Source organism: Misgurnus anguillicaudatus, chromosome 2 (genome assembly GCF_027580225.2).
Source record: "Misgurnus anguillicaudatus chromosome 2, ASM2758022v2, whole genome shotgun sequence".
In the NCBI taxonomy this organism is placed as follows: domain Eukaryota; kingdom Metazoa; phylum Chordata; class Actinopteri; order Cypriniformes; family Cobitidae; genus Misgurnus; species Misgurnus anguillicaudatus.
Genome location: NC_073338.2, coordinates 556401 through 678126, shown reverse-complemented (window position 1 = coordinate 678126; position 121726 = coordinate 556401). Strand labels below are relative to the sequence as shown.

General features: G+C 39.8%; 4 protein-coding genes across 5 annotated transcripts; 1 reads left to right on the top strand and 3 right to left on the bottom strand.

The window, feature by feature from the left end:
* Positions 1-391: 391 nt before the first annotated feature.
* On the top strand, positions 392-10161 carry efcab14 (EF-hand calcium binding domain 14). Of its 2 annotated transcripts, XM_055201105.2 has the most exons (11): positions 393-839; positions 915-1173; positions 1270-1415; positions 1500-1645; positions 5197-5295; positions 7065-7169; positions 7328-7393; positions 7730-7885; positions 7968-8016; positions 8101-8208; positions 8957-10161. In XM_055201105.2, the coding sequence occupies exons 2-11, from the start codon at positions 992-994 to the stop codon at positions 9121-9123; spliced, it is 1224 nt and encodes a 407-aa protein (XP_055057080.2). In that variant the 5' UTR covers positions 393-839; positions 915-991; the 3' UTR covers positions 9124-10161. The 2 variants fall into 2 exon arrangements, with proteins under 2 accessions (XP_055057082.2, XP_055057080.2); XM_055201107.2 differs by having other exon boundaries at positions 392-1173; positions 7331-7393.
* A 1163-nt stretch (positions 10162-11324) lies between these two features.
* Positions 11325-15211, bottom strand: znf830 (zinc finger protein 830). Its single transcript, XM_055201108.2, has 2 exons — positions 14830-15211; positions 11325-12316 (listed from the first exon to the last, which is right to left on the bottom strand). Exons 1-2 carry the CDS (start codon positions 15200-15202, stop codon positions 11649-11651), a joined length of 1041 nt encoding a protein of 346 aa, XP_055057083.2. The 5' UTR covers positions 15203-15211; the 3' UTR covers positions 11325-11648.
* Positions 15212-25183: 9972 nt separating this feature from the next.
* On the bottom strand, positions 25184-66846 carry LOC129441447 (SUN domain-containing ossification factor). Its single transcript, XM_073871726.1, has 22 exons — positions 66527-66846; positions 64711-64807; positions 64535-64635; positions 62073-62171; positions 61741-61831; positions 61374-61482; positions 61184-61299; positions 60818-60880; positions 59277-59389; positions 58387-58492; positions 56449-56504; positions 54491-54570; positions 52535-52600; positions 52083-52157; positions 51868-51946; positions 45280-46419; positions 44784-44871; positions 42063-42167; positions 39842-39978; positions 39492-39577; positions 28837-28892; positions 25184-25812 (listed from the first exon to the last, which is right to left on the bottom strand). The coding sequence occupies exons 1-22, from the start codon at positions 66577-66579 to the stop codon at positions 25435-25437; spliced, it is 3294 nt and encodes a 1097-aa protein (XP_073727827.1). The 5' UTR covers positions 66580-66846; the 3' UTR covers positions 25184-25434.
* A 2723-nt stretch (positions 66847-69569) lies between these two features.
* On the bottom strand, positions 69570-111892 carry LOC129441446 (dynamin-2). The gene is made up of 21 exons (XM_055201103.2): positions 111557-111892; positions 111007-111222; positions 110275-110348; positions 106405-106554; positions 105909-106112; positions 105623-105721; positions 104887-105047; positions 97737-97879; positions 97242-97377; positions 97095-97162; positions 92361-92499; positions 90862-90948; positions 90662-90732; positions 90453-90504; positions 83098-83211; positions 74532-74641; positions 74027-74138; positions 72796-72960; positions 72272-72510; positions 71932-72105; positions 69570-70723 (listed from the first exon to the last, which is right to left on the bottom strand). Exons 2-21 carry the CDS (start codon positions 111165-111167, stop codon positions 70681-70683), a joined length of 2502 nt encoding a protein of 833 aa, XP_055057078.1. The 5' UTR covers positions 111168-111222; positions 111557-111892; the 3' UTR covers positions 69570-70680.
* Between the last annotated feature and the right edge of the window lie 9834 nt (positions 111893-121726).

The window sequence follows — 121726 nt, the reverse complement described above, 5'->3', positions numbered from 1 at the left end:
TTGAAAGAAGGAAGTGCAACACTGAAATCTGTATTTCTCCTGTCTCAGCGGCAACTGAGGAAATGATGCTCGACCATTCAAAAACATGACTGGGGTGGGGTTCTTACTATACAAGCTTTATGCAAATGGGTGAAGTGTCCCTTTAAGTGTAGCAGAATTCGATGCATTTAAATGATCATCATGTCACATGTGAAAGAAAAAAAAAGAAAGTGTAACTGTTCAAATTTAATACGTTTCATTTTAAAATATAAAAAAATTGTAACCCTAAAGTGTTTTTCAAGTGTAATATTTATGTAAAGGCTAGAGTTAGAAGAATGGACATATCCGTAGAATGACAATGTTGTTTAACTGTAGTAAAACCATTGTTAATTTTTGTAAGGGTTGTGACGTAACGCAGGCGTGTTCGCTGAAGTCACGTGACACGGGCAGTATTTCGGCTCGTCGTGACGCTTCTGTTTTCTTTCTCCACAGGATTTCATGTTTGTGTTTTATACAAGACATATTTGCACTGAATTCCGATTATGATTGTAGTGCGGTTTCATTCTTTTGATCTGCGTGTAACGGAACCGTAGCGTTTGACTCGAGCAAGTCTACGACTTCCGTAGCGGCGGCTTGACCGTAAGCGTCCGTTTCTGTCGTTAACTATCGCTTAACGTGAAGATTGGCTGTAGTTACCGATGTTGGATAGTTAACTTGTTTCGATCGCATGGATACAGCGATAATGTGGAGTTGCAAAGTCACACAGTTCGCCATTTTCCTGTCGAGCACAAGCTAATGTTGTGCTTTAGAGCGACGCGTTTATGTGTGGATAAAGAGCTAACGTTACATTCGGTCTTTATGTAAGTTAATATGATTTCTTTATGCATCGATATCCTAAAGATGATGCTAACCCGATGAATGTGACTTATAAACAGGGTCTGACCACATCAGCGGTCATTTAAATCGGCAGATCCAGGAACATTAAGTTCGATCAGTTGAAATCTAAATCATTATGAGTCCTCAGAAGAAGATGAAAAAGAGAAAGGAACTGAATGCTTTGATCGGACTGAGCGACAACACCAGGAAGAAAAGTAAACAGACGTGTGGACACCGATTACTGCGAACCGAGCCGCCCGAATCCGAGTCGGAGTCCAGTTCAGAGGATCAGGAGTTCAGCAGCCGAAGCGGCCTGCTGTGAGTTTTTACACTACACTACACTACACACACACACACCTAAATGATGAATAACGAGATCTCTCTGTTTATGTTTTGTTTGTATGATGACGTCAGGGGTTCCGTCCGGTGCTGCTCGATTTGTTACCCGCTGTGCGTCTTCGTCCTCCTGGCCGCGTGTGTGGTGGCCTGTGCAGGTCTTATATGGATGCAGATCGCCCTCAAACAGGACCTGGACTCCATGAAGGAGAAGATCCGTATACGTGAGTCCACAACATCTGGTGTTTGTGAAATTGTCCTCAGTGTTGTGAAGTTCTGAATGGTGAATTGTTGCATGAATTTCACAGTGGAAACCAGTCAGAAACTTTCAGCACACGAGATCCAGAAGCTCAATGAAGATGTGAAGGCGAGACAGAGAAAACTGGACGATATCGAAAGTGGAGACAGAAGCTTGGCTAAACTTTGGTCTAATCTGACAGAAATCAACCAAAAGGTACACACACGTCTTGTTTACTTACTGTCACCCCCCCTCCCCCTCCTTTTTTTTGCAGTGGTAAAGGCACCTTAATATAGCTCTGGTATTCTTTGGTCTAGAAGCCTTGGTCTCTTTTTAAAGGAGACACTGTAAAGTTTTTCACCAAAGTGTCTTGAGTTGTTAATATTAAATCAAAAGTTTAAGTTTATTTCAGAGATTAAGTTTATTAAGTCTCATGTTTAGTCTCAATTAGTTCTGAAAATTGCAAAAAATGAGGTTGCTGCCTGCTGTTCTTACAAAGCATCACAAATTAATAAATTACTGTCACTGCATTATTATTACTGCAAAAAAAAAAAAGGTTTAAAAAAAAGAAAACTAGAGCTTTCCATTGATATATAGTAGGGCTGCACGATAAATCGCATGCGATATCACGTGCATCTCGTCAGTAATGCCGGTTCCTTGATTAGTATTAAATCGCCAACAGCTGTTTTCAGATGGAGCGGCATTACTGACGAGATGCACGTGACAATCGCATGCGATTTATCGTGCAGCCCTAAAGTTTGTCAATATTATTAAGGGTAGGATGGGATATTTGTTGTTTTAAATAGACGGTTTCGTCGGACACACATGCGGTGACGCGATTACGCATCTGGTCCGAACTTTACTTCCGGTTTATTTAATGACTAGTTGATGAAACTGAACTCTTAAACAAATTCCTCGTCGAAATAATAACAAAAGTTTTGGTTTCCTAGGTAATCTATGTGTTGTTAATTTTGCTTGTTATATAAATGAATGAACTACTTTAAATGGATTTTGTTGTTATTTATTCTTAGCCGAGTTTACCGGAAGTGATGTGTTTTTTTACGAAAGCCGCTTGTTTATGTTGTTACTGCTGAAACCGTCTATATGTAAACAAAGTTGGGCTCACATTTGGACCTGTGACATTTTAGAAATTACTCTCACTGCGTTATACTTTTTGCAAAATGGTGACGAAATGTGAAAACTAGACACTTAGAGATTTCCAACGATGTATTGTTTGTCAAGATTATTTTAGTTTTGACTAGGATATTAACGGTGTACTTAAAGGGCACCTATTTCATTGCCAAAATAAAAAATCCAGCCGAAAATGTAAACCGAAAATGAATGTCAACCGCGCCCCTCCCATCCGTGCGCTAGCGCTTGGGTTTCACTCACGGTGATCAGTCGTCTCCCACCCCTCCCCTTCATGCTCAAGCAGGTTTCACTCACGGTCGAGCCATTTGCACGCGTCTGCAAAGATTAAGAATGTCTTGATGTGTAAACTTTAGAGAGAGTCGCTCTAATGTGTCTCATACTGTAATCCATTAACGTACATTTGGCGAATAAAGCAACGAAACACAACGTAACGTTTTTATGTGGAGCGACTGTTGCACTGTTTGGGATTCACCCTCGGTCTCTGTATGTGTACGCGTTTAAGTGCCCTCGGTAGTGCACATACGAGAGAAACGCGTTTAAAAAAAACAAGCAAACATAAAATCTCTCTGTTATTAACAGGGCACATATAAACAAAATTATCTCCACAGTATTCTTTTTCTAATAAAAACATTTGTTTATGTCTTAAGTGTATGTATAGATTACAGTCAGATTAACCTACTTAAATATATTATTATTTTTTAGAGCTATTTGTCTCTTTGTCATGGGTTGTTTGATTAACATTAATGACACAGACTTAATTTATTGTGTTATGATTCATTTAATTTGATTTCTGTAATGCTAATTTCAGACCTTATTGATGTACAACGTTGTTCTCTTTTATAAATGTTTGCAATTTCTTTATTGTTTATTAGATTTTTCCCACCCGCTTTTTGCTGATCCGAAAAATAATCTGATCTGTGCCTGAAAAACTGTAATGTGATCCGAACTGTGAGGTTTTTTTAATCCGTCACACACCCCTAGTAAAGTTAGTACACAGTGATAGCCATATTAAGACTGTTGTAGTTAAACTGATTGATTAATTTATTTATGGCCCTGGTATGTGTGTGTGTATTTGATATATGTGAACATAGGTATTGTTTGTGTAACGTTATGTTAGTATTGACCTGCCTGGGGGACTACGGATGAAAATTAGCCCTCGGCTAAATCCGGTACAATACATGAGATGAAAATTTTATGTTAAAAATTGTGCATGGTCCCATTATAAATAAATAAATGAATGATTATAAATGCAATCGTACTAATAATTGGCATAATAATTTATTTCGGTGTTTCGGTTTCGGTGTTTCGGCCTTGGTTTCCTTTTTTCGGTTTCGGCCAAGAATTTTCATTTCGGTGCATCACTAGACTAAATACCCCTCACGTCAGCCGGAAATGTGACGCTCCTTACCATGTTTGAAAGATTCGCTCACAATGCAATGCTAACAGAAGTGAACTTACAGGCTGTGAGTCTGAAGCAGGAGGAATTATGATAATGTCGGTCTTTACTACATCACCAATCCCAGGAAGTAAACTGTTGTCTACAATCCGTGTGTTTGTTGTAGTCCAAGAAAAGAGATTCATGTTGGAGATGATAACTCGCACTATCGTTTACTTGGGGATTTGTACCTTTAGCATATACATGAACTAAAACACACTTACACAACAAAAGAAATGTAAAAACGTGAAAGGTGCCCTTTAAGTGACTGTTAACCATGCAGTACTGCTCTGCTCAGTGTAATGTAGTCAGAGTCAAGACAAGATTGTAAAAACAAAATGAAGGATCCAGTTGGTTTAATAATAGGTGTAATATTTGATCATAAGAGAATGATTCACTCCTAAATGAAAGTTTTAAACCTGAATGATTTTTTTCTTCTTCTGTGGAAAAATAAATCTTGACACCTGTCCATCTGAAAATGTTATTTTTGAAATTATAAATTTGATATGTTCTCATTTTGTAGTTTTCACCAAAATAAATGATTAACTTAAAGGGGTCATAGGATGAAAATCATAGGATGAAAATCAGACTTTTTTCATATTTAAGTGCTATAATTGGGTCCCCAGTGCTTCTATCAACCTAGAAAATGTGATAAAGATCAACCCAGTAACTTTGTTTGGGTAAGCCATTTACTGCAAGCATGTGAAAAATTAGGTCGTTCAGATTTCGCCTGTTTTGTGAGGTAGGTAGCATGGCGAATTATTATAATACCGCCCCCTTTATCTGCACTATCCAACCACAGCACTGCTATTTATTTCAGAGAGTAAGAGGGAGAAAAGAAGAACTTGACAGCACAATTGAGTTTCAATTACAACAAATCACCATCATTGTGATCAGTGTTTGGACTTCATCCGCTCATTTGCATTTTAAAGGAAACACCCCAAAACGGCTCACTTTTGCTCAGACCTACAAATTTGCAATTTTAACATGCTGTAATTAATTATCTGTGGGGTATTTTCAGTTAAATCCTCACCTTCACACTCTTGGGACACCAAAGATTTAACTTACATCTTAAAAAAATCTCATAATATGACCCCTTTAAGAAAAGTATTTTTTGTGTTGGGGGAACAAACAGTTTGAAAAACAGTATGTATAATATATTTATGCTTGTCTTGTGTAGCTCAGCGCACTTGATTCTGCTGTGAATCATCTGAAAGCAAACATCAAATCAGCATCAGATCTCATTTCACTTCCAAGAGCTGTGGAGGAACTTCAGAAGGTTTGCTTTTTTCTTATGCATTACAAAAAAATCACATGTGAAGACAACATCTGTGTCCCAGTTCAAGAGCTGCGACCCTCTAAGAACGCAACCCCAAAAGTTGAGTACTCTGTCAGGCTTGTGCACAATTCAGAATTGAATTGAGAATGACTCAATTCAATTCTTGAATTTGAATTGATGTCAAAAACAGGATCTAGAATTACAGCTTGAATCTAAATTAAAGGAAGCAGAATTGCAATTCAATAGAAATTCAAAGAAATTCACATACATATTATAAAGTAAGTAAAGTGTTAAAAATGAAGCGTTACAGTATGTCAGATATCAGATATGATTGCGTTACATATTCTATAAATTATATAAGTTTGAACTACTTGTACAGATTACATTAACAGGAAATGTTTCCCCCAGCAATTAATGTTAAAAGCTCTAGTCACATAACAAATAATTAAGTTTGATTTTTTGTAATTGTAATTTTTTGGAACACGATGGAACATGACTTTATTTCCCAGAATGCTTTATTTTAACCAAGTATTTAAAATGGTTGTCAAACAATTAACTTTCCTAACACTTGAATGTGAGATTCTTTCTGTTGTGTGACTGTGGAATTTCTTTGAAATGCCATGAATTTAATTCCACTTCCAATTCAAATTCAACTTCCTGTAGGGGGGAGTCAATTCAATTCAAATTCATGAATTGAATGGAGGCTAATTCTGAAATTCTGAATTAAGCACAAGCCTGTACTCTGTCTTTGAAGGTGTCCCGAAGAGAACTGAAATGAGACGTCTAGGCTTCGGAGGACCCATAATTTGCCAACTGCGTCTGTCAGCAAAACACAGCGGAGACGTTTCTGACTTATTAAGATCAATATGGAACCAGAAAAAGATTAATTTATTTTAGAAAATATGACGTGTAGAGATGTAGATTAAACTAATCAACAATATATCAAAGTAATTGATGCAACATGCACAGAATAATATTAATACAAAACATAACTTAAACGTACTAAAGCAGTGAAACTTTCTTTTGCTAAATACAAAAAGGTTTTAATTGTTTGTTTTAAAATATTCAGCCATTACAGGCGCGCAATGAATCTCGTGATAGCGTATGTTGTGAAGGATCCATTGGTTCTGTGCTTAATAGCGCTGAGAAATAAGGACGCATTTTGAGGCTTCATTTTAAGCATCCTTTGAATTGGGACGGCCTTACTAGCCTGGGGCCTCATTTATAAAGCGTGCGTACGCACAGATTTGATCGTAAGGTGTGCATAGGTAAAAATCCACGGCAAAGTCCATATTTATAAAAACTGTCTTTGACGTGGAAAAGTGCTTAGCGTCACATCAGAGTCTGAGCAGACGTACGAACTTTTGCTTGTCTGATTGCTGCAGGTTTTTGGAAATATAAGCCATTCTTTCTGTTTGAAATTGGGTTTAAACATTGACAAGCGCTTTTTATATTTCTGACATTGTATTACACATCGTTTAAAGGCGGAGATCTGAAACAGCACGGCTGCGCGCACAAATTCAAGTTCATTTGCGATTTATAGATTTGAAAGGGGTACGCACGTTTTCTGCGCTTACGTTCGGTTTATAAATCACACGTACGCATTTTTGTTAAATGATCGTAAGATCAAATGTAGGATGGTTTTTACGCAGCATTTTATAAATGAGGCCCCTGGTGTGACGCAATCGGTCTTAAAATACGTCCAGATCGCAGCCTTTGAATTGGGACACAGCTAATGAAAGTGTTAACTGATCTCTATCTCTTTGTAGAGTGTAGCCACTATAGGGAGCACCCTTACAAGTGTCCAACATGATGTCACACTCTTACAGTCTGATGTGGAGGAGAGAGGAAAAGATCAGACCAAGGAAAACAATGTATAAAATATCTTACATTTTTCATGAAGTTTAAGTGCTGCTGTGTTTGGTTTGAAATAAGCCACCAGCTTCAGTTTTTATAATGTGAAAGGTTCTCCTGTCCAGTTTAATGGATTCATGTTTGAGACTTTTTGAAATGTAGTTATTTGTGTTTTAAGCAGAATGAAGGCCAGACAGCACGCAGTACTCAAGAAAACAACAGTAGTTGTGCTCATCTTAAACAGGTAGTACAGGAGATTATATGCACATACAGTGTGGTAGGCAGTGGCGGTTTTTACTGACCTACATAGACACTTATTAGGGGTGCGCCCCAGACACACAAACATGACTCACACACAACATTTGATTTTTAATTTTTTTGAATGAATGATAACATGACTTACAGGGAAATAGTACTAACTAAACAATTTTATTTTGTATTCATTTGCATTATATATTCAAGTTTTTTGTAACATGTTAAAGTAGCTTTCTTCTTTGGCCAACTTTGGGGGGCGGCGCCCCAAATCCCTGCTGGTAGGATTAATCTGTTTAAGCTGATTGGTTTTGTGCGGATGTTACAGGACATGCAGTTGGTTCAAGATGACTTGAATGAATTAAATGGTAGTCAAGTGCTTCACCAGTCCTGGTCCAGTGAAGAGATTCAGAGCATTCAATTTGTGCTCTCAAACCTCACCAGATGGGTGTCTGCATTACAACAGAACTTCAATACTGATCATGTACGAAAAGAAATATACGTTCAATAATAAAAGTTATGTGGTGTCATTGATCAAGTGACTGACTGCCCTCTCGATCGTGTAGGATCATCCGTCAACAGTTGGCCAGAAATCTCATACTGGAGATGACTCTGGTCTGTACCGGTTTATTGCATGATATTATTTCTTGAGAATTTTCATCTCATTTCATGAGCATTGTTTTTCTATTTGGTCTTAAGGTTTCTCTACATCTCGCCGTCCAAGATTTCTGTCTCAGAGACGTTATAGAAGAGGACAGAGATCTGTCAGGAAGACTGCGCTGTTTCCTGGGGTCGACTCTGTCAAAGGTGCTGTTTAGTTTTAAAATCTTTTCCTTTCACAATTCAATGGCCATTTCTCAATACCAAGAATGCAAGTTGCAAGTGGTTTGGACTTGGCAAGTACAGATGCAGGAGTACGAGAACGTGAATCCGGTTATATTGCAAATGAAACAGCAGAGTACTTCAGGTCGTCATTCGGTCTAACCAATACCTGCAGCCCTGGCTGTTCTTATTTTATTTTTACAATAAAACAAAACATATAAAACGCTTGTTTCCCTTTTGAAAATATAAATCTGTGATTCAGGAAAACATGCATATGCTGATTAGCTTTATTGTATTTATTAGGAAGTGTATTCATATATATTCTCGACTGAACAGCTCTTAAAACTATCATTTTATGACACAGAAAGAGTAATATTTGGAATATTGTGCAAGTTCCAGCTTCATCGGCGTTGAAGTGAAATGCATTATGGGAAAATTGGCTGTCATAAGTCCACACATAACACCTTCTGATGCATCATCCATAAAATGGGCAACCAGGGATGTTATTTGAACTTGGCTTGATGTGAACTTTGAATTGAAACCGCAACTGATGACTTTTCACAAGAATGCATGTTGAAAAATGGCTATTGTGTGTCGGGTTTTCTGCCTTTTTTCCAATTATTGATTAGTTTTTAGATAAAGTGGGTGCTATCATTAGGACTACAAGCATCTCAACAATGATCATTCTGTTGATGTGATGCATTTCTGAGTCATTTCGGCCTTTTTGTGTCAGATCTAGAGAAGGCTCTTGAAGGCCGTAAGTCCGGTGGTTTGACGTATGAGGAGTTGAAGGTAATGTTTGGCTCAGATACTCCAGACGCTGCTCTTCTTCAGCTGTATGATGAAGATGGGGATCATGTATATACACTAGATGAGCTTCAGACTGCTATTTCTGCATGAGCTGCTCTCAGGTCAGTTCTTATCCTCATCATTATGAGGAGGAATTGACAGAAACTGCTGTTTCATTGCTACATATGGTAATAAAATACACCGGGCACAAATTCTCATCTATGGACCTAATGTGAAGAGTTTTTACACACTGTCATTCATCTCACATTTAAACCTATTAATGTGTTTCTTTATGTGTGTCTTCTCAATGAAGTTTGATGAAATTATTTTCAGGATTTGTTAAGATCTTGTTTTATTAGCATCAGGTGATTGTTGTTGTTTCGTCATCCCTGATAGTATCGGGTGAATGAATTTAAAATGACATGAAAGCACATTTCCTAGCATTTTCTTATGGTGGGCATACTGTATAATGAGAGTTAATTTATGCCATTGTTTTATTTATTTAATTTAATTTATGCTGATTTAAGGTAGTTTGTATTAATGTGTCATTATTAAAACGAAGAGAAACTCATTATTACAGTATAACTGAAGGAAATGTGCTTCATTGTCATGAAACTTCTGTATCTCAAGGATTTGAGGTTTGTGGGAAGTAACGGCAAATAAAAACGCTCAATTTAGCAATATTATAATTGCTTTGTATGTATGTAACCTCTTGATATTTATATGACAATATAATGCAATGCACTTGGCTGTTTGTCTTTTTTCCAAACGTAACTGACAGTACAGCATTCATTATTAGTAGTAAATCAATATCTATTGTGTGCGTGTGAGAGAGTGTGTGTGTGTGATTTTTTTGGCTTGTCTTTATCCACAGAAAGGCACACAATGAATCTTATTGAGCTGTTTTGGTTTTAAGCAGTTCTTTGATCATAATTCACACACACTTTACTGTTAGTTCAATAATATAAAAAAAGATTAAAGATGTACATAGTGTAAATGTCTATATATGAATAAAGGATAATTTTAAGCAGTAGGAAGATACTTGATCAAATGAAATGTGTACATTGTAATAATGGTTTGAGTTTTTTTGTTGGTTTTGGATTTGCATGAGCTCTTTAATGTAATGAATAAAAGCTTGTATTGTGTAAACTCTGTGTTTGTGTGTCAGATCTAACTATGGATGAGTTTCTGTGTGATCTCATGTGATATATTTGTGGCTGTGAGGTTTTTAGTTTTATTATAAGACAAAATGTATTCGGATGAGGCCGTTTTTTCATCTAGCCATAAACAGACCTGAAGCAGCCAATCAAGATCTTACTAGTCATCCTAGAAACTTTCAGGCAGGTGTACTGAGGCAGGTTGGAGCTAAACTCTGCAGGCCCTCCAGGACCGAAGTTGCCCATCCCTGATCTAGAGCACTGTTTTCAATCCTGGTCCTCGAGGATCCCCTTCCAGAAAGTTAGATGTCTCCTTATTTAAAACTCATGAGCCTCCTTCCAGAATGTCACCCTATCAAGCTAATGAGTTAAATCAGGTGTGTTAATGAAGGAGACATCTAAAACTTTCTGGAAGGGGGTCCTTGAGGACCGGGGTTGAAGTACACTGATACAGAGAATTACAGAAATTATTTTCTGATCGATACTGATAATTTAGTGGTTATAAATGTTATTCATTCATATGATGATAACATAGAACATTAAACTAGTGATGTTTCTTTACATTTGAATACACAAAGCTCAAAGTCATTGCATTTTCCTGTTCTCTTTTGATTGATAGGATATACCGGCCATGACTATCAACTGTTTTTAAACTATCGGCCCATTGTGCTATATAGTGCTTTATTTCCATTTTTAAAAAATTCTTATATCGACGAGAACCAATTCCAAATAATCATGCAACACTTATAATGTCTCTTCAAAAGGAAATTTTTGGGAATTTGTCCAAATTTGACCCTATTATAATCCAGCCAATTTCAATTTTTGTGATTCCCATATAACTTGGTGAAAATATAATCTTGATAGCTTTAATATTGACTAATATAATGTGAAAGATTAAACTGATACTCTTAATCTCATCATTAGATTACAAGTTTATTCTGGATTTCAAAGTTTGAAACTATAATCCAGAATTTACATTAAATATACAAAAAAATAACATGCACAATATTTAAAAAAAATAAAAGAAAAATAATGTGAGGGAAAAGCCTGTCCAGAGAAGTGGACTGTGTGGAATTACTGATGGAGTTGTGCTAACAACATTGTTTTATGTATTTGTCTCACAATGTTTCATCAACAGTGTTCTTTACAGATATATTGCCAATGGCAGGATATATGCATTAGATTTATTTAGAAGATGAGATTAGGTTTTTAAGCAAAAATATTCAGAGCAATTCATTTGTTATTGAACAGGAAAACCAAATAAACTCTCAGCTAAATATGTTTGAGCTCATCAAAGAAAATTCACAGTACGGTGTGTCACAAGAACCAGAAATACAAACAACTGTGAAAGAGAGATTGAGATATAACACAGAAATGCATCTGCAGAAACACAGAAAAAGGGTTGAAATAATTTCCGGTTGTAGATGTTTTAAGATGCATTGAATTCAAAACAATATTTAATGAACACCAGAGAATGTGTTAAGCAAGAGCCCCTTTTGCCCTCCAGTCCTGTGTCAAGACGTGCATCAGTCCTTCCTCATCTTCCTCATCGCTGCTGGATGAATGAGTGTCATTTCTCTGTTGCTTGGCTTTCATCAGTCTTCCCTTCACAACCTCCTGTTTAGCCCGTAAAACCTCCACACGCCGAAAACATTCAATCTGTTCATCGATCTCATCGATCTGTCGCTCCAAACGTCCCTCCTCATCGTCTTCAGCAACGATGGCGTCGGAGGCGGTGTTCACCTGCCGCATCTCTTTCTGAAACTCCTCCCACTCTCTGTCCATCTGATCTTTGGGCGTGTCTACATTGCGAACTTTGGCATCTCTCACGGGGTCATCAAAGAAGCCCTCTGGTAAAGCCTCGGCCGAGTTGTCTTTCTTCGCCGCCGCCGCGGTCGCCTCTTCATCATCAGCCGCTTTGGATACCGAGCCCGAGTGGGAAACGCTCGACACAGCTGGCACGCCGCTGTCAAAGAAATCTGCGGGAAGATTTGGAGCTGCAGCAGTGTCTTTAGCTGGACCTTTACTGCTAGTGTCCATGTCTGCATCCTCTTCATCATCTTCATCATACGTGCCAGCCAGAAGCCCCAGTCCTGCAGACTGATGTGAGGACACGGTTGTGCTCACCTTGAGTCCTGCTGCAGTACCTGTAAAATGTCCAAAACATATACACTATGTCATCCAATACCTAACACATGTTATAATTATTACAGATTCATATGATTAACCCTTTAATTGTGAAAAGATGAAGTGCACCTTCAAATTAATATAATTCTGGCATTTTGGTCTAGAAGCTAAATCTTGCTCTTTGAAAAAAAGACACGTTTAAGTTCACTAAAAGTGTTTGAATTTCTAAATATTAAATTAAAAAATAGTTATAGGTAGGGATGCATAGAATTGTTCGGTTGTTCGATATTCGGCTGAGTGTTTAATTTTATCAGCTTCGGACAAGAATTTTCCTTTTGGTGTATCCCTTGTTATAGCAGTTTAAAAAGAAAACTTTTTTAAAAAGTTTTTCACTGCTATAATTACTGCTAAAAGGTTTTTAACAGGAAAACTAAAGCTTTCCAATGTTATATAGTAGGGCTGCACGATTTGGGTAATTTTTCCCATTGCGGTTATTCATGCTAATAATTGCGATGTGCGATTGCGATTATAATAAATGGTATCTTGAGTCAACTTGATGGGTTTTAAGGAAAATCCACACACAGTTTAGTGATAATGCTAAAATGTGTATTTGTAAAACTAGAAATGTTTTCGTATTGCCACATGATGTAGCAACTGCTCAGTGTCAGTAAGCCTAAATCCAAAATACTGCCATACAACAGACGTAGAGTTTTTTTTTAGCTACCAGATCACTGTCAACCTCCTCTGCATCCATCTTCGCTCTGGTATAAGTGACGACGCACACCACACATGTGCAATGCCACACGTGCACTGCCTTTTTTGTTCGTTTTTCTTTCTTTTTTTAAACAGCAAGGAAAATCATCAAACTGTTATCAGAAAGTTTGTGTTAACAAGTCCACACATGTATTTATTTAATATATTTGCAACATTTTGCTGTCATATCAGCTGACATCGCGATTGCGATTCGATTAATTGTGCAGCACTATTATATAGGTTATCTCAATTTTTGAAGATTTATTGTGATGGATATTAAAATTGTGAATATGTACTCATATGTAATAATAAATATGTAACAACACTTTGGGCCCACCTGTTGGTCCGTGACATTTTAGGAAATCCCTCTTACTACTAGGGCTGTCACTTTTCGTTCGAAAATCGATTGCACAATCGATTGGACCAACCGAAAAACGTTTCGAAAACGAAAATAGGCAATCAATTTTAACCAAATATGTACACTATTAATTTTAAAAGAATTAAACAGTTAAAAATATAGAGTAACAAAACTCACAAACAAGCAGAAAAAGAAAATAAAGAATTCCGAAAGTGCAGTAGGTGTGCGAAAGCTAGACAAAAAATACCCAGCAATTTTACGCACCTATAGTTTCACGCTTTCAATAGCTGCATCTAGTGTTTTGCAAAGAAAATGGAGGACAACGTCAATAAACCTGTGCAACACGAGACAGCATCGAAATTGTGAGCTTACAGGAGATGATGACTTATGACAAGGAGCCACCCTTGCGAGCTGACAGCGACCCGCTTTTGAGATGGAAGATTGGCAGTACGAAATACGCAGCTGGCAACGAAGTACCCGAATTTCCCTGGGACATCAGTGCGGTTGGAGTGCGTCTTCTCAACAGATGGACATAGTGAATGAAAAGCGCTCTGCTCTTTACCCCTAAAATGTTGATCGACTTGTTTTCCTGACCAATAATTTGTAATGGCCCTAGTCTTTTTGCGCTTTTCATTATGCCTGCCTAGTGCCGCCTAAGTGTCGGTTACGTTTAATAAAATACACAGCATGTTCTCAACTTCAAGTAAGTCTATTTAAAGTTTCATTTTTAACAGTTGTTAGAAATGGATCGAATCATTATTTAAAATTAATTTTGAATTGCCTAAATCATAAAAGCAGCCGGTTGAACCTGCAGTAATGTTTTTCATTTATGGCAGCAGTCCACTCTTTTAGAGAATGTTGCACTACTGTTGCTGTTTTTTATTCTGCACGAAACTTAATGACAATGAATAAGAAATATTGCTGACTTGTGCGTTTCAGGCGCTCTCTTTGCATTTGTCTGTTATTTGGTGTTAAATGGAAACGTCTTTTTTAGACATGGAAAATCGATTTTACAATCGATTCAATGAACACTTATATATTAAAAATCGAAAATGATTTTTTCACAAAAGTGACAGCCCTACTTACTACGTAATTCTTTTTGCAAAATGGTTATGAAACATGAACACTTTAATCTGAGAGTTTTCCAACGATATATGTTTGTTAGTGTAGGTTTCGACATCATTGTTTTAAATATGTTATGCCAAACGTCCCACCTGTGGGACAGTGTCAGTAAAGGGTTAAGAGTGTGCACAGACTGAAAATGATTGGCGTAGCACGCACATTATCTTCAAATCCTCACAGCCTCCTCTGGACACAGAGTTATGTAACTTGTTGAATTCTGTGTGTAGTGTATTTAATGTGTTGCATTAGATCATTGCAGTGTGTTGAGTTTAATGTGTATATCACAGGTAAGCTTCTCACCTCCAGTCGCCTCATGTTTGTTTTGTTTTCCTGACTTTGTCTCGTGCTCTGGGGCTTTCCTCTTCAGACCCGATGATGATGATGATGTTGTGTCTCTGTTTTTAAGTTCCGAGACTTTATCTTTGTGTTGTTTGCCCAGTACATGTGTCTGCCAGAGAAGTGCAGATTTGATCGGTGTATTACACACAACACAGCTCAGATGACCCAGACTGTTGTATTTGGCGTACGGTGACTCAACGCGTTTCTGTCGATCGGTCGCTGATTTCTTTTCTCTCATTAATCGCCGCAGTTCATCCTGATTTACCACCTTCTTCCCTTTCTGTGCCGAAGACATTTTAGCAGGCTTGGCGCGGTGAAATGACGTCATCAGCATTCATCGGGAGGGGGCTGCAAATATTTGACCTTTTATTTTTATCTGCTTCTTTTTTAATAAACATAAATTTAAAATAAATGACTCAGATAACGCTATACTGTATACTGTCATAAAACAAACAAAACATCCGTGCTTATAAATTAATATCAAATAAAGCAATATGTTTAAAGTTTCAATACAATGAGGTTTATTATTTAACAAATAACTATAATGTATACTAAATATTATTTGATTTTATATAGAAAGCATATATAAGAAAACCCGTTGGTTACTTTATGACAGATGGGGTTTAATCGCGGGGCAACCTTCCGATCTCTCTAATGAAGCCAATTCGGAAGTGACTTAAACTGCAATTCATCGACTGTCCGCTAGAGGCTCCAAGGGAGTCAATTCCCATATACCCCCAGTTAAAAATGGCCAACTTTACAGTAGAAAATAATATGTTTACAGCCTGGTAAAAAAATAGTTTTTGGTCTGTATAGCTAAGTTTGCCCTTCATGTCAACTGTATGCAGGGTTCCCACGGGTCCTTGAAAGTTTGTGAATCTGGGGGAAAAAATTCAAGGCCCTGGGAAGTTTTTGAAAATATACATACATAGATACAGGTAATTGAAAGTGCTTGAATCTATTTTATTCATACCAAAATGCTTTTTTGCATAGTTGTGTTTGACACATGAAAACGTCTCGGGTTATGTATGTTACTGTTATTCCCTGAGAACGGAACAAGGTGCTGCGTCTCTCTTGCCATACTTACTGTGTCCCCGTAACGCCGTCTTTGGCAATATTTCAGATATCGATATACTTCCTGTCTTTGTCATTAAGCCCTCACCATTGGTTGAATTTGATATACACATTCAGACGCACTTTCCCCTGGAGGCGTCCCAAAGTGTCATCGCAGTGACGCAGCAATGGAACTGTAACAATGTATCTTAAAAGGTAACACGATGTAACCTTGCTCTCACTTGAAATATGTCCCCACATTTAGTCCTTGAATTTGAGGATATTGGACCCGGAAAGTTCTCGAAAGGTCCTTGAATTTGAAGTTAACTAAGGTGTGGGAACCCTGTGTGAGGGGGGTGAATTTTTTTAAATTATATTAATCTTTAAAGTTCTGCATAATTAAGGGCGTGGCCACTTGGGGTCAATAAAATCGAGCTAAGCAGGAGTGGTTTCAGCAACCAGACACCTCACCTTCACCTACGTCCCGCCTCTACCCATTTTTGGATATCCGCGGGTGATGCGCGATGGCGCGCGGCCAAGATGGTGACGGCAGCAAACGCCTACTTTAAGCTTAAAAAAAATAGCCGCTTTTGGACTATCGGGCTTGTGCGAGCCAGGGCTTCAAACAAGCCTCATGGAGCCAATAGCCTCCGACCTCCAGCTGCGTAGTCAAAATCAAGACGCGTTCGCATTGTCAGGCCAATAGCGCGGTAGCGCTTCAGAAAACCCCGTCCTTAATACGCCTACCTTGATCTAACGGCGCATTCACACGGGGCGTAAGCGTTACCGCTTAACGGAAGGCTTGTCTGAAGCGTGGCCAACAGCCAATCACAGTGGCCACTACACATGCTCCGTTCTTCCATAAACGTAATTGGCTGGCTCTGTCTAGGTAATTTGCATAAGGCGATCTGATTGGCTGACGCATGCATTGCCGCTGGAAAAGTTTAGAAATGTTCAACTTCTGCCGCGAGCAACGGCACTGACGTGGCGCCGACGGATCCACAATTCAGTTCGGCAACGCATGACGTCACCCGTTAAAAGTGAATGGGAAGCGTTAACGCTGACGCCCCATGTGAATGCGGCGTTAGGGCCGATTCACACCGGCTGCGTGGAGTGTGCGTCTCAGCTGCGTGGCGTGTCCGTTTTAATTAGGCTCCCATGTTAGCAGGTTTGACAGTTCACACCGCCTGCATGACACGCACGTCTAAGGCGCGGCTCGAGCCGCGCCGAAAACGCGTGCATGCTAGGAATAGGACCGACGCCTATTTTTCACGCCACACGCAAGCGTCTGGAAGCGTTTCCAGGCAAAATATGTGTCACCTATAGCAACAGCAGCGCGTTAGCGCTGCGTCAGGCACGCTTCTGGTATTTACAGACACAGAAAACGCGACGCAGCCGCCACGCAACTGACATGCAACAGATACGCCACGCAGCCGGTGTGAATCGGCCCTAAGGGTCTCATACAATTTCTGCTTAATAATGCCTGGTACTCTTTTCCTGTAAATTCTGTACCATTGTCCGACCTTATGCTTTTGACCTTTCCATATGGAGCCATATCAGCAAGGAATTTTTCTGTAGCAGTCACTGTATCACTCTTGTTTTTCAAAAAATAAACAAACACTGCACTAGAGTAATCATCTGTGAAAGATAGTGCATACTTGTGACCGTCTCTAGATGTTGGGTCTATAGGCCCTGCTAAATCTGTATGTATATGGTGTATCTGTATGTATAGTAAAAGCATCCTGGTAATGCAGTTGTCAATACCAATATATATTAGCCTTCTATATTAGGGTCACTTTTGTAATGTCACAATTAATCAGTGTTTTACGTGTTTGCGAGATATTTTATTGTAATCTTAATCATGTTACCTGTAATTGTTAAATTATTATTGCTGCTATACTATTTCAACAGCATTTGGGTATTAATTTAGGAATTTATGCAGCAAAAAATAAAATAAAATAAAATAGAAGACCAAATTTTAAATGCTGGCCATAGGATGTGCAAAGCCCGGTGGTGGTGTTTTATTTGTAATAAAATAAATCTATTAACATTGTAGTTGTGGTGCTTTTTAATTTTTGGATGGATGCGCCTAAATTTTAGCTGGTGCTCCTAACTCTTTAAAGTTGGGAGCACCAGTGCTACCAAATAAAAAAGTTAATTTTGAGCCCTGAAATAATACAGTTTGTCGTGCACATGTATTTGGTACCGTCTTTACGTAGCAGAACGTTCTTCCCTTCCTTGAAGATCACTGTCGCTCCATTCGATGTGGCTGCTTTCACAGAGAAAATGTCCTGTGGATATGTTGGGATGTACAGCGCGTTTCTCAGCATCGCTTTGACGCGTCGTCCCATGTAGTCTATCAAATATACCTCCGCTTCTCATCTTTGCTTTGCAACACCGTTACACCGAGTGCCGTCAGCCAATTCCACGCAGTGTGTGTTGGCCTGAAAACTGCTGTCAAACCTCTGAAACTTCTCGATGTCCGTGATGATGTGGGCAGTTGCACCTGCATCCACCATTTTTTTTTCCTCTTGGTATTTTGTACCCGCATCTCAGCGTCGCTTGCCCGAAAAGCATACTCTTTGTCACTTGGCTCTGCGGAAACTTTTTGTGCATTGTCCCGCTGCCTTCCCCGTCTGCATGTTGCGTCGCGGTGACTGTTACTTTTACACTGACTGCACCACTGTTTACACTGACATGTCTTTGCTTTGTGGCCTCTTGTACCACACCTGTAAGAAACAATGTTTGTACTTCCAGCACCACAAACAGCTATACCTGCAAAATCGTTTTTTCTTCCAGGCTGCGCTCCAGCTTTCATAACATTGTCCTCGGATACGGTTGTCCGCATATTTTCAATGGCTTCATAACTCCGAAGCCCGTCTTAAATTCTGCAAAACTCAATTTGTCATCTCTCTGGGTAACATAAATGGCTTAAATGTCTCTGGAAGTCCTTTCAGAACCATTGCTATTAAAAGTCCATCACTCAGATTCTCACCTGCTGCTTCCCTCATAACCAGCGACAAACTTTTGTCATCCAGGAACTGTATTAGCTCTGCATAGGCTTCAGCGTTTTTCGCCGTATCTTCCTCGTCTCTTTCAGTCCTTGTAAATAAAGATGACCCAAAAACTTTGTCTCCCATAGCTCGTAGTTTTTCTCATCTCCATCAAAGTCTAATCGAGACCAGCAGCTCGTCGCAGTTTCTTTTTCTCTTCGTCTCATGTTAAAAGACTCAGGTACACGCTATATCCGTCGCGACTTTTACCCGGCGTCTTAACACTCAAACTTTTCTACTTTAACTCTGCTCTGGGACCATAACCTGTTAACAGAGTACGTTCAAATAAGACAAGAAGATACATTTCACTTTATCAGCCACGCAGTCGCTATGACTGGCGCATTTTTATTAAAACAAAATAAACACCTGCTTTCACTCAGTCATTAATTAGGTCACATGACATCTCACAGTGTGACTGGGTTGCCTGTCCCAAACAGAGAAAATAAACAAAAATACAAATACAAATGAGAGCATACAATTTATAGATGTCAACAATGTCAAACAACCAATCACAGTGTGTTTCGTCTAGCGTCATGTTTCGGACTCCCCACAATAACGAGCCGGCTGGCAACAAGTCAGTTATTGAAATAACCAACCGCAACCAAATAGTATCTAAATAAACAACATTACTCACCATAGAACAACGTTGTGCACTTCATCAACAGCCACACCAATGAGACGCTCCCGTTAAACGTCTGTTTGAAGCATATCTCTCCACTTTTTAATACGTACAAGCAATTCAGGAGAACCAAACTTTTTGACTCCACTAACTGCCTCAAGCAAAACTCTTGGACGTCTTTTAGAGAGTCTATGCTGCGAACTTTGCACATTTTTGAGAATTAAATGTTTAGCTGATCATGATAACTGGTCATTATTATACACGTGAACACGTCTCTTTCTCAATGGAACGTCAGAGCTTTGTTTTCCAGGGACCGAAACTAATCGTGAGACTCGCGTCTCCTGGAAATCCGGTTTATTTCAACCAATCAAAGACGACTTTGACATTCTCACAGGCTTTTCAGAAAAGTGTACGAAAAACATCAGACGTTCAGCCAACAGTCTGTGGCCGTGAAGTCTGAGGCTGAGACTACCACTCCCCTAGCCCCGAGAAGCCTGCTCTGGCCCAAGGTATTCGGCGGGCCAGAAAAACCAGGCCTTAAGCCCCAACGAAGCACCAGCGAAGCACGATCATGCCCCGGAAGTGACAATGCAAACGCGACAGGCCTCGGCAGACACTGGCACGCCCGCCTGAAGCCCGATAGTGCAAACACGGCTAATCTTCAGAAACCAATGATGTGGGAGGCCCCATTTGCACACCTGACTGTAGAAAATCGTCTTGCCGCCAACAAGTGAGGGAAAGGAGACAGCTCCCCGAGACCCTATACAAGGGTTCGTCAATTGCGAACCGCTGACAGGCAAAGTGTTTGTCTAGCGTTTTTCTAACGCTCAAGCACTTTGAGATGGTACTGACAGGGAAACACTTCCGTGGTGTTTCACATCAATCATCAGGGCAGCACGAGTTCCCTGTCGTCTTTGCACCTGACACGAAAGCTTCTTACTTGGGCGGAGCCGGGGTTGCTCTCCCTAAGGGTGATACACGTCCCCGGCCGTCTCAATACTGCAGCAGATTCTCTGTCCCAGGGTGGACCGAGGCCGACGGAGTTGCCTTGTGCAACTGCGCAGAAAATTTGGCACACGTATGGCGAGGCATCAGTGGATCTATTTGCCTCCCGGGAGACAGCGCATTGCCCTCTGTGGTTCTCTGAAATGGATGGAACAGGGATCACTGGGCAGGGATGCCCTGGCCCACGAGTTGCCGGACCTAGTGTTATATTCCTTCCCACCGACAGCATTGATAAGGGCGGTGCTCAACTGGGTCCAGGAGAGAGGTCACAAAGTGCTCTGTGGACACCCACAGGTTGGTGGTGTCTTTTCTTAAAGGTACACAGCGCCTGCACCCACGTTTTGAGTGGACTTTGCCCCTTGGGACCTGAATGTTGTTCTTGAGGGTCTATGCTCACCACCTTTTGAACTGCTAGAGCAGGCTGAGATCAAGTGGCTCTCTATTAAGACAGCATTCCTACTGGCCATTACTTCCATGAAAAGGGTTGGTGAACTCTATGCCCTCTCTGTGAGAACTCAGTGTATGAGGTGGGGTCCTGACAATGAACAGGTCACCCTGTGGCCTAACCCTGCCTTTTTGCCTAAGGTCTTGGCTCCGCAATTCATTAACCAGTCATTGTCCCTGGCGGCGTTTCAGCCCTCGCCAGGTGCTAGGCCGGTACGGGTCTTGCGACGCAATGTTGATGTGACGGCTCAGTGGCGCACGACGGATAAGTTATTCGTCCGCTTTGTTGCATGTCTAAAGGGCACAGCCCTGTCTTAACCAAAGACTAGCCCACTGGGTCTCTGAGGCTGTTAGCGGCACTTATCATGCTGCTGGTAAACCTACTCCAGCATCTGTGAGGTGTCATTTGACGCGGGGAGTTGCAACTTCATGGGCCGCATTGAAAGGGGTCTATATCGCGGATATTTGCACCACAGCGACTATGTCTTCGGCGTGCCCTTTCTCACGTTTTTACAGACTGAATGTGGTCCCGCTCCCACCTGTTTCTTCTGCTGTGACACCCAGTGTGTGGATTGTTTTGTGCCTGTGCACTTTGTTAATAAAGATGTTGAGTTCAATCACTGTCTAATGTCTTTATTATTATTCCTCACGACTTGGTGGTATCCTCTCTTGGTGGTATCCACTTCCACTCTGTTTATGCCTCTGGGAGGTATAAAATAGAATTTTGGTTACGAATGTAACCGTAGTTCTATGAATAGTGGAAGACCGCCAGAGTTCTTGGTCACTCGGTAGAGCCCTGCATTTTAGCCCAACCCCGACGGGGTCACAGCTGATACTTTTTCAATTTAATTTAAAGAAATGTTAAGACATTGATGGTTGTAACAAGGACGACGTTTAACCTATTGCAGGAGTCCGCTACGCACACATGCACAGCCGCGCATTCACAATGCACCTGTTCCAATGGTGTTTGTTTAGAGTCTCCACCAACAGCAGGACCTTCAGTGCAAGAAGTAAGAAGTAAGAAGGCTGTGTATTTTTTTTCTTGAGTACGGAATTTTTTCTTAGTTTAACTGTTGGACACATGAATAGCCATGTTCTGTGGTACAGTCCTTACGTCCTTACATTAAAAAAAATTATGCATAGTAAAGGTGTAAGATAAGGCAACATGCACGTTTATTTCGTTTCATGTTTATTTCGTTTTGTTTTGTATATTCTTTTTCATTCTTTTTTTGCATCCGTTGCTACTGCGAGCAGCAGAGCAAACTGCCTCCGCTTTTTAAAAGTAGTGTGTGTTGATAATAAACGTTTTAACTAACATTGTGATATGCTGAAAATATATATTTTATATAGTAGGCAAGTGAAGTGTTGATTTCAGAGGCTTAATTGGTCAAACATGTTGTCAACTAGCTGTCGGTGGCTAATCGCTTGTTCATCATCAAAAACTTTAATTTACCAAACAAAAAATGTGAGAAATATAACTATTTTGCCATTTAAAACAAAACATAAGTTCGTTAATTGCTGCAAGAGTATTACAGCTATATAAGGAATCTGTGTAAGGGTCACGTAGCAACAGAGACAATTGAGATCTCCTTAACTTCTCCGCGGTATGTTTTAGTTTGAGTTTTAAAAATCAAATATCAAATAATGGTTTGTACTTTCTCTTATAAAAAAACATCACAGCAAACAGCACAGACTTCTACTCACAAACACACACACGCGATGCAGTGACTAATATCTGCGGTCACAGATTCCTAATGGGGAGGATTAAAAGTTCCGAGAATTCAGATTTCAGGCCCGTGCAGGGGTCTATCACTCGGAATCGTGAGAATAACCATTGAGAAAGATCATGGCATTGTGATAGGCTTTATATTAGACATCATGAGGTCATGAGATGACAACCAATGAATAATTTCTCATAACCAATGCGCGAGCGCATGATATTTCCACTATATGTTGTCCTGTCTAAATGCTTAACATTATTCACACAATATCTTTCTTAGTCTAAAACATTGTTCTTGTAATCTACTTTTTCATGTGGCACTAAAGCACCGTCATTGAAAACTATAATAAGTACAGCATTATAAAAATCTTGTCCCCTGTTAAAGGCAATCAATCAATCAATTTGGCTCCTGCAATGGGTAGGACCCTGTGCCTGTGCATTGAGCCGACCAAATGAACCAGTTGTTTCTAGTGCTGACAGTCTTGTGCCAACTGCTCTGCATCCTCTACAGCAGTGGTTCTCAACTCCAGTCCTCGGGACCCACTGCTCTGCACATTTTGGATGTCTCTCATATCTGACACACTCAGTTCAGTTTATGGAATCTATCCTAACGAGCTGATGATCTGAATCAGGTGTGTTAAATAAGGGAGACATGCACAATATGCAGAGCAGTGGGTCCCGAGGACTGGAGTTGAGAACCACTGCTCTACAGCATTGGTTCTCAACTCCATTCCTGGAGGCCCACTGCTCCGCACATTTTCTATGTTTCTCTCATTTGATACAATCAGTTCAGTTCATGGAGATCTCTACTAATAAGCTGATGATTTGAATCAGGTTTGTTAAATAAAGGAGACATACAAAATGTGCAGAGCAGTGGGCCTCCAGGAATAACTTTGAGAACCACTGCTCTACAGCAACTCCATGTTGTTTGATTGGGTGCAGGGTTTACCTCATGGTTATCTCCAGCCTGTGGCCCTTGGATCAAACTGGAGAATAGCTCTTGTCGGGTGGTCAAAAGGGAGGCAGAGGACATTGCCGAGCCAATAGGTACAACAGAAACCCACTGGGGCCACTTGATGTTTCAATGGTTCTGAGAGCTCTTCTATTAAAGCCATCTAATCTTGCAGCCAGTGTCTTGTTAAAACGGCCAAGTCTCCGACCAATAAAGCAGGATGGAGAGTAATGCTGAGTTGTAAATCCGGAGCTTCGTCTTGCGTGAGTGGTTTCCAGAGAGAATGCAGAGCTGATGCAGCTAGGGCTCTTCTAGGTTTTAGGTACCTGTTGTCTGTCACTATGGATCCCAGATAAGCAAAGTTCTTGACAGGCTCCACAATTTCATTGCCAAGCCGCAGGGAAGGTGGATGTGGTGTCATCGACAAACATGAACTTGGTTTTCGTCCAGCTCACCTGGAGGCAGAGCTTCCCTGCCTCTTCCACTGTATATGCCCAGAGTGTCTCTCAGCTGGCTATAGGACGTGCTGAGGAGGATAGTGTCATCAGCGTACTCCAGGTCAGTAAGGTGGTTATTGCCGAAGGACACTCCTGGGACCCGCTCCCAAACCCTGGACATCCGATGGTCAATGAAGCAGTTGAAGAGGTCAGCTTCAGCCACGCAGCCCTGGCAAACGCCACTGGAGATGGGAAACCAGTCTGAGTTTTTGCCGTTAATGCGGACACAGCTCTGAGCATTGCTATAAAGAAGCTTAAAAAGGGCAACGATCTTGGGTGGTACTCCAAGGGCGTGTAGGATACTCCACAGTGAAGTGTGGCAGAGGGTATCAAAGGCAGCCTTCAGATCTATGAACAATGTCAAGATGACAATCTTTACGGAATTCATAGGTCTTCTCTATTAGCAAGCGAACGGCGGAGATTTGGTCTATTGTAGAGTGATTAGGCATGAAGCCGGCCCGCTGGGGAGAGCAGCTGCTTCTAATGGCTGGGAGAGCACGAGTAAGCAAGATCCTGGTAAAGAGCTTGCCGGCGATGGAGAGAAGGGTAATTCCTCTGTGGTTGCCGCAGACTAGCCTGTCCCCCTTACGTTTCCAAAAGGGCAAGATGACTCTTCTGGTCCAGTCGCTGGGCAGTCTCTCTGTCTCCCACACCTCATTGAATATGTGGGTTCTGGTCATGGTCTTGTTAAGGTTTGTATTGTCTAGAGCTCTTAATGTCAAGTTTTAAGGAAGTGCTCTTTAAAAGAATTCACATATTTTGTGTGAACATATGCATGGATTTTTTGTAATGTATTTATGTTTCAGCTGTAAACTTGGACTGTGATGACTCGGTGATGAAGACAGCCAGGCATCATGAGGTGAGCCGGTCAATGTTTAAACAAATTTAAGTTACTGGTATGTGTCACTAAAAACCGCCCGTGACTCAGTATGCCACATTAGTAAATAAAAAATAGAGACAGACAGACAGACATCACCTGGCTTATGCTTTCATTGTAGGGCATGAACATTGTTAAACAAATTGTTAAAAAAACTTTTTTTTCCAAAGAATATGCTTTACATATGATGACAGTAGAAATAGCAACTGTATTGTTTTATTTGTGATTTTCTCAAGTCTAGTGGTACCCTAAAAAAATGTAAACTGCATAGCTTGAAGTAAGCAAACAGTGAAGGCAGATCTGAAAACGACAGAAATATTCAGGTGTTAAAGACTCGAGGTCAGTTTTAGTGTAGGTTTAATGTAGATCCTAATCCAGGCAGTGGAGCAGTGCATTGTGGAATCTGATGCAGATGTTCTGCTGAGGTTCTCGTGTCACCCTGATTGTGGGTTTTCTTTTCTGTCCAGCATGTTGGTGCAGGCAAAGCCTCACAGAGACTGACACAGGTGGATAAACCGCAGAACAGATTCTGATCAGACTTTGAGGAACCCTCAGAACTCACGTCTGACATCACATCTCTGGTGACCAGAAGAGGACCACAATCAACACTCAAACCCTGAGAGCCGACAGTGCACTGAGAAATCCCATGAGCTAATGCTGGAGTGCTGTTGAGTACAGATGATGTTGGGTGCTCTGAACTCTTTTTGAACTTCAATTGTTTCTTCTGCAAGACATAACAGAGCAAAAGTCAGTTTTTTAATTCTTGCAATTAAAACAAACACATTTTTGCAGAATATAAATATAGATGTAAAAGTCCATATATTTATATTACTTTAACTCTTTCCCTACCAGTGTTTTTTTTAAAGTTGTCGGCCAGATTTTTTGATTTTTAGTTTAAAGTTTACTGCCTTCCAGAAAATGTTCTTCTTTAAATATATAAACATACAATATATCAAATGAAAGAACAGAGCCTCTGCTTTTAAACAAAACAAAAAATCTTTCATCCTATCTTCATTTGTTCCCTTTTTATGACCTGTCAAACATGAGTAAGTTTCTTCAAAAATACCAAATTTTGAGCAAAAAGCTGAAATAATGTAATTTCTTTTTAAAGGACTTTTAATAGAGGTCAGATTCAGAGTGATAATCAAAACATGCACAAATCAGACTCAGGAGAACAACATGCAACGAGTCCGAGCGCATCTCTTTGAGGCAACTTTTGAGAGGCGGATTTCAACCTGAATATGAATCTTGCACAAAACAACATCACAGCGCGCATTTCATTCATTCTTAAATACGATCGATAGTTTTGTCACAGTTTATAATGCAAACGCGATGTGGTGTCATTTGCCTGAATTAGCACTTTAAATCTGAACAGTGTGAAACAAACCGTCCAAGTTCATAAATAGCCTATAGATGAGATATCATGTCGCACTGATTCTAAAATAACATTCTGAAAGAAAGACACACATGCCTATAAGATTGACCTGTTTTATGATGTGGACATTTATAATCTTCAGATATTATTATTTTATTAGTCCGCTGGCTAAACTAAGCCTTCAAGCCTATGTGGCCACACACGTGCACAACTTAAAGGAGACATGTAACGTTTTGTACATAAATTGTAAGTTTTTAGCAAAAAATAGCTTGAGGTTAAACATCATTTGGCGGACCCCCTGCAGTTCCTGACCCCCGGTTGAAGACCCATGATCTAATCAGATTAAATGGATAATGCTAAGCTATGCTAAAAGTGCTAGCGCCAGACCCGGAGATCAGCTGAATGGATTCCAAAACGGTAAGAAATGCTTGTGCTAGAAAATATAATAGTCTGTATTGTTTTTATTTTACAGAATTTCCTTTCTACCATTAAACAACACTATAAAAAATATTACGGTATGTGCCTTAGTAGATTTAATAAAATAAATAAACTGTATTGCTTAGAATTGTGTTCTTGTTTTTTGTTTAATCAAATTGTGAGTTAAAATAATGTTAAAAAAATTGGAGTAAAATCTTCTAATTTTTGTTGTTAAGATTATAATAATTTTAAGTAATTCTAAATAAACACATTATTGAGTAAATTCAACGTAATTTTATTATGTTTAATCCACTTAAATTTGTTAAAAGGAGGTTAACTTTATTATTTTGCATGCTGATTAATTTTGCACTGGGCAGTGGATTTTTAGTTTTCGAGAGTATCTAGTAACTCGAGCGTCCATTTTATCATAAACCCCTTCAACGACGGGTGATGCACAAAATTCACATGCCGTGATATTTTGACATGATGGGCTTTATACAGACGTTTTGAGGAACTTTGCATTTGTGTCTCACCGGAGGGGAACATAAGTTAGCTACATTGGTTAACCTAAACTTGCATTACATGCGAACGGCCCTACGCTAATAGGATTTTGTTTCTCTCTACATCTCGTCCTCAATCCCAGAGGACATTGAGACAAACAGACCCAGTTCCAGCTGCCGTGAAGGTTAACACACCACTGATCTTCTGGTTGTCCTTTAACGTGATGCCCAGCCGATGCCTGACCAACGACCACCGGCGGAACCCGTTAAATCTTCTTTAAATATATATGTATATATGGCAGTGGTTCAGTGGTTCATGATGGTTGTCTACAAATTGGAATTTTGGTGGTTCAATCTCCAGCTCCACCTGACCAAGTGTCGAAGTGTCCTTGAGCAAGACACCTAACCCAGCTGCGACGAGCTGGATGGCACCTTGCATGGCTGACACCACCGTTGGTGTATGAATGAGTGAGTGAATGGGTGAATGTGAGGCAATATATGTGAAGCGCTTTGGATGGCCATGGGTCTATGAAAGCACTATATAAATGCAGTCCATTTACCATATATCTCCCATGGGTTTTTTTTTCCTCCTAGGACGTTTTTCCCTCCTGGCTAAAAAGTCTGGAGGTTTTTCTCCTAGGGGGGTTTTCAAACCCGGAGAGTCAGCTGACATTGCCTTAACTTAGCACCCTCTTCTATACGAGACATTATTAATACATTATTAAACACATAAAGTTTATTCATAGCCGCTGTATTTTGTTGTCTACTTATGTTGTCTGTTAATTTTTCTGTGTTTTCCCCTGCTTCTGTTAATGTAAACCTACTTTAATTCAATTAAATTAAATTTTATTGGTAATTGTTTCAAAGTGACAATAAATAATACTTCTTAGTACATGGTAATTAACATTAACCTAAACTAGTTGAAGTACAGACAATGATCGCCTTACACTTATATCACTAACATTTATTACCTAACAATAATAAAGATTAATAAATGCTTTTATAAAATATATTTTTTGTTGTAAATTCATGCTAGCTAGGTTGATATCTGCCTTGCAGTCACTCTCTTTTATTTCACCTCATCCTCCTGACGTGTCTGTATTCACATACAAGCCCTCTCTCTCATTTTTCTACAGTAAAATGCCAATCACTTTCATGAGTTTGTAATATTTGTGTTTTGGTGGAGTTTGTCTTTCTACGGCGCTGCATGATCAGATTATGATGCTGAAGTATCTGGAGAGTCATTCATCAGCACTGTTCTCCCTATACATCAATGTCATCATCACTGATTGGTCAGTGCAGCGCTGCGTCTAGAATTAATACAAACGTCACCGACCAACTGGCGTTTCACACTGTTTCATATACTCGCCAGTGATGATTTTTACTCACATTTGGTGCTTGGCAAGTGTTCATTTTAGGCCCTGAGTGTTACAATAAAGCATCATAAACTTCATACCTTTTTACTAAGTTGAGAATGTAGACACTGTTCAGGACTGTTCATTTCTTCAGCACCTGCAGAAACAATAACAACAACAGTGAGTGACGTAATGATCTGATCTCACCGGAGTCTATTTTCAATTGAAAAACCGATTTCGAGAGGTTTGTGCAATCATTTTAGGTCCATAATATGTATTTGAACAATTCTTATTCAAATTACAGTTACAGAATAAATATGGGCTTAAAGTGTGAGAGACACACAAACAAACAAACAAACAACAACTACTAAATACAGCAAGCAATAAAGTCCTGCATAGTGTCACAAAGCAGGAAACACAGTCTTTGGTGATGTCCAAGGCTTTTCAGTCATTGTCTTTAAAGGATTCTCAACAAAATATGAAAAAGAGCATCTATTCTTTATGATTTATCCAAGTGAATATGAGGGGTAATGTGGAATACATAGACTGTAAAAAAGATGGATGACGCCTGTTCGCACTCTTCCATTGGTGTCCCGATATGGCGCTGACATCTTGGGTCTTGAGTCTGGGCAGTAGCGATTTCGTGGCCAGTCCTGCCCCGCCCTCGCAGAATACGCATATCACACGATATCACCGTTTTTATAGCATATATGGAAATTAGCTTCATTTCGCTGAGAAAGCCGGAAAGTGTGACCGGCCGATAAACAGCAGGGAGCAGCCCTGTGGCGACGGGACGTGACGTCTCCGTTCCCTTCCTTCAGGGAACGTGGGTTACATACGTAACCGAGACGTTCCCTTTCAGTCGGTCACTACGACGTCACGTCGAATTGGGAATCCCTACAAAAGCGCCACTGAGGGCTGACCTCTTCCAGTGTCTGCGTAAAGCCCTCCGGTTCCACTTAAGGATAAGGAGAATTAGGTTTTAAGGCAGAAGGCCGGGCACTAGATGTTCCTTTAACCCCACAGTAGTGCCAGCGACTGGGAAGCGCCCTATCTGAGCGGTATAGGAACGCTGCGGAAGCCAAGGGCTATTGGTGGGCGAAAGTCAAATGTAGTTGAGGTATAAATGACAGCCGTGGCTGTGTATGAAAAGCAGTGCTCTGCTGAGGGAAACGTGGGCTAGTAGGATTAACCCCACGGAAAAATCCTCACAGAGGAACCCGGTGGGACGCAATGTGGATGCCCGAGCCAAACACAGGTTCGCGATGCAGCTAGTGAGCTAGTGAGAGGCTGGCAGCGGATGCTTCCCCTAACGAGGAAAGGACACGAGAGGAGACAGGCTCGACACGAACACTGTAAAATCTAATGAACGTATTAGGTGTCGTCCAACCAGCAGCTCTGCAGATGTCTGTTAGCGAGGAACCACGAGCGAGTGCCCAAGATGAGGCAACACTTCTAGTAGAGTGAGCTCTCAATTTAAATGGACAAGGAATGCCCTGCAGATTATAAGCAAGGGCGATAGTATCAACTATCCAATGAGACATCCTCTGCTTAGTGACAGCTTTCCCTCTCTGCTGACCACTGTAACAAACAAAGAGCTGATCTGAAGTCCTGAGGCTTTGTGTGCGATCCACGTAGAGGCGTAAAGCTCGTACGGGACATAAAGGCATTGTTGGGTCTGCCTCCTCCGGGGGCAGCGCTTGCAAGCTCACCACCTGATCTCTGAAGGGAGTGGTGGAAACTTTGGGCACGTAGCCTGGCCTGGGTCTGAGTGTTACGCTCAAGACATCAGGACCAAACTGAAGGCACGAATCGTCAATGGAGAATGCATGAAGGTCACCTACCCTCTTAACAGATGCCAATGCGAGCAGCAGGGGTGCAAACTCATCAGGGGTAAAAAGGTGACAAAGACACAAGCGCTCATATATATGTCGATATATATATATATATATATATATATATATATATATATATATATATATATATATATATATATATATATATATATATATATATATATATATATATATATATAAATATGATTTTAGCATTTTAATTTAAATCAAATTTGAACCTGTTAGCATAGTTAATGCAACATCAATTATTAACATCAATTACTGTAATTACATAAACAAGAATTAATGAATGCTTATATACAATATAATGTTCATTTTTTGTTCATAATGCATTTACTAATGTGAACAAATAGAACCTTTTTGTAAAGTGTTTGTTAAACATGTTTATAATGTCCTCAGTTGTTCTGTGTTGTGCATGTGAGTGGTCACAAGAGGGCACCAAAGTGTAAGCTATGTAAAACGTGTTTGCGTTAATGTTTGTCCCCTGTGGGTTACGGTAGATCAGTGTGTGTGTGTTCATCTCTGCATGTATGTAGAGCTGGTCTGACCGTGAGAATGATGTGTCAACAGCAGCAAGTTAATAAATATACTTTAAGATTAATCTCCATCATCATTTACTTCCGAATGCATCGCAAGCTGCATCAGCAGTGAAGCACAACTCAACAGTGTTACAGAAATTTGTATTTTTATTATTATTTAGTAGTACACATAAACATAATTCAGGGTTTGTTCTGATCACAGTCAAAGCTCTAATAATACAGTATATGAATATAAACCCTGAACAAGCAACTCGAATCAAACTTGTGTACAATTCAACGTACAAATCTTATTAAAGGTAGGAAAGTGATTTAGTTAAGAGCAGTGAGAGATTTTCTCTCAATGCTGTCTGATTAACAAGAGTGACAAACAGGAGTAAAACTAGGTAACTTCCCCTTTTAGACTGAAGTCTGGATCTAATATACTGTTAACACATGCGTTTTCTGTTTTAGTTGTTTACATTCTCTTAAGACCTAAATGTTCGTGTTTATGAGGATACTTGCAAAAGATGGGAATTTTGACGCGTGTATGCATTTAAGGCTAATACAACGGCAAAATACTCACAAGCTTACTGAGAAGCGGATACACGGCGCGTGAACAAATGTTAAGCTTTATGACCACGCGCACAGCAACGTGACGTGGGCGCGTAACCTCAAATGAGAAAATACTACGAGTTAAGTGTGTGCAGACTGCTTAAACCTCGGCAGCAAATGAGTTGGCTATAAATTGTAAAACATAACCGGCCAAACTGGCTAGTGATTTAACAACGTTACCACAATAGCTGGACATGATTTTCATAATTTCATTACTCTGTCGGAGACCCCCTCACCACTCATTTTCAAAAACTAATCGGATCTAGACGAATCACAAGAATGGCCTATTTTGGATCAAAAACGGCGAATTTCGCCGAAAGGTGACAAGTTTGCACCCCTGGAGCAGGGTCAGAGTTTTCATAGATAAAAACTTCAGACTCACAAACTGCAAAGGCTCGAATGGGTGTCCCTGCAGGGCTTTCAGCACCATGGACAGGTCCCAAGGAGGAATAGAGGGAGGGCACGAGGGGTTTAGCCTACGAGCACCTCTTAAAAACCTAATAACTAAATCGTGCTGGCCGACTGATCTGCCGTTAATAAGTGAGTGATGAGCAGAAATAGCAGTGATATCAACTTTAATGGTGGAGGGTGACAGCCTACCATCTAACCGGTGTTGAAGGTATGTAAGCACGATATTAATGGGGCATTCTCGGGGGTCCTCGCGTTGCGAAGAGCACCAATCAACGAAAAGGTTCCATTTAAGCGCGTAAGCCCGTCTTGTGGACAGAGCTCGAGCCGCGGCCATGGTGTTAGATACCGCTTGCGATAAATCACCTAAACCTTGAGTGCGCTCAACGACCATACGTGGAGATCCCACAGGTCGGGGCGCGGGTGCCATAATGTGCCCCCTCCTTGAGAAAGAATGTCCTTCCTCAGGGGAATCCGCCAGGGAGGGGCTGTCGCGAGGAGCATCAGTTCTGGGAACCAATTCCTGGTCGTCCAGTAAGGTGCGACCAGTAGAAGGCTCTCCTCGTCCTGCCTGACTTTGCACAGTGTCTGTGCGATTAAACTCACTGGTGGAAATGCGTATTTGCGCATCCCCCGCGGACAGCTGTGTGCCAACGCATCCACGCCGAGGCTGCCCTCGGTTAGTGAATAAAACAGGCGACAGTGGGTATTGTCCGGTGACGCAAATAGATCTATCTGCGCACGACCGAACTTCTTCCAAATTAGCTGGAGCGTCTGGGGGTGGAGTCGCCATTCTCCGGGGCGCGCAGCTCGGGAAAGCGCGTCTGCCGCTGTATTGAGCGAACCCGGAATGTGAATGGCACGAAGGGACCTCAGATGCTTCTGACTCCAAAGGAGGAGATGACGGGCAAGATGCGAGATGTGACGAGAGCGCAAACCGCCTTGACGGTTGATATACGCAACGGTCGCAGTGTTGTCGGTGCGTACTAGTACATCCTTTCCTCGCAGCTCCGTAGCGAAGCGTACGAGTCCCAGATATACAGCCCACAATTCGCGGCAATTGATATGCCAGTGCAGCTGGGGTGCTGTCCACACCCCCGAGGCTGCAAGCCCGTTGTACGTGGCTCCCCACCCTGTGTTGGATGCATCTGTGTGTACAACAGCATGCCAAGATATCTGTTTCATGGAAACCCCTGCTCTCAGAAACGCAGGGTCTGACCACGGGGTTAATGTTAGACGACACGCAGGTGTTATGGTTACACGGTGCGCCACGCTTTCCTCGGGACTCGATCGTAAAGCCAACGCTGAAGCGGTCTCATATGGAGCAGCCCGAGCGGTGTCACAGCCGCGGCTGCTGCCATATGTCCAGGAGCTTCTGAAATTGTTTCAGAAGGACCGCGTTCTTCCCTCGGAAAGAACCGAGGCAAGTCAGAATTGACTGGACGTGCGCTTCTGTTAAACGTGCCGATAAATGGATCGAGTCCAGTTCCATCCCAAGAAAATAAATTCTCTGCGTGGGGCAAAGACCCGAAGACCCAGACGGGCGAGATGCCAAAGTGTTAAGTCTCTGTGCTCGCAAAGCGTCCGCCAAGAATGTGCTATTATAAGCCAACCGTCGAGGTAAGCCAATATGCTCTCTCTCAGGGGCTTTAACGCCGCTTCCACTACTTTCGTGAATACACGAGGAGAGAGAGACAGCCCGAATGGAAGTACTTTGTATTGGTATGCCCGCCCCTTGAACGCAAAGCGCAGAAATGGTCTGTGGCGAGGGAGAATGGACACATGAAAGTACGCGTCTTTCAGATCTATTGCTGCAAACCAATCTTGGGGGCGTATTGACTGAAATATCAGTTTCGGTGTTAACATTCTGAAGGGTCGTTTTTGGAGAGATCGGTTCAGAACGCACAAATCCAAGATCGGTCGAAACCCACCGCCCTTTTTTGGAACTATGAAATACGGGCTTTAAAACCCTGAGCTCATCTCGGCTGGAGGGACCTGCTCGATCGCGTCCTTCGCCAGGAGGACATCGAGTTCTGCACGCAGTACATGTGCATCGGACGCTTTCACTGTAGTGAAACGAATGCCCGAAAATTTGGGTGTGTGCCGGTTGAATTGAATTTCGTAGCCGAGGCGGATCGTGCGTAATAACCAACGGGACGGGCTGGTAAGCTTCCAGAGACCGTGCGAGGGGAATTAACGGCACAACCGGAGAGCTCGGGGTGGGGCAGAACAGGTGAGACTGCCGGTGCGCACGCCGTAGGAGCGCACGCAACTACAGTGTGTGTGTGTTGTGACATTGACCTGAGACCGCTGAGGGTGCTGGTGGTCCGGTCTCCACAGTGGAGAGCTCAGACTCCTCAGGACACCCGCTGGCGATGGAGGAGAGGGAGGATGAGCAGATGAATGCCCGCTCACGGCTCTCTCGATCCTCTGAAGACCTGGAGAAGAAATAGGAATGCACTCTTTTTGTGGTTTTGTGGGTGCCGGCTGAGAAGTCGGCGGAATGGAAACAAAATGAAACCAAATATTTTCCACCCGGCCCTCCTCCGGGGGAAGGAGCGGTGCGTTCACCGTCTCCCAAAGACTGATCCCATCCGATCCCAGGTCACCCGTCTCAGGGCCGCTTAGATCCCCGTTTGCCACCACGGGAAGCGGGCCGAGTGGGCGGGGCGGGCTGTCAATGGCTGTTCCCCCTCCGTTGCCTGGATGACATCCTAGGGGGGGTGCAGAGGCAGCCGCCGCAGGGCGCCCTCGGTGAGGAGCAGACTGGGCAGCCGGTGCTGGTGGACGAGAGGCAGGCCTCTTGCGCCGGGGCATGATCTTGGAGATCACTTCAGTCTGCTTTTGAGCGGCGGTGAATTGCTGAGCAAAAGACTCCACCGACTCGCCGAATAGGCCAGTCTGTGACACTGGAGCGTCCAGGAACTTGTTCTTGTCCGCTTCCGTCATGTCAGCCAGACATAACCATAGGTGGCATTCTTGGACCATGAGTGTAGACATCGCACGACCAATCGCCTGCGCCTTCACCTTCGTTGCGCGGAGAGCCAAATCAGTGGCAGCCCGGAGCTCCGAGAAGACGGGTGAGTCGTGTCCTCCCTTATGCAGATCTAGTAAGGCTTTCGCTTGATGGACCTGCAGCAAAGCCATTGCATGCAGAGTCGAAGCCGCCTCTCCACAAGCCTGATGGGCAGCGCCTGTTAAACCAGACGACTGTCTACAAGCCCGAGAGGGAAGGGTTGGGCGGTCCTTCCAGGAGGCAGCGGTGGTCAGACACAGCTGGATCGCGACACCCCGCTCCACAGGGGGGATCCCCGTGTAACCCTTAGCGGCTCCGTTGGTGAGGGAGGTGAGGGGGGAGGGTTGAATCGTCCGTAACCGGGTAGAGTACGGCGACTTCCAAGTCCGTGACAGCTCCTCGTGCACCTCGGGGAAGAAAGGTACTGGTGGAGAGGGCTGTGAAGCCCAGGCAGCTCCGAAGAACCAATCATCCAGGCGGGACGGTTCGGGCTGAGGGGGGTTAACCCACTCTAACCCTACAGTCTCCGCCGCTCGAGAGAGCACAGCCACAATCTCCGGGTCAAACTCCGGCGTCACGACCCGACCAGAGGGAGGAAGAACGTTGTAGTCAGCTTCGGAAAGAGGGGCTCCACCCTCGGGTGTTGCGGTCGAAGCGGGTCCAGAGGGAGGCACAACAGATTCTACAGCGCTCGTAGAACATGATGCTGCAGTCTCCATAGGCCCCTCTACCGGCTGAGGACGGGAAGGCTGAGAGCCGGAGGACGAATTCCCCGACCAGCTCAGCACAGTTAGACGCAGATCGTCCTTAGAGAGCTTCGCGGCCGCTCCGTGGCGGCGGTCAGAACTCACTGGACGCGGACGCTGTTCCCGTAGAAACGACAACCGCCTGCGTAAATCCAGAAGGGACATCTCCTCGCAGTGAGAACATGCACCCCCAGCGAACGCAGCCTCCGCATGCTCGATGCCCAAGCATGAAAGACAGCGCTCGTGACCGTCCTTTAGACCCATGTACTTGCCGCATCCAAGAACACACGGACGAAAAGCCATCCTGAAAAGGACGCTGATCTCCGGATATACGAGAGAGTGGCTGCCTTTAACAAGGCACAAAGCTCTCCGGATCACTCTTTTAGGGAAATTCACTCTAGATGCTCAGTTGATGATGCGCACAGGGATCAGCAACGCACTCACTAAAACTCAAAACAAAAAAGATGCAGAGTAGTGGAAAAACTGCGGCGTCCGCTGTGGTACTGCTTGTCCAACTAACTTCAGCAATCGTTTCCCACCAGAACAGAGAGTAGCTTCTCAGCAGATACTGCCGGCTTTCGAAGCGAAAAAGCTAATTTCCATATTTGCACCTGCAGCTTATATATGCACCTGGCGGGGCGGCGCCAGCATTATGCAAATATCTCAATGCCAAGTTAATTGGCGTTTTAGTAGTATACGAAGCAGATTGGTCCCTAATGGCGCTTTTCCACTGCAGAGCACCCCACGGTTTAGCCCAGCCTGGGCCGAGTCAGCTCACCTCACTTTGGCGTGGTTAGCTTTTCCATCGAGTTTAGTATCACTTCGCAGTGGGAGGGATTATAGGCGTGTCGTTATATTTGCGCTGCCTGCTGTGACATCATACAAGTGAGAGCGTCATTGTATATTCCCATACAGTTATTTATTTCTCAGTCCGCCACAAAATTAAAATTGACCAACACAAATAGATGTTTGCACATCGCGTTTATCACTATACCTCTGTCTCACATGACAGTTTCTGTACAAACACCCACGGCATGGTTGCATTTAAGCATATATAATACTGACGTGCTCGTCGCAAATGTTCCGCCACAAACTGCAAGTCTGGAAAAAACTGTTATGGTGTCACTGATTCTCAACCTGTGGATGTTTTTCATCGCTAAATGGGAGTTCGGGAACTTATAGCAGAGCAGATGACAACATGTTTGCTCGAGACATAGCATTGAGGTAAAGGTAATCTTTTACATTATAGCGATGACGCTGATGACGATTCTCTCAGACCAATCCGTGATCTACAGTGTTTTCGCGTCACGTTTGGTATCAGCTCGGGTCGCTTGGAACCCCAACCGAGGTGGTACAAAAAAGTATCGGGTACTACGTACTGCACCCAATGGAAAAGCTCCCAAAAGTAAGCTGACCCGACCCAAACTAAACCAAACCGTGGGGTACTATGCAATGGAAAAGCGCCATAACCGAGTTTCCAATTCGTCGGTCACGACGTGACGTCGTAGTGACCGACTGAAAGGGAACTAACTAAACACAAACTTATTTTAAAAACAAACATTTGAATTTACATCAGCGTGATAAAACTACAGAAAGCTTTGCAAAAAAGATAATTGAAGTGTAATACATTTTTTTGTCTCAAGTCCCATTAGGGGTGTGACGAGATCTCGTGCGACGAGATCTCACGAGATTAAATGTGTATCGCGAGATTAAGTGTGTCTCGCGAGATTTATTGTGTAGGTGAAATTCTGGCCGTTTCTCAAATAAAAGACTGCATCCTTCGGAGGTCGCATTTTTAAACTGCATTTACTTCATAAAGACTGTCTTATTAGAGACTACTAACAATTATAAAGTTTACTAATAATTTAGTTAATCGCAAATTGTTGTAATATGCTCACGACTTCCGAATGTAATGCTCAGTTAATGATCTGAAATAAACCTTAATGACGTATGCAGCCTGCATATGCGACCTCCGGAGGATGCAGCTTACTGTTTGACCATTTTAGGGGCCAGTTACACCAAAAGCGTTTATGGCAGTTGCAGGCGCCTTTTTTAAATGATATTCTATGGGCATGGAGCGTTTGCCCGCTGTTTATGCGCGCTGAGCGCCATGCTGTTTTTGCCGGCGGCCGCAGCACGCGCCTTTGAAGGAACGCTGAGAGCGGAGAAGCGCCCGAAGTCATTCGCGTCTTTCCATTGTCCACTCGAATGAGGAAGTTTACAGTTGCTTTGAAGAACCAGACTCCACTCGCTCACTCTCTCCTGCGTGTTTGTGCACCTCTCACCCTCAACCAAGGTCAGAGCAAGCGTCATCTTTTTAAAGTTTCTGCTAATATGACAGTTAACAGCAAAAGAGCGCACGCTTCAATATTTGATTGACAAGACAGCTGACTAGGTGGTTGCCTAGCAATATTAAAAGCCGCGTCGACTCGCACTGCTCTTTTTTTAAAAAAGGCAGTGCGTCGCGCCTTGCGTTTCCAAGCGTTTAAAGCGTGGTTGGTGTAATTAGCCTCTTACAGTGCATGCATTATATTCTGTCTTTTACTGCATTTGCTTTTTTGTTTGGGTTTCCAATAATGTTCGTTTGGGAGCTCGTATAAAGTCTGAGACGTATTGTGTTTGTCTGGTGATCAGTGTCAGATGTGAAGTCTCAGCAGATTAAACCATCACAGAGTTTACATGATTTAATGTCTGCATGTTCATTTCTATTATAAAGAAATGGACGTATATTAAATATTCAAATGGATTTAAACTGTTTGGCTAAAAAATAAGCGTTTCTCTCCGTCTAAAGTGAAAGTATAAAGATAGCGTCCGCGAGACGAGTCAACTATCTCCCCCTGCAGGCATTTGTTATAATATATACATACTGCTTTTTATTTATAGACCACAAATGTAATGTGTTTGTTAATGTAATGTTGTTTAATGTAACTTGGTTTTAATACTTTATTTGAACCAATTATTATTACATCTTCGTTATTATGTAATTTTAAAGGCTACTACTCACTTGGGTCTATTTTTATTACCCAAAAATAACAAATTACGTCATTATCAGTTAGTAAAATAATTGTTAGGGCCAGTCCTTGATTAGTTAAAACATTTAAAAATAACATGATTTCAGTTTCTTATTCATTTATTTTATCATTGAGGGTTTCGAGTGTAAAAATATCGTCTCGTCTCGTTCTCGTGAACCCAATCTCGTGTCTCGTCTCGTCTCGTGGATTAAGTGTCTCGTCACACCCCTAAGTCCCATTGAATAACATGGGGAGGTGGGGTTTATGACCTATACTGGGACCAGTCACTGGGGGGCGATCGAGACGTTTTGGCTTCAATTTTCAGGGCTTGTGCGGCACGGTTGGTGGAATAAAAAAAACTGGAATGCAATTCCTAAAAGTTTTGCATTCTATTTCTTTTCAAAGCTGAAAGTCTGCTCTTCAATTTTATCGCTGATGTTTGATTTTAATTAGACTCTGTTGGCAAAAGGATGAACATTCATGTTTTCAATGGGACGGATAAACACCTGTTGCAGAAGACAACTGTATGTGCTTCCATATGAAAAGAAATACATGTCAGAAACCCTGTGATTTAAAAGACTGCTTTCACCTGTTTTCATCTGGAATGAGGATCGTGAAAGTGGATCAGAGGCTCTTCGTCTTACAAATACATCATTATAATAATCCACCAGATCTCTGCAAAACAACAACATGTTTGTCACAGGCAGTATCAAACAAACAAACAAAATCTCTCTTATACACTGCATGCTCCAAATGTCCCCAAATGACAAAAGTCTAGTGAAAAAGACAAGCTTATAAATAGAACTAAATGATATTGATTGAAATATCTAAAAAAGCAGATCAGTCTCATTTCATTATAAATGTATCTTCTGTCTGATGTTCTTCATCATCTTTGTATCTTACAGAGTTTTCACATGAGCTGTGTTAATGCATCTTTACCTCTCAGGGTATAAAGATGTGTCCGAGTCGGCTAAAGGAGAATCACCCAATATCTGATGATGGTTACAACAAATCAGCAAGCCAAGGACAACACAAAGTACCAGACACAGCACCATGTAGCTCTGCCTGTCAGAAACCTGAAAATCACATCAAATCAGTAGAGCATCAAATTGTGCGCTCACACTACACGCTTTATCCCATTGATTTCTATTCATACAGATCTGAATGCTGCTGGAGATTGAAAATGCAAGCTCATGCCAACAAGTTTTGCATTTATAAACTTCAAGTTTGGTGAACTTTTCATATAAAAAAATTCATATTATGTCAAGACCTACAGAAAATCGATCACAGTCGTCACAGTGTAATTTTGTCAGAAAATCTAACATGTAGGAAATAATAGCATTTTTGTTCAATACAGCTTTAAAAACAACAATAACAGGGCAAGCACATTGCTATAAATAATGTATGGATATAAACACAATGTCTTAGCGTGTGTTGTTATATGGGTGATTCTCACGAAACCATTGAAACACCACGGCACTAATGATTTTAGCTTTAAAATGTGTAATATAGTAACATTAAAAAGCATCAGAATTAACACAATACTGTGTTCTACCTTGCACAATGTGTGATTTCAACATAAGAATTTATAATTGTAAATTTTATCTCATTTTCTGCTGAAATTCTCATTACCGCAATGTGTCCGGCTGTGTTTGAACATGCGTTATGTTGTAATTTAATCAAATTAACACAAAAATATTAAGAAAAAAAATAAATGGATGTTTTGCTAGACTACTTTACATGACAGAAAAAATATTTACTGAATATTCATGTATATTAATAATGAAGAAAAATTAGGAAAATGATGTGTCCATGCCTGATGTTCTGATCCTCCGCAACACTTTTTGAGAACAGTTTAAGTTTGCACATAACTTAACTATTATCACTTTATCATTATAGTGTACTGAGCATAGAATGTGTAAAGCCAATGTATGTAATTCATTTTAGCCTTAAACTGCAAAGACTCACTCCACTGCCTAAACCTAAACGGACTTTAACGGACTTTCATTTACTTGGATGACACATTATCTTAAAGAACTGACAAAGAGTACTCACAACAGACATAAGTGTATTTCTGTCAAACACTAACAATATTTTGTTTAATGATATTTAATTGTCTAATATTTGCCAGCTGACGGTTATCCATCCTCTCCTGCACGACTATGCAGCCGGGAGTCGCACTGGAGTGACGTCAACTTCCCCTTCAACTGATTGGCTAAAGGAGCTGTCAATCTAAAACTAGCGGACCAATGGTGACGCTTAAGTCCGCCCTGATTTGCATGAAACTCTAACTGCAACTTTTGGAAAAGCAAGTGCAGAGTGTGGAAATAAGAGCAAGAGAAAAAACAGCACAAGCATACAAAACAAATAAAGAGAAGAAATAAAGGAGTAATATAAACAAAGAAAATGTCATTTTGTATGCAATTTGGATAACTTTGCATTCGTTTTTCAGTTTTGTGCAATTTAATTTTAATTCTGTTTGAAGGTCAAATTTGCGCTTATTATTTTTTCATTCACGCATATAATTTTTTGATCCATGACCTCAATACATTAGGCGGGAAATTTATTCCATATTTAAGCACACATACAGAATTTTAATACAGTTTGATTTTGAGTGACCAAGCACATGGACCAGTTACTTCAAGATGGCTACCCGGTAAGATCATTTTTTTACAGTTAATTTGAAATATTGTCTTGTCAGAATGCTTACACGACATTTTGATTATCATTACCGCAACAGATGCTTATTAAATGTTAATTTTATTAATAGAAGCATAATACTTTGATTTTAAATGCATGTGCAGAATCTCCAAATTATGTTCTTTCAGGTTTGTCATGTCATTTTGAAAATATGTCAGTGTTGATGTTTTCTGACTGATTTGGTAATGAGATTTAGGACAAATTTTTAAAATTATGTTTTTCAATGTCTGGTGGGGAAAAAAGTAAATTTAAGCAATTTTTACATTTTCATGCTTGACATTTTTAAAACCAAGTTTTCGTGAGAATCACCCATATCACATATGTGCAGCATGCTGAAAATCTAGCGTGATCTCAATAATATTATAATAATGCCATGAATCATTTAGATTTAGCCGAATATCATGCACATATAACATTATAATGTATAAAATACTGCAGTGATAAAATGTTGTTTATTTACCTCCTTCTGTAGCTGACTCACACTGACAGATAAACTGAGAAGAAGTCGAGTCACATTCTCCAGCTGGATCTGTAATATCTCTATAGAGTCGGTCTGCTTCTGGTCCTAAAATACACATCATCATCACCATCAAGGGATTAAAAATCAAAATACTCCTTTACTCATAACATCGTTTAAATTGCCCTTACACCACGAGTCTGTCGAATGCTTTATTCTGATTGGCTGAGAAATGTTCCATGGGTGTTGATTGTTTTTCAATAACCGCACACTTAGCCTTTAAAGCAACACTATGTAGTTTCCATGTAAAAATGACTTACAGCTCCCCCATGTGGTTGAAAAGCGCAACAGTGCCTGGTATCAGACACTCTTCTGCAGGCAGGGGGAGGGGAGGGGCTGTGTGCTCTACCCTCCACAGCCACTTTCAGAGTGTGCTTGTAGCAGCTAGGAGGCTGCTCAGGTTGCAGCAACAGTACAATTTGTCCAGTTAAAAGTTGTTCTATCACTGAAATAATTTTAGAGACATTATTTAAAGGTAAAAAAACCTACATAGTGTTGCTTTAACATGTCTTAAAAATTGGCACTATTTGTGGTAACCATGATATAAGCGGAATAATTGACTCCTTTGAATTATTTAAAAGTAATGCACATCACCGTTGTAACGGCACGACGCAAATAACCACCTTGTGTGTGCATTATTTTCTTATAATTCAACAGCCAGTCGTCAATTATTCCTTACTTATAACTTTCTTTGTTTTTTCAAGTTTTAAAAGAACTTCACAAGGTTGATTTAATGAAGCTTTTGTGCACTTTAGGAGTTACCCGACAGCATCCACTGTAACTGTAAAGACAAACATTAGTCATTCATTACTTGTTTTAGTTCCAAAGAGCTCAACTGCAGGTCATAGATTAACTCAAGGTTGTATTTTTATTACTTTTAGTTGAACTACATTAACCCTAGGTAGGAGAATAATATATTTTTTAAATCTCTTTGAAATAATACATAAATATATTTCAGTCAGGACCACTTAAGAATACCAAAGATTATTATCTGAATTTGGCCAAAGGCTGAGGAATCAAGGGGCTCGGTTGTCATACTGCACCGTTAAGATGCATCCTTTGGCATGTATCCCCCAGCCTGTCAGTAACCAACATTTTAGTATGCTACACGTGAAAATAATTAAAAAGGGGTGCGATGGTTGTGAAAACTAAGATATTTGAGGTGAAGGGGAGGTGGTGGATGCAAATGTCTGTGCGACAGACTGCAGAGCGTCTGATTGACTGGGCTTAAATACTGTTGATTAATGCAGGTGGAGGGATTGAGCAGTTGAGGGTCAGCTGATGTAGTTAGCGATCAGAGGTCTGCTAGCCTGACGTTGTCATACTCAATTCTAGTCAGAATTAGAGTCTGATACCGCTCCATTGAGCTATAATTATGAAGCGTGTCTCAACCGAAAAATGCCTCTGCACTCAATTGGATAGACCTACGACCAATCAGAGCAACGGAGTGTGTGGACGTACGTTACGTTCTTTTGCAGCCTGACCGAACTGCTAGTTATTTCGCTACAATGACACTAACATTGTGATTATACTAACTCTTAGAGAACGTACATCAACACCTACTATGTTTACAACATTTCATTTATATCACAACATTAAGTATTTACTAAGTCATCCAGTAAGACTATCTCTTACCATTTGTACGTTAGGTGAACTTCATCCACGACGATACCAATTACGTTGGCTTGAAAATATCGGAGCCTAGCATGTCCCTCCACTTATTTAGCAACCACGATTCCGGGCTTCCGAAAAGAAGCTGGCAACGACCGCTAATTATATCCATCTCGTCATGCACGCCAAGTTGCATCGCCTTGATACCAGTTTCAGTTGCGACCAACTTTTGCTGAATCCCGTAGGAAGGACGGCAAAAACATAAACAAATGCCTTGATCGTGTTTCTCTGTTCCTCTTTTTAAATCAATGCTCTGTCGATATCGTTTTACAACAGACTCAATGTCAGAATCCACACAGCTGAATTTTACAGCGGCAGCCATTTCGTTGTAAACAGATTCAGCACACGCGCTCTTTGGTGACGTGGTTCATTACGTTACTGTTGATCATCTGTCCATCATCGTATAAAGCCCGCCCTGACAATTTGATTGGTTCGACCAGCTTTGGGTCTAGCATAGTAGCTCCTCAACGCAAAAACCCCAGACCGATCTTCCCGTTCTCAAAATCTTGTGGGCGGGGCTTAGATCGGCTGGCATCCAGGCTAGAGGTCTGCCTGAACTACGCTTGAATTCCATCCGGTCACTCAAGCTATATTCAGAGAAAAATGGGGCTGGGCGATATGACCAAAGTCTTACATCATAATATGATTCATTTATATGATGATATTGATATGTATCACAGTAGAGTTTTTTATGTTATTAAAATGCCATAGAATTTTCATTATTCTTGTTATCAATATAAATATCACAAACAATTCTACCAGCCTAAATAAAGAAGACAATTAACAGACAAATATATATATATATATATATATATATACTGGCTCTGTTCATTGAACTTTAGTGAGAGATTTTCTCTCATTTTTGTATTTAATGTCAATAAAGTTCAATGAACAGAGCCACTGAAACCATCACTATTTTGCCATTGATTCAATTCTGATGATTGAAACTCAAAATCAAAGGAGGTTTGAACGAATGTTTGTTTTTTCTCTGACCTGCTCCTCTGCGATTCTTGAAGTATTCTGAAGCTTTATGACTGTTTGATTGAAAGCCCTCTGCATCTCATCCACCTGCTTCCTGTACCTGAACAGATGAAACAGTTTATTGTATGCAACTAACAATTTCTCAGATGTACCACTGATAATGTCAATGCTTCAAGTCAGTGTGAGCATCATAACAAATACTGTATAATCTGGGACTGTTGAATGCTTTATTCGTGTCTATCGCATTACCACCTTGGGTGTGCATTACTTTCAAATAATTCAAAGGCCCATCACCAATTATTCCTTACACAATACTGTACTTTGTATTTTGGAAACTTCTAAGCATCACATTAAGTTGCACTTGTCATGAAGAGACTGAAGGTAAGCTTATGATCGCAGATTCCCTGAGCAAACGCATTTCAGTGAATAAGCAGGTAGTCTTTGCATTGTCATCCTGTTCCCATTCCAGTGTCAATGATTAGTGTAGTGTATGTGCAGTGCAACTCACCTTTGGCTCAGCTGCTCCAAGTATCTTCCGCTGAGTGACATGTTCATCTCTAGGACTTTAATGCGATTGTTAAGTCTCATAAACACTGACTCTTTCTGATTGGAGCCATGCATCGGTACATCAGAGGAGTTGTGCATTTCTGTATCAATTTCAGAAGTATAGCCTTTGGTCTCCAGCATGGCATCATCGAATACATCCTTACTTTTTGATTCAGGTGATCCAAGTGAGCCATCTATAGGATGAATGGGCTGGGAAGGTGTCATTAAAACATCTGCAACCATCTCATCTTTGGATGGTTTAGGCACTGGATGATCCACAAGAGCAGACGAAGAAGCCAGTTGTGATGGATCTACAGTGTTTGAAGAAATTGTAAGAGTTGAAATTTCGAGGTTGGACTGCTGCGTGATCTGGTGATCGCTCTGACTCTTCTGAGCAGTGCTGAGAGTTAAATGTGATAGGCTGGTTTTAAGGGGTTTCTCACTGGACCTCTGCTGAGAGATCTTCAATGGAAGGCAATCGCTGTAAGACAGGCATTCAAGTTCAATGGGATGTGTTACTTTAAAGAATTCGGCAGATGGTTTTAGAAAGTGTGACGTCAGACTCGGTTCAAGAGATCCCGATTCGAGCCTCGACTCAAACATTTCTGCAACAGGTGGTGTTTCAGTATAAGTAAGCAAATCTTCTGAAGACATTTGTTCATTGGAAATTGTGGTGGGTTGTATTGCAAATGGCACTATTTGTGGTAATAGTGTAGAGGCCTGTGAAGATGAGATGGGTTTCGTATTCCTCTTCTGAACGATTGATTGAGAAGAGCAGCGCTGTAAAAGATATTCCTGAAGTGACAAAGAGCTTAGGGAGACATTCACATGACACTTCATCTGATTTGTTTTTAATCGCTTCAGATTTTCCTCTGAGGATCGATCTGATTCATCATCACCATCATCATCATCTGGCAGTAGAGTGACGATCTGCTGTAAGTCAGGGTGGATATGAAGATCCTTAGCATGAGTTTGAGCAGTGGGATCTTCTGAGAGTAATCCGGTGAAGGTGGACTCAATCTTATGAGCTCCAGTCTCTCCGGGAATGCTGGTTGCTACTGTAGTCTCATTCAGAAGTCCACTGACCACCACAGTCTGTGATCTGGATCAAAGAAAGTACAAGTAAGGTCTTGGCAAATAGTTGGTAACAATTTCTATGAAATGGATTTATAATGCATTATAATGGCATAACGCCATTTTTATGAGTTTTAAATGATTTATAACACATGATCAACTCCACATATAGTTACATAGATATTACATAGTTATACAGCTGCTTGAATGGGAATCCTGATGATTGTTAGGTTCCTCAGAGTAGAGGTCTTCACAGATCCACTTAAATCCGCAAACTCGAGGTCGGAACCGAGACCCGAGCAGGTTCGGGTCTAAAAGTTTCACGTGTGTCTCGGACAAGGCTCTGGTATAATATTAGCTGGCTTGGGTATCAGGGAATTTAAAATGAATGTGTTTGAATAGATGTCCTTTTCCAACCTCTCCTCTGTTTGCCAAGGGCACTTGCGACATTGCGAATTGAATTGTGTGGCTGGCAGTAGGTTAATATTTACTGAGCCAGACCTGTGAATCAATTTTAAATACACAATGTAAGCGGTTACCTTGGTGTCATCATCAAATAACAAATGACAAATAAATGGTGCACCGAGCCAAATTGGTTAGGAGGACACCAGGGTTTCTTTCTGCCTGACTGGTGCGTGTGGGCTGCAGACCAGATCTAATTTTGTTGGGGTTTGTCTAGTGTCGGGTCTTTTAAAAAAAAATGTATGCACGTCAGGATTGGGTAAAAAGTGACTAGAGTCATTTGGATCAGGTACATTTCTTTAGACCTAAGAAGACCTCTACCTCGAAGGCGTTAGGAAGTTGAATCCTCCTAGACTGTTTCTCATTCCCCATAATTAAGTATAATTCTGGGCGTATCGTTGGGTGTATAGCTTGCATTTGCACCTTACTCCTATCTGAGTGGATATGTGTGTCCAACCAAGTTCCCTCTATTGTAAACACTGGACACTTTTCTAGCACTTATGATGGCCAAATTGGTGAAAGAGTTATGCCATTAGGCCTGGTAGTAATTTTCCTCTATGTAATCCTGCATGATGTCTTTCCACTAACCATGTTTCCTCATGGTAAACCCTGTGTCTTCCCTTTGGCAGAGTTACCTCTGCCCTGCCACTGAGGCTGGGTACACTCTCTGTTGATAGGGTCCATTGCATGGGGCTTTCCCTGTGTGTATTATCCGATGGACATGTCCAGTCCAGATGTGTATTTGCCACAACAAGGACCTCCCTTTTGGGTAGGATGTTGTCACCCTCCAGGGTGGGGAAGAATGCTTTCCAGCTTGTTCCATGCTAGAGGAAGAGGGAATGCCTAAGGCTGTTATTGGTAAGTGTCTGTTAACTCCGTGTGGGCAGGGAGGCATCTTACTCTCCAACCTAAAAAGGTCATGCCAGGGCAGACGGATCACTGCGAAGCACGTGGTAGCTTGCTCACATTTCATCTGCTGACACTATGGCTATGTTTACATTAATGCGTTTATCCTTTAAAACGCGTTACTTTTGCTACGTTTACGCCTTTCATCTACACTACATCACCATTTTCGACCCTCATAAACCGTTCGCAAACGCTGCAGACCCTGTTTTAGTTCGAGAACTCAGACGTTGCTTTGAGTGTAAATGAACGTAGACGGAGTCTTATGTAAATGAACAGCTGATGTTAACGTGACAGCGCATCATTTTCAAAGTAAAAATTATTTTATTCAGGTAAATGGAGGTTTGCAACGGAGGTTTTGCCAAAAATAGTAAACATCTACCAACCAGCTATTATAAACGCTATGGGCCCTATCTTGCACCCAGCGCAATTGACTTTGTCAGTGACGCATGTATCATTTCGTATTTTGCACCGGCGCACAGCGGGTTTTTCCCTCCACAGACGCACGTCGGCAAACTAGGGAATGAACTTGCGCTCCCTGGGCGGTTCAGCGCATAAAAGGAGGCGTGCTCCGGCGCAAACCATCTCTTATGCTATTTTGCAGTTTCAAAAAACAATTGCGCTACTAACCAAAAAAAACTAGTCTAAAGTCAGTGGCGCGTTGCGCGTGGTTCATTATGCTATTTTAAGGGCGCATGCTTGACCATAATGTATAGCGTGCACACGCGCATTGCTTATCTAATCTACACAGATGCAACAGTTATTTTTGCAAATCATAAATTGTTATAATAAAAAATATAAGATAAGGGAAATCATTAAATCATAAATTGTTACAATAAAAATATTAATACATGAGATAAGGGAAATCATTGTGGTGAGCATTGTGGTAATAGTTTTTATTTATTTTGTGTGGCAGCGTTAAACAATTATCATGCAAATAACGATTAAAATATGAAGAGTTTGGTTCCAAAGCGCAATAAACGCCATTTTTGAAAAAAAATGAGTTACTGCCAAAATCAGCATTATATCAGGTCAGTAGTTAAAAGTAAATTCTTAATTTTACGCAAAATCCAATATCCGCCGGGTTATTCTGTCATCTTTTCTCCCTTTTTTCCCAAAATGCGACAAACGCCACTCCCCCTTTTTTACAGAACGCAATAAATCCATTTCTGATATTACAGCCCACCAGTCACGCAATGTAAACAAACAATGGCGGACGCGCGTAGTACACGGAGTCCTGGTTTTCCTCATCTACTTTGTACTACGTGATCAACAAACAAAACAAAATAATACTTTAATTGCATCGCTAAACCTGTGATGGTTTTCTGTGATGGGAAAGAAACGTAAGCCATCAGCATCTAATATTTTCCCTGAGAGGCACTCGGGAGACGGGTGCTTGTTCTCCCGACAGCATCAAGCTTCTCATGCTAACACATTGACCCCAGAGGATCTTATGAAAAACTTTCCATAATTTTACTCAAAGTCAACGAAAATCGAGCAGGACCAAAAACATTTTACAGCTGATCTCTGTGAAAGACGTTAAGCGAAGACGTCAAGTAACCGCAATGACAGGGTTCTTAATATGACAAAGTAAGTGTTTTGATTAATAACATTAATGTTTATATTTTTAATTAGTGTGTACAACTAGTCAACTAAATGAATATAACATGGCAAAGATGAATGCACATTTATATAGGCTATTGATTCATTAGATTTATAGCATTTTGAATAAAAACTTGTCATGGATTTATTGCATTTTGTGGAAAAAATTATCAGTTTTTATAATAAATCTTTGAAAATCAAGTTATGGATTTGAATTTTTTATGTTTTTATAACCTAAAGATGCTATGTGAAAGTTTGTAACAGAAAATAGTGGTTTTCATCTTGTCACTTTCTTGGTATAGAAAACACGTTTTTACCAAAATTTGTCAAAATGGATTTATTGCGTTTTGTAACCAAACTCTTCATATTTTCATAAGTTTGTTGTGTGGCTGTATTACGTTTATTTTATCTAAATAATGATGAGACAATTGCGGCTATTTCCTCTCACGCCTGTTTAACCGACGCTGATTTGGGCGGGTTTCTCCCATCCCCATACAAAACAACTTCTCTGTCTTTGACTGCTCTTACAAGAACGCCAGTCTCCTCGGCTGTGAACCGCTCCTGGCGTGCGCCTGGTAAATCCGTCATAATAATAGCAACCCGCAATGGAACTTGCGCCCCTGCGTTTAAAGAGAATGTTGGATAGCGTTCTGATTGGTTTATTTGACGTTACGCCCAAACCACACCTATGAATAATGAACCTACTTTAGACCAACCCCTTATTGATTTGCGCCCGGCGCAAGACTTCTTTCTCCCGCCGGGAAAATAGCAACAGCGCCCAAGATCCGCCCACAAAGTCACATGCGCTTTGCGCTTCGCACTTGCGTTTCAGATCGTTAAAATAGGGCCCTATATCAGATTGTTTTATCTTGTATCTTTATAGATAATGTCTGTTTTATATTTATGTTTTAGTTTTGTTTGTTTTTAATTTTGTTTTTTTGTTGTTTATTTTTTGTTTAAATTTTTTTAGCTTATTTCTAAAGATTGACTGTAATTTTAAACGCCATATAGGGCGTTGCAAAGGCCAATATGAAGGGAGAATTGTAATGGGTCAGACATTATTTTTGAGTTTAATTTAAGTTTTGTTTGCTACTTTAAAATGAATTTCGTTTCAGATAATTTGTCTCTTAATTTTAATCGATGTTTTGTTGATAAGTTTTGTGAATATAAATTAATAAAAACAATAAACTCAACATCATTAATATTTAATGCTCGTTTAGCCGGTTGCGCTTTTAGCTATTTCTGTGTTGCTAGCGGAGGACGTGCACGGACCTTGCACACTTTTAAAAATTAATGCAATAAGCATTTCTGTAGGCTAAAGCAATACTTCATCTCTTACTATGTTTGATTGAAGTTTGCATTTGCTGAAATTTATTTTTGCTTCAAGTTCGTTTAGTACTGTTCACTTAATGTTTTTTTTTAAATCATAAAGACCTTTCTGTTTAGTTATAAAATCAACATTAACCTATTAATCATATTAATATGTTGTAGGGGGGAGCTAGAACAGTATAAGACTTTCCCAAACACATTTTTATAGGTTCAAAAATAGTGTCTGTTATAGTTGCCGGCAAAGGATCCAGGTATGAATTTTGTCAGTATCGCACACCCCTAGGCTGCATAAACGCGCAAAGCTAAGCTATTATTAGAGTAATAAATTATTTTACACTTTTGGTCATGTTTCATGCATTTATGGTGGTGTATAGTGTGGATGAAGATTCTTTTTAAAATGCCAGTATAAACGAGGATCGTTTTCATTTTAAAATGCCGTTTTAAAACGCAAATGCTCTAATATAAACAGGGCCTATTTGACACTATTGAGCCCCTGTGGCACTTTTCATATAGATATCCCTAATGATGATGTGTTCTACCTTTCATTTATTTTTTGAGGATGTGTTCTACTATCTATTGTGATATGATGAGTTTGAGAATATATTCTACTATTCATTGTAATATGATGATTCTATTAGGATGAGCTCCATTATTTATTGTAATGTGATGAGTTTATGATGATGTAGTTTTACCGTTCACTGTGATTGGTTGTGACGAGTTTATGATGATGTTTTTTATTGCTCATTGTGATTGGTTTATCTTTGACCTTGACAATGTGATTGGTCAGGATAACTTTTTAAATACACGCAAGTGATGTATATATTTTTGATGCCTGAAGAAGATCGAGAGATTGAAACGTTGCAGTAATAAAGTATTTTCTATTTTTGCAAGTGGATAGTGTGTGGGACCTTTCTTTTTCTATTTGTCAATCATTAATCTTCAACATGCTGAATATTTAGGATTGAAGTTTGAAGCTGTTCCTGTGTTCTTCTGAGCAGATTCAGTCACTTTTAACACACATCACACCACGAGAATATCAGATAATAAGATAATCTGTGGAAGCAACAAGACGGTCGGTGGGGCTTTACTACAACTGTTGGCCCAAAATCAGCCTGATTAAAAGGTTGTGTGTGGCATGCAAGTTTTAAATGTATAAAAAAGTTTTGAAAGAGTTCCATACACAGCGGATGAGGTGGAGTGGATGGGTTGAGTAAGTAAAGATAGTCCTGACATATTCAAGTCTTCAGTGGAATCATTTCCTGCAGAACACAAACAAAAAAGTCAAGTTTCATTCACCCAACTTCTTTATTAATACTTCATCATCGTTTTGCATGACAATCAGATTAGTTTATATAAAATCAAATGGACTCTTTTATAAAAGTGAGAGGAACAGACCTTCTCCTGCATTATTATCTGGATTTCCACCGAGCACATTAGCAGCAATACTGTTGACCATTGTTAGAAGCACATCTGAAAACACAATGATATAATCAGTTGACTGTTAATAAATGACAATATTCTGCTGGGTTGGCCATGATTTAAACATAAACCACTAAAACCTCATGTTGTCCCTATTCTGCTGAGATACATATGAAGTTAAATCGAGGCTTTTCAACTTAAGATTTGTGTGTATATTTTATTGTGTGTAGTATCAGTATGTAAATGTAGTGATCACAGAGCCATGCTTTTCTAGTTTTTTGTACTGTAGTTTGTTTAGTTAATATTAACACAATTATCAGAACACTAAGGTTTAAAAAATGGATGATGACCCTCACATGGTGACGTTGTTTACCATCCAGCCCTCAAGCTAAAATGAGTTTGACATCACTGATGTACATTTACTGTACCTTTAGCAGATCCAATCAGATTCTTGGTGGATTTGTCATCTAATGGCACAAAATCTGGAGACTCGTCTAAACATTGAAAAATAGAAAACCGATTAAAAACCATTCAATTTTTTCCCATATACATTTAGATGCCGGCAAGATATAACTTCCTGAAATACGTGAAGTAAACAGGGAAGTATTGGGACTATTGACTGACAGGTGCTTGTAAATGATCACACATTAAAAGCAGATCATGTGTGTTGTATCAGTTCTTTCTATTGCTTCTGCAATCAGAGGATTGGTTTCTTAAAAGGGCAAATTATCAAAACTATATACACTAGTCAACATTTGAAGTGGATCAAAATCTCTCCTAAAAGTTTTCTTAAAACCAATATCCAATACCCGTTCTTGTTTTAGGACAAATTTGATGAATGTTTTTGATCCACTTCAAATGTTGACTAGTATATTTATCTTTAAACGATTTTACAGATGTCTTCACTCCACAACAAACAAAGCAATTGTGTTTTTACTAGGGTTGCAAAATTCTGGGAATTTTCAAGGCTGGAAACTTTCCATGGGAATAAACGAGAATATATGGGAATATGAAAAAACTGCCTAAAGTCGCCAATAGCAGGGAATTTGAATTACAGTAGTTACAAACAATCTTGCAGCATAATTTTCTTTAAAACAATAAGATTTCGTGCAATTTAAACTGAATCATCAGTCACATGCAGACAGCTTACTAAAGGGCCATTGAGGCCACACCCCCTGCATGTACATGCATGCATCCATAACATGCACAGATCATTTCTTGAAGCCAGAAAAGATATTAAGTTCCCATTAAAAGTTTCTGTACATTTTCTGGAAACTTTCTGCCCCTTTGCAACCCTAGTTTTTACAGTCCCAATATTTCAAGAAGGCTCTGTATGTTCAGAAATGATGAATATGTACAAGAAATAATAACTGCATGACAAAACAACTGCAGGACAATAAAGTTGCAAAGTAACATTGCTGACATTATATGAGTTAGCAGTATTATGATTATCATTGTTATGTGTGTCAAACATGTTTTATGGGATTAATTCCTGAATCTTGTTGTGCATGTTTGAATAGTCTTGAGTGCTTTGACTGGTCATTTATAATGTGTTTAGTCTTTTAAAGGCAGTAAGTAGTACAGATGTCCTCAGCTGCTGGTACTGTGTGCCACTGAGTCTTTCTTTTCAGTGTGGATTCAGTAATGACAAACTCCACCAAAAGATGATGAGGACTTTAGTGAACATCCTAGGTTTCTTCAGAGCCCAGAGGAAATAAAGGTGTTGATGATCTGTATTAGATGATGAATGATGTAAGGACGAGAAGACAAATCCAGTCCACAGAATCAATGAAAGTTTTCCTCGGCCTCTGGTGTCCATCATTGTACGGTGCAATCGCATGCATATAAATAGGGAGCAACAGAATACAGGCATGATCTGAGCTGATAGTATGGACCTGTATGCTGCTTCGTGTGAAGTGTAACAGCGGTCGAGAGGGTTTGGACCTCTAGTCAGATTGGAGACATGCTGTTTGAGTAAAAGTTTCAGCTGTGATGATAAACAGACCATCAGGGTGACTGATATTTAAGGATAACATGATAAGACGAGTTTGTGCTCATGAGGCGGAATGCTCAGAAGTTTATCAAAGAGTATTTGTAAAAAATCACTGATCTGTGTGATAGATCCTCAGGATGGACACAGCGATGAACACAGCAAGCCCATCGATCTCTTTGGCATGTAAGATTGTCCATTTTGTTGTTCAGGTATTGGAAAATGCTGGCCGCTGGATGTCTAATGCTAAGAGGTACAACTTTTGATTTTACATACAGTATGTGTAACCCTTTTAAATGAATAAATGCTGTAGATGTATTGGTCATTCTTAATTTGTGTTAACTAATGCAAGGAAATTAAACCTTACTGTAAAGTTTTAGCCAAAATCTTTTACCATAGTCCTGGTCATCTCGAGAGTGTGGTCTGTCAGATGAATTCATTTCATACTCCTCCATCATGCTAGTGCCAAAAACTCTTTATAAAAGACAATCGACAGAGAGAAAGAGAGAGTTAATAAAGGTCTTTTCCCTCAGTAAACCCATCATATGATATTAACTGACTAAATGTCCCATAGTCTCATGAGTTCAGCGCTCTTGACACTACTGATGTGAGAATCTGCTCTACCTGTGAAAACTCTTGCAATATATCTGCCATATGATTACATGCTTGGTCATTATGTACTTTTCAATCAGAAGAGCAAAGCAGTACAGTACAGATCATGATCATTAAAACCTTTAAAGTGACACTTTAGTTTTTCAACCTTCATAATATATTTTCAAGACTCTTGTGATGGTACATCGACTTGAAATAGGTTGTATGACATGTCTACCATAGCCTGACGGGGTCTATATCGCTTTTACTCGTACTTTTAAACTTGGGGTTTCGGGTAGTAACCCGAGCATAAAACAAAAAACTAGAAAATCTGCTTTGCGGCATACATCACTTCCTCCACTTCCTCAAATTCGGAAGCGAAAGCACAACTATTTATTTTCCTGATGTTTTTGTCATGGCTGAAGCAGCAAATAAGAAAAAGAAACCCAAGGTTTTGTCAGAGGAGACCAGAAAGAGAAAACGCCCAAACACTATTTTTTTACGTGTATTTTACTGGAGGCTACCTGGAGAGAGTATAGAGAGAGATTTATATTACGTGACACTGTGGCGCCGTGGTAGCGTCATGGACCTACGACACAGGCAATCTGGGTTCGATTCCCCTTTAAGGCAATATTTTTTAAATATAAACTTTAACCAAGCCACCACCATTGAAAACCAACTGGCTTGAACATGTGAGCTACGCAATCTTTTGGCGTTTGAAATAAAATAAAACCCATGAAATTATATTATATGACACATGACATGCTGGAAGGCACACTTTGTGACCTAAAGAGTTGTCTTCTTTTCCTTTGCGACAGTGCTGCGGCGTGTGTGGCCTCTAGGGGCGCTAGACGTGAAAAATACTTGTCTAGCACCCCCTAGTGGCCAAAAAGTTCCATGGTGTGCCTTTAATCACACATGTTTTTTTTTATCAAATGTAATTCCATTTAAAAACAATAATGTATTGCTCCTGAAATGTCGCACCAGTTGCCAGCAACTATTCATCCTTTTTATCAACAATTTCTGGAAGACTAGAGAGTCAGACTTGAGTCTCGCGGCCGGCAGGTTGTGACTGTGCGCCCTTGAGCAAGGCACGCTGGTCACTGAGCGGTACAGTGATACCTGACCACTGCTCCACATGTATGTCTGTCACATTTCGAGTATGGGTGACCATACATTTAATTATTAGCATCCTGGTTAAACATTTAGCACTTTTCCACTGTCGGGCCAAACCGCTTTAAGAACAGTAATGAACGGTCGGTTACAGTTATGTTTCCACTTGAGCCTGGTTCGGCATAGCACGATTATAAAGTGGTATTCCCAGCACAGTTGTCCAAATGCATGTAGTGACATTACTTCTTAGGATCGGTCACTGGTCTGTTGTCTGGGTAGAAGTTTCACTCTGTATCAGGTAAAGCGTGTTGTTTGAGCAAAGTAAACACAGGTCAGGTGAAAAGTAGACCTATAAACAAAAAATAAATGATCGTCCTCCATAATGCGCTTGCTATTTTTATCGCATACCATCTGTAAACTCTTGTGTTATTAAAACAAGGACTGACACGTTTGTATTACACTTCAATGGAAAGCTATTATCAGACTCGCAGTAGAAAATGAACCCATAACCGCACCGGCTGAGTGGGATCGACATGGCACTAAACAATTACACAACAAGAAGGGTTTGCCACGATGATGGAAAAACGGCTACTGTTTCATTTCACCACATACAAGCTGTATATGACAATAAATCTACTAATAAATTACCTGACCATACTGAGAGGACAGAAATGTTCAGAGCCAAAATGGGACAGCAACTCCACCTGCAAATAAATAAATAAAAAGGTAGTTTCACCTGTTCGATTATTCTCAAAAGCACAATATCATGAATAGCAACCAGGCATCTCTACAGCAACATGGCAGCATGACTTGAAACTTTGATTAAAAAAATGTTTGACGACCTACTTAAAAATCGTGTGACCGAGCACAGAAAGACTGTGGGGCAAAGGATTGGCGATGCTACTTGCATGGGAGTCTAAACGTTTGTAGCAGTGCTTTAAGTGGCCCAAAAGAAGTGCCGGTACTCTATTTTTATAATTTTTTTGCTGACTGGACTTCTATATTGAAGGGGTTTTATATTCAGCAGTCAACAGACGACCTTGTGAAAAATAATAAATCCTTATATAAGTTTGTGGATTTGCTTGAGACAATTTTCAGCATGGTTAAATGCTAAAACTAGTTGTTCAGATAGAAAGAGCTTAAAAACAAAACCTTTAAAATGACACCAAGACCATGTCTATGGGTTCAAGAATAACAAAATACTGGCCATTTGAAACTAGAAAGTCATCACTTTATTTTTTTCCCATTGTTTTCCATTTTGCGGGTGGTAAAACTGCTGTGCGCCTCGTTCAAATTCATTGAAATTTTGTGCACTTGTAGTTTAGCAATGAAACTAAATGTATATTACAATTTCAAGAATGTTTTTACTCTGCACATCGCCTGAGGAAATCCGAAGTTGCGTCGAGGGGAACCAAACTGACAGCCGCGACAGCGGAGATTATCACGTACAGTACCTACAAAAAGGGTATTGAAAAAGCTTGCGTCTGACCTGCAGCTATCATTCTGGCTTGGTGGGATGTCAGCCAGCGAGTCCTCTGATTCTGACCTTGTTCTTTTACTACTCAGAAACAAGGAGGGCATATTAAGTGTTCATTGTATTTTCATTTTAACCGAGCAGCTATAATTGCGCGTTTCACACACAAACACACACCTCTCCAGAGCACATTGACACTGACTCACAGCAAAGGCGACGCATGCGCTTTTAACTTGTAAACTCAAGGGTGTATGGGTAATGTAGTCTCTGCTCTCGGTGGGACGAATTAGGAAGTGTACATTGTGAAGAGCGCTCTGAAAAGCGGCAGCGCAGCCAAAGGATTAAAACCTCTGATTTAAACAGATGTGCAAATGAGCGTTCCCGTATGCTAAAAGCACGTTCTGGGCGATTGAGTGATTTAGAAGTGGCGGTACTAAGTACCGGCGCGTTCCGGCCCACTTAAAGCACTGGTTTGTAGTGAATAAAGACGTAACAAAGCCACGACCACAATGTTCTGATGGATGATGAGAACATGACTCATCCAAAAAATGCAAACTTCATGACACAGCAACAAATCATCTGCATCCAAGTACACAGAGGCAGAAAAACATCTTTAAAATGATGCAGGAAGCCCCCAGGGTATGACTTCACATTTAAGATTTGATCAGGCTTCAAAAGTAAACCCCTATTAACCACATCATTATCTCACCATAGTGAGAGACAGAAAGGGAACTGTACGAAACTCTGGTTATAATAAATGAAGATATTTAAACTTCTCTGATTTGCCATTACATTCCTGTGCTCATGTATGTGATTGGTTGTAATGCTTAACGTGAAAAAAAGATGATGCAGTATTCATAACTCTTAATGTAATGTTGTCATTCATTTTCACATTTTATTTTAAATGTGACATTCATAACAAATTTTATTGATATCAAAATGTTTCACGAGTTTCTGTGCTCAAGTTCAAGTCAAGTCTGAATGAAAAAAATGAAGGCTAAGCTTAATGCATTTAGTGAATATGAAAAAAGAAAAGGGAGAGAATGGGAACTACAGTACAAATTAAAATTCTGCCCTTGAAAGGTTTAAAGGTTTTATTTATTCTCACTAACCTTGATGTATTTAGCAAACAAATGCTCATCAAGTGGAAAACTATGCACTGTCCGCTCATCACGTGCATGAAATGTTCCAAGCTTCAGCCATCTGTTGGTTGGATATCTGAAAACAAACAACAACTATGTTTGTATAATAATTTGTGTTTTTAATTATTAACATACATTTTTAAACCACAAGTGGTGTTCATTACAGCTGCACTGATCTGCTGTTAGTGGACATAAACATCATAAAACTAACCTTTTCTCTTCTTAATAAATGTTAAAACTTTCAAGTTATGCATTTATTTTCTTTTTATTAATCCTCTGTCATCTATGGTTTAGACTTATTATTTGTGACTGACAGTGTTTTGGTTCCTCCTCTGTGTCTCCATGTTTGTTACTACGTCACTACACATCGTATGCTATGTAACTCTCCAGTGAATGCGCATTGGACGCTACCGGAAGTTAGTTAGTATAGCTTTTAAAGTTTTAAATATGGATTTTTTTCTTCGCTTGAGGGTGAGAAAATCATGGGCTAATTTTCATTCGCTGAACTATCACTTTAAGTTAAATTGTAAATAAAAACATCTTGTGCAAACATGCAATAATATGACAAATATGAGAGCGTGTAATCCCAAAATTTGCAGCTAGAAACATAACATTTAAAATACGAGATTCAGGAACTTTAGCAATGTTTTACCTGGAAGCATCATCAAATCTTGCAGTTGGACTGTGATTTTACTCCCCCGTTTGTGTGTGTGTGTCTGCTCAGTTATTAGCAATTAATTACATATGAGCTATAAAGGTCTCCCAAATAACCTATTGGTTGTCCCTCCCTGGCATGTATGCCCTGACACCAGGCCTGTGTCATGTGATGTGTGTAACACAAGATGAAAAGATTTGCTGACCTGTCACTGATTGAGACCAGGAAATCTTTGGGGTTGGAGGAGAAGATCTCAAAGTTGGCAATGTCCAGCTGCCGTACCTGAATTGGCTGACACAGCTCGATAATGAACCAGATGTAGACAGACCAACACAGATGTGTAGAGACATTCATGAATACACACACACACACACACACACACACATTCTGGTTTCCATGTTTTGTGGGGACATTCCATAGACGTAATGCAATTTATACTGTACAAACTGTATGTTCTATTCCCCTTACCTACCCCATTCCCTAACCCCAACCATCACAGAAACCCTTCTACTACTTCACATTTTCAAAAAACATCATTTTGTTTGATTTATAAGCTTGTTTCCTCATGGGGACATCAAAATGTCTTTGTGGGGACCGTGATAATTACCAGGTAAACACACACACTCTATTTGTACTTTCTTAGAGATTTAAAGGGGACCTATTATGCAACATTAATTTTTACATGGTGTTTAAACATCAAGTATGTGTACACATCCACTCTATTATGATAAAAATCCACTGCTCCCTTTTAAACACTCCTAAACCAACCTCTCATAGATCAAGCAGTTTTCATTTTTTAGCAATGTGATGTCACAATGTGACGCTTAAGCCCCACTGAAGAACTGCTGAAGGCCATATTTGCATAATCCCACCCTGCACACTGTCTGTCATTGTCTTCACGCTGGAGCAGATGCAGTGACAGGAATGTCTTGTAAGCAAGTGAAGTGGTTTTGTTTTTGGATGTAATGACTTGTTTTTACAAACGGTACAGTCAACACCATTCTCCACGCGCAAATGAAAGCAACACAGTAAAAAACAATGGAGGACATACAACATATTTTCTTCTTAATGCGTGTGATATCAAACTGCAGATTTGTTCTTGTTCCTCCAATTAAAGCTCTGTAGTGAATCTAGCTTCACTTTTTTGTCGCTTTACTAAGGCATCTGTTTTGGTAAATTTGTTCAAGACCCCTCAAAGGGATACTAATTATTTTACTTACTGTACTGAAAACTTTCCTGATTAAACTCTTTTGTTTCATTGTGGCATTTCCAAACCAACAGGTAATACAAAATCTAAGTAATATATATATATATTCACAGAAATCTAGTTTAATCGAAAAAGCACTGACTGTATAAACTGTGAACACGTTTGGGTTAAGCGGGGCGCAGTAGCTCATTTGCAGACACGAAAACAGTGCTTGTTTGCTCCCACCCAAGTAGGGTCATTTTGTACATACTATAATAAATGATCTGTGGGGGTTTCTGAGCTGAAACTTCACAGACACATTCTGGGCACACCTGAGACTTATATTACATCGTGTAAAAAATAGGTCCCCTTTACATTTTGATCTACACCTGCTCTTATTATCTTTAGCAAGCAAATGTGTTCTTATGGTAAATTAAAAAGTACAATAAAAAAAGATAAGAAGTAATCGTGGCACAAACACATTTTTATTTCCATTTAGTGGAAATAAATACAGCACACTATTTCTTGGCCAGAAGTAGTGATGAAGTGCTTTACCAGATCTTATTGTTGCAGGGATTCAGCATGTACATATCCATATTTTCCATCAGAATAGCTGAAGTACTCTGGAAATACAGATTCCAAATGAATGAAAGCAAGAAAATTGATAGTTTATGCTTTAAACATTACATAACCTGTTTCTCTGGGGAAAATTCAGTTTCTGGTAGTCACTACAATAAACCCAGAGTAAATATATTACAGCTTGCAGGTCTCAGAGTTTCTGCAAGTGTAAGTCAAATTAAGCCACCCAGACACTCTTTATAAAAAACACCTGTCAAAACCCCACCGGATAACAAGATCTGTGAAGTCTATATGCTTTGCTTTAAAGTCTGTATACAGTCAGTGACAGTATTGAATAGCTCTGTTACCTTCGCTTCAGGATTTGAAGAGAGTATTTTTGCCCCACACTCGACAGAGGCGTAGTTAGTGAACGTCTGCTGAACCTTCTTGCCATGAAGACCATTAGAAACACGTGAACTCTGACCTAAAGTCCACAGAGGATTTATTATGATCATTATTATTACAGTCAGTCTCATGCGTTAAATCACTTAAACTTACTCTTTTCATTCTCCACCTCCATCATGATTTTTGTCCATTCATCAAATGTGGGAATTTCTTGATCTTTACAAAGTGGAGAGGGGTCGATTTCTGGGCTGATGTTGCCTCCCTTTATAAGTTGACATTAAAAGGAAAATTAACAACGAGTCCCTTCTTCTTCTACCATCACAAATAAACCATTCATGTAAAAACTATTTATATACAAATCGTATGAAAAAAATTATTAAATAGGCAAAAAAGTTTTATATTACACAATATTTCCAGGTTGCTATGATGCAGGACATCAAAGTCCACAGCAGTTATCACGAGACATTTATCTTACAGAAATAAGACTTTGCTCTTATAGAAACATTGTGATGGTTTTCACCTGTTTCTTTAGGATATAAGAGACGTTGGTCCCTTTCCCAGTTTGGTCTTTATTGGTCTTAATGGGCTTCTCAGTCTCATTGACATTAAACCTTACAAAACAATAAACAAAAACGCCTCGGTTAAGACTGTAACCTCTGTTCACGGTTTCCTGACTGTCACAACATTTCGTCTTGGTTAATATGTGAACCTAAGTCTGAGTTAAACTTTGAAAAATGGCCCTTGATATCCAGCTCATATACAGACAGACAGAAAGGATCACTTTATCACACAAATGAAAGAAAACTATGACATTAATCATGAGTATTTTCAGAAATGTGTCCATGAGTTTACCTGCTCAGTGAAGGCTCATATTGAAGTTTCTCTGTCTGATCGCACGCAGCCACAGACTCATGACTGATGATGGATTTACTCTCATCCACCTTAACATTACTGACATAAACATCAGAGATTAAATCACTTTAACCACACTTATCAAACATTTGCAACATATCTACAAGCCGTGAATAATCATCACTAACAGCACAATTTAACCTTTACTGATGAACAAATCATGAAAAGCTCTTTGCTGACAATCAATCTGTTAATTCCAATGAAACTAGCATTGCGTCTGTCTGATTATTTCAAACATTTTGAGCACAGTTTGACTTCAATTGCTTTAGTGTTAAAGGCAGGGTATCCGTTTTGGAAAAATGCTAACGTTAGCCGATTAGCACTGAAAACACGATCCCACCCTTTATTCAAATCGCATTTTAAAGTCACACCTCCTCCAAAACACAAGAACACGCACAGATGAGATCAGACATTCACATCTCATGTCTCATTCACCAGGGAGAAAACTTTGCAGTATAAAGTGAATAACATTACCAAAATAACCAACATAAACAACTGGTTTACATCAGAATAAGTTACAGCATGTTTTCGGTTGTGTAGACCTAGTAACTATATTGTCACGTTAATTCGTAAACAAACACAAACTACATAAGCAACACAATGTTTCATCAAAGTAGAATATCTGAATCCATCTCAATACAAACATATCGCGTACCTACTAAGGTTGTCACGGTTTCGATTTGAAATCGAACAAAATTAAGTCACAACCTCGAACTTCCGAATTAAAAAACGGAATTGTCGATGCTGCCACGCCCCCCCTCGCCATGTCACGTCTGGTCTGCTTGCCAAGTGGAAAAAAACACACGTGTTGAGTGCCGCGAGTCAACCTCCTCTAACTTAGCTAGCTACAGCCAGTTAAAAGATAGCATGGCAGATGCAGGAGACACCACGCAGGAGACAAAACAGCATTTAAACATGACTTATTGTGGTATAGTCTCACTATCTCTGACGGTAATAAAAGCACATTTTAAGGTGCAAAGTACTGACAGATGTTCATCTGACAGGAAGTTTAGTTTTATCAGGTATGTGCGTGTACCATATTTTTCCACTGGCAGCACAACTAACATAACAGGGCATCTCCGGGTTCAAGGATATTATATTTCATAAAAGTCTAGTCTAAAAATGGCATAGCAACCTGTTCTTTAAAAAAAAGTAAAAATTGAATCGAATCAGCAGCTGTTTGCATCTCGTGTTAAAGGTAGGTACTAGGGGTGTCATGATTCTCCAAATCCTCGATTCAATTACATTTTCAATTTTTACCTTTTTTTTTAAAGAACAGGTTGCTCTGTTACTGATGTTAACTTGGATTTTTGTTCATTGCTGATCCCGGTGGTTTTTGCCGTTGTTGTTCCTTTCGTTTTGTGGCTCCTGTGGAGGAAAGTTTGCCATATTCTCCCTCTGTTTACAGACGGTGCACGTGAACGCACTGATGACGTATGATGTCTGCGTGAACAGGCTGCGCAGTGGCATATGCAAAACACATTCACAGATGAGGGGCAAAAATTGCATGCGTCCAATTATTGCGTTCGGTCCGAGTTCAATGATTTGTTGAACATTTTTTGGTCCTATTCCTTTCACAGATGACATAAATTTCTACAAATACATTTAAAAAACTTAACATAGTGATTGCTATCAGGATGTGAGGAGACTTTTAAACAGCATAACTAAATCAGAAACTCTACCTTAAAACTGTGTTGCACAGTAATGATTTAAAGTCAAGTCATTTTTCTCCAATTTGAATCAAACAAGTCTACAGATGAGAAGGCCACAACAGGCTCAGGGAAAGCAGTGAAATGTGTTTCAGCTGTTGTTCAATTGTGGTGAAGTTCTTGAAGTTGTATCTTTCTCAGCTTAGTAACATGTTTAGAGATCAGTGGTCATCAGGCAGTCCTGTTTCTAGAGATCTACAGTCCTGTGCAGGGTTCAGCTCAATCAAACACACACACACACACACACACACACACACACACAAACACACACACACACACACACACACACACACACACAAACACACACACACGTAATGCATTTTATACTGTCCAAACTGTTATATTCTATCCCCCTAACCTACCCCAATCCCTAACCCCAATGTCACAAAAACCTGTTGCCAGTCTTTAATCTATGAAAAACTACCATTTAGTATGTTTTCTTAGCTTTTCCGTTTATGGGAACCGTAAACCACGTTTATAGCATAATAAACATGTCATTATACACTATTCATGTCCTCGTAAACCACATAGACCAACCCACACACACACACGCACACACACTGATACAAGCCAACCAACTTTAACTTAACCGATGCTTGAAGAAAGGTTTAGAGTTAACCATGACTACATGTATGACCAATGAAAAGCAGCACAGGAATGATGTGATAGAGATTTATGTCTCTGATGTCTGACCTGCAGGAAACCACCTCAGAGTCATCAGGATGAGCTGCCGTTACATCTTCCTCTTGTGAAGCACTGATGAAGACTCTCTTCTCTTCAATGCCTTCATTCATCTGTCAACAAAACCATAAACCTTATGAAAACACAGATCAACACAAGTTTCACATGTATTGTTATGATGATCAAACCTCGTGGTTTCTTGTTTTCTTTGAGGGTTTGTCATGATGGCTGTTAATATCTGTGGTCAGTGTTTGTGCTCCAGACGCCTCTGAACAAACAGGAAAGCTAAACAGAAACAAACAAGATTGAAATACTGTATGTCCAGAATGTGTCTTTATATGACTAAAACTTTTAATTCACATACATTTTTTATAATCTAGTATTTAATATACAGTATATATTTTATAGAATCAGCTATGCTTGGCTTTCTTTCAGGGTTTTTTCCCACATGGTTTTTCTCCTAGGAGTTCTTTCAACCCCTAGGGAGTCAGCTGACATTGGCTTAACTTCTATCTTTCTTACATTATTACTACGCTTGCTAGTACGGTTTAATATTACCCGCTACACTACTACTTTATTGTCCCCTGATTTCTCTGTGCTGCTTTGAAACAATTAAACAATTATGAATTATCTGAGAAAGATGTATATTCTTTTAAAAAGATAAATGAACATATATATTAGGTTTAATAAATGATTTATTGTTAAATCTGAATAAGAGGTCAGGGGTCCTGGAACACAATGAACTAAAGATGAACATCAACACCACAGATGAAGTGAAACTGTACTTCTCTTATGAGTAAACTGTTATCTTTATCAAATTAAATGCTGTCTAATGCTTGATAACCTCATCATATCCGTGACCCAGTCTGTGAAAACCCGTCTAAAGTCTGACAATTATATGAGGAGCATCAAAGTTTGATTTTACATTTATCTTACTTGAAAGATATCACAAGTATACACTGGATCAAAAACTTTCATAAAATGTGTCTTAAAACCAATACCCAAAACCTGTGCTTGTCATAGGACAACTGGTGCAAATATATACTAGTCAACATTTGAAGAGGATCAAAAAAGTTTATCAATCGTCACATCGATTTTATGTAGAAAACAGTAAATCACAAAACAAACGACTTTAGCTGGGATTTTACATACAGTCTACAATGTATGTAGAGTTTTTAGGTGTTGACCAGATACTGATTATCTAAAACTGATATAAAAAACTTCAGATATGCACTAAAACTGATCAAGATTTGCTGCTCTTAAAGGGATACTTCACCCAAAAATAAAAATTGTGTCATTGTTTACTTAGCGTTCTGTATAAATGTTATTGTTCTGATGTACACGAAGGAAGATATTGTGAGAAATGTTTGTAACCAAACTATCATGAGCCTCGTTCACTTCCATGGTCATCTTTTATGAAAGCGAATGGCGCTCATAAATGGTTTGATTATAAACATTTCTCATAATATCTTCCTTCGTGTTGGGTAACAGTCTATGGGGTAAACAATCCTTTTAACAGGCACTATATTAACCAGACATTATCTAATCTAATCTCTTAGTCATCATGCTTAGTTATGTTTTTCAAACAATACTTTATACTTCAGAAATATATGTAGGTGATCCAAATAACCATTTTAACCAAAGCCATACATTAACTTTATAAACATATACTGTGGTAAAACAATGGTATTGCTATCAATACAATATTATCAATTATTACCATGTTTAATTACCATAGTATTAACAACATGACATTAACATGATGCATGACAGAAAGAGATAAAAGTGTTTTTATTATACAAATATACAGTGTGTGTGTGTGTGTGTGTGTGTGTGTGTTACAATCCACCTGCTGTTTGTTTACAGTAACTCATTCAATAAACAAACCGTTTATTATTGATACACATGTAAAGCAGATCACTTGTCATGTGAAGAGATGAATAATCTATCACAGCGATATTAAACTCTTATATAATAATAATGTAATAATAGAGAGTGACGTACCAGTAATAAAAGAGCCCAAACACGGAAGCAAGCAGCAATAACTGGAGCTTCATCTCATCATCCAGCGGCAGTGAAAAGGAACATCATTCTCTTATTCTTCTTATTCACTCATTTAAGGAGAAACATCTGTGATTTCAGCGCTATGTTTTGATGAAATGTCACCTCTGTGTCTGAAGTGCAGCGAGAGAAGAAAGCACTGACAGTCAAACTGATGCTGCTGTTACACAAAAACACCGCTGAGGGCGCCGCTGCTCATTCACCGGACGACAACCATAGACATAATAAACACATAGACGGGACATTGATCAATGTATCATACGTCAACTGCGCCGCCACATTGGTACGGGGAAAAGCTTTATAGAGGGTATGCACGTGACGTCACCGTCGGCGAGAGGGCCTGTGGTTACGCCCACTGAGTGGCAGAATTTGTGTAGTACAGTCAGTGTGCAATCAGCGGAAACAGTGAAGAACGCGTCTAAATGGGAAACAGCTGTTGTGCGATAGACTGTACAAACAGATTAACAAGAATTCGGAGCTATCGTTTTACAGACTGACAAAAAACAGCGAAAGGAGAAGTAAATAGTTCATGCCAACGTCCACTGACCACAGAAGCAGAGGTTTTACTTTCTATTTAAAAGTATTTTTCAAGTATTTGTATTTTATCCGTGTTTTTCTTTGGAAAACATACATTTCAAAGCATATTATCATAATTTTTACTCTATTACATTTAAGATATTTTGAGAAATGTTTGTAACCAAACCATTCGTGGACCTCATTCACTTCCATAGTAGAAAAAATTAATACTGTGGAAGGAAATGGGCTGCACGAACGGTTTGGTTACAAACATTTATTAAAATATCTTCCTTTGTGTTCATCAGAACAAACGAAATTTATGAGGGTTTGTAACAACATGAGGGTGATTAAATGATGACAGAATTTTCATTTTTGTATGAACTATCCATTTAAAGTAATAGACATCTACTGCTTGTGTCTGTTATTCATGGAAAGCCACTAGATGTCACTCTCTTAATAGAAAGCCTGTGCTAAGAATGAAGTACAGACATGTTGTAAGGAAAATGATTTAATATTTTAACAAAACACAACAGCTCGTTCACACAAACCAAACAGTGAAACTTTGAAAATCTGCTTTCCAAGCTTTAAAAACAATACAAGTATACAGATTTACCAAAACAGACGATTAGAAATACTAAAATTGTCAAGAATTTCAAAAGTGAACCCAAGTGCAACGATGAAGGGGTTAACAAAATACTGTAATTATGAAACAAGTAAAAACAAAGTCCCACGTGGGGGCAAACAGTATGGAGAAAACATACAGACACAAAACACTAGACTAGACTAGACTGAAGACTTGACAATTAAACTTGACTAGATACTTGACTAAAATACAAAATGAACCTGCACAAAACTAAGGACACAATGACATTAAATAAGAAAATCTAAACAAGGTAAGAAGAGAAAAACAGGTGATGGGAATGAACTAATGAAAAACAATAAGCAGGAGAACCAGGGGGCGAGGACACCAAAGGCACGTGACCCGATACGCAAGGCCATGAGTCTCCACATAGAACATGGGACTGCCAGAACCCTGCCATCATGACTAGACATAAATATTAAACCAGACTCTTATAATAATAGGCCCCAGAGCAATGTTTGTGGTAACCATGATATAAGAGGAATAACTGACTCGGGTCCTTTGAATGATTTTGAAATAATGAACACCCGCAGCATGGATGGTTTAAAGTGCGTGTCTTGTGTTGTTTACAGTATGTATCATCTTGGTCCTGCATTGTTTCATTTCACTGTGTACAAGCTAAATATGATTGAAATGACAATACTTCACTCTCAAGTCTCAGGATAAGGTTTAAAATACAGTGGCATGAAAAAGTATGTGAACCCCTAGAAATGAACTGTGATTTGCCATAAAATGACATCTGATCCTCATCTAGGTCACAACAATAGACAAACACAATGTGCATAGGCTGACAACACACACATTTCTTGTGTCTTTATTTAAAACACCCATTAAACATTCACAGTGCTGGAGGAAAATGTAAGTGGTATTTCACTTAGAACCACTTCTTCCTCGCTGCTAAAGACCCATCTGTTCAACTTACACTATACCAGTAACACATGTATAAGAATCACTTATGCTATTTGCAATGTTGAGTCTGTGCGGTTTATGTATTGTCATCTATGTAGAGTCCTATCACTTGTACTGATTATATGTATGTCTGTCTTCTACTGTTCTCTCATGCAGCTGCATGAGACTCTCGTCCTGGGAAAATGTCCGACGAATATGTATCTGTATTGTCTACTTTTGTTGAATTTCTGTAACTTGTGAAGCGACCTTGAGCTCGGGAAAGGCGCTATAAAAATTAAACATATTATTATAATTATTATTCATTCCTATGCGTTTCCATACTTTTTCGTGCCACTGTAATTCTAATATAGTTTCTAAAGAGACAAACAGTTGTTTTCACATTGTGGTGATGTAACAATAGCCGTCATAAATGTGGTATAATATATCTCCTTTGTTCCTTTTCTAATGGAATAAGGGCCAACAAATTGCATTTATATTTTAATATATATCTCAAGTGAAAGGCAGGTATGTGATTGTGGACCCTTATGTTTTGAGCCATATTTAATGTAAAATGTAAAGCTGACAGGAAGCATTTACTCATTAAATGTATAATTATTATTATTTTTTAAATTATAAATTAAATGTATAATTATATTGTTGTCTTTAGAAATAATGTCAGAAATGTTATCATACACCTTCAGATGTTTAAGATGATGGTTTTGGTTCAGTGAGCCTAACTACTTTGAGTAATGTATTTAGTGTTTAATGAATAATAAGAAGAAATAATTTATTGAAATATAAATATAATAAATATGTACTGTAATATGTGCCTAGTAATTAACTAGGTATCATTGAATAATGAGTAAATCTAAACATGTCTCTTTTGAGTTTATATTATTTTCTTTTACAACCATCCAACTAAAGATAACACAACACGGCAGATGCTCTTCTTTAATCTTTAATACATTTCATATACGTGTTGGAGGAGTACAGTACATCAAGATATCTATAGTAAAACACACTGTATGACTGATGTTTGTCTGAGAATAAAGTTCAAATCAAATCTAACTAATATACATTTTCCAGCATTTATTCAACCTAAACTAAAGCGTCGCTGTCTAATCCTCTTATTAAGCTCATATGAAGAAACTCACCAGCATCAGAAATCATCCGCTTCATTCATCTCAACTGGTAAGGATTAGATGATCCGGTTTTAAACTGTTTTAAATGCCCATCTCTTCAGTAATATTAACAGATAAGGAAACACTTTGAAAAGATCGAATAGTCAACATCAAATCTCAGGGGCACTTACAGATGTTACACCACCTAATGCAAACTCACACACACACACTTAACTTACTATTTAACATACCAGAAATCTGGTTTAAGATGTGGATTAACTGTCATGAACTAGTCTTACTAGGCAGGCAGCACATTTACATGTCCTGTATAGATAACAGCAGCTAAAGGTGTACATACGGTATATTCATGTTTACTGAATGAGGAGCGTTTATATCCTGTGTTTACTGTAAACCACACATGCAAAACAACACTTATTATTTCATATTCACAACAAGTCAAATAAATAAAGAACTGTAAAAGAATACAAACATTATTTACCTCGCATTAAAAACACTGAGCGCTACAAGAGAAACACTTACCACATCATAATATTCAACTATTTTAAATACATTTACCTTTTAATTTAGCCACACGCACGCACACATGCACACACGCGTGCACAGACACGCACACACACACGCGCACACACACACACACACACACACACAGTACTATGGTATCATGTGGACACACAAGTGTAAACAAACACATGCATCACTGCAGTACTGCCACACAAAGCACAACATCAGCACGGCCTGCAGAGGACCGACAGACATAAACAACACAAAACATACAAACACTCAACACAATAAAGGAAGAATACATCATCTAACGAATACAGAACAAGAAGATATCAGTAGGACAGGTGAGGACATGCAGGAGCTTTACAGAACTTTGGTACAGGACAGATGTTAAGTTTATTGAGAAGAGTTTAGGGAGGGAGTTGTCTGGTTGGAGAAGGTGGAGGTCGACGGCTACATTACAAGTGTGGTTAATGACATCAGATGTGTCGAAGAGAAAGAGTTTGTTTGGAAGGGGTGAAGGGGTAAGAGACAAAAAAGACAAAATTAGTAATTAGCTAACAGTAAAATACATTTGTGAGCGTTTATCTTTGTATGTTCATGCACATAATATATACCTGACACATTATGTCTACATCATTTATTATAAATACAGTTTTTTACAGACCCTAGGACACACCTCTCAACACCCAGGTCACTTCCGCCAAACCCCCCACACAGTTCTCCTAACCAACTTTCAGCTTGGCAAAGCAGTTCATTTCACATTCAAAATGCACAACAACTACCAAAACACTTTATTTGGGTCTCGAATCAACGCATTCTTTCAGAACACTAGCAAAGGTTGATAGCCGACAAACACACTTTGTCACCCACAAAACAATGACCTAAAAAACACTAACAACATGTAGCATTATACAATGTTTTCTCTGTTTATAATTCACTGCAATATACGTTACTGGAATGAATCAGACATGATGCAGAATTCTTCAATATTTTATGTAGTTTTTTTTTTTTTTGCACTGAGTAATTCCAAAATACAAGAATTTATATACACACCATCCACTGATACAGATACAATAGTAATGCTAATCTACTCTGTACTTTGGCCAATTGTTTTTATAGCATTTAATTTTAAGATTTAAAATATATTTCATACAAATATTACTGTAGAAATGAAGCAAACTGCTGTCTTACTGAGTTTTGTATTATGTTATTGTTTGAACATACCGGTATGTTTAACAGTTTTGAACACAGTATGTAAGCATGTGCAAATTGTCCTGTATGTATAAAGAGTTTTGGCAGTTGTTGTGTCTGAGTGAGAAAACAATTCATGAAATTTGAGAGATGTAGTTATTGGTATGCATTTTGTGCCAAAGCAATGATAATTCATCCTCAGTTTAGCCCACATAGACTTCTGTTGTGCTCACTGTGTGAAGAGTTTTGCAAAAGTGACCTAAGAGTATTGAGAAATGTGTCCTAGTATCTGTAAAAAATTGTAAATGAATGACTCGACTTCATCATCCTCATATTAGGGTCTGTTATAGCACATGCACATACAACAGAACTGAGTGAGTGATTCATGCATGGATTTATTTACCTGTCTTGCTCTGAAACAAAACCATGGGCTATAAAAAAGACAATAGTGTTAGGTGACAGCTCACCTGGGAATGTTAGGAGGCGCTCTGTTGGGTCGATTGGGGATCTGTGGACTGTCAGCGGTGTTATTTAAGGGTCCTAACGGTCCAGGACGAGATGGAGGTGGAGGAGCTCCTCTACCGGCCGGCCTCTGGCCTGCAGACATCCTTCGAGGAGCAGAGGGACTGGGTGGAGGAGATCTGGCAGAAATGAGGAATAGAGAGAGAGAGAGAGAGAGAGAGAGAGAGAGGACAGATCATCTATGCTTTTTAACCCTAAACTGCTTGATGTCAATAAATCACAGACCATCCTGTCATCTGCTCCAGAAATCCCACAGCCAGTATCAATGAACCCAGTGTGAGTTACCTGCGAGATCCAGCCTGTCCAGCCTGAAGCCACGAGCTATCTACAGGAGGTGGAAGTGGAGTGGAGATGGTAGTGGTGGAGATATCTCCAATGATAGCCAGAGCTTCCTTCAGGGCGTGATGCGTGCGTAGCACTTCTTCTCTGCGCTGGACCTGCTCCTGAGATTCATCCATCAGAGCGTTCTGATCTCCAGCCGAATACAACTGAGCCAGAAGCTCTGCGTTAATGAAGTCCTTCACCTTTAAAAGAGATCATCCACACGTCGTCAGGCTGTTTGATCGTAGTATCGTACAACGCTGAGCTGAACATGAAAACGGATCGAAACGTTTCCACTAAAGTTTGTCTGGACACTAAAGAAAAGCAATTCACTGCGATCGCTGAGGAAAAAGTAAAGTCTCCACACACAGGACAGTGATTGCAAGTCATTATAGTATTATAAATATAATATGGCTTTGACAGTTATACAATAACAATGCGTTTATTCAATGAATGCTGCCATCAACCAAGTAACAAAAAACACTTACATTATTGATCATGAGGTGCATAATGGTTTTGGGCATGAGGTCACGGATGCATTTGCTGACTATGGCCATGTAGGAGTCCACCAGGTTACGAATGGTCTCCACTTTTCTCTCCAGCTGAGGATCCATTGAGAAGTTCTCAGAAGGACCAGAACTTTCAGTATCCACCTGAAGAAACACAGAGATGAAGAGATCAGAAGTGTGAGGATTATAATGTGAATGGAAGAAAAACTCTCTTATCATGTCAATTATACAACAGTTTAACTCTTTGCACTATTACTGTTCACGTCTGTTGCTAGATAACTAGGTGCTCACGTCACTTTTTAACTTGCGCTTTAAATCTACAGGTTCAGAAACATTAAGAAAGCTGATGTGTGCGTTTATTCATACAGGTGAGCGAGAAACTAATCTAACTTAAGTCGGCTGCCGTCTCTCTTATACACCCCGTGTCTGTGTAGGTACTATTAACACAGTCTAAAAATAAATTCAAGTGGACCAGAATAAATTAACTCTTTCCCCGCCATTATCTCGTCAATCCGCAACTTATTAAACCTAGAAGTATCGCCCAAGGGCAAACAGCTGTATGTCTGTCTAAGATTATAATGATCGCTTTGCATCTCATCTCTATCAAAAGTCCTTTACAAAAATGAAAACATCTCAGCTTTTAGCTCAAAAAATTTGGTGTTTTTGAAGAAACCTACCCACATTTGAAAGATGATAAAAAGAGAACTGACGAAGGTAGGATGAAACGTTTTTTTTTTGTTTGTTTGAAAGCAGACGGTCTGTTCTTTCATTTAATATATTGTATGTTTATATATTTAAAGAAGATCTTTTTTGAAAGACATTAAACTTTTGTAAAAATCATGAAAAAATCTGTCGGGGAAAGAGCTGTGCAAAACCACAGCGCCCCCTCATGCACCCCAAACCCAGTTTTGGCTAGATGGGATACAGCTATAGCTTAAATCTTGCGAGATGTTGGGTTTAGGCTTAGGATTAGGATAAAACAGAGCTCATTTGCCGAGATTTTGGCCATTGCTGTATCCCTTCTAGCCACAATCCCAAACCGACAGCGCTCTGATGATCTGAGGAGAATTGGGTGTCAAACATACTCAATAATCTGCTGCTTCATAACTAGAGTTGACTCATGGCTGTACTGATATAAAGTCACATCACACACCTGTATAATATATAAATATCTTCTAAATAATATTGAGGAACAGTGTCAGGTACTCACAGCGGCCCTTTCTGGATAGACACCTGCACGTAAGAGTGATGCTCTCCAGCTCTCCACCTCCTCCAGATTGTCACACGCCAGCTCCAAAAACCGATTGTCCTTAAAAACATTTCTGGAAGGAAGATAAAACATTACAAGGCGGGGTGCATGAGTACCAAAACACACTTGTAGCCAATCAGCAGTAAGGGGCGTGTCTACTAACCGACATCATTGTCTAAGGTTGTGCATGTCTGGGGCGGGTCTATCAAAAGAAAGTCCAGATTCTATTGGGGTAGGGGCGTGTCTGTTTAAGTGATTTTAAATGTCAACATTGGCTTTCAGAAATCATGCACCCCGCCTTTAACAATAACATCTCATCTGTGTGTACACCAACCTGTAACACTCTTAGTAAAAAAACATTTGAAATACTGACGATTGAATAAGATCATGATGAACTGATGTATGCATGTATGAACTATAAGATAGTTATAATAGTGCGTCACATATATTACACCTCTGTGCTTACCGCTGCTCTGTGTTGAAAATGGCAAACATGTGTTTGCTGGACATAAAGCTTTTCTCCACATCTCTCACTTTTAGGTTGTCCAACGGCAACATGTACTTCTTCTCTTTCTCCTGTAAGATTCAGAAGATGTATATATAAACTACAGTAAATCATTGAGGTGAATAATTCAATCTCAGTGCAGGATCTTGAGGAACGCAAGACAAATTTGTGAGTATGAGGGAAATGCATTATTAAATTGGAAAAGAAATTAATATTACGAAAAAGAAAACATGGAAGAATAGGCAGAAGAAAGTTGGGCTGAACGATAGAAAAGTCATATTTTAACTATAAAATGGTCAGACTTTTATTGCTGCAGTGTTTCTGACACGGTTAAATTGAGCTCTGGTTATGCTGTTATGTTTTTAAATCAAATCATATACATTTACCTGTGTGACAGTATGAAGGCAAGTTAAATGTCCCTACTGAAAAATCCAGCTAAGACCAGCATAAGCTGGTAAGCTGGTTTTAGCTGGTCTCCAGCTTGGTTTTAGCTGGTTTTGCTGGTGTAGGAAGCTGGTTTTGCTGGTGTAGCAAGCTGGTCTAGCTGTGTTTTGGTCACGTTTTAAGCTGGTCTAGCTGGACTTAGCTGGTCAGGCTGGAAGACCAGCAGGCCCACCAGCATGACCAGCTTTGTCAGACTGGGAGGACCGGCTTAAACCACCTTAAACCAGCTAAAACCAGCTACCAGCTTATGCTGGTCTTAGCTGGATTTTTCAGTAGGGGTAGTGACGTTCTTAGTGTTCAGAGACCAATGTCAAAAGCATTTTAACTTCCATTATCTTCCTGTTTCAATGGTGTGTTTACGCACGCTTTTAATACAGTTTTGTGTGCTGCTGTAGCATCACCGTCTCACCCTTTTGACTAACAGCAGCTGCTTCGGGAACGTGACGTTAACCAGTTAACCTTGACAGAGGACAGGTGCAAAAATGATCAAAAGTGTCTTTTAAAACATCAACCCAAAATGATCAATAGTGTTTTTTAAAACATCAACATATTTTTGCATTAACTCTTTCCCGCTATTGACGAGTAATCTCATAAATTAGAAGAAAACATTTTCCTGCTAATGACGCTTTCCTGTCGAGTTTTTATCCACTGGTGTTACCAAATTTATAAAAAAAACTGAAGCAAAAACTAATTTTACAAATTTTAAACTCCATGTGTGTTTTGATAATCATTCTGAATCTGATCTCTAACAAAATTACTTTATAAAAATGCAATTATTTCAGCTTTTTGTTCAAAATATGTTTTTTTGAATAAACCTACCCATATTAAAGTGGTTATAAAAAGAGAACAAGTTAAGATAGGATAAAAGTTTTTTTCCCGTTTTGTTTGTTTGTTTGAAAGCAGAGGGTCGGTTCTTTCATTTTATATATTTGTGTGTTTATATATTTATGAAAGAAAATTTTCCTGAAAGCCATTTTGTGAAACTTTCAACATTTCCTCTAATCTTAACTAACAGAGGTTCAATGGCTAAAGAATACAGCATTCCAGATTAATACAATTTAAAGGAGCACTCATTTCCACCACTGATTTTAAGTACACTCTCAACTTCCTGAAAAACAAAACCTTAATCATTACAATAAACCCAGAGCTGATTCCTCTAACGTACGCCAGAGATAGCTGTGCTCAACTCGGTCAAATGCCTTTTCCTGATCTAGAGAAATAAGACCAGTGTCTATATCCAATAACTTAGAGACATCCAAAATATCCCGAATTAAATACACATTATCAAAAATAGACCTGTTAGGCACACAGTAAGTTTAATTGTGATAGATAACCTGTCCAAACACCTCCCTCAACCTGATGGCCAAAGTTTTAGAAAGAAGTTTTAGGTTTGAACACAAGAGCGATACATTATTCTCGTGTAGTCACTCAAATTAGTGTCGTACCAAGAAACAAGTAAGAGCTCACACATGTACGTCTGACTTCGTCTTTTACTAGAACAACACTTCCTGAACATGTGAAGAGTTACAACCAATCAGCATGCAGTATTCAAATGACCACATACGTGGGCTGATAATATTACATCCCCCTTTTTATGAAGTAGTAAGTTACAACACAAATATGAACTGGCAGATTGAACACCCAAAATTTACGTCACGTCACATTGGGGGCAAAATATTTAGCATTGCACCTATGGAACAGATTTACAATGGCTTCTTATTATTGCATAAGCATATAAGCATAAACATATTGGTAAGTTATGTAACTTAGAGTAATTAGATGACGTATTGTGACTAATGACATGCAGAACATACTGTCAACACAACTCTTTTTAAATTAGCGTCCATATCTTTGCAATATACGATTCACATCTTACTGAACATCAGAAGTTTATTTTACAGATCAAGAATGTCTCTAGGTTTTACCATGCGACCAGAGTATGTAAACTGAGTAGATGCAGCTTGCTGTTGCACATTGCAAGTGTTTTCTTTTGTACCACCTGTATCCACAGGCGGATCAATGTGCATTGTCTGAGGTGCTGGATCTTTTACTTCTGATGTTATCTCCTTGGTTTCCATTAAGTGTCTGCGATTGCGGCCGAACACTTGATCATCAGGGGTGCGGATAAGATACGACCGTTGTGTATCTGCAGGTTGCAATACGGTAGCGGGCATCCATCGTCCATCAGCTTGCTGAAAACGAACATTAACCCCTTGTGCCAATGTGGACAATGGCTGTGCGGTACGATCATAGTACTGCCTTTGTTTTGTTTGTTTAAGTTTCCGTTTCGCACTCACCAGTTTTTTGTCGACAACTTGAGGTTGTAGCTGTTTTCCTGACACAGGCAAGATGGAGCGAAGACGTCGACTCATCAGCAATTGCGAGGGAGACTGAAATCCATCAACAGGAGTGTTTCTGTGTTCGAGTAAGCTGAGGTAAGGGTCCTTCTTCTCAGCATGTGCTTTATTTAGTATGGCCTTTGCTGTCTGCACTGTCTTTTCAGCAAGACCATTGCTTTGCGGGTAGTGCGGAGTAGATGTTCCATGTGCAAAGTCCCACTGGATTGCAAAATCTTTGAAGTTATGCGAGCTGTATTGTGGGCCATTATCTGAAATTATTCTCTCAGGCACACCATGCCTGGCGAAGATGGCCTTCAGCTTATAAATAACTGCTGATTATGTTGTCGAATGGAGTTTCTCCATCTCGAAGAATCTGCTGTAGTAATCTACAACTATTAAATAGTTGTCTCCGTTCCACATGAATAAGTCTGTCGCGACGATCTGCCACGGACGTTCAGGGATCTGGTAAGAGATCATGGGCTCTTTTGGGTTAGATTTTTGGAGCTCTAAGCATGTGATACATCTTTCCACCATTTCCTCAATTTGTTTGTTCATACCTGGCCAAAATAAAAGATCTCTGGCTCTTTGCTTGCTCCTCTCAATTCCCATGTGTCCCGTGTGTATGCGCTCTAGCATTTCCTTTCTCAGTGCATGTGGAATGATGATTTTCTCACCTTTAAACAGGAGTCCGTCGATTTCTGAGATCTCATCCCTGTGATTCCAGTACTCAGAAAGGCTGGAGGGGCACGTCTTCCTCACATCAGGCCAACCGGCTTTTATGACACTTCTCAGTGAGATAAACTGGATCTTGCTCTGTTGCTTTTTGGATGTCTGTTAACTTTGTCACTTATGGGAAGATTAGCCACAATTGTGTGAATTTGTGCATCCATATCCTCATACAGTGATTCAAGTCTGTACGCAATGGACTTCCTGGACAGCGCATCTGCTATTGGAATGCGATGCACAATTGTAATATCGTACCTGTAATTGAAGGATCATTTTCTGAAGGCGCGGAGGTGCAGCCGCAAGAGGCTTTCTCAAGATGGGTTCTAAAGTTTTGTGATCTGACTCAACAATAACCTTTCTGCCATAGACGTACGCGTGAAAACGTTTGCATCCAAATACCACAGCATATAACTCCTTTTCGATCTGTGCATAGTTTTCTTCTGTTGGTGTGAGGGATTTCGAAGCATATGCAATGGGTTTGTGGTCCTGGAGGAGTACGGCGCCTAGGCCACTTTTTGACGCATCTACCTGCAGGCGGAGCTCTTTACCAGGGTCGTAGTAAGAGAGAACAGGCTCTCGTGTGATCAGCTCTTTCATCTTCTCAAATGCTTAGTGTGAGGCTCGTCCCACACAAACTCATTATTTTGCTTCAAGAGCAGCCTCAGAGGTGCGTTTATTTCAGACAGGTTTGGTGCAAATCTGGTCAGGTAATTAACCATACCTAAGATTTTTTCCAGCTCCGACTTATTCTTCGGAGGGCTCATGAGATTTTTTCTGGATCAGGTTTGAGGCCTTCACGTGTTAGCTTGTGCCCGAAGTAACTGACCTCAGGGACGCATATCATGCTTTTGTCTGGGTTGAGGCGTACTCCTTTTTCCCGGGTCCTCGTTAGCACAGTGCGCAAGTTGGCATCATGTTCCTCTTTTGTTTTTCCAAAGACGAGTATGTCGTCTACAATGGCTGCAACGCCATCGAGCCCTTCATAAGTCTCATCTATTTTTCTCTGAAACTCATCTTTAGCAGACATCAGTCCAAAAGGTAGACATAGAAACCTGTACCTTCCAACTACCGTATTGAATGTTGTTAGTTTTGACGACTCTTCTGACAGCTTGATAGCCCAATATCCAGATTTTGCGTGCTCCAGACTGAAGAACTGTGCTCCAGCGAGTTTTGGGGTAATGTCCTCCAGAGTCGGCAGGGGGTAATGGGGTCTTTTGATCGCTTTATTCAGGTCTCTGGGGTCTAAACATACCCTGAGTTTTCCAGTGCGCGGTTTTTCAACAACCACCAGGGCATTAACCCAGTCTGTGGGCTCTGTGACCTTAACGATGATGCCTGCTTTTTCCATGCTGTCTAACTTCTCCTTGAGGCGACTGCGCAGCATGAACGGAATCCTCCTTGGTGGATATACAACAGGGACAGCTGCAGGATCCAGGTGTATAGTGCATTCTCCTGGGAACTGACCAATCCCTTGGAAGACATCCTGGAACTCTTGTATGATACTACAGGGTTTGTTTGTGTCTGCATCCACTGAAAAGACAAGTTTTATCAACCCCATGTCTAGACATGCTCCCAAACCAAGTACAGGGGGTGCAGGTGTGTTCACAACACAGAATTCCAGCAAATCCACTGTGTCTTTGTATCTACAGTTCAACTGACATGTCCCTTTAACATCAAGTGGTTCTCCACCATAGCCTGTTAGACGGCGCATTGCAGGTTTCAGTTCTGTTGTACTGAACAGGTTTTTAAATCTACTGGCTGGAATAATATTCACCTGGGCTCCGGTATCCAACTTAAATTTGACTTTCTTTGTTGGAGATCCTAATTCCAGTTCCGCAAAGGCCTGTTCACATTCTGTATTTCCATACTCTTTGTTAATGGCATCAATATACAGTTCATCCGACTCAAAAATGCCTGTATTTTCCACTGTGTGCACAGTTCTACGTGTAGCAGGTTGTTTTGATTCACATACCTTTGCGAAGTGGTTGAGTTTGTTATATATTTTGCACCGACGGCCTTTTGCCGGGCACACGTCTCTCTGGCTGTGTTTCTGCGCACATCGATCACATGACCTGTTTTTGTCGGTAACTCTATCCGTTTCCGTCGTTGGCGATTCGTGTTTCTTCCTGTACATTGTTGTCTTTTTGCTTAACACTGCGTGCGCGGCTTGGTTCTGCACTGCCGTGAGTTTATCGTCCTGAGCTGTTCTTGTGCTGCGTCATGGGAACGCGCAATATCAATTGCTTTTTCGAGTGTAAGATCAGCACCTTGATTTAGCAGTTTCTCTCTTACTTTAGGAGAGTTAGTTGCAAAAACAATGCGGTCACGTACCATTTCGTCACTGTTCGTATATCCGCAGTCTTTCACAAGCAGTTTAAGCTCCGTGACAAAGTGCTCGAATGTCTCGTGTTCCCCTTGTGTTTTTTCATGAAACTCGCGAAGATAGGGTTGGCTCTTGGCATGACATACTCCTCAAACTTATCATAATATGACTTAAGTTTTTTCGACTCATCTGCTGACAATATCCATGTATTATAAACATCTCGCCCCTTTTCGCCTACCCAAAGGAGCAGATAGCTGCACATGGTCTCTTCGGTTTTGTCATGCAGCGGTCCGGCGAACATGAGCTGCACGTGCTGACGAAATCTCCGCCATGCATCTGGCAAGTTTACCGAGTCCCAATCCATTTTCGGTGTAGGAACCCCCAACGAATCCATCATGCCACAGTCAATAAATTTCTGACACCATGTATTATTCTCGTGTAGTCACTCAAATTAGTGTCGTACCAAGAAACAAGTAAGAGCTCACACATGTACGTCTGACTTCGTCTTTTACTAGAACAACACTTCCTGAACATGTGAAGAGTTACAACCAATCAGCATGCAGTATTCAAATGACCACATACGTGGGCTGATAATATTACAGGCGCCAGTTCCTAATTTCGTTTAGGGCACCTTATTTTGGTAACAGGGATCTGAGGTAGTAATCCTCTGGCCAAAAGCTCAGAATAAAAAAGTATACCTCTTTTTTTATTTCTTCTTATAGGCTCGAATTCGTAAGCCATTCAATTAATATATGGTTGGACCATCCACTACTGCACTCTGAAATCGCAAACGATCGCAGACTAGAGCTTCCAAAACCTTCTTTTTAGCATTAAGGCGCTCAATATGCCCCTGATTTCCTGTGGACTCTACTAAATTTTGCAGTTCCACTGTTTCAGTCTCCAGAGAACTCATTGATTGGGAAATGTCCTTGGATACATTAAGAGTGTATTGACGGCACAGTTGCTGTATTTCTATTTTTTCATGATCCCACCAGGACCGGCGATAGGAGAACTAGTCAGTTGCCTAAGGTGACAAATGTGTTGTAGGGGGAGGGGAGTTGTGTTACGTTAGGCAAGTGCTCATCTGCTGGCGCTATGATCTAAAATGAAGCAGTCTACTAAACCCTCTGGCGCACACAGACGAAAACTGAGAAAGGAAGAAGATAAGAAGAAGTTTATATGGCTAATAAACAAAAGAACTACAAACATGAAAGACAGAATACAAGACTTTAAAATAAGAGTACAAGACCGGGAAACACAGAACAGGAACTCAACATAGACTAAAAGTAAAAAAAAACACAACACTCTAAAAACAAACGGTGCTATATAGCACCAAAAGTGGTTCTTTGCTCGTAATAATAGAAGAACCGTTTTTAGTGCCATATAGCACCGGTGAAGCACCAGTGTAGAACCATATAGTGCTATGTAGAACCATATGTGGTGCTATATGGCCCTTATTTGGTTCTACACCGGTGCAACACAGGTGCTTCACCGGTGCTATATGGCACTAAAAACGGTTCTTCTATGATTACGAGCAAAGAACCACTTTTGGTGCTATATAGCACCGTTTGTTTTTAGAGTGAAGGTCAGGACGGTGACAACATGTTTTACTGAACCTCATATGATATATGCGACCACTGCAGTGATTTTTGTGGCTCAAAATAACCCCCCATTCCCACTCCATAAACCAATCATTGTCATTGATTCACTAGAACAGAGCTCAGACCACCTTTTTCTACTCTCGGGTTTGGTACCCCGGCTCCGCCTGACAGCTTTCACATTACAAGTTTTTTATGTTTCAAAATAAACTGCCAGCGTAAAAGTCCCCTTAGGGGTCGATCACACCAAAAGCGTTTATGGCAGTTACAGGCGCCTTTTTTGAATGATATTCTATGGGCAGGGAGAGTTTGCGCACTGTTTATGCGCGCCAAGCGCCTTGCGGTTTTTGCCGCCAGCCGCAGCACGCGCTTGAAGGAGCGCTGAGAGCGGAGAAGCGCCCGACGTCATTCGTGTCTTTCCATTGTCCAATCGAATGAGGGGAGATGTGGGCCTTAAGTTGTGGTGAGGAAAGTTTACAGTTGCTTTGAAGAACCGGACTCCACTCGCTCACTCTCTCCTGCATGTTTGTGCACCTCTCACCCTCAAACAAGGTCAAAGCAAGTGCCCTCTTTTTAAAGTTTCTGCTAATATGACAGTTAACAGCAAAAGAGCGCTCACGCTTCAATATTTGATTGACAAGACAGCTGACTCTGTGGTTGCTTAGCAATATAAAAAGCTGCTTCGCACTGCTCTTTTTTTAAAAAAGGCAGTGCGTCGCACCTTGCCTTTCCAAGCGTTTAAAGCGCATTTGGTGTGATTAACCCCTACAGTGTTTCATTTATGTGCAGCTGCTACAGTGTTTGTATTCTCATGATATTCTGGTCTTTAGATATACTGTATAGCAATAGAGAATAATTTTTTTATTATCTTCCCTATCCAATGGTTATTCAGAGATCATGTTTTACACATATGAGTTCCTATTTCATTAGAAATATGTCTACAAAAGTGAAATGGGTTGTGAAAATGAAGTTAAATTTGCAAAAAATAGATTGCCATGAGGTGCATTAAACAAACTAAAGGTCTTTCAGTTTTTGTAAAGGTTTAATTTTAAAGCATTGTCTATTCCAGAACAAACATCTCTGTCATACAGCCTCACCTCATCATCTTTGAACCAGGACAAGCTCTCAGCGCTCAGCACAAACCAGTACTCCTTCGCTCCACCTTTCATGATACTGATGTTGTTGATGGTCAACCAGCCCTTTCGAATCACCTAAAGAACCAAAATACAACACAATCACATGACCAAAACAAACAGAGAGCTGATCTGATTGAATTTGAGTCTAGGTTAATGGATGAGCTAAAGTGCAGTCTGCTGTTTAACAATTCTTAATTAATAATCATATCTACGGTATGAAGTCAAGATTAGTGTAAAGAATGATAGACTTCATACATAAAGCTTTTAAATATAAAAAACATGACAATTTTACAGATTACATTCTTATTTGCATTTATTACACTGCCCTCAAAAATGCTTGATTCTGATTGGCCACTTATGACATTTGCAGATTTGTTATTCCCAGATAACAACCACTCAAAACTAGGGGTGGGCGATATGACCAAAATCTTCTATCACAATAGACCCCTTCAAGGTTTGTAAACATTGATTGACTATCGGGTGCGCGCGCAGCACGGGGTCGAACTGTTCATACCATTTAGGCTTTATAATTTAATCTAACAGTGCTGAAAAATGATGACTTACCTCAAATGAAGGGAGCACTACAAACACAAGCCTCTTTGATCTTTGCATTGTCCCAGTCTGCACGTTAATTGCTTGCAGACGCAGATGTTGTATTTTTTTGTTTTTGAGATTCTGCATGACTCGCGAAAACTTAACGGAAGACCTGGTGCGATTTTCACAGCCCACGACGTAAGTAGGCATTTTTGACGATACCGAATAATACGCAACTGAATCTGCTGTAAAGACTTTTCTGACCCCGACATGCGCAGTGGGAACAGCCTGTGACGTGAACCGTGAAGGGGTCTATAGGATTAATTTTATATCATGATAACGATATGTATCACGGTAGAGTTTTTTATGTTTTAATAAGGTTTAAATCTTTAATACCATAGAAATGTTCATAATCTCACAAAAAACATATACAAGCATAGAAAGAAGATAAAAACAAACAAAACTCAAGCTCTCTGAAGATAAACAGTCAATGATATAAGAATGATTATGCATGTATGTATAGGCCTATATATATTTTTATTTAAGGTAGAAAAGTGATTTAATCAGGAGCAGTGAGAGATTTTCTCTCAATGCTGTTTGATTAACACGAGTGACAGACGGGAGCAAAATTAGGTAACTTCCCCTTTAAAGGTTCTCTAAGCGAATTCACGCGTTTTAGACCATAAAACATTTTTGTTACATACAGCAAACATCTCCTCACTATCTGCTTGCTTCCTGTCCGCTGATCAAACTGTAAAAAAACGCGATCTCTGTAGACAGCCCAGCCTCCACAAACTGCAATAATAACAAACTGGCCAAAACTAGAAACCATAGCAAAGTGTTCTAACCAATAAACGGCAAGAAGGATTTGGGGGTTGGCTTTGGGCGCTTTCATGAAAGCACGGAAGGGAGGGGGAGGAGTTAACTACGCTCAGTTTGTTTGAAAACACATTTCAAAAATCAACACACAGATTCGCTTAGAGAACCTTTAAGGCCAAAGTCCAGATCCAATACACTGTCACACATGCGCTTTCTCTTTTAGCTGTTTACTTTCTCTTAAAGGCACAGTCCACAATGTTTGAAAAACGCTTTGGAAAAGGAGACGGGCCGACTACCAAAACACACTTATAGCCAATCAGCAGTAAGGAGCGTGTCTACTAACCGACATCCTTGCCGGGTTGCGTATGTGTGGGGCGGGTCTATCAACAGAAGGTCCAGATTCTATTGGGGTAGGGGCGTGTTTGTTTAGGTGATTTCAAATATCAACATTGGCTTTCAAACATCGTGGACTCCGCCTTTAAGACCTAACTGGTCGTGTTTATGAGGATGCCTTCAAAGATGGGAATTTTGACGCATATGTGTATTTAAGGCCAATAAAGCGGAAAAATGTTCAAGAGCTTAATGAGCAGTGGTCGCGCGACTTGCGCGCTCCTCACAGACAGAAAGAGAGCAGCGGTTGCACGACTTGTCCGCTCCTGACACACAGAAAGAACGCACGCATACAGATCTGTTGTCTGTGTTTCAATGGCTTAAAATAACTTGTTTTAAAACTGCAGTGCTTAAATACGTGTACAAACGTTATGTTTTTGTGACGTGGGCGCGTAACCTCGATAGAAACGATAGTCCAAAATCTTTACCGGTTGACAAATTTCTACCGGTTTATTATGTCTACCGGTTTATCGCCCACCCCTACTCAAAACTAATAACAGCTGCAGACAGGTACAGTTTAATATATCACAAAATGAAATATTAATATGTGTTTTAATAACATATATGGCATTATATTTACAAATGATTAACCAAAAAGCGTGTTCATAACATTTGAATGTCTTGTCTTATCTTAAAACCATTTGTGATAAAAGAGACGCTCACTTTCACAAAATACACGCAAGAAACTCACTTAACAGTAAATCCTGATTACACATGAGATTATGTATCTGGCGAATGCGAGTATCTCTTTTATCATAAACCCTTTAGAAACATCTGCAGCAGGCACTTCTTTTGACAAGACACATGATGCACATTGGATCACTCCACGCGCAGAACACATATTTTGAAATGACGAACCACACACACGACGGGCTACATACATGTTGTGAGGAACTTCGCATCGAGCGCCCTTGAAAAAAGAACTCCCCGGTTGCCACTGTTCAAATGACCAAGGAAATCTTTTTGGTTTTAACTAGCACCCAATGCTGCATACAGTCAAACAATAAATTGCGCCATGAACCAAACCAATCAGTATGTTTAGTTTGCAAGTCCAACCCCCGAAACTTCCTGAACTTTGAAAAAGTACTACCAACGCAAGCAGGAACTTTCTGAGGGGCAAATTTTTACCCAGAACTTTATTTAGATCCTGGTTCCAGAGGTGGAATGCACTATGTCACCAGTGACCAGACTCCTGCAGGGTTATATCATTATATTTAACCCTGCTGTGTCTTATACAGGCTTCCCACACCTTAGTTTACTTCAAATTCAAGTACTTTCCAGGTCCAATACCCTCAAATTCAAGGACTAAATGTTGTATTGTGTTACCTTTTCAGATACATTGTTACAGTTCCCTTTCGAGGGAACTGGCGCTGCGTCACTGGGGTGATACTTTGGGGACGCCTCCAGGGGTAAGTGTGTCTGAATGTGTATATCAAATTCAACCAATGGTGAGGCTTAACGTCAAAGACAGGGGCTGAATCCATACTATATCGTAGGCAAAAAGCAGTAGGCGAACGAATAGTATATCCGAAACCTCAGTATACGTAAAAGGGTATGCAAGAATTACCGGGATTTTAGCACACGTTAAGTAGGTACTCAGGGTGACGCGGGAGCCAGGAAGTATATCGGCATCAAAAATATTGCCAAAGGCCACGTTACGGGGACGCAGGAAGTATGGCAAGGGAGATGCAGCGTCTCGTTCCCTTCTCAGGTAACAACAGTTACATTCGTAACCCGAGATGTTTTCATGTGTCAAACACAACTATGCAAAAAAAGCATTTTGGCATGAATCAACATTCGCATACAGAAGATATAAGCATTTAAAGTGAACAGTTTAGCACGTGTGCTTTAAAAGTCGAGAATTTTTATGATATTATCCTACACTACACAGGGAATAATATGGATTTTTTTCCAGAAAACTTCTTGTATAAAATAGATTCAAGCACTTTCAATGACCTGTTTCTATGTATGTATATTTTCAAAAACTTCCCAGTGCCTTGAATTTTTTCCCCAGATTCACAAACTCTCAAGGATTTCAAGGACCCGTGGGAACCCTGCTTATATTTTATCACTTCACCGCTTACGTGTTACAAGAGAATGGGTACTTGGGGAAATGCTTTGCTTTTTCATTCAAAACAATAAATTGGCCTGAAAACACAAAATAATTACTATGAACATTAAAAAGTAAATTTTTACTATGGTAGGTCTGAACAATGTCAGGTTTTTGTGATATAAAATAAGCAGTTGCATCTAAAAACATAGTTTAAGTATCCGAGGGTCTTGCTGGTTCAAGACCTGCGAGATTTAATGGCCGATTTTCAACTAGGATCAGGGCACAGAGCCAGGGCATTTTTTGTGGAAAAGCGCAACACAAGTCTGGTGTCTCACAAAGTTCCCATTTTGAGGGAACACAACACTTCATCATGTTTGTTCATGCTATGGGTAATGTCTCCAGCATGTATGACAGCATCAGGCACGTGTCAAATCATGCCTATTTAAAGTGCCCATATTATGAAAAACTCACTTTTTCTGGGTTTTGGGGTGTTATTTTGTGTCTCTGATGCTCTCACACGCATACAAACTTGAAAAAAAACATCCATGCTGTTTTGAGTGAGATACACGTTTCTGAATGTCCTCTGCCTTGAGTCTCAGATTGCGCGAGTTCAAACTCAGCTACGTTGTTACGTAACTAGCCGTTTCGTCACATTCAGTTTGAATTTTCCCACCCACCACCCCACTCGCAAGTCTCCACCCACCAGGAGCTAGAGAGAGCACAGAGCAGTCACTTCGCTGATACCCTCTATGCCAGTGGTCTCAAACTCCCGGCCCGCGGGCCATTTGCGGCCCGCCCTCCCCCTCTCTGCGGCCCGCGTCACCCTTCAACAATATAACGTAATCTGGCCGCAGAAAGATTTTTATTTAAATTAGTTTTTTTTATATAAACGTTTAAGGGTCCGGTCACATGTCGCGTCTAACAACGCGAGTTAAAACGAGTCGAGGCGTTTCTTAAAGTATGTTTACTTTTCAAAGTGCTTGCTTGGGAGTGGAGGTTGCACAGCGTGGGGTCGCGTCACCCGTTGCTACGCAGCCACGAGCGCGCGCTCCGTGATGGCGAGGGTAACGGAATGCGTGATCGGGTTTTAATTCCTCTCGCGTCAATCATATCATTGTCACAATGCGATCAGTTCATCTGATCGCGACTTTGTAGTGTTTGTCCAGAGAAGATTTGTTTCTTCCGGGTGGATACTCTGTTACTCAGAGAAGAGCTGCTGTGGGGTTATTACCGTAGTTCACATCAAGTCACAGCTTCTAATGGAGACACCGCAGTGGGAGATGTACTGCAACAGTTTAATATTAAACTACGGATGAGAAAATGACCCATCAAAGTGCCCAGGTTAGGAAAAGAGGAAAGATGAGGAGAAATTACAGAGGATACAAGTATGTACACTTCTATATGAAATATATATGAAGTATAATACATTATTATCTTGCTTGCTTATACATGGAGCAGTATTATTTATTTTTACTGTCCAACTAGCTTATGTAACATTGACTACCCATCCAAATGTTTTTAGGATCACTTTCACTTACGGTATTAATATTTTTCTAAATATAATAGCAAATTCATTAAAACGGTGGAATAACAAAAAGGAACATAATAAAGTCAATACTATGACTGAAAACAGTCAAAAATAAATAAAAACAGAAACACTTACTGTTGGTACATTTTTTATAATAGTTTATAAATGCATAGGAATTAAATTTGTTAGTTTTAATAGGCCTTAGTTAATAATTCAAAGCCTAATAAGGTTAAAAAAAATTACTTTTATAAAATAATGTATATTAAAAAATAAAAAACACTGTTTATATATTTTCAAGTATTATTATACATTAAAATATATTTTAAAGAAATATTGTACTTTTTTGAACGTTAAAATAGCTCTGCGGCCCTCTGATGAAATGTCAGTCTCAGAAATGGCCCCAAGCCAGTTTGAGTTTGAGACCCCTGCTCTATGCTGTTATCATGTCTCACTGAAACAACAGCGCTATTTGGATATTATGGATTATACTCCCGCCTACTTTTAAAAACAAAGTTTTAACGCATGGTTATTGGAACCTGGAGTAATCTTATATACAGTGTGTTACGATGCAAATAGTCATCAGATTGTAGGCGATAAGACCTTCATGCGAAATCTGATGTAAACAACAGTCTATGTATCTATATTTCACGGATTATACGCATTTGTGGACAAAAATGGTAATTGGATGTATTTTATTGGACTTTCATGGATCATTCACACATCTGAAATAGACTGGATTCGATTCGCGATCGATATCAACACAAAAGGTAAGAAGTCACCTTATATTTTGCATGTTGTCATCTACATTTATGATGCTAGAGCATCTGTATCTCAAAACAGAGATCATACATTGATGCTAATCCCGTAAATTATACCTTTTAAATGTATAGTGATGATAAAATTGTTTGTAAACAGTAGGCTATATAGATATTTTTGCAGGCTAGATAGTTTGCAGCGTGGTTTCGAAAGTTAAAAAAAATATTTAACGGCTTTATTTTACAATTCTACAAGAACTAAGTAATAGTGCTTTTTTGCCAAACTAACCGAGACCGAGCCTTACCGCCCCGGCTTTTCTGACGAGGCTAACCCCTGAGCCTCTTGTAACTTTACGGTCCGGACCTCCCGCTAGCTTCTAGCAATTAGCACGCGGCCCACAAGCAGTATACATCCCCCGCCGGGTCTTAATTTCTGTAATTTGCGAAAATAATGTGTTTGAAAATGTTTTTTAATGGGAATATGTTAGCATTGTCCAGGGAAAACGAGTTTATTGTTGAAACTGCTGCATCACAATTGACTCTGGAATCATTGTGTGTCATGAGTTTCTTCTCCTGTAGTGTACTTATTAGTGATACTTTTCTGCATGATTTGTCTGTTGGCAACATAAACAGTTAATAATAATAATATATAAAATAATAACACAGTATGGTCTGTACTGCTCACGATATCACTATGCACGTGCACATGATGTTAGTAGTGGGGCGTGATCAAAGGAGCAGCAGCTCATAAATATGTAATGACTAGCTCAAAACGGCTCAATCTGAACTGCACTGAAACAGAGGCTACTAGAGATGGGTAACAATCTTTTCCTACAAGCTATTTCGAGCAAACAACTTTTGAAACATGCTTTATGGAACTCATACACCTATTTAACTTGTGGAAAAGCAGTCATAAGATGGGCACTTTAAAGGCTAGTGCAAAGTCAGGTGACATAGCAATGCGCACTACTTAAAACGTGACAGGCATTATTTCACTTCTCGCTTCTTTGTCTTAAGGAAGACTTGCCCTTGTGTGTTTGTGTCTGGCAATAAAATGAGTGTTAGTTTGGCCATAATTTAGCAACTTTATGAGTGATATAACCAAGTTTGCTAATTTATTAACTTTGTCAATATTTGTGACTACATTATTTAACATGACAAATTATTAGTGTTGAGTGTGACATATGCATGGAGACCTAAACAAACACATATCACATACAATTCACTACTGACTAACCTGGTTACCAGCAGAAGTGTTCTTGTTTGCCTGGCTGCTTCGCTGCTGAGCACTAAGAGAGAGATGACCATACCATTTTATTCACTATTCAATCAAAACTTTATAATGTATCTATTTACTTCTTATATTAAACGGTGAATGTGAAAATTGACTAGTTTGAATAATTAATATTAAATATTCAATGATTTCTTCTCAATTGTTGCACCTACTTTGCAAAGCCAATGAAATCCTCATGATTGGTGTTGATGTACGCGAGCTGAACATCAATAAGCAGCAAAACCTGCAGAAATGTACAAATGCATCTGTGTAATAAACATTCCCTGTTTTAATGAATGACTTTATTATATGAGTTCATACATAGCAAGTAACATGTTTTATGTACGCTGAATTAATTCACTGTATGTCATACCTGATCTTTGGCACGGCTCTCTCTGTCACGGATGTGAGAAGTAACAATTCGCTCGGTTTCCTCTCGCAGTTGTGGGAAAGAATCCAGCTGGGGATAAAAACATCTGATTCATTAGGTTTCTACAGAGTGTTCATTTAACTTAATATAATTATCAGAACTATTCACACAATTGAATAGATTTATCTAAACATAAACTAGGGGAATTGTAAATACAAGTAAATCTTAAGTTCACTCAACTTATTCTGATGAATTTCAATTTCACCTCAAAAAAATAATTCATTTGTGTTGAGCCAACTACCGTAAAACTTCAAATAATAGCCGAGTCCCAAATAGACGCCTGTCTCTTTTAGACGCCTGGTGTGACGACAGGTTTGGGTAAATAAACGCCTGTCTCAAATAAAGGCCTGGTCTGTTTTTTAGTTTCGGGTTGTATTTAATCTTCTAAAACCCGTCAGATACTCTGTTTAAGACAGTTCTATGGTGCAGATTGAACACGCTAAAGTTTGTTTTGCTTACCGGTAGATGTCACGTGACAGAAGCGGTCGTTCCTTTACTCATCACTATGACAACACAACAAGCTTCGTCGCCAGGATTGAGGTGATGATGACAGTAGCAAAGTGGCAATCGGGAGAGTCAGGATTTTTCCCGGTGGGCCGGTAGTGTTTTGGGGCCGCTGATAATAGCCGGGCTTTTAAGTCTTTTGTCATGCATGCACTCCCGCCACACATTGTATTTCTCACGCGGAAATACTATTTATCATATTTAATATGCTGCAGCGCCTAAAATGTATCTGGCCGCACTGCTGTCTCTCTCTATCAAGCCCGTCTTCCCTAGAGTTCTAGTCGAGCGAGCCAATACAAAAAAAAGAAAGAGGCTACACAATAGCCAATCAGAAAATAGGACTGTTGTATCTGGGTAAGATTTCACGCAACAACCAATAAAAAAACATATCATTGTTTGCTTTATTTATACTGCCAATAATTTAAGACTGTTGTTATTACACGAACTAATTTGTTAAACACATTCAAATTAAAAATAAAACGTATGTGGTAACCTCCTGCTGTCATGCTGGAACAATTAAATTAAAAGCCTGTCTCTTATAGACGCCTGTCTCTTTTAGACGCCTGGTGTGATGATAGGTTTGGGAAAATAAAAGCCCGGGCTATTATTTGAAGTTTTACGGTAATATAACTTTCTTCTGTTAGATTTTTTATGTGTAATGAATGAATGAATGAATGGTGGTGTCAGGAATCAGCAGTGAGTTTAGTGCATCTGCATGAACATTTGCACATGATTGACTCATCGAGTGAAGCTGCATACATGACAAAAAAATAAGAAGGCCTGAACCTCCCAGTTCACCACTGCGGTCATCCCCAAAAACAAACAAAAATTTACTGAATAGTGTATTAATGTGTGCACATCTAAGACACGACTTGAAAGATTTATGACATCAAATCAGCCTTAAATCTATCAGTGTAAACAGACTGTTTTAACTTTACCTTATTAGAGCACTGACGGACTGTGTTGATCAGCTCTTGAACCACCAGGTCAATACATTTAATACATGGCTCCTTCAACTTTACAACCTGTTTCTTCACTATCGCCTCAAAGGCCATGTCTGGAGTAAATAAACCCGTCCTGCAAAACAGATGAAAACAGATTCAGATTGTTTTCATATCACTCATATTCTTTAATCACACTTATAAAACGGTTAGTTCCAATCATTGATTCTGATTGGTCAATAGGTGTGCTTTATTCACGATAAAACACTGCTATGACCGCTTCACCCAACAGTTCTATTTAATATCACTGCGCCCTTAGCAACACCCTTAGCAACACATAAACATATAATGAGACAAAGTCTGAGAACAGTTTGTTGTTTTTATTTGAGCTTTCATGTTGTTGTTCGCAGTCAGGGACTATTTTTTCTAGCGGAAGGAATGCTTTTATTGATTTAACTTCATGAAAGTTGCACTAATATTTTTTTTACTTTAATATTGTGTGGTAACCGTTTTATAAAAGCAATAAGGTACTCGAGGCAAGCGCTGTACCGTGAATAAGTAACGGCTGAAGGGGTTGCAGGCACTCCGCTTCGCGTCGTGCCTACTTATTCACGATACAGCACAGCCTCTCGTACCTTATTGCTTACATATGATCAGATTTGGCTTACTACATGACTTGGCAAACTACTTAAACCAGTCAGAATTGAAGACATCTTGGTTATCAATGTAACCTCCGTTCCCTGATGGAGGGAACAAGATGTTGTTTCAATGACGAGACACTTTGGGTTTGCCCTAGAGATAAAGATCTTCTCTGATCTTTAGAAAAAGCTAAACTTTTTCAGATTTAAGCTGTGGAGCCAAACTGAGTTTCAACCCCATCAACTGATGGTTAAGCACTGTGGCAAGAGGGACACAATATCATATTTTCTCCATCAGGGAACATACATTAAAGTCATAACAGAGACACTTTCAATTCTGATTTTTTTAATTGATTACTCTTTCTTACACTTACTCGACGTTGTGTAGATGAAGTAATATTATTGGTCCCTATACTAAATGCCACATCTCTGTGGGTCTTCCTCACGGGAAGCTTCCGAAAAGATGCCACTTCAGGACATACAACCGCCTTTAGTGGGGGCCCTGGCCAGAGTGATGGATATTACCACAAAGGGTAACAGTCTAGCAAGGTCTGATCATGCCTTGCCCCTGAATGAGAAGGTCTTGGCTCAGGGAAAACCAGGTCTGGTTGGGTCAATATGGGGCAACTAAATTGACCTACTTCTGCTCCTCCTTGTCCTTGCATAGTATGTGTGCGATGAGGCTCACTATGTGGGGCCTGCAGAGATTTCATTGTCTGCTGACTTCAAAGGAGGAGGCAATGAGCAAGTTCACCTTAGCAATCTAGAGTACCACATGCTTTCCCTGAATCAACTGTAAAAACCTCCTCAGGGCAAGCATGACTGTCAGAAACTTGAGGCAACTGATATGCCAACACTGATGAGACGCTGTCCAGAGACCAGAGATTTTATGCCCATGGACTGAATGTGCGATGCCCGCCTCAAGACACAGCCCTGTAGCCAGGGTTAAAGTGCCTCATATGCATCAATCCAAAGAGAACCCCTGCTGCCGAGGATGCCAAATGCCTCAGGAGTCTCTAAAACTGTTGAGTCATTTTAAGTCAATTCAAATGGCTTACTACCTGAGTGTAGGCAAGGTGGCCTCCGTGGCCTTCGTGAAGATGTGGAGCAACAGGGCAAGACCAAAGGGGAGGAACTTTAACTGGTACACTCGTCCCTTGAAAGCAAACCTTAGAAACGCCCTGTGTCAATGGAGGATCGACACATGAAATTATGCCTCCTTCAGGTCAATAGCTGCAAACCAATTCTGAAGTCATATTGATGTAATGATACGCTTCTGTGTGAGCAGCCTGAAATAGGATAAAATAGAGACTGTTGAATCCTGTTAACATCTTGGCAGGTGAAACGCCCTCAATCCGGTGTGTCTTTGGTTTAAACCTAGTTAAAGCGCAGATACCTTGGTGAGTGCCGAGAGAACTGAATCACATAGCCGAGATGGATCATCCTTTTTAAACCATCGTGAAGTACTGGGGAGCATAGTCCATGCTGCCAGGAACCGTACGAGAGTAACAATCTGTTTTACCATACCTGCGGGGGTGTTTGGACAGCTAAATTTTTTGTTGGAGGGGACGTGCAGCATCCTTCCAGACCAATTAAATTTGCAACCACTCAGGTATTGTGCCATCCTACGGATGAGGGAGGCAAATATGCTGCATGCTGGTAAGACCCAGGGAGAGTGAAAACTGCTCTTCTATTGGGGTGGTGGGTATACAGGCAGGTAGGACCCCAACTCGCCCCCAAAAATGTTTGAGACAGTTGTGGTCCTTCCCACTGTCAGGATCAGCATCAGTGTTCCTTTTTATCAAAAACTTGTTAGCTAGCTTGTGACCAGTCAGCCAGAAAATGGAAAAAAAGGAAAGTGGTCCAGGAAATCAGGGCATTCATGTCAGAGTTTTACAACGTTTACTACTCAGTCAGAGTTGAATTACTTATTTCCGCCCCCCCCCCCCAAAAAAAAAAAGATTTAATGTTATATTTTTTCATTATGGCTTAATCGATCTTGAACGATTTAAAAAAAACGAATAAAAGAAAAGGCAGATATTTCAGTAGAGGGGGTTGTTTGTGAAATCAGCGGATGACCGGTATGTTAGGCCGTGGCAAAAGAGTTCATCATTAATTTTATTTGATATTTTATTTTATTTGGTTCTTGATAGGGTTACAATACACAGGCCTACGTAGCTACATAACTTGCGTGATGTTCCCAAACCTTTGGTCTCAGGTCACGAAAGCATCAAGCAGCTCCATACGCCAGCATCAAAACAAACAGAGAAATTAAAGTCGGGAATTTACATCATTAATATTACCATGCTGGTTTCTATGGTTCATTCAATTCAATTTTATTTATATAGCGCTTTTCACAATTGTTAATTGTTTCAAAGCAGCTTTACATTAACAGATGTAGGAAAAGTATAGAAAAGCGAGCGTAGTAATAATGTAACGTATACAGTAGAGAGCAGTAAGCTAAGCCAAAGGTGGCGGACTCTCCAGGGGATGAAAAAACCCCCTAGGAGAAAAACCCTCCTGGCTAGTCCAGGGGGAAAACTCTTAGGAGGGGAAAAACCCAAGATCATAAGCATATGTTGTTGCCAGTTTACAGGGCGATGTACCCTAATGGCTGTTTCCAAGTACATTTAGGCTGAAACAAAGGGCAAAATAATATAATAAAAGCAGGACCCTGTTTTTTCCAACCCACGCATCACTAATCAGGACTGATGGAGGTAAATAGACAACGACGTTTTTTGCAACTGGAATGGTTAAAGCTGTAGTCTACGATGTTAAAAATCGGTCGAGAAAGCCTGAGACAGTTAGTAAGTTTTTAAAAAAACTCATCCCGCCCCTCTGTGCTACCTGATCTCTCCCACCGGGAAAGACCTGAACAACGTCACTCATTCAAGCTGTGATCACTGGTAGTAAACATCAGAACAGAGATTTACCGAGCAGTAAACACATAAATCCTTGAAGGAATGAACAGTTACAATTATGATTATAATTGACGTTATTTACTTTCACAACAACGTTTGGCATACGTTTCCCCTCATGAGCTTCAAGAAATGACTTTATAAATATAATTACTTTGACCCGTGATACGTGATGCTAAACGGCTAACATTACAATGCCGACGGGCAGCATGAGCATGTTGTCAGATTGATAATACTATATTTATGTAACACCTCACACAATCTTTGTAAATATAATTATTTTGACCCGTGATACGCGATGCTAAACGGCTAACATTCCGATGCTGACCGGCAGCATGTTGTCAGACTCATAAAAAGATATTTATGTAACACCTCACACAATAAAAATATAAATAAATGCGTACCTGTTCAACAAAAAGTCTGCCGTGTCGGCGCCGGTTTTCAGCCCCAAATCTCCCTGAAGCTTCCTCCAACGGTCAATGGCGGACCCTATATTGATTCTACTTAGAGTCCGGCGTTTTTCACATTTTTTTACCTCTGCTCTTTCTTCAACAGACTTTTTCTTCCAACCTTTACTGTAGGGACAAGCAGGGGCTGCTTGCTGCTGTCGTTTAGTTTTTTTTCCATTAGTGAGATGTTGCTGCTTCGCTGGCTACCATACACTGACACAAATTTCATGTCGCAGGCAGGAGAGGGGCGGGGTGGTGTGCGATGGGGTGGAGACGTGAGTTTCCGGCCGGACAGTTTAAATTGGTCAACTTATCTGCTACCATACACCCAATAGACTGAATGGATTTTTTAAATTCTTTTTTCTCTTCATATTGTTAGGATTTTACTGTAGAACCATAACCAGCATCTAAACGAGATTATTAATAATGAACAATCTTTGAAATCGTAGACCATAGCTTTAAATGTAGCTTCTCAACTTGGTCCATCTTTGTTTTTACTACCAGTGTTTGTGGTCTGTGTAGAATTGACGCATTTTTATATTTTTGGAGAGTTGCGTTTCAGGCTACGCAAAGCTACACACAGCCAAGGCCAAAGGTCCTATGCTGAAATATAAATGGACATATTTATACTCAAACCGAAAATGTCAAAGATGAAATAGCAATCCAATCCATAAAAAAACAAGTTAAATGTCTTTCTCATAGACAATCACAATCAAACACTCTCACCTGATACCATGGATGTTCTTGATGGCATAGCTGATTTCACGACGCATTTCTTTCTCATCACACTCCATCTGTGGGGTAGCGATATTTAAGAACAACTACTTTATAATAAAATATCTACAGGTTTAATCTGATTCTTCTGCTGCTTGCCTTGACCAGCTCAAAGGGAAAACGCTCATGAAATATGCGGTTGATCTTGGCTCCACCAGACAGCTCAATAGTGTCTACTTGATCACCGGAACCTTCGATACGCTTCTCAAAATCCACAGAAAACTGCTGGACCATCCTGACAGATAAAACACAGAAAATGACTTCATAAACTTTCTGAATATGACACCCTTGGTAAATATGAGCAAGAAAGAGATGAAAAAACCCTTTTTTCCTTGAAAGAAAAACAACAACAGTTGCAAACACAACACAGAGATATAGAAAAACAACTTTTGTTAAATATGTGTGTGTCACAATCATTTGTGAAAGTTTATTCATGAACTGTACTTTTAAGCTTTAATTGGTTGATTCACTTTATAAATCTAGTCTGAAGGACTTGAGTAAGGATCATGTAATATAAGAGCAGGAAAATCTACTGAGAAAGTAAACAGGATAGATTTCAATTGACGTCAGTATAATATAAAGTGAATAACTAACTGAAGCAAAGCTTTGGTCTTGCGTGAGGGATCATCGGGTCGGTAGTGCCGATACTCCTCAGCCTCTTTGTCCAGGGCAAGCAGTTGTGATTGGAGTTTACTGCGGAATGCTGGAAGAGTATCCCGGATGTGATTGGTCAGTTGCTATAGAAACACAAACACATAGATGTCTATTACATCCATACTTAAGTAAAGACACGATGTAAACGCATTTGCAAATGCTAGATAAAACTGTCATAATTTAGAATAGACAGAATTTTTTTAGGCTTTTTCTCTAGTCCAAAAAACAACACTACTGTTGACTTTCCTTCTCATTAACATGAAAGTTTTTTAACATATAACATAAAAATCTCTTCATCCTTCGGGCAGCCGCAGCCACATACAAGGCCGGAGTGGGACTCATTTTCAGCCCTGGAGTTTCATGCCTTAGACCGGCCCGCTTTAGGTCACGACTGACTATATTCAAATAATATCATTAAATCCATAGTACTTTAAGGCTGCAATAGTGCACTGTTCTCTACAGCCTTGCAAATTCATTGCATTTTTCAAATATATTGTTTCCAATTCAGTGCAAATATCCTAAAACAATTATGATTTTTGCCATAATCGTGCAGCCCTACCATAAGACATTTTAATATTATTCAAGTAAACTTCAAAAAACTACTCAAAAGAAACAAATATGTTTGTGTTTTCCACTATATTTCTAGTTCTAAAAATGGTGGGCCTTGAGATAATCTGTTGGGTTGAAAAAGTTTGGAAACCCCTGATATACAATACACAAGCAAGATTTATTAAGTATGCAGGGGAAACAGATGGAAAAAATCATCCAGGTGATGTAGTAAATCAAATATCCTTATTTAAATTTTTTGCTACTTAGATAATGTATATCGACAAATAACGTAAGGTACATTGTGTCAAAAAAAAAAAAATTATATATATATACCGTATATATATATATATATATATATATATATATATCCTTTCAAAATTTTGTTTTACTTGAGAAAACGTCATATTCATATAAACTTACTTTTTTCCAATAAATTGATGAGTTTTGCATCAAATAGAACCCTACAGGCATTGATGTACTACAGGCGGTGATGTACTACTACAGGCGGTGAAGTACTACAGTAATGTACTACAGGCAGTGATGTACTACAGGCGGTGATGTACTACAGGCAGTGATGTACTACTACAGGGGGTGATGTACTACAGTAATGTACTACAGGCGGTGATGTACTACAGGCAGTGATGTACTACTACAGGGGGTGATGTACTACAGTAATGTACTACAGGCGGTGATGTACTACAGGCGGTGATGTACTACTACAGGCGGTGATGTACTACAGTAATGTACTACAGGCGGTGATGTACTACTACAGGGGGTGATGTACTACAGGCAGTGATGTACTACTACAGGGGGTGATGTACTACAGTAATGTACTACAGGCGGTGATGTACTACAGGCGGTGATGTACTACTACAGGCGGTGATGTACTACAGTAATGTACTACAGGCGGTGATGTACTACTACAGGGGGTGATGTACTACAGTAATGTACTACAGGCGGTGATGTACTACAGTAATGTACTACAGGCAGTGATGTACTACAGGCAGTGATGTACTACAGGCAGTGATGTACTACTACAAGCAGTGATGTACTACAGGCGGTGAAGTACTACAGGCAATGATGTACTACTACAGGCGGTGATGTACTACAGTAATGTACTACAGGCGGTGATGTACTACTACAGGCGGTGAAGTACTACAGTAATGTACTACAGGCAGTGATGTACTACAGGCGGTGAAGTACTACAGGCAATGATGTACTACTACAGGCGGTGATGTACTACTACAGGCAGTGATGTACTACTACAAGCAGTGATGTACTACTACAGGCGGTGATGTACTACAGTAATGTACTACAGGCAGTGATGTACTACTACAGGCGGTGATGTACTACAGGCAGTGATGTACTACTACAGGGGGTGATGTACTACAGTAATGTACTACAGGCGGTGATGTACTACAGGCAGTGATGTACTACTACAGGGGGTGATGTACTACAGTAATGTACTACAGGCGGTGATGTACTACAGGCGGTGATGTACTACTACAGGCGGTGATGTACTACAGTAATGTACTACAGGCGGTGATGTACTACTACAGGGGGTGATGTACTACAGTAATGTACTACAGGCGGTGATGTACTACAGTAATGTACTACAGGCAGTGATGTACTACAGGCAGTGATGTACTACAGGCAGTGATGTACTAAAGGTGGTGATGTACTACAGGCAGTGATGTACTACTACAGGGGGTGATGTACTACAGTAATGTACTACAGGCGGTGATGTACTACAGGCAGTGATGTACTACAGGCGGTGATGTACTACTACAGGCGGTGATGTACTACAGTAATGTACTACAGGCGGTGATGTACTACAGGCAGTGATGTACTACTACAGGGGGTGATGTACTACAGTAATGTACTACAGGCGGTGATGTACTACAGTAATGTACTACAGGCAGTGATGTACTACAGGCAGTGATGTACTACAGGCGGTGATGTACTACAGGCGGTGATGTACTACTACAAGCAGTGATGTACTACTACAGGCGGTGATGTACTACAGTAATGTACTACAGGCAGTGATGTACTACTACAGGCAGTGATGTACTACAGTAATGTACTACAGGCAGTGATGTACTACTACAACCAGTGATGTACTACTACAGGCGGTGATGTACTACTACAGACTTTTATTTACTACAAGCGGTGATGTACTACTACAGACTTTGATTTACTACAGGCGGTGATGTACTACTACAGGCGGTGATTTACTACAGGCGGTGATGTACTACTACAGGCGGTGATTTACTACAGGCGGTGATGTACTACAGGCGGTGATGTACTACTACAGACTTTGATTTACTACAGGCGGTGATGTACTACTACAGGCGGTGATGTACTACAGGCGGTGATGTACTACTACAGACTTTGATTTACTACAGGCGGTGATGTACTACTACAGGCGGTGATGTACTACTACAGACTTTGATTTACTACAGGCGGTGATGTACTACAGGCGGTGATGTACTACTACAGACTTTGATTTACTACAGGCGGTGATGTACTACAGGCAGTGATGTACTACTACAGACTTTGATTTACTACAGGCAGTGATGTACTACAGGCGGTGATGTACTACAGGCAGTGATGTACTACAGGCGGTGATGTACTACTACAGACTTTGATTTACTACAGGCGGTGATGTACTACTACAGGCGGTGATGTACTACAGGCGGTGATGTACTACTACAGACTTTGATTTACTACAGGCGGTGATGTACTACAGGCGGTGATGTACTACAGGCGGTGATGTACTACTACAGACTTTGATTTACTACAGGCGGTGATGTACTACAGGCGGTGATGTACTACTACAGACTTTGATTTACTACAGGTGATGATGTACTACAGGCGGTGATGTACTACTACAGACTTTGATTTACTACAGGCGGTGATGTACTACAGGCGGTGATGTACTACTACAGACTTTGATTTACTACAGGCGGTGATGTACTACAGGCGGTGATGTACTACAGGCGGTGATGTACTACTACAGGCTTTGCAATAATCAGCCACGAGTGAACAGAATTGAAGTGGCTTTATACAAAACAAACAGGAAGTGGGAAGTGAAGCATGGCATAATGTGATTTCAAAATAAAAGTCCTAATAACAAAACAAACAGTACACAAGACAAAAACCCTTACACATCGAAGCGATTTTCACCAGAGTAGGTTCTCTCATCCAGACAGGCAATGTTTTTCTCTGGTGTGTGTGTGGTAGAGGAAATGGGACAACCACAAAATTGATGATGATTGGCTTAATTTCCATCATTAGCCAACCAGAGGCAGGCAGAGTTCATACACAAACAAATGCGCAGTCCGAGAAGTGCAGTGTTGCCAACTTGGTGACTTTGTCACTAGATTTAGCAACTTTCTAAACCCCTTTAACGACTTTACAAAAAGCGACTATGACAAATCTAGTGATCTTTTCTGGCGTGGTTGGAGACTGACGTGAGAGCATGTATCGCTCTCTTTTCTCAACTCACAGGCAGACCGGTCCTCGCGCTGCAGTCCGTCCGAGTCCCACACACCCGAAACGACAGAGCGACGGCAAGAACAACAAACTCAAAGATAGCAGTCGTAAACGCCAAGTATAAAAAGCACTAATTTTCCATCGTTGAGATGAAAGTCAAGAATGTTTATGTAGCGTGCAACTTATGCAGAGTAAGAAAGAGTCTATCCACGTCTGTAATTCTGATCTAATAAAGCACCCCATATCATCACATGCTGCAACCAAAATTTGTGGTATCTCTTTAGTGTCCAATTCATTCATTTAACAAATTTTATATTGGGGGCATCCAAGTTATTTGAAATAACTTTTTTAAGTAACGCAATAGTTACTTTGCCTGGTAATTAGTTACTTTTATAATGATGTAACGCAGTTACTAACTCAGTTACTATTTTTGAGAAGTAGGGCTGGGACAACGCGTTGACGTAATCGGCGACGTTGACACAAAAAATACGTTGACGCAAAAAATATGCGCGTCGATTCGTCAGACCCAAAAAGGCACCGCCGTAGAGTAGAAGCAACACCAGTGGCTTCAGTCCATGCCGGTTTCACACAGCAAGTGTGAGCAGTGCGTGTTTTTTTCAGCACCCATGTTAACAAGCATGCACCCCGTCGCATGAGTAGCGCGGGCTCACGGCTCTGTAGCAACAGTGCTGCAATCGTTTCTGCTGCGCTGCTCACGCTCAATTAAAGTGAACGTGCTTTGTTTATGGTTTAAATGCTTGTGGATTGACGCGAAAAAGTGTCATTTTACCATAAAATCATGAATGTGATGCCAAGTGTGTTTTAAACAGTCATGACTTTGAGCAATTTAACAGAAAGCAATAAAATATGTCACTGTTGCCAGAAGACTGCGCTGTCATTCACTCTCTGTACAGCAGTAAATGAGTCCTAATCTATCTTAACAAACTTAAGAGAAAGTGATTTAATAATATATGAAGAGTTTCTTGCAAAACGAGATAACCACCGTTTTTTTAATTGTTCAGAAATCGCGTTTTTTGGTTGTGCATTCCCAATTAATATCAATGCAACTGCAGTTGGTTTGTTTTGATTTAAACCTTCATAACTTAAAAAATACAGCTAAGTAGCACCATAAAACAAAAGAATAACATGATAACATAATAATAAACATGTTTTGACAAAAATGTAAAAAAATGGATTTATCTCGTTTTGCAACGAAACTCTTCATATGTGCTTCTTAAGTCTATAATTGTGTTTATATCTGTCATTAAATGGACCAGAACAGCATGAAAACAATGTCAATTAAACAAATCAAGTTATAAAAATTACACTGACCATCAAAAGGCACATTGAAGAGGTTTTGCTCATAAATGCATGTAAAATAAAGTAATTTGAACTTGAGATTTTTATACTGTTACTAAACTGCACAGTATGAGCTGCAAGCGCTTTATTGAATGCTACGTCTGACTAAGAATGCATTATTTTGCACTTGTATAGTCTTTTTTATTATGAAATTTTAAGAGCAATAAACATATATTGAAATGTTTCCATTCAGATATGTAAATCAACATGTATAAATTGCTATTAGTTAATTAATGGGGAGATAATCGAGAATCGAATCGAAGTCGAATCGGACTGATAAAATGAATCGCTAGATTAATCGGTGCAACGGAAAAAATAATCGCTAGATTAACCGTTTAAAGAAATAATCGTTTATCCCAGCCCTATTGAGAAGTAATTAGTAACTATAACTAATTACTTTTTTAAAGTAACATTGCCAACACTGATCCTACCCACTTGAAGTCCCATAAGATATTGCAGCAAAACAATAATAGAGGAAGAAGTTGCTACTCATAACTATATTATTAACATGTTCTTAATGACAGCAGCCTAAATATGCATCTTTAAAGAAACGTCAATGAAGCAGAAAACCGGCATAATATTGGAAATATTACTGTTTTTGGTAGTCGTGTCTAGCCTGGTTCATTAGTACAGAGAGTCTGGCCTCTCTCCATTGAAAAACGTTTACTTCCTTGTAGGCGGGTTCTCTGTTAAAGTTCAACACTATTGGATCTGCCCAGAGTCACTCAGGATCTGCCATAGGCGATCGCTAACGTGTGGTCGTGACGTATATATTATGCGCCGAAACCGGACGGAAACAACAAGTCTGAATGATCAGACCAACAAAACTTGGCAAACATTGTTCTTGCTCCGGCTTTAACTTCTGTATATTCTGCAGTTTTGCAACAACGGACCGAATAGCTTTTCTCACGTCTTTCTCCGCTGCCATTACTGAACTACAACTCAAACTGACGCACAACATCACTGTCATCGTTCTCAACCACTCCCTCTGTTTGCTGATTGGTCCTTCAAAAATTGTATTTTTCGAAACGCTAGAATAGACTGAAATCCCAGACGTAGTACTGAAGGAAAATAAAATTGAGCGGAAGTGCGTAGGAGGCCGCAGCCAGGCTAAGTCGTGTCTGATGTCAAAATTAAATTATTTTGGGTATATCTGATGAGCATTTTTTTGGTCTTATGAATGTTTTATTTGTGTCTATAATTCACATATAATCTTTTATTTGTTCTTATAGTTTTAGCTGTTTTATTTAAACATTTTTATTTACACATTTAAAAGCAGAGTGCACAATTTTTAAAAGCCAGTGTTTATATTTGAAATCACCTAAACAAACACGCCCCTACCCCAATAGAATCTGGACCTTCTTTTCATAGACCGGCCCCACACATACACAACCCAGGCAACGATGTCGGTTAGAAGACACGCCCTTTACTGCTGATTGGCAACAAGTGTGTTTTGGTAGTCGGCCCGAGTCCCTTTTCCAAAGTGTTTTTTCATAAATTGTGCACTCCGCCTTTAAAAATAACAAAATGCATCAATATATGCAATAAAACATATTGATAAATATTGTATTCTTTATCACGGTCACGTTCAGCCCCGTCTCCTGTCTATATCAGGGTAATTTTGTTAAAGTGTAATCTTGCACTAGTAAGTCCTCATTGTGTTTTGTGGTGTACTATACTGTGGTACCTGATTGAGGGCTTTCTGCAGATGTGGGGTGCCCATCCTGTCAGCCATGTGTCTGTAGGCCGGATGAGAGAAAAAAAATTTCCTTTCGGCTTCCAGAGCGGCTTTAATGTCCTTCTTCCCGTCTATGTCCTTTTGACTGCGGTTCACTACCCCAATATATCCTTAATGATGGACAGAGAGAGATCATTTGAGGAAAAACTCACTGCTCAAAAAGCATACAGGTCTACAGCGCTTTCATGACAGTATGATTGAATTTATAGGTGCCCATTATAAATCTAACATATTTTAAAATCTTTTCTTTTTTGGGAATACAAACCAAAAATATTGATAGTCATTTATGGCCCCTCTCCAATGCTACTTCTGACTAACATCAGATCATGATTTATAATCATGTTGAATATTTTCTTTTATTGTGTGGTCATTCAATGCTGTTCAAAGGTTTTACAGCACTCAGTCTTTAAACGTTTAGTCATTTTAGAATAACAGTAAACTCATCAAAATTATACACTAACACAAACATACTGTAGCTATTCAAATTATTTTGAGACCAAAAGCATTCACAATAAATTACTGTATATCTTTTGTAAGACTTTAGAAAGGGGTTAGGATCACTGTATGTGAAAAACATCTGTGCACGTGACTTAAGTTTTCAGGAAATATAAAAACAGTCAAATATAATAGCTCGAGTCAACAGGACTAATTCAAGAAGAGACATGAGGCAGGAAGGATTTCTTACCTCTCCGGAGTGGAAGAAGTTTGTTGTCCAAAACCTCTCGAGCATCTGTACCTTCATCCATGAGATCAAGTTTAGTGATCACACCAATTGTCCTCAGGCCTAAGATGATGAACATCATATAAATGAAGTAACGAGCACTGATGCTCATTTATAAGAAGAAATTTTTATATATTCATGGGTTCTTTATAAGATAATATGACATAAGAGATGATTGTCTGATATATTTCAGGACATTTAGAGTCAGTAATATATATATAAAGCATGATTTGATTTAAAGGACACTGACCCTGTGGATCCACGTCTTTGGCCAGTTTAAGAGCATCAGAGTTTGCCAGGTCTGTATTGGCAGGAGTTACAGCCAGGATGAGACAGCTCTCTCGACAGATGAACTGCATGATCATATCGCGTATCTGCTGTTCAATGTCGGCTGGCTGATCACCCACTGGCACTTTAGTGATGCCCGGCAGGTCGATGAGCGTCAGATTCAGCACTGCACAAATGCAAGGTGACATAATGATAACTTACCAGTAACAACATAGCCTACTGTATGTTAAATAAGATATCAGTATCAATCTTTATAATCTTTAAAAAAAACCTCGAGACAAACTGTATGCTTTCTTAGATTAAGGATAAGATAACTTAAGCTTTACCAATATGATGTGTACATACAAGATGCTTGATAAGTATCTGTCTTAAACATTGGGTTTGTAAATAAAATAAAACAGTGTCGAGTTAATGACAGGACAGCACAGATGGGACAGACAGTTTCTTTGCATCAGTACCGTGAGGGGAAAACACCCTTAAATTGATGGGAACGGGAGAAATGCCCTTATTTGCCCCAGTGATACGATCCGTCTCAGCCTCAATCTCCTGGCGGACTTCATCAAAATCTGTGAACTTTTTCCCTTTGCAGTGCAGAAACTCAGCCCACTCTGTAGAAGACACAGAAACAAATCCATACATGATGCAGAAATATGACAAGAATGACAACCTTTTCAAATCTGGTTAAGCAACACGTATAATCTGTTTTAACTAATAAAACACAAATGTTAGCTTTGCTCGTGAATATATCATTCAAATATTCCCACTTTACTTTCACTTTTACATTGAAATGCTTTTAAGCTCTTTAAATTTGATCAGTATGTGTATTCCCTAGGATCAAACCCAAGACCTTTTGTGCTGCTAATGCCATGCTGCATCAGATGGGCTACAGGAAAACAGCACATTAAAGGTCTCCTTAAAACGGACTGTCCAGTCACAATGAATCAATGGTCATCCCGCCACTTAAGAAAATTCATGCCATAAAACAATCTCAAACTTAAAATTTGAAATCAACAAAGAATATTACATGATAAAATGAAGTGCTGTTTTTCTGAGGTGTAACTACACAGAATTTAGGTTTTTTATAAAATGTCATAAAACTGTTGCCCACCTGTGCAATTTAATCACAATTTACTTAGATGATTTCATTTTGCATTACTATAAACTATACATGCAGTATATTCTAATAATGTGTAGACATAATTAAATAACTAAAATAGTTAATATGTGTGACCCTGCCAATGAAATCCAGACTAGTCTCATAATCTAATAATGAGATGAAGAGCTTCAGAGTTTCATCTTTGACATGATCTTTCTCAGTCAATATTTAAGATATCAAGATGATATTTTCTAGTATATTATGTATTTCTACTGTATTATATATATATCATGTACATTTTGTGAATTTTATAATAAAAACATATTTGTTTATATCTGTACATTGTAAAGTCTTTACTTGTTGTATATACAGTATGTCTATTTTTTGTATGTTTATTTTGTATTATTGTATTATTATTTGTATTATTATTTGTAGTGGAGGACTTTTATTATGCTTTTATTTTCATATTATTATGTTTTATTTTTCATCCTATTTTTTCATTTTTAAATTACAATCATAAGCTCATAAATTGTGATTCATATGGAGATCATGTTTTTCTGCTAACGTACAGAATTATGCTCTTTCTGTCTTCTGAGCAAAGTACAATGTCCAAGGACTTAAACATCATGTACTGAGAACAAGACATACGTTTTATGATTTCACTAGATTTGTGTTTAACTGTTTATGTTCTTAATCACTGACAAATTGAAGCTTATCTTCTAAATGACGTAGAAACTGATGACTACACATGTTTCAGCATCTTACTATAAATGTGTGTTCAACCTTGCAATCGGGGCTCTTAGGTTTTTAAACTTCTAGCACCATGGGGATGAGAGCCTATTCTGCAGAATATATAAAATTCAGACAAAGAAAATTCTGTCGACAGTGTGTCTGTGAGATCCTTGACTTTGACTCCTAGTGAGTATTATTTGATGCGGCTAAAATTCCACGACAATGCAAACCAATTTTCCCTACTTGTATCTTACCTTATATGTATTTATGTATGTATTCGTGTCTGTCTGTCTGTCTGTCTATCTGTTCACCTAATTCCACACCTTTCACATGCAGCCATAGCAAAAAGTTTTGAGAATGACCAAAATATTAATTTTCACAAAGTCTGCTGCTTCAGTGTTTTGTTATTATGGTATACGGAAGTATCATAGCGAGTGTTTCATAAGTGTCAAAGGCGTTTATTGACAATTATTGGTCAATTTTTGCAGTGTTGATCCCTCTTCTTTTTTCAAGACCTCTGCAATTACCCTCCGGCATGCAGCTGTCAATCAACTTCTGTTCTGACTGATGGCAGCTCATTCTTGCATAATCAATTCTTGAAGAGAGAAATTGTGGGGTTTGTTTGAGGATTGAGCACAAGTTCTCAATGGGATTAAGGTCTTGGGAGTTTGACCATGGACCCAAAATTTCAATGTTTTGTTCCCTGATCACTTTGCCTGATGGCACGATGCTCCATCAAGCTGAAAAAGGCATTACTCATCAGCAAACTGTGCGTTGTATGGTTGGGAGAAGTTGCTCTCGGTGGATGTTTTTGTACCATTCTTTATTAAAAGGCTAATTCAGCTGTTGGATCTGGGCACCACCAGTGCAGAGCTTGCTCAAGCATGACGGTTAGAGGTAGGAAGGTAAGAATGTATAGTATATAATAGGGATGCACCGATAGGATTTTTTTGGGCCGATACCGATACCGATTTAAACAGACAACTTCTGGCCGATACCGATGCCGATACCGATATTAAACAGTTTACAACACTATACAGTTGTTCTATTAGCTAGTTTATTTCTGCATCAAATTATTTTTACTGAACATGGATAGTATCTAATTAACATTCAACTGACCAACATAATAAGAGGCACAAATTAAGCTAAAACAAATATAATAAGACAACATGACAACCTTCAAAGGTGGTTTTTGCTATTCAGCATTTCTTTTATTAACAACATTAACAATTTATTTTTTACATATAATGGATTTCTTTAATAAACATAAATAATGCCAGTGCTATTTCTTTAAACAGAGTATAAATATTGCTACTTCAAAAAAAGTTGGACTTCTTGCCCCACTAAAGTGCAGTCTGTTTCTTTTATTGTCCAAGACATTTGAGCCAGCTCAACAAAGGTTTTCTGTCTGTGCTTAAGTATAGTGCACACTAGGGCTGGACCAGAATGTTCGAATATTCGTTCCGTTGGTTGACATTTGATTTTCAGTTTTGAGATTCGAATATATATATATATTTTACAGCGTTAATGCAGAGCTTTTGCCAAGCAGGAAGTGCGCTTCACGCTCCAGCTCTATAGGTGGCGCAGAGAGATCAACATCCATAGCCAACAGCCATCAAACGCAGCCAGTAGAAGAAGAGATCGCCTCAAACGGAAAGCGGGCTTCCTGCTTTGGCATTCACGCTAATAGTGTTGTAAATAACGTTCAGTTTCTTGCAAAAACGGATTGATTTGCTTCACAAGACGTCAATATGTCACACGGAGTTATGGGGGATTACTTTTGTATTAGATATACATGTTTAAAGTGGCGGATCGGTTGACTTGCATGACGGAGCACTGGGGTTTCTGCAAAATATCTTCTTTATTGGTTTACTGATGAAAAAACATATTGGATGGTGTAAGTGTTAGTAAATAAACTTGATTTTGAAAGTATTCTACCGTTTTATTACAGTTTGTTGACCTTCATTAATTTGTTAATTTATTTACGTTGTTTTATTTAAATGGCCTAAGTTACCCTTAACGTAATAAATAATTACTATGCTTCTAATTTCTGATACGGGAGTGTTTGTTTGTTAGAAAAATGTTAGGCTACCTTATTAAAAGTATTGCTGGTGTTTTGTTTCACTAATGCTGTTCTCGCAGCACGCGTGACAGGCACGCCGCTACATACACACACAGATTCCTGCCTTTATTAAAGAGAAAAATATGTATGTTCAGCTCCTCCTTCCGAAGCTTTGAATATTTGATTTGATTTCTACTAGAGCTTCGAAGCTCAAATGGTATTCGGAACAGTCCTAGTGCACACCCAAACATTAAATCATTTTAATTGAACAACAGACATGCAAGTCATTGCCTTTATGCGGTTAATTAATAAACAATCGGTATCGGCCTTTCTCGTGCTATTGCCGATATGCCGATGGTTTCAAATTCATCAAAAATCGGCCGATAAATATCGGCGGCCGATGCATCGGTGCATCACTAGTATGTAATATGAGTTTACCTGTGTTAGCACTAATCAGCTGCAAAACAAGAGGTCTCCGGGTGACAATGCCAGACCCACGAGGCAGAAAATCCCTGTAACACAAATCACCATTGTTTATTCATTACAATGCCTCAAAACGGCAACATACAACAGCAATGTCTACATATGTTGTTGTTGAGGACTACTACGTGTGCTTATGTTCCTCCAAATACCTTTGCTTGAACCTTATCAAAATATACCCATATCTGTAATCTGTGAAATATTCTGTCTGCTAGTCTGCTATGTTGTCCAGGCCAATGAATTAAACATTATTTGTTCTTCTCTTCTGATGATCTAAAGTGTGTCCGCTCCAAGTTCCAACATTAATCAACAGTCTTCTCAAAGCATAATAACAACAGGTTTACAGTATCGAGTACATTTTCAGGAAATATGAATTTAATTCCAAAAAAATATTTTGTCTAATCACGGTACTGAAATTATAACTTCATTGAATAACACGACTGTGACAGGAGAAAATGTTTGCGTGAATTTTTAATGAAATGATATGCTCTTTGTCTTAATGAATGATATTATATTATGTATAGTACACAGTAGAGTTAGATTAGCCATCAGCTGCTTATTATCATAACAGTTTTACATTTAAAATAAATCAGGTCTGTAAAACAAATCAAGTCATTCATTGGTTGATGTTTATCTTCATGTTCATGATGACAGTGTAATTGAATGAATGAATGAAGGCACTTCACTCACTTGCCCACAAAGTTCTCGAGCACGGAGCTTTTACCGGCGCTCTGTCCGCCCACCACGGCGATCTGCGGCAGGTCGAGGTTACAGCTCTGTCCGATGGAGCTGAAGGCGTCCTGTAGCCGGTTCACCAGCGGGATGAGATCCTCCATGCCCCTGTTCCCCATGATGGTGCTGATGCTGCGGTGTCTGCGCTATAGAGGGCGAAAGACGCGCATCCACCTACAGTATACAGACACAAACATTGCGCGCTTGTTGTGTCCGCAAGCACAGATTGTCAAGGACATTGCTGAATAACGGGTCACATTACTTACTTTTATTACTGGGGGCCTACTGTTGCTTAAATGCATTTGAGGTACATACGAATTATGTTATGGATGTAAACGTCTTGGATATAAGGAATGTGGTGGTATTTATTCAGGCCGATGTAAAAGATCTGGATGTAGGATATTCATTATAAAAGATGTAGATGCATACGCGCTAACTTATATTCTATCGCCACGGCCCGCCGCGCGCGTTGGCCTGTCGTTTATTGACATTATTCGTGAAGACTTACCGTTATCCTGATTCACCTGAGCCGGGTAAAAGCCGCCTTACAACTCAATGTCTTAATCCTGTTATTAATGCTAAAAACCTTGCTGTTGACAAACACATCTGCACGTCAAGCGATTTCAACCTGCAGAAGTCTTTCTCTCCAAGCGCGCATTAATCGCTCCGCAGCGCACCCGCACTCATTTCCCTGCGAGGCTGAAAAGCGACCAATAAACGACGGACGGGCGCTTTACCTCGCTCTTTACCAACTCTACTATGGTAAATGCTTAGCTCGTGAAGATGAGTTGAGTCCGGCTGGTGAGCACTACAGCGTCCAGTCACGACACCTCATTAAAATACACCAGCCACGATTTTAACACTAGCGGGTTCTCTGATTGGCCAGCTGACAAGCGCCCGCATACATCGCTCACCCGTTCTACCAATCAAATGGCGCTACAGGGGAAACGTCAAGTTACGTAATTAATATTCATGAGCAAATTTTCCTCCGCTGTAGTAGGACTCGAGCGTGACTAGGCTCCATCAAATCAGAGACAGTCAGACGAGGCTCTTTAGGATTTCTAGAAGTCACAAAATAAAATGGTTACAGACCATTATCAAAAATATGTGAGAGAAGAATTTTGATTCATTTTGCCCTGCTAAAAAACCAGCATACCAGCAAGACCATCATATGTTGTGTTTTGGTGCTGGTTTGCTAGGGACCACCAGCTAAACCAGCATAGACCAGCATAATTCCCATGCTGGTTTGATGCTATTTTTTTCAGCAGAGTGATCCTCACGGAAATATTTCAAACTAGTATTCTACTTAATAACTCAGGATATAACTTATGTGTGAACAAAGACTTAAATATCTTAACTTGTTGTAGAGGATAATTATTTCAGGGCGCACTCACATTATCCAAACCAAACCAAACCATGCCCCAGCGCGAATGTCACCCCTCCCTTCTCCCCCATGGTGCACGCACTCACACTGTATTTTCATCGATCCGAGTCCGGGCGCACTTTCGTCATTAAGATGCGTTTGTTTTGAAAAAAGCAGGAAGTAAAGCTCTCCCTTAACACTGGAACCCACCGTAATGATAAGTCTGTGTTTTTTACCCGGAGTCGTTTGGTGCGCGATTACAGACAGCCCGCTCACATGTAATCATATTTCTTAGTTTATCTGTCACGTGTGCAGCTCGGAAATTCACGTAAAGCCTAGTTTATAGTCGCCGCGTCCGCAAGAGCGCGTTGGTGCGCGCGGCAAAAATGACGTCAACGCGGAGTGGGCGGTCGCGCGCGTTGGGTGCGCGAGACCCCATTTCGCGTGGCGCTGTGCACGGCATTTTTTGTAACTTTCCGCGCGGCTCCGCATCCGAAAATGACCGAACTCGAGGCGATTCTGTCCGAGCAGGCAAGCCTGTGACGTATCTCTTTGATAAATCCAAGCAAAACAATGTATATATTTATCTGACACTCTGGAAGTAAAGTATGGAAACTTTGCAGTTTAAAACACGAATTATTTTACATGAATCAGAATGTTTGGCTTATATTTGTATTGAATGAACCACTGGATGAGGAATAAAATATAAACCTTAAGATGTCTGTACTGTTTGTTTAGTAAAAACGTTAATGAAATGATAATGTTTAATAAAGACATATTTAAAAGATTGTTGTTTAATTCGTGTTTTCATATTTATATATATCAAACTCTAATGTTAAAAGCAGTAGGGTTGTTCCAGCGGACGACGACTTCTATCCTCTTCTTTGTGTTTGTTTTTGACTTTATTGCTCGCGTCGCCGCCTGGTGGTTAAAAAAATTGTGCAACGGCGAGCGCGTTAACTATAAACGCCTCGTCCGTTTGGTGAGACGCGCGCGCGATCCGCGGAGGCTTGCGTTGCGGACCAAAGCGCGAGTATAACCAGCCCTTAATGCCGTGCACAGCGCCACGCGAAATGGGGTCTCGCGCACCCAACGCGCGCGACCGCCCACTCCGCGTTGACGTCATTTTTGCCGCGCGCACCAACGCGCTCTTGCGGACGCGGCGACCATAAACTAGGCTTACGGCGGCAGATGAAGGTGAGTGGTCGCGCAGCTGACGTCTTCACCTTTTGAATCGCGCTCAGGCGCGAATGCGCTCACACCACAGCCTTCCGCGCCTGAGCCCAAGTGAACCGCGCTCCGGCCCACCTCTGCAACCCGGCCGTGGCGCGGAACAGAGCGATCACACTTGTCAAACAAACCAGGCTTTGGGGGTCAAACGCGCCCGAGCGCGGTTTGGTTTGGATAGTGTGAGTGCGCCCTCAGTGCTTAAAAACAACATTATTTTTTTTATTTGGTATAATACAGTGTTTGCATGATTTATGGTTAAAAAACACATTATTTCCCACATAACGCACTGATTTTGTACAAAACTCATTGATCTGAAAGGCGCTGTGTCCCTCATTGGCCAGCTAATCTGTACGTTGTGATTGGTCTGAATACCTCTGACATCAGCCGGAAATGTGACGCTCCTTACCATGTTTGAAAGGTTCGGTCACAATGCAATGCTGACAGGCGTTAACTTACAAAGCTGTAAGTCAGAAGCAGGAGGAATTATGATAATATCGGTCTAGTCCACATCAACAGGCCTGGGAAGTAAACTGTTGCCTACAATCTGTGTGTTTGTAGTCCAAGAAAAGAGATTTACGTGGAAACTCGTAAACTCGCGTCATCGTTTACTTTGGGGCATGTACCTTTGCATCTGGCCAACATGTACTAATACATACTTACACTAGCCTGGCTAACACCAGACCAGTCTCATAGAGAATGAGACGGTCTGGGAACCATATGCTCATTTACTCGTATTTGAGGCGTGGTTTACGAATGCCCAGAGCTGTTTATTGGGCGCTACGAATGTCTATCAAATGCGTCTGTACATAGCTCATAGGCTAGCCAATCGTTCCAATTATACCAGATGACGTGTGTAGAGCGACATTAATTCAAACGTCAACAACTTTTATCGGGTAAAAAACACAAAAAAAAAACACTGAAAGCTATGCAACTAAACCGGTAGCTGTATATTGATCCTGAAAAGCAACGCAACTTAGTGGCACTGTGACGACCACAGTACAGGCATAATGACAATATCATATTAAGAAATACCACTTACCATTTATAAGTTAATTGTACTTCATCAACGACGATGCCTAGCAGATTGTAGGGGTGTCAACAATAATCGATTCGGCAGTGCATCGCAATGCACGCATGCATGATTCAGCATCGATGCAGCAAAGTGCCATAATCGATTTTCTGGAGAGAGATGGCCGTGATTGACGGGTAAATAAAAACCCTTTTCCATGGAAAGTGGACATATGGGCACATTTCGGATTCTATGAAGTTAATGGGAAACTAGACAAGACGCTGTGTGTAAAATTCTCATCTTAGCCAGGTATATAATTGTCATTGTCTTAAAGCTGCTCAGCTTCCGTTTTTTTGTTGAGAATAGTTGCACTTGACTTCAATACTTGACTTATTAAAAATTTGCCTTGTTGTGTACAGTAAAATTCTGATGCATCGCAGAATCTAATTGAATCGTTACCTGGTGAATCGAATTGAATTGAATTGTGAGGGCAGTGCCAATGCACACCCCTAGCAGACTGGTCCTATAAAACTCTGTAGCTATCATGTCTTGCCATATACAAAGATCCCACTTGGATATGAAATTGTTTAACGCCAAAAGTTGGTCTTTTTTTTTAAATAAACTTGCGTTCAAAACTACTAAGAACACTATCTAAGGCTGCAATGAAAAGTAACTTTACGTCTGCTGCCGTGTTGGATAAACAAAACTGCTTCAGTGTGTCGCATAGTCGTCGTCATTGTCTTGCTGTCTCCTCCCCGTTCTGTGATTGATTCCCTATTTCAGGGACAAAATTGGTCCATAGTTTCCATGTTAGACTTGCAGCGTGAATAAATTGCGTGCAAGGCAGCATGGGGAAACCCAGGCTATACTTACACACCAAAGGAAATGTAAAATCGTGCATCGTTGCTCTTTAAAAAGAGAAAATGAAATATCTGCCATTCTGATTCACACTACATACCAGTTGGTGGTGGTAATTGAACTAAGTGTGCTTTCACATCTGCCTTGTTTAGTCCGGTTGAATCGTACCAGAGTTCAATTGCTAAGTTGGTGCGGTTCGTTTGGGCAGGTGAGAATGCAGCAATCAAACTCTGGTGCGCACCAAAAGTGGACCAAACAAGCGGGCCCAGACCCCCTTGAAGAGGTGGTCTCGTTACGCTTTCAAATGAACTCTAGAGCGGTTTGTTTGTGATGAGAACACGATCCGAGATCTAACCGACCTTACTGCAAAAGTACTGCGCATTTTGGACTAAACCAGCTGCCATAATCAGCTGCACAGTGCATTATCGGATGAGGAAGTGTTTGTTGACAGTTTCTATTAGCAATATTAGCACAATGACAGATTGCAGAGATACCTGGAGTTGCGAGGAGGTGTAGGCGGAGCCTCAGAAATTTGGTGTCGAAAACGTTGTTTTCAAGCTGCATCTGCGATTCATTCTGGAAATGATCAGTTTGTCTAGAGTGCTGTATACAAACTATGTATAACAATAATAATAATATAATAACTAGGTAGGTACATTTTCTGAAGAAAATGTAAAGTGATACTTGCCTTGGCAAAATTCGGGAAACAAACTGGTACAATAATGTTAACGTTTCAGAAGAGCCCACCCCGAAGTATATTTGATACTCTGCTTTCGAGATATAGGTTATGGTTGCTAGGAAGTAAATTGGCATCCACCAGTGATTATACTTCAAGCCACGAGTGAAACAATCAAACCCTGTGTCTCTTCTGATGCAGAGATAAAGACTTTGTTTATTCCATTGCTAGGGTACTGTATTTGGTTGCTAGGCAGCCGCCAATGATGATGCTTCATAGGTTGCTTGCCAGTTTGAGTGATATAAATCAAACGCCATGTCTCTATGACATTCAGATTTGAAGATGTAATTGTTTGCGTTTTTGTTGATAGGGTGCTCAACTGTGGCTTAATGGCTCTGGGATGATCCTGAGAGACTGATTGGATGCCAGAGTAAAATGAGCCCACCCCCATGTCTCTATGACACTGTGCTGCAAAGATATCCATCTGTGCATTTTATAATGGCAGTCTATGGGATCAGGTGCTAGGGTGCCCAAAATGGTTGCTAGGGTGAACTTACACCCCATTGTGGGGTACACTCTTACAAAGTCTAGCACCCTCTTCAAATTTAGTAACCCACGCTTCAATGAAAATCTTTGCTCGGAGCTATGACCCATCAAAGTTCTTCGCAATGTTAAAGGGGCATTTCACAAGATATTTTAAAAATGTAAAAAAAATCTTTGGTGTCCCCAGAGTGTGTACAGTATGTAAAATTCTAGCTCAAAATACCCCACAGATAATTTATTATATCATTTGCCACTTTGTAGGTTTGAGCAAAAATGATCGCCATGATGGTGGTTTGTTGAAATTGAAACTTGAAACTGTGTCATAAATTATTCTCTTTCTCTCTCTCATTGCGTATCAGTGAGTGCGTGATGTGTGTGAGTGCTCCTGCTGAACTTTCTGTAAGTTTTCTTACTTTTTAATTATCTCGTAGGTTGTTTAAAGTTTGAAATCTAATCTCTGCATTTTCAAGTGCTTTAAAAATTGTGTTTTTTATTTAACCACACAACATGGTTGTAAGTGCATCCTGGACGAATTAATCACAGTTGAAGATAAGTTGTTTTTATGCTTTATATTGGAAACGAAATCAGCGCTGTTAATATCTCGTTAATATCGCTGTTATTTTCGTGTTTTTAAAAGAGGAATTTATGCTTGAAGTTTTGATTGAGTGTGGATTGATTGTGAAAGTTGTTTTCTTACCAGTGAAACCGCTACCTAATTTGGCTAAAAAGGTGACGCTACCGAATGTACCTCCGTTTATTCCTAACGATTCATTAGAACGATTACTTTGCCATTAAGGTAAATTCAATTGAATTGAATCTTTATTGTCATTGTACATCGAGTATACAACGAAATTGCATTGCATCTACGGCTTGTGCGTAATAAATATCATTAATATATGAGGAAATTATACAATCAATATAAAGGAAAGATAAAAGAAAAACAAACAATATATACTACAATTGCACATGCTTTAGAGATTTTAAGAGTTCAGTGACATAATGGCCCAAGGATAAAAACAGTTTTTCAGTCTGTTTGTACTGCTCTTCATGCACCTGTACCGTCTACCAGAGGCGTTGAACAGGTGCTGTTTAGGAATTAAAGTAAGAATAATAATGGAAGAGCTGATGTACAACCTGAAACATTGCTTGAGAACAGAGAGCATCAAACTCAACTTGAATTAGCAAATAATGAGAAGATTACAGATATACATCTGAGCAATAAAGTAGTTGTTTGTAATGATGCTCAAACAGTTGCAGGGGGTAAAATGAAACAAATAATTTTGGACAACAGACTAAAGCTGTAGGTGAGACAAAAGTGTTGGTTGATCAACCTGCAACACAGAAGGGTACTGAATCACCGATTGAGCAAAATTAAGTTTGTTGATTGGCCGGCCATTTTGAGGCCAGAGGAAAACGGTTATAATTGGAGACATCTTACCCTGCGAAGACCGTGAATCACGACTTCAAAACCACGACTCACGACTTAGAACTGGGAAAACGCGTTCCAGGCAGCCTTTAACCCGTTTTTTTCCCAACCTTCTACCCATGAAAGGGCACTGGAATGGCAGTCAAACTCGTGACTTCCCACCCGTGAACTCGGAATTCATTACAAATATAAATGTCATAAGTCAAGAACAAGTTGAAAAAATATAAAAACTACTACAGGAAGTGGGGTTTTTAGAATTAAAAAGTCATCAGCTGACATTCCTGGGCCAATGAGCATTAAGTTGTGTCATCAGCAAGTCTTTTCCCATCATGCTTTTTGTCAATGCATTTGCTGCTTCTCCATATAGAGGGTATGCACGTGACGTCATCTTTGCCAAATGTGACTGCGGTTACGCTCAGTGAGTGGCAAAAGACAGAGTGGCACAATTTGAGTACAGTGCAAAAACACAAAAAAAACACGTCGAAATGGGAAAAAGCTGTTGTGCAAGACTGTACTAACAGATTAACAAGAATTCAGAGCTATCGTTTTACAGACTGCCAAAAAACTCCGAAAGGAGAAATAAATAGATTGTTCATGCCAACGTCCACTGACCACAGGTGGGTTGATAAGTTGCTATGGTCACTATCAAGTTTTTGCTGATAATTGTCAGTTTTACTGACATTTTCGCGGCCACTGAGAACAGCAAGCCATTTTGACTGAGCGACAGCATTAACATAGCGTGAAAACGCGTCTAAAATGGGAAAAGCAGATGGGGCGTTTTTTTTCCAGACTGCAAATCTCCTAATTAAATATGAATTTATAACTGTTATGCCTTGACAACAGGTTTATTAATAGTTTGTCAATTTACAGCAAGTATGTTTAACAGTCAGTTCATGTTAATCTTACATGTGACAAACTTAAACTAGCATTTATTTATTAACATTTATTAGAGGATCAACCCCAAGAGATGCAACATCTTGACTTAAGTGTGTTACAGTCACGAGGAGCTCAAAACAGAAAGCATATTTCCCAATTTCTCTCTTAATTCTAGGGACAATAAAAAAGAGCTGTTCATTATGACAAAGGCCATATTGTGAGCTGTAAGGCACTAAATATTGCAATAAATAATAAGGATATTGAAAGTAAATACATTTAAAAATGTACTGAAACCAATGATATTGTCTTCTGGCTGAGGGTAAAAGCCAGGACAACTGTTAATACATCACACAGTGATGGGTCCTATAGGGGCAACGAAGAACAAATCTGCACAAACTGTTATACGTCAAGAGAATGTAAAGTGGTAGCAGTTGTGTAACAGCAATTGAGAGACTATTCTTCTCCTAACTTGATAATTAAAGCACACTATTGATTGATATTGTAAAGGACCACTTTGGAGTTTGATGTATGCTGTGATTTAATGAAATAAGTATGGGTTTGTTAATGGTAAAATATTTGTGTAAATGTTTGAAAGTTATTCAAAATGAATTCTATATTTGTATGTGATTGATGGGAAATTCTTTGCACCTGTAATGTTGAAATGTGTCCTTTTGGTGGCACCGTAGTTTTGCACAAGGGAAGATGAGCTTTTAAGGGGCAGATGTGTTTAAACATGGAGGACTTTTATTCTGACTTTTCATTCATGAATTGATGGACTTGACGCCCGTTTCATGATGGAATTGGAAATTACTATAATGTTTGCATTCCTTGGCGAGTGCAGCGAGGTACGATAAGTGGTTATAAGATAATTCAGAAAATTGTTTGTACATGTATGGTATATTTTGCTGTGGAATTAATGTTTGTTACTTTAAATGTTTGTTTATATGATAACTTGTAGCTGTGAAAACATGCGTGTGAAATGTTTGTTGTATGTTTTAACAGTTTTCATGGTGCTAAGTTAACAATGGATTAAAACGATGAACTTCATGCTGGTTTGGCGAACTAAATAAAGGACAACTTATGCATCAGTCGAGACTCTCTCTTTTCGAAACCAAGGGCTGCTACAGATATAATGTTTTAAGGTGAAAGTTAAGATTGTTGGTGAGCACAGATATATGATCTTTAAAGGAAAGATCAGATTCTAACCAAACACTGATCTCGGTTGTCTCTAGAGGTAAAAATCCAGAAAATGCAGATTAAGCTCACTTCTATCTTTCTTAGGTTTCTTCAGGTAAAGCATACAATAAGATTTAGATTTATTCAGCAGGAGTTTATTAAAAGACAACCACTGCTGTACGGAGTCAAAATCATGTTGTAAAAAATAATTAAAGTCTTAGTATTCGATTTGGAGCAATATATAATTGTATCATCTGCATAAAGATGAATGTCACATTCTGAACAGCAGAGAGGCAAGTCATTATTAAAAATGGAAAATAAAAAAGGTCCAAGCGACCAATCCTGAGGTATGCCTTTATCTACACCTATAAAATTCGACTGACTGCACCCAAAGGACACACACTGACATCGGTGATGGAGATATGAATTAAACCAAAGAAGAGATGAACAGGAAAGGCCAATTGAATATAGCTTATCCAGGAGCAAATAATGATCAACTAAATCAAATGCTTTAGTAAGATCTAAAAAAATGGCACCAGTCCACATATTATCAAAACTAGAGAAATTTTCATTTGTAAATTTCACAAGAGCAGTGGAAGTTGAAAAGTGTTTCCTGAAACCTGACTGGCATTGAGATAATAAGTTATAATGAGAGAGATGGTTAGAAAATTCATCAAAGATAATTTTCTCAAATTTTTTTACAATACTATTAAAAATTGAAATAGGTCTGTCTGTAATTGTTCATGTTTAAGGTGTCCCCTCCTTTATGTAACGGAATAACTTTTGTACACTTCCATGCCAGAGGCACTTCATGGGTTAAAAATGACAAATTAAACAACTCAACCAATGGAGAAGATAAAACATCTGAATAAAGTTTGATAAAGTTAGCCTCAATGCCGTCAAGACCAGGTCCGTTGCTAGAAGGCAGCTTGCTAATGGCCAACTGGACATCAGCTGATGTAACCTGTCTAAATGTGAAAGAGCCATCATAGGGCTGAGAATTAAGGGTCAACTCTGATGATGAGTCTACCTGTGGTGTTTGGGAAAAATGCTGACTAAATGCATTAGAGATCATTACTGGATTTCATTGTCATATTGTCATATTACTCGTAGTACTGTTAGATTTACCAAGTAAGTTATTCATCTTTTTCCAGAATTGTGTAGGATTACTGAAGTCATCAGCCAAACTATTTCTATAATAATTGGCTTTTGAATTTCTTGTTTTGGTGGTGCACATATTTCATAGCCGTTTGTATTCCTCCCAATCGTTAGTAAAATTTTGTATATTTGTATTTATTCCATGCCCTATCCCTCTGCTTAAACAAGTTGATAAGATCTCCATTTATCCAAGGTAAATTATGACCTTTAACCTTAATAATAGTTGTGAATGGCATAAACTCTGTATAGAAAAAAGTTCATGCAGTTTCCACATCCGGAATAAGGCTAAGTCTATTCCAATTTAACCTTCTCACATCATTTATAAATAAATCACTATCAAAAAATTTCCTATCACGAATCCTA

Bases quoted from the DNA above. Each gene is read 5' to 3' on its own strand.
- efcab14 (XM_055201105.2), top strand. From the start codon at position 992: ATGAGTCCTCAGAAGAAGATGAAAAAGAGAAAGGAACTGAATGCTTTG. The intron at 1,416-1,499 runs GTGAGTCCACAA...TGAATTTCACAG, and splicing joins GAAGGAGAAGATCCGTATAC to TGGAAACCAGTCAGAAACTT. The intron at 7,170-7,327 runs GTATAAAATATC...TTGTGTTTTAAG, and splicing joins ATCAGACCAAGGAAAACAAT to CAGAATGAAGGCCAGACAGC.
- LOC129441446 (XM_055201103.2), bottom strand. From the start codon at position 111,167: ATGGGGAACAGGGGCATGGAGGATCTCATCCCGCTGGTGAACCGGCTA. The intron at 106,555-110,274 runs GTAAACTCATAT...TGTCTTCTACAG, and splicing joins GCTGATTAGTGCTAACACAG to AGTGGGCTGAGTTTCTGCAC. The intron at 97,378-97,736 runs GTTAGTTATTCA...TTTATCTGTCAG, and splicing joins AAGACCAAAGCTTTGCTTCA to GATGGTCCAGCAGTTTTCTG.
- znf830 (XM_055201108.2), bottom strand. From the start codon at position 15,202: ATGCTGATGACGTCATTTCACCGCGCCAAGCCTGCTAAAATGTCTTCG. The intron at 12,317-14,829 runs GTGAGAAGCTTA...GACATTTTACAG, and splicing joins CAAACATGAGGCGACTGGAG to GTACTGCAGCAGGACTCAAG.
- LOC129441447 (XM_073871726.1), bottom strand. From the start codon at position 66,579: ATGAAGCTCCAGTTATTGCTGCTTGCTTCCGTGTTTGGGCTCTTTTAT. The intron at 44,872-45,279 runs GTGAGTTGCACT...TCATCTGTTCAG, and splicing joins TTGGAGCAGCTGAGCCAAAG to GTACAGGAAGCAGGTGGATG. The intron at 39,979-42,062 runs GTAAATAAACAA...TGTGATTTTCAG, and splicing joins TGAGTCAGCTACAGAAGGAG to GTTTCTGACAGGCAGAGCTA.